The following is a 144,179-nucleotide window of genomic DNA, read 5'->3' on the forward strand; positions in this document are numbered from 1 at the left end:
TCAAGTAGAAAATTTCAAATAGATCCAAATTTATCACCCTCCAGAAAACTCAAGTCCAGATGGATCAAAGACCTCAATGTAAAACCAGATACACTTAATCAAATAGAATAGAAAGTGAAAAATAGCCTTGAGCTCATCAATACAGATGACAAACTCCTGAACAGAGCACTAATGGCTCAGGATCCCATTGGGTTCTTATAGGACTGAATCACCAACCAAACAGCAAACATGGGCTGAACCTAGGCCCCTGACTTAAGATTAGCAGTTTTTTTATTTATACAGGTCCCCCAACAACTGGAGTTGGGGCTGTCCCTGAGCCTGTTGCTTGCCTGTCTGTGGATCCAGCACCCCTAAATGGAATGCCTTGGCTGGCCTAAAGGAAGATGAGCCTAGGCCTAGCTAGGATTCAACTACTGGATGTGTAGTAGAAGGGAAAGGTAGATTAGGGGAACGATTTGCATGAGGGGGTATGAGAGAAGGGGGAAGATGATATTGGGATGTAAAGTGAATAAAGATATTAATTAACATAAAAATCAAATACAGGACAGTCATTTCACTGAAGAAGATATAAAGATGACCAGTACATAAAAATACATTCATATCAGAATCATTAGTCACTGGAATGTCCAAGTTAAAAATCACAGAGCCACTGAGAGATATCACTAAACATTTACCAACACGACTAACACTAAAAGTGTCCAAAATACTTAGACCTGTAGTAGATGCAGAGAAATTGGATTGCCTGTTTTGCCAGCAGAGATGTGGAACTGGTTATCACTCTGGAAGAATATGCATATATCTCCTTTTTAAAACTGAGCATGTACTTACCACACACAAGCTAGAAACTGCTGTGGATACTTTCCTCAGAGATGAAGCTTAGGTTCATATGAAAATCTGCACACGAACGTTTGAAGACTTATTCATGATAGACAAAAGTGTCAAGAACCCAAATGCCTTTCTCATCTTTCAATAGGTAAGCGATTAAGTGAACGGGGGTATATTTACATCACAGAATGCTACTCATCAATACAATGAAGCCAAATTTTCATATATACAACAACATGGATGGTTCTAGAGTAAACGATCCCAAGAAAGCACCAATTCTTAACAGTTGTGTACTTTGTTCCATGTATGAAGCATTATGGAAATGACAGAATGGCAGATCCTGAGTAGTGCAGCCATTTTTCAAGAACCAGGGGCCTGGGAGCAGGAAGATGGCCATGACTATGAAAGAGCATCGTGTGAAATCTCAGGTGTTCTGATGGTCAAATAAATCTATACATGATAGAGTTGTATATAACCAGACCCACGTACAGTGGGGCATGCCGGTACTCCCAGCACTTGAGACTCAGACCACAAGTTCAAGACCAGCCTGGACAACCCAGTGAGACACTGCCTCACAGATTAAAGATATACTAGTATATATTCACAACTGAAAGTACAGGTTTTGAACTCTGAGCAAGACTAATGAATTTATTAATGATCATTTGTGATATATCACAGCTACTCAAGATGAATCTAGGTGAGAAATTAAGTTAAAGGAGCTTGTGGTCTCTATGATTTCTTATATATGCACGTAAATGTGCTATTATCTCAACATAAAAATATGAAAACGAAGTCCCATATTTATTTAAGAAAAAAAATGTGTTCCAATGTGTATTGGAAGTTACTATCCAATCATGTCCCTAATGTGATTTGGCTATTTCAGCTCAGAAATCCTCAGTCATTTATTTATTTTGCAATACTCAGAGTACTTGCTGTGGGAGGTAAACAGGGGCTCAGCAGTAAGAAAACCTGGATCCTATTTTCAAGAACTTTCAGATTAATGACATGGAAATAGATGTTCAAAAGGGTTCATTACATACAGTCCTATTAGTGATGGCTGGGATCCACTTAAAAGTCTAATACAGAAACTTTAAATCATTTTGAAAACAATGTATGCCCATTAAGATAATGTTTGAGAGAGAGAGAGAGTGTGTGTGTGTGTACACGCGTGTGTGTATAAAACCTTTACAGAAGAGATTAATGCATATTATACCAAAGTAATATTAAGTCATGTATCTATTACTACTATGACAATTAATGACAGCATGTTTTATATGAATAAACTTTTATTGAATTTTAGGTAATTAGAAAGAATAAAGAAATGCAAGATAAATGCTTTCTAAACAGCATCTAATAGTCTCATCTTTTCTGTGACATGGTATTTTTCACTTTTCTTTAAAAAGTATAGACATTCATTTATTTAAATTTTTACAAAGTCAAGAACCATCAAATGGGGGTGGGGGGAGGTAACACTACAGTAAATTCATCTTATCAATACTGAAACCGTCACAGCAGTGACGTCCCAAGTGTCCCTCTTGGAAAAATATGTGCAGCCAGTGTTGGTTTCCATTCACTCACATAACTGAAGTCACTCCCTGTGAAGTCTGTGCCCACAGGACAGGGAGTGAAGGCAGGAAGTACAGAGAAAGAGGGACAAAGCAATGGAAGAAAGAAGGGGGAAAAGATGTCCTCTGGACACTGTGGGCTCAGTAGTACAAACAATTTCAAAACAAATCTTGGAAAAAAATCACCACCAGTTGCCCTAAAGCAAAGTGATTAAGGCAAGATAGTCACCAAAGACAGTGCAGCCAGCCAGACAGAGCATGTAGTGAGCAGAGAGTATAAATGAATCTGGTAAATTGCAAGGCCAGCTGAGCCAAGTAATTAGCCAAAAGGGGGGAGGCGGAGTCTTTTTACACTGGTCTGCAATGTGTTCAGGGGAAATTGCACACCCCAATTTCCAGATGCTGAGCAGGCCCCAAAAGCACGTGGGAAGCTCCCCCATTTGTCTAACCCTCATTATTCTTTTGCAAAAAACAAAAAATTGTTTGAAAGAAACAAAACCAAAACAACTCCTGTCCTTTCTGAAATAACCTACTAAACTCTACTTGTCGAACAAGAGGCAATTATCTTCCTCGGTACAAAAGGCATCAGGCACTGTCCTCATTAACGGTGGCCTGTGTGACTGCAAGGTTGCCATACACAACCTCGCTTCTTTGGGGCCTGCTGGACACGCAACAGCCCCTCCCACCTGGCTCCAACTGGTTACAGCACAGCCCACTCAATCTACTAAAGCTCTTGTGTGGTGGGCCCTCTGCTGAGTCACTGAATACAATCACTGGCCAAGGCATTACGTTCTTGCTTTCCTAGTCCTCTGACTCTCCAGTATTTAAAAAAAAATAGTTTTCTTTTTAAAAAAATACTTTTTTCAGGAAATCATGAACAGGAATTGCCATAGGCCTGTAAGAGATCCCAGAGTTTAACAGACCAAGAATCTGTCAATATAGCAAAATCCCCAATACGAAGTTCATGGTTCAGGAGGAGGTAAATAAGTGTATGTGTATGTGTTTAGGGTGTTCATGAGAAGTTTCCTTATTTTTCCCCATCTCTAGCCGGTGTTCTGAACAATTTGCCTCTATGATAAAGTCAGCCCAGATGGAATGTCACTAGTACCATCAAAGGGAGTGGAGGCAGACCATACCACGAGCTTGCTTCTGTTTTCTTTCCCCTAGGGGCACCTATTTTTAAAAAAATAATTTCCTTATGTAAATTCCACCTGGCACTTTAAGGGTCCCGAAAATTACCAAGTTAGTCAAGAATAACTCGGGTGGTGAGTGCTGCTCCGTTTCTCGCATTCTCCTTGGCTTGGCACATCTTTTGAGATGCAGTAGATTTTGTTTTAAAACTGAATCTCAGGACAACTGTGGTGGGGAAACAGTCTTCTTGAGCCTTCAGGATGGAATAACCCCAGGTCACTTCACGCACTACAGTGGCCAGAGAACAGCGTCCCAGCCTTCTTCTTTGTGCTTTTTACTAATGGAATCATAACAAAAGTTTATCTTTCCAGCACTCACCCATCCCACTCTCCCCCTTGCCTGAAGGAAGTCCATTTATTCTCTTTTGAGCACAGTGTCCTCAGTCATCCTATACCAGGGACCCCGCCCGACTCTGGGCAGGCACCATGACTGGTACGGCACCAATGCGCTCTAGGGTCATTTGGCTTACAGTGTAGGAATGTGTGTGTTGAGGCCAAGGCTTCCTGCTGACTGAACCATTGTTCCTGGGCATGACCTGGGGTGATGACCCTCTGTTGGCTGTAACTACCAGAGTCTTATGGGGACCCAAAACCAGATGGTTCCCATTTGCATAGATTGATGGGATAACGGCATCACCAGAGAAAGACTGGCGTAAGTCACTGAGGTGGTTGAATGACTCTGTGTTTCTATGGGGTTTTGGATTGTTGCTCCAGTATCGACTGTTGTAGGTATTGGAGGAGGTCAGCGTGTTATTTTCTGAGGAGGATATCTCCGTGTGGAATGCTTTGGCAGAAGAGCATTTAGGTGGAAGATCATCCTCTCTGAAATGAAACAAAGTTATCAATGAATGTTATTCACACATTTATTTAAACATCTCTTTTAACAAATAGAAGACGATTCACAAGTAAATCTACTGAATTAGTTGTCATAAAACACCAAGGAAGGCAAGCTAAGCATGTAGGGAAATTTAAAAAGTCATTCATGGTATCTATACACACACACACACACACACACACACACACAGAGAGAGAGAGAGAGAGAGAGAGAGAGAGAGAGAGAGAGAGAGAGAGAGAGAGAGGAGAGAGAGAGACATACACACACAAATATATATGTATACACACATACACATGGTGACTAGACCTTGACGGATGGACGGACGGATGGATGGATGGGTAGATAGATAGATAGATAGATAGATAGATAGATAGATAGATAGATAGATAGATAGATGATAGATAGATAGATGATAGATAGATAGATAGATAGATAGATAGATAGATAGATAGATAGATAGATAGATAAGGTAGGTAGGTAGGTAGATAGATGATAGAGATGTAGATATAGATCTTCATGGTGTCTAGACTCAAGTAGAGCTTTAAGAACAACTACTGTGGTGTGATGATAAGAGGCTGATGGGTGGAACAGAGAGAGCAGACAGCTGAGAGGAAGAGCAGAGAAGCAAGGGGGCAATCCTGAGAGGCTGGGTAAGTCATGCAGAGAAGACTCAAGTGATTAAAGCATCTCAACAGGATGTGATGTGGCCAGGTCTGAGACAGTCTAGACCCTCAAACCCCATGAGCTATTTTTCCTTAACACCTTAGTATGCTTTTATCAACTGCCTGCTATGGTTTTCATGTCTTGGAATATCCAATGAAGGATTAAGAGTTGAAAATTGCTCTTCATTGAGGGGTATTTCGAGGATGAAATGTAGTCAGCTATGGCACTGAGAGGCAGGAGCCCTGGCTGGTGTTTAGGACTAGATGAGCTTATCAGAGTAGGTAGCATTACTGAATCCTATCTGCTTGGTAAGAAAAGAGAGATCAGACTGACATATTCATACTCTTGTCTCTCACTATGCGATGCTATGTGCTGGCTTGAGGTTCTCTCAGGAAGCCATCAACAGACACTGACCCCTAGACCCAGCTCCTCCAGAAGTATCACCCAAATGTATTAATCCACAAAGTGGGATACCTAGTGCATATTATTAGTGTTGAAGATGGCGAACAGTCCCCTCCTACCAAGTCATGGTATGGTGCGTACGTAGGTAGAGAAACTGGTATGTCTGTGAGGTAATCCCCTTTGCTCCTGCATGTTCCCATCTATTCCAATGGCCAACCTAAAACACATGTTTTGTGGGCTAACTGTTGTGGTATGACAGTCACTATCTACCCTGCAGATGTGGAGGCACGGGGGGGGGGGGGCTCTTTATCTACTTAGATTCATGAAGGATCTCTGCAACTAAAAAATGAGTCTGACCATAAGGAAACAGTGATACACAGAACAAGCAAATGGCATTTGGACATCTTCAGTAACTTGACAGGAAGAGCTATAAGACTGGCAAAGAAGCCTTCACTCTAAAAGAAATAGAAGCGTGCCCTGACTCTGTGATATCAGGAATCAATAGACTAACCTGATTTCATTAGGAATTTCTTCCTCCTCATCCTCCTTATTTTTGCTTCTCCAGTAAAAGAATGCCCCTGAAATTAGTGCAAGGCAGATGACGATAAGAACAGCACCGGTGCCAACAGCTCCAGCTATTACTCCAACGCTCCGGGGCTGGGCTGGAAAACATATTTAAGGTAGATCTAAATAAAAGAAGAATGACGCATGCCATGCAACTCTACTGCACAATACGCCTGTTTAAACTGTATTAAACCAACCAATGAGCGTGTCCCGTGCACTTGAAGTTGGACCTTCATTAACCTCTGGCATCCCCAGGAGGCTTTCAGCAACTGCTGAATGAGTAAACTGTCAACCCCTCCCCAAACCCATAAGGTCTCAGAAGAGCAGCAGCTGGATCTTGGTAAGAGGCAGTACCAACTCAACTTATCTTAGAACCCCAAGAGAGCCTTGGAACTCACATTCTTTGTGGCCACACATGATTCCCTTATACACAGAGAATCAAAATAATCTAGAACCCCCACCAAAAAGGAAGCACTCTACATTGCTTGTTTATAATGCAACAGCCAAAAGACACAGGGAATTAGAGGGGGAAGCAGGAGAGTATCACGGGGGCTCCACCATGAGTGCAGATTTATGTCATGTGCAGATTTATGTCCTGTCCATAGCATCATGACACAAAGATTCATTTGGTTCCGATTATCCTGAGAAGTCACTTTGTCAAAATAATCAGCGTAAGCAAGAAGGCTTAAGTCGTAAGAATTTTATAAAATATTTTCAGCAACAATTAAAAGAATTTGTTTACTCTCCACACAATCTCAAAACAATTATGTAGTCTCCAGCTTCCTATGAGTTAACAAAAGAGCTTAGACACCTCACCTTGAGTTGAGCTTCTAATCCTATGTACTTACGTGAGATAACCTGGAGGTCCAGGAGGCAAGTGCTGGTCCCGATGGCATTAGAAGCCACACACTGGTACAGACCGGAAGAGAGAGCGCTGATATTCCGGATGGTGACTGTTCCCTGGACCTGGTCTGTCACAAAGACAACAATCAAGTGACAGCTTGATGGAATGAAGAAGGGAAACAGAGATCAGCACAAGGATACCGCATACTACATGCTGGAGAGCTGCTAATTTCCTTCCTTTTCCTTCTTTTTGGGTAGGAAGGAAAACTGTTGGCTCACAAATGCTAAAGGAAATCGTGATGGCAGATTAAAGACAGAGATATTAAGGTTTGTGCTAAATAAGGACAGTCTTGAAACTCGAGCTTCAGCCTGGCTAATCATAGCCTGATGTTAGTAGCGTTCCCTGCCTAGGGAGATTGTAGCTAGTTCTCGAGAAGCACCACGTTGTATTTCTAGAGAAATGCAGTAACATGAAGATCAGGTTAGAATCCACATGGTTCGCTTTATACACAGTAGAAAAGGAATCAGATATGTGCTCTGATTCTAAGTATTACACTATTGGAAGTGGGGAGAGCCTGAGGAGAAGCCTTAGACACATCACTATTTCACAGAATTCCCATCAGGTATACAAAGCATCCTTGAGTCATCTACTGAAGGTACCCTGTGCCTTGCAGGAATAGTCCTACATTAGTGGCCGCATTGTGTCCATTGTGTCCCTTCATCCTTTAGGAGCAGTGCAGGGACAATTTCCTGAAATGGAAGATGAAGGTCCGGGTCCCTTTTGTCTTCCTTCTTCCATAAAGGGGTGTGAAGTCTGGGAAACATAATCAGAGAAACAAATATAGCTGATTTCTCCCAATTCTGTGTGTTCTCAGTTCCAAAGCCTGTGTTTGGCCTTGTCAAAGAGTGCATCAGTGAGAGAAGCAGCTTGGGAGTCAGATGGCTTGGGCTGAAGTTTGCTCAGCTTCCTACTAGCTATGTGGACCTGAGGGTGCTATTTGCTTAAGAGTGTGTGCTTCAGTTCCTCTTCTGTAACTGTGAACCAGGAACTAGAAACATTCTTGAATCAGTGAGAACAGAATGAGGCACTGCACATTAACGTGACCACAATACTGTATGGTGATACATCTACATAGAATTTCTTGAGGAGATTGATTTATAATATATATATATATATAAGTTTTAATCCTAAGGAAACTTGGTTAAGAAATGCAGAAAAACCTCTAGTATCTTAAATTCTGAGTAGATGTCAATATTTCAGATTTTACAAGAGTAATAAGAGTGCCAAATATCATAAATATTTTCATAACTTATACATCTTAAAGAATGAATGATCACAATAACTGAATCATTTCTTAATATGTATGAGATTTTCTGTTTAAAAAGATAATGATAAAAAAAAGAAAACAAAACAAAACAAAAAAGTCATGCTCAATCCTTATACACCAAGAAAATGTTGACTAATTCCAGGTTACATCCTGTTTTACATGTACTGTTTGCTCATTGTAACTAGTAAGACCTTAATGCAGAGTATCAAACCTTAAAAAAAAGAAAGAAAAAAAAAAAAAAAGCCAAGCACTGACACAATTATATTTGTATACATTTATGCAAAAATGTTTGAAATTTTTTTCTTTTATCTTTGTTTTTTAAAATAAAGTTTAAAATAAATAAATAAATAAAAAGAACCACTGATCTAGAGTAAAAAAAAAAAAAAGATAATGATAATACATGGTTTAAATGTTGTTTAAACCAATGTGTAGTAAAATTACATTCAAATATAATCTCGCCTTGAAACAGACACCTGATAATAAACTTCAAACCAAAGGGAAGATTAACACAGAATAAATGTCAAACATAAATCTATAATAATATATAATATATTATATAATAATAATGAGGGGCTGAAGATATAGCACTCTTGCAGAGGACCTGAGCAGGTTTCCAATACCCCTGCTCACAACTGCCTTAACTCCAGTTCCAGGACACCCAGCTCCATATTGTGGCTTTGTGGAGCAGCTGCACTCAAGTGCACAGAACCACAGGCATGTGTGCAGACACATAAAATACAATCTTAATTAAAATTAACAAAATTATCAATGCTTAATACTGTAATGGCCACTCTTAAAGAGAAAATGTGAATGCTATGTGATGTTCTGTATGCCACTCAGGAGGCTTGGACTTTGTTTGGCAGACAGAAATAAATAAATTACATATCATTTTTGTTTTGCTGTTGGCTGAGTTAAGATGCTGATGATTTTATGTGCATTCATCTTGAATGCTAACCTTCCCCATTCCATCTCCACCCCATCACCTGCTTCAAGCTTTCGCCAGTCTTCAAAGCTTCCCATTTATGACCTGGCTGCTCACCCTGATTACTGACACTTCCACAGTGTACATCTTGCTTGCTTTTCTGGCTACACATCACTGAATACTTGAGTGTCAGAGAAAATATCCAGGCTCAAGTATTCCATGAAGCTTTCACACTCTGTCTGTGATGCCTTAAGTTACAACCTCTAGCATATTTTTTTTTTTTAAGAAGTTGTCATGATGAATACATGGTGCTTGTTTTTTTTGTTTTGTTTTGTTTTTTGTTTTCGAACTTAGGTATGTATGTATGTATGTATGTATGTATGTATGTATGTATGTATGTATGTATGTATGTATGTATGTATTATAAGTACACTGTAGCTTTCTTCAGACATACCAGAAGAGGGCATCAGATCTCATTACAGATGGTTGTGAGCCACCATGTGGTTGCTGGGATTTGAACTCAGGACCTCTGAAGAGCAGTCAGTGCTCTTAATCACTGAGCCATCTCTCTAGCCCAGTGGTGCTTTTTGTTTGTTTGTTTGTATGTTTGTTTGTTTGTTTTAAACCAAGTTGTCTCTACTAAGAATTATGTGCCATACAGCAAGGGGGGTAAAAACCCACCGCTTTGTTCTACAGAGCATGAAAACTTTTCTTCCATGAAAGTCAGACTAGGTGAGGTAATAGTTGTGCTTCCTTTATTGAAAACAGATTAAGTATAAAAATAATATATATAGAGAGGACAACCTTGTCTTGTTCTGGATTTTAGTAGAATTGCTTTGAGTTTCTGTCCATTTAAGTTGTTGTTGGCAAGGAGCTTTCTGTAAACTGCCTTTATTATGCTGAGGTTTGTCCCTTGTATCCTTAATGTCTCCAGGATTTTTATCATGTAAGGATGCTGGATTTTGTCAGAGGACTTCTCTGCATGTAATGAAATGATCCTGTGGTTTCTGGCTTTCAGTTTGTTTATATGATTGATCACATTTATCAATTTACATGTATTGAACAATTCCTGTGTCTCTGGGATGAAACCTACTTGATCACGGTGGATGATCTCTTTGATGTATTCTCGGATTCAGTTTACAAGTATTCTACTGAGAATTTTTACATCTATGTTCATATAGGAAATTGGTCTATGTAGTCTAACAGTTTCCTCCAAGATAAAACAGGTTCCTTCCTTTCAGGGAACCTCTTTGAGCAGGAAGACAAACAACTTGAAACAGCTTTAGGAAGACCCTGAAACGTAACAAATTCAGAGTCTCTCTTAAAGGGAAGGAGCCTGGACCAACTGCCCAGAAGAATTAAAAACAAGTTAAGCTGCCTGGAAGAGGTTTGGACCAACTGAGGTACCTCTAAGGGTCACTGCCCAGCCTATTGAGCTGCCTGGGACCTGTTTACTGTCTTTTGAATAATTTGTGTTCCTGTAAGTAACCCCTCACCCATATTCCTGTAAGTAACCCCAGGAAACCAATTGGTTCATCAAGTTGGACTTCAGTAATATCCTTTTTTCTGCTGTGGGACCCCTACTTGGGGTAGGTTAGTGTGTATTTTGTCTCTCCAGGAAAAGTTTGTTCCACAAAAGTTTGTAATTTTCTTTTTCTTGAGTCTTCATGTGGTTTTGATATCAGGACTTTGGCCTTGTAAAATGAACCTTACAATGATCTGTTTCTATCTTATGTAATAATTTGTGAAGATTTAGTATTGACTTTTTTTTGAAAGTCATATAGAATTCTGCACTAAAATCATCTGGTCCTGGGCTTTTTGGGTAGAGATATTTTTAATGACTGCTTCTATTTCATTGGGGGTTATAGGTCTGTTTAAATTGTATAATTATGGTTAAACTTTGGTTGTGGTATGTATTGAAAAAATTACCCACTTTTGTAAAAAAAAAAAAAAAAAAAAAAAAAAGGTTTTCTAAGTTGGTGGACTACAAGTTATGATTTCTGAATTTGGTGGATGTTGCCGATGACTCTCTTTTCATTTCTGATTTTGTCCACTTGGATTTCTCTCTTGTAATATAATAGCATTAGAGTACAGTGACTAAGATTGTCCCCTGTCCCAGCTCTGTGATTTCCAGTATAGCTCTGCACAAAGGTCTCAAGAAAGCTGAAGGGACCATTACACCTCTCCCCATGTTCAGTTATGAATGAATGGGGCCAACCAAGTTGTTCTTAGATAAATATAAGAAAAGATGTACAATTTAGCTTTGGAAATTGATAACCACTAGTAAGTATAATTATGCTTCATTTCCCAAAGAAAATATCAGAAAATAATTGTCCTACCCTATTTTTTTTAAAGGGGGTACTTTAAGGTTCTCTAGGTTTTAGATTTGTGAGGGATTTTCTCCCTCTAAAGTCATCAGACACAACAGATGCAAGTCCTAGCTGTACCCCATAGATTTTTCTTAACTGAATTTAAGTTATACTGAGCCACTGAGAAGGGCCACCATGTTTACCAACGCTGTCAACTACCAAGAGGCTGAATGGCATAGAGAATAGGTGTCCCTCCTGAGATCAATTAAATCGATCACCCTATGCAACATGAGATGCACCTTTCTCAGTGTTTAATGTGCTATTCATGTGATTTTTCTGGCTTATATTAGACGTATTTATCTAAAGCATCTCTGCTAGAGCTACTGCAGGACAGTTGAGTCAATGAAGACTTAGAAGAGCTCGTGAGTATTGATGCGCAGTAAAGGTTTCTATGCACAGAAAGATGTGGACTGCTCTTGCTAAAATGTGTACTAGAAATTACAATGCCCAACAAATATAATTATGTATCTATAATTTCAAAATGTCTTACACTGGATTTAAAAGTCTGGCAGGATATTCAGCTTGAAGCATGTAATCATCCTGAGTGAGGTAACCCAGACACACAAGAATACACATGGAAATGTGCTCATTGATAAGAGGACATTAGCCCAAAAGCCCAGAATACCTATGACACAACCCACAAATCATATGGAGCTTAAGAAGGGTTCTTCAATCCTACATAGAAGGAAACAAAATAATCATAGGAGGTAGAGGGAGAGAGGGACCTGTGGGGAGGGGTACAATGCAAAATCATATAATTACTTTCCTTAAAACATTATAAAAAATTTTTCCTATAAGAACTTTGGAAAGATCATGCTACAAAAGTCAAAAAGCTGGGCATGCCAGAACAACACAAAGATGTGTTTTTAAGAAAACCTTTTACGGTTTAACAGAAATTACAAAGCTGTCCCTTAAAATATAGTGAGCCAAAAATAAAGTCACAATTTCAAAGCAGCTTAGACATCTCGTAATAGGAGATTGAAAGCCACGATGTAATCCCAAAAAGAATTTTATAAAATAAACTTTTATGATATGGAAAATGGCCATGATGTATTCTTTCATTAAAAGGACCAGGTTATGAAAAGATATTGGCACAAAACCAAAAGAACAAACACATTAAAATACAAGTAACAGGTTGGTGGTAGTTAAGCACTATGCACAGTGTTAGCAGTGTCTACCTTATAATGGGTATTTTTTTCTTCTTTTTTAAAATCATTTTATTCACTAATATTTCAAATAATATCATCCCTTCACAGTTGGTTACTCATCCACAACCCACCTTCCATTTTCCCTCTCCCCCTCCTCTTTGCCTCTATGAGGGTGCTGCTCTCCCCATTTCTTTCAGCTGGGGCATCAAGCCTCCACAGGACCAAGGGCCTCCCCTCCCACTGATGTCAGATAAGGCCATGCTCTGCTACACAAGTATCTGGAGTCATGGGTCCCTCCATGTGTACTCTTTGGTAGGTGGTTTAGTCTCTAGGAGCTCTGGGTGGTTCCATTAGTTGATACTGTTCTTCCTATGGTGCTGCAATCCCCTTCAGCTCCTTCACTCCTTCCCCTAACTCTTCCATTGGGGTCCCTGGGCTCAGTCCAATGGTTGGCTGTATCTGCATTTGTATTGGTCAGGTGCTGGTAGAACCTCGCAGGGGACAGCCATCCCAGGCCCCTGTCAGCAAATATTTCTTGGCATCAGCAATAGAGTCTGGGTTTGGTGTCTGCAGATGGAATAGACCAGTCTCTGGATGGCCTTTTATTCAATCCCTGTTCCATATTTTATCCCTGTCTTTCCGTCAGACAGGTACATTTCTGGGTTAACAATTTTGAGATGGGTGGGTGGCCTCATCCCTCAAAATTGCGGCTGTCACTTGGGGGCTGTGCCTATCTACTGAAGGTGGTCTCTACAGGTTCTATATCCCTTTTGTTAAGTATTTTGGCTAAAGTTATCCCCATTTGGTCCTGGGAGCCTCTTGCTTCCCTGGCATCTGTGACCCTCCAGTAGCTATCCCCAATTCCTCATCCTCACTGCTACGTATTTTTATTTGATTTCCCGACTCTCTGTACTTCTCTCCTCTCCCTTCTAATACCTGCCCTGTTCCCCCTTTTTTCCTTCTCCATTCTCTCCCCGAACCCAAGGTCCCTCTACCTCCTGTGATTATTTTGTTTCTCCTTCTATGTAGGATTGAAGCATCTGCATGTCCAGTTGCTTTAGATGATACTGTCTGATACAGGCTGGCCTAGAGCTTCTTATTTAGCCCAGATGATCTTGACCTCCTGGCCTTCTGCCTTTACCCACTGAGGTCTGGGATTATGGGTCTGGGCCATTATACCTGGCTTCATGTAGTCCTGGGGGATGGGACCCAGGTAAGCACTCTGCATTACAAGCCAAGCCTCCCAGTGCCCTTAAAACAAAATAAAGCAAAAACAAAAACAAAAACAAAAAATTCTTAACTGAGTTATGGGGTTATATTATCAAATGATTAGAAGAGTCAGTTATTCACCAACATTTTGCTTACAAGGTAGGCATCGATCAATGTTGCTGCTGTTGTAGCCTTTCTTCAAGTACATTAGCCATCATTAGCCATCATTAGCCATCATTGAACCAAAGGCAATGTTCTCCCAGTGTCTTCTTATCCTTATAGCAGGAAGTCAGAGATTCCAGGCTATGGATTATGTGTTTATGTTAAGTCAGATTTGCTAAAGGGAGTTCTTTCAAGCCTTACATATGAGACACCACTAATTTCAAAATATTGTTCTTTTATTGGCCAGACTTGTAGGACACCTTCGCCCTATACCAAATATTATTTCCTCAGAAAATGCATCAAGGAATTCAGCGTTTAGCCTCTCCAGGTTCATGTGGTCCATTCCTGCATCTTTTAACTTGTGTTAGTCTGCCCTCCACTCAGTGATGCTCACACAAAGCTTCATCACCTTATTCACAGTCGAAGTTCGCCCTCCTCGGCTAGTCCATTTTGCCCTGCCCTGTTGTTTTTCACACACTGAAACACACTGTACACTGGCTGAAGAACTGTAGTGACTCCTCAGCTGCTGGGATTTTATAATATAACCAGCAATGCAAACTGTCTAGAAAAACGTGATTTAAGTTGTTTTGGGAATGTGTACTGAGATTTACTTTGGTAACGTAAATATCAAGAGGTGAACCTGAAGAAAAAACATGGCCCATTTAATCAGAACAAATGAGCTTATGTGAAATAATTCTGATAATTCATCCAAAGACTGAATTACAAAAGGCCATCACTTTCAACACTGGCTTGTAAGTTCACCAAGAGTCCTCAAATTGCAAATATAGAATTATCAAAGCCAGGGAGACACAGGAAGCCTTTGCTGTATGTAACTATCAGCTCACGTCCGTATCAACGTCGGATGGTCCCTACAACCTCACTCTTCATCCAGTGCTCCCCCAAAATGATATGGGTTTAAGCCACAGAACTTCCACGGCACCTCAGCGGTTCTAGAAGACACTGTCAGCCCTTTCATCTCACAGAAAGGTTAACGTGGGTCTGGAGAGGTAAACTGCCTGTAAACACAGTTGCTGGCAAAGCTGGACTTCAAATAGTTTTCAAGCATTTCAACGCGAGCTATTTTAAGCATGCCACTTGCAATAGTGAGATTAACAAGTCAGTCCACAAGAAAGAGATTTATCCCACAGTGTAGCTGAAGCATTTAGCAATGAACAGACAGCGGGGGACCATGGGACTGCAGCAGTCACTTCAAAAGTGACCTAAACACTATTAGGCTGAAAGCAAGGTTTCAAAGATAATAAATTGGGGGCCATGGCAACAGGACAGCCCATTAGTATTCTTCTGTATTCGATGGCAGTTTACTTGTGGGCATTTTAGAGGTTTGTAGCCCTGCTTCTTAACGACATCTAATGTGACCCAGCAACCCAGAGCTTCCCTTTCCCCTGTGGCAGGTACAGAACATCAGCATCAGAGCTGAAGCTCAGCTAAGGCCATCTGGGGCTAAGGCCATTTGGGGCCCTTCCATTAAGGGTTAGCTTCCAATAAAGAGTTGTCAATCTACCCCAAGAATCACTTGAGGAAAACAATCGACATCAAATAGGACACAGCACTAAAAAGATGCACATGTGTAAAACACAAGAGCTTATTTACACAGGCCTATAACTTCAGCTCACCTTACGTTGTAACATCTGAGAATTTTAAAGACACTTTCTTTACCATGACATCCATGGTATGGATGGAACTGCTTACCCAGAACACATGACTCCACATCTTTACCTATCTGCTGTGATCTTAGGTCATGGGCCCCTTTCCTGTTCCTTTTCTTCCACTAAGCAGACTTGAGGGAGAAACAGAACTAATCTTCTTAAGTCTATGCAGATCTCTCTTACATGAAAATGGGCAGAAAGTTGGGTTGCAGAGGTGTCAAGGACTAGCATTAACTCACAGTTCTCGGCATGCTATCTTAAAGTTCCACTTAGGAAATAAGATTTTCATGTCACTACATACATTTCCTTAAAGTAACATATGCAAGAGAAAGAACACGTCATATTTACCTTAAGGTTGAATTCTCTGCAATTATAAACCGTCAAGTACTAATCAAACAGGTCCCATGGCACCGTACGTACCCTGAGTAGCTGTTGGAGGCAGCTTGAGCGAATTATCTAACTTCTCCCAAAGGTAAGTGGGCCGAGGGATGCCCTCTTCCGAGCTGCACAGAAGGATGACGTCACTGCCGATGTCCTGGGATCCTTGGATTTGGCAGTGTGGAGCAGAAGGGGGGACTGTCATGGGAAGAATGGTAACACAAGTTCACTTTAACTGCAAGCCAGCGAGACAGGAATGTTCATCCCTGGGGATCAGCAGGCAAGGACTGCACATCACCTGGGAAACTGCCTCATGGCAGAAGCCAGGGCACCGCCAAGCACAACACCCAGGGAATGACAAGAGTGCCATCCACAGGGAGCAAATCTACAAACGGAGCCATGGCTTTTGGTTAAGTTTTAGGTTATCCTGGTTTGGACACCTCCTTTAGAGAATGATTCTTAAGAGCCTTCAGGTTAACACACCACCTTTAAATACAATGGCTAAAAAGACACAGTCAACACCATTTCACAGGCAGAAATCTACCCCACCAACTGTCTTCTAACAAAACCCACTTAGTGAGATGTTCTAATATCTTATAAAGAGCAGATGGGCCCACTTTACAGGGAACTCAGCATTACGGGGCAGCAGCTCTTCGGGAGGCTCAAGTTAGAGAAAGCCAACAATAAGGTAGGATATATTTCAAAATTCTAAACACTTTCTACTCACTTAAGACTGACAAGGACATAAGCAACAAGAATAGGAAAATCACCAAAGCACATGAGGAAAGAGCACATACACAGAACCGGGGCAGGGAGCTCTATGTTGCCAAGGCAGACAGGACTGGAGTTTAAGTGCACATGACGATGTTCTTAATCCTACAGCCTTCTCAATAAATGAGTTCGCTCCTTAAGAAACATACGATCCAGCAGTGCAGGCTGAGTTAGAGATATGCCAAGCAACCAGGCAGTGAGCCAGTGGGGGAGGAGAGTTAAGAAACCAAAGGGTACAGGGGTCTGGGAAGGAAGCTGGCTGGCAGAAGGCTGGCCTAGAGTACTTCAGGCCCAATGACACAAAAGAAGGGGGAGGGATGGAAACATCTGAATAAGGATCTGCTTATTGAGATGGGGTAAGCCAGCCTCCTGGACTGGTTCCATTCAACAATATCACTACACTACTGGGAAGCAAAACCTAAATTGATTATTCTGAGGTGACACTAATTATAAAATAAAAAGGGGTTGCCCACCTCCCACACGCTCGTTTAAAGCTTGGATAATGTAGAAAGATAATGTTGCTCAACTATCAGATATGAACACCCCTTATAAACTCTATAATGTACTCAGAGTATGCAGAACTCTATACAGCTTCAATACAAATAATCCTATTTTCGGAAGATAGTCTGCAACCTGGTCCTCAGCTTTCTGGACTGTTTGAGGTCTGGGAGAACAACAGGGCACCCAGGATTAAAGAATAGTCTCCCCTAAGAGGAAAACCATTAGAAACTCCCAACATCAATATCCTCAAATAATTCAGTGGGAAGACGGGAAAGAGGGCATGGTGGGAGCTAGACGGGACTATGGAGGATGCTGGGACCTGAGCAGGAAGAAGTACTTCCTCTCTAAGTACTTCCTCCTTTGACCAGATGCACTGAATCCTCCCCTTCTACCACAAGCATCTTTTTGGCAGCCACTTCTACAAGGAATCCATCTGAGAGACCCAAGACACCAAACAGGTGCCATGGACATAATTCAGTGCTGCAGAGCCCACCCGCATTCTACCACAGAAAGGGTGTGAAGCAAGATCCAAATTGTAATCTAAACTTTGCTCATTTGTTGTCTTAAAGGACGAGGCCCCAGAGAGATGTGGTCTCATTCGAAGGTGATAGTCTGTTTTACTAGAGAAACAAGGATGTCCTTCAGAGTACACAAGAGTAAAGTTAAAATTACGTCAGAGCCATAGGTGCAAGGAGACCTGTGGTGACCCCACTTCCTGTCACAGATGTGCTCAGTAGTAACGTCATCCTCACACATGCTGACAGCTCCACTTTTTGCTCACAACAAACTTACTCACAACTGAGCTGTACCCCAACAAAATGCTTTTTATTCCACTCTTAATCTACTTTCAGAAAATAGCATTAGATGGTAAATTGAAGAGTGGAGAGGTAATAATGGGAATACTGTGCAGCAAGTCTGGAGAAGCTGGAGAGCACTGGGCATGAGAAAGCAAAGAGGGAAGAACTAAGACCCGAGGAGGGAGCACAGAATGGGGTGAACATGCCTTAGAGTTGATCTATAAATAGAGCACAAAGCAGTGGGACTTGCCTGCCACTCACCTAACACGGTGAGGCCAGTAACCCCAATATTTCTGCCCCCTCTGTCCGGAAGGTTATTCACCAAGCACTGGTAGGTGCCGGTATCTGACAGCTGTGTGTTATTGATGAAGATGGAGACATTGGTGGCAGGCATGGTGCCTGTAAATCCTACCCTCCCATGGAACCGGAGGGCGCCATCAAACATTTGTCCACCCTGATAGAGAATGACCTGTAAAAGGAAACAATATATTAATAAACCATGGTAGCCCCTCCTTGGCACATAACCTAGTGGACAGAACCAAATATACCCATAAGAAAGAATGGAAAATTTAATTTCTCAACAACTTCTTGGGCATTTGTGGGCATCCTAGGACTCTAAATTCCCACAAACAAAGTTAAACATCTTTTTTCCCCTTCCTTACTTTATCAGAAAATATCTTTAATGCTACTAGACTATTAACACATAAATATTTCTGCTGGTGAAAATGTTAATGATGAAATTTCAAAAAGCATTGCTCCTCTCATACTGATTAGGCCACGGAATGACAGATCACTCACCAGCTGAATAGCACTGCCATCAAAGGGAGGGAGCTTTGCAGACCTACTATCACCACGTTTGCCAATTGCTATTTATCAGACTTAACTATTCCTGGGAGAAGACTCAGCATATAATATAGCAGAAAGCCTTCCCTGTGGGCTAAAAATGAGGGTCTTCCTGTGCCTGTGTAGGAACCTTAGTTTCTTGGTTCCTTTAAAATATATTTTTAACCCCCATCACTGAAGCTTAAAATGGTGCTATTCAACAGAAAAGCTCAAAAGTTTAGTCTACTGCAAAAGTTCCATGGTTTGGAGACATACACTGTATCCGTGTATGCAATTTTTAAATAATAGATTAAAAATTAATAAGTTTTAAAGAAGTTTGTATTGAATTTTGTACCAGAAAATTTACTTCACTAAATATGGTAAATATTAAAATAGAATCAGAAGAGCTTCAAAAAATGAATGTCATCTTTGAAAATAAAACTGTGATGCTTACTGCAATTCATTAATTTTATAGTAGGTATCTGAGGTTATTAATTTATTTTGTATGAATGATGCAGATTTCTGGGGGCAGCTCCCATTTTCATGTGTGTCCTTCTAGGTGGTGTACTCTCATTTGTATGAGAGTCTGAGTTGGCGGTAAACCTACTGTGGTGATTTGAATATGCTTGGCCCATGGGAAGTAATACTATTAGGAGGTGTGGCTTAGTTAGAGAAAGTGAATCACTGTGGGGGTGGGCTTTGAGGTCCTATGCTCAAGCCTTGCCCAGTGTAGAAGATACCCTCTTCCTGGCTGCCTAAGGTTTCTTATTATCATCACTTTCTTTAGAGAGAACATTCTAAGCCACCTAACTTAATGCCAATCTCTTACGGAAAGACTAGAACTCACTTTCTCTATCTTAGTACTTGCCTCTCAGCAGTGTTTTCTTTTTCACACTTGAAGGTCCTATGCAAAGCCCTCAGAAGAATCTCTTTAGCATCTGCTAGTGAGAGAGATGATGAAGATGTCCTTGTAAGAGGAGGATGGCCTTATCAGAATATTTAGTTAATAACACAGTGGGGGAGGGAATGATGACTCTGTCACCTTACACTAAAAATCAAACACATCCACCTGATGCTTCCCTCCCTGGCTCTTCTGCAGGGATCCATAGTTTTAGAGGCATAACAGAAGTACCTGCTCGGGCTGGTTTGCATTGGAGAGGGGAATGACCATCCAAATGACATTGAGGTTCAGGAGAGCTGCACTGGTGGAAAAGGCGCAAGGCAGCACTGCTGTCTGACCACGGGCCACCTGGACACTGCCTGGGCTCTCGGACACTTCCAGGGACACTGCAACACCTGCAGAGGAAGGAACAATTTGGTCCCATGCTTGTCCTGTCCTAGCAGCTCTGCGAGCATCACAGTATCACATTATAGCTGACCTGCATCTCTGAACACACAGCAGGACACCTAACCAGAGAGCAACTAGTCTCTGAGACAAAGGAAGAAAAATGGCTAGTCCTTTCCCATCTTGGACAGTAAATTTAAAATGTTGGGAACCATATATTCTCTTTCATTAGGCAATAACCCAGTATTTGGACAAATTCAATATTCTATGTCAGAGCTTAATCAGAAGTTGATAGATCCTGACAAAAGACATGATATAAACTGAATTCTTAGGGCATCATTATAGTAGCATACCACAAAACTTAGTGCTTATCTAAGAATCTAAGAACATTATGTGCACATCTTTATGCTCAAAACCACATATAAAATATGAACAAAAGAGTAATGAAAGCAAATGAATGGAAAGGTATATGGTGCTCATGAGCCGGTAGAGCCGATGTTAATAAAAGGTCAATCAATTCTCTCCAAGTTGATAAAATTCAGAACATGTACAATCAAAATACCACCAGCCTTTTTAGTAGATGGAGGAAAGAATCACAAGAATAATAAAAAAAAAACGAACATAGTTTTGAAATGTGATTAATGACTGGGGATATGGCTCAGCAGTTAAAAGCACTGGCCGCTCTTGCAGAAGACCCAGGATTGATTCCAAGCTCCCACATGGTGTCTCATAACCTCTGCTAACTCCAGTTCCAACAGGCTCAACACTCTCTTCCAGTCTCTGCAGGCACTGAACACACATGCTGCAAATACATGCATGCTCAAAACCACATATGAAATATCAATGAAAGATGTAGGCAGATCAAATAAGTGCGAAGATATGCAGTGCTCATACATGTAGGCAACACACTCATCGGCATAAAAACACACAAACTTTTCAAATGATGCTCACCTTATCTTAGTTCAAAGGTTCTACAGAGCTGTAACAACCAAGGCAGTTTAGAATTAGTATGAGACGTGACATAAACAAAAAGCACAGGACTGGGGACACCTGCCATTCGTGGCCAGACATGTCTCAACAAGGCACAAGCAAAAGGAACGAACAACAAGTTTTCTTCTCCCCACCAAATGGTGCCGGGATAATGTGACGACAATATATCAATCAAAGGGACCAAGACAGAATTTGAACACATATCTCTACACAGAAGTGCAGAAGAAAATTTAAAGTTACTTTGGTCTAATTAGAGAGCTCCTAGAAGTACCACTAATGCTCTGAATCATAAAGGAGAACAAAGCAGTAAAGATAGCTCATTAAATGTACAACGCTTGGGGTTGGGGAAACTCAGTGGTCAAAGCTCACATACTGCTCCTTTAAATACCGGGATTGTGTTCTCAGTACCCATATGTGTAGAAATTGGCCATGATAGCCTCTAACCTCAGTACCCAGCATCCAACACCCAACACCCCCTTCTGTTCTCTTCTGGTATCTGTCCACATGTTTATATAAATACACACACACACACATACACACACACACACACACACACACACGCACGCACGCACGCACACACGCACACATATGGTTTATAATAATTAAATCTAAAAATATTAAAAAATCTTTTTGCTACTAACAATTTAAGAAAATATAAAGTTCAAAATATAGCATGAGAGAAATATAAGTCAGATTTTATAAAGGGTTTATATGCAACATATATAAAAACCTTTAAAATTCAATTTAAAATATAGTCAAATTTTAAATGTATATAAATTATCTGTGGTAGTTTCTATAAGAATAGCCCCAGAGATTCATATATTTGAATTCTTAGCCACCAAGGAGTGGTATTATTTGGGAGGGATCATGAGGTGTGGCCTTGTTTGAATAGGTGTGGCCTTGCTAGAGGAAGTGTGTTTTCTTTGAGGTTGTAAAAGCCCATGCCAGGCCCAGGCTCCTCTGTTCCCCCCTCTTCTTTACTATCATATCTGCTGCTATTTTAGCACCAAGCATGCCACCATACTCCTGGACATGATGATAATGGACTGGCTGCCTAAAATTGTAAACATGCCCCCAATTAAATGCTTTCTTTCATTAGAGTTCAACTGTGATGGTGTCTCTCAACAGCACTAGCACTCTGACTATGATGACATTTAAACCACAACACCAGTGTACAACACCAGTGCAATGGCTACCATCAAGCCATACAAGTGCTCATTAGGACTTAGAGAAAAGGGAGGTTCGTGTATTGCTAGTAAGAATATAAAAATAAAACAGGCACCTTAGAAAATAGTCATACATTAAAGTTATAACTATATATAATAATCATACAATATAGTTATCACTATTATATGTATAATATAAATGCATGATAACTTAATGCCATATCTTAGAACCCTAACCCAAGAAAATAGAAATATATATTTTACTAATACATGTCTATAAATACTGAGAGCAATATTTTTCATATTATGCCACCCAACATGAATAAAAGAGGTATCCAAAATCTAGTGAATATATAAAGAAGGAGCAGCTCTGTGTGCAGTGGAATGTAGTTCAGAAACACAGGCACCAAATACACCCAGAAAATGAAAACTAACATACTGTTCAGCGTATCATTCCGTATGTACAGAAAACACATAAATGGCAACTCTAAAGAGACCTGAAGCAGCCTGCAGGCTGTGTGGGCCTGAAGGGGATGAGCGAGAGATAGTGTAGGCAAATTTAGGAGTCATTCTTCGATTTCATAGATTGTTGTCATGGTTGTACAACTCTGTATACATTTAGTAGAAATCAATGCATGTTGGATTTGAAGGAGTGAATTTGTAGAATGGAAACACAAAAGCAGGGACCATTCAGAACCGACTTTCCAGAAATCAAAACAAAGGTTCTTTACCCAAGAAAGCCAGCCCCACGCCCTTGCATGTTGGAACAGGGTGAAAACAAAAGCAGATTTAGCAGGTCGCAGGTCGCAGAGACCCTCAAGACGTTCTTCTGAACCATGGAGACTATATTAAATTCACAGAAGTATCCTGTTTTATTTGGCAATGGTGTCATCTTAATATCCCCCAAAGAGCAACACAATGAGACCCTGTTATTATTCCAACCGGATTTCTAAAGCATGGGTAACACCCTCCCTCCACAGCCCTGCATGTTCTTCCCAGTCTGCCTATGGTCTCGGGGTTACATTTCCATGAAATAAGCCACCCCACCGGTGACTGGATGTAAAGTAAGACACTGGGCCAGGTAGGAGCACGGGAAGTCCTTCAGTTGACCATCACATGCATCCCAGCAGTTAGACAAGAGAAAAGATGGGTTTGGGACAAGCTGAAGGTGCTAACAGAAAGGTTGTGAGAAGCATGCATGTGACAATGACCCGATTCATTAATGTCACCACAGACTGACAGGATCCAGGGCTGAGTGTGGGCAGAGTGCTGCACAGCTCTCCGGGTAGGAGGAGTTCAAGGCTGAGGCCAATGTGAACTGAGGTGACACTCTGCCTGGACAGAAAGGGAGAGGGGACAGAGGGGGCAAAGAGAAGACTGAGCCTGATAACAAAGTCCAATAACTCCAGAGTCCCCAAAGCAGGACGACTGTGGAATCGGGACACCCTGGGAGAGACCCTTGCTCACAAAAACAAAAAGCAGTAGTCACAGAAGGTCTGCCACTGCATTCCTCAGACTGTACCAGTGCAGGGGAGAAAGCACACACCCTGCTTCCTGTGCAAGGTAATGTTCATCGTCCGTCCTCAAATATGCCGACTGCAAGCTCAACTCACTTTAACACAAACGAAAAAAGTTATCACTGAAAGTTAAAAAGGGAGGAAACTGCCCAAATATGAAGTACAGAAGGCAGGGATGGGGCAGGAATGGGGGAGGGATGGGGGAGGGGAGGGCAGGAGTAGGGCAGGGGTGGGGTGGGGTGGGGTAGAGGAGCAGGAGTGGGGCAGTGATGAGGCAGGAGTAGAGAAGGTGTGGGACAGGGGACAGGAATGGGGCAGGAGAGGGCAGAGCTAGGGCAGGATGGGGGAGGGAAGAGGGCTAGCCAGAGAAAGCCTCTGCAAGCACGTACTGTTTACATTTTCACATGATCTGATTCTCCAATCTCACATTTTGGCAGAGCTAAAAAGAAACAGTCAAGACGGCGGGCTTCCAGAGTTTGCCAAGGAACAGGTGAAGCCGTACAGGTCTGACTAAAAATCTGGCTCTTGCTTCGTTCTCATCAGCAGTGGAGCACCAGTCACACAATGCCTGCAGCTTAGTGCTTCATCTGCACAAAGGCATCCTCTCGCATGGACCAGGATGGGTACCACGGAGATGCTGGCTACCGCCATGACTCTCCTTGTTGGCTAAGCAGTGTAACACACCAAACACCCAAGCGTACAGTGGATGCTATACAGATGCACTCAGTTCTATACACTCAAGAGAGAACTTCCCCCTCTGAGGCCCTTCCCATTCCCTTGATGGGAGCTGTTTATTCTAATAAAATGTATCCCCCCAGAAAGGGAAAATAGAGGCCCAGAGAAGAAATAAAAACTAGTTAAGACACACATAACCGTAAGGTTAGAAAATGCACACTCTGGATTCAAACCAGGCACTTTTCTCTATAGAAAACGCACACTAAGGTATCTCAAATGTTTATTATCTTTGCATCAAGCCACCACAAAATATAAAGGTATAATGGACTTTCACATAAAACCATAAGATGCAAACCTCCAGTTTCCTCACAGTAAACCTACACCTCAGTTCTGCCCGCTCCACCAACCCCTCTCCTGTTAGAGAAATTTATCTAGGGCCTCCCCCACCTCCCACCAGGTGAACTTTGAGTCTCATCCCTTTGGTCCCCTTAGTAACCATTGCAGACTGTACTCCCTTGGAGCTTCAAGGCCTCCAGACACTGTACCTCCTTTGCTGCACTGAAACACTTTCTGGTTATACTATTACAGTCCCTCCCTCCCTGCAAGGCCTTCCCCCACCTCACAGGATCTACACAGGACTCTTGTTGAAGAACCATCTATTCAGGCTCTCTACTGACTACTCTCTCCCTGAGGCTTTGATCTATTTCTACCCTGCCACTTCTAAAAGTAACTCCTCCAGCTTCCCAGAGACCTTAGGGCTGCACCGTCTTTGTGATGTCTCTTGTGCCCTCAAGGTCTACTACCAGAGGTGAGCAGGCTTGCTCTGAAATCCCCTCCGCTTCAGGGAGAAAACTGAGGCCCCACCCCACCCCTTTCTGGAGCCTTTCCTGGTCTTCCTGCAGTCTCCCTCCCTGCAGCAGGACTTCAAGTATTTGTGATCCCCAAAGGACTTCCTGAACGCCACACCTTCCCTGGGGAACCATCTTGAATTGGATTCTCAGTTATATCAGTGGCTTCCAAAAGTCTCTCTCAACTGCAAGTCTTACTAGGTTCATCATGTAGACACACCTGCTTGATACACCTACAGTATCTCAAGTCTGACCAAAGTCATCCCTCCTATGCCACGCTCCTTTCTTTCTAAAACATTTTAAAATTCCTTTTTAGGTTGGTACACAGAGTGTTGTGTTTTCTTATGGCATGTTCACACAGGTGGCACAATACTTGGTTCTCACTAACCCCCCACCCCCACCTTCCTTTCCTGTGTACCTTGACCTACTATAGACTTCTTCCTCTCTGTTCTAGACTGTCATGGCCTATGTATTCCCTTACTTTATTAATCTCATAATCACCTTCGTGGTGGAACTATATGATCTGCACACTCAGACACATATACAAGCATACATGCGTACTCATACCGACAGATTCAGCTGTATGTACCATTTTAACTTCAAGTAGGAGACAGTATGCAGTATTTGTTTGAGTCTACCTTATTTCATTTAACATACAGGTTTCTGATTCCATCCATTTTCCTGTCATTGTCAGGGTTTCATTCTTCTTTGTGGCTGAAGAAAATTCCCATGTATTTGTTTGGTTTAAGACGGTGGGACAAGGGACTTAGGTGCATGGTTTATATACCAAAGTAGACCTGGCCTCCAGGGTCCCCCATCGTCCCTTGGTCCCTACCTGGCATACCCTGCCCCCAAACCTGAACTTTCTAGCCCAGGGCTGGGCTCCTTTTCCACCAAAGGCTCTTCCCCATAAAATCCAGACATTTTGGTCTTCTCTCTCTCTCTCTCTTCCCCTCCCCTTCCCTTCCCCACCCCCTCCTTCCCCCTCCGTCTCTCCTCTTCTCTTCAATATGAGCTCTTTCTCTCAGCCTCCTACCTCACTCTCCCTTCCCATGGTGACTCCCTTGGCCTCAGTCCTTGGGGCCAGTAAACTCACCCAAGAGCAGCTTCCCAATAAACCTATGTTTAATCTAATCTAATCTGACTTGAACTGGATCACTTCACTGGCAGGGAAATAACTTATCAGTGCCAAAACCTGGGAGAAGTTGAGTCCCAAGCTGGTGGTGGCCCAGGACTTTTCTGGCAATGTAGGGACCTCTTCTTTCCCCCATCCTTCCCCACTGGAGACATCATTTCTTTGGACCCCTTGAGTACCCATCCCCAGTAACTGCCTAATCTTCCAGGCACGGGATCCTCTGGGCTTCCACTAGTGAGTTGTGGCTACTCCAGAGTTAGCCTCCATTCCTGAACAAGATGAGATCTTTGATTTTGGGGAATCTTTGATAGAAAAACATTTGACCAAAGGTTACCACACCCATATAAACAGTTAGATCCCAGACTATCAATAGTCTTGGGATCTCTGGCAAAGCCAGGAAGAATGAATGCTACTGTACATAAAAGAAAGATTTATGCAAATTGGACTGAACTTCCTAAGTCCAATTTTTGGGGGAATACCACTCTCACCCTTTCCCCTCCTCTTTTACAACACAGCTTCAGCAACTGCTTCAGCCAAGCCACTGATCTGACCTGCTGAGGCACTAGAACACAGGAGGCTCCAGGTGCTGCCTAGTCCCGCCCCACCCCCACTTCCCTCCAGTCCATGCAGGGTCCCGGTGGTGGCAGTGGCAGCAGCAGCAGCATCGCTGGCTGCAGCAGTGATGGGAAGAAACAACTTATCAGTTATCACATTTTCTTCCTCCATCCATCTATGGATAGACATCTAGGCTGCTTACACTACTATGAAACGTGCAGTCACAGACATGAATGTGCAAGTATCTCCCAAGTATGCAGACCTTTAAAAAACTGAGCACACACCCTAGAGTAGGATAGTTTAGCTGGGTATATAGTAGTTGCATCTGTGGCTTTGGGGAAACCTCCATGCTGATTTCATTAGCACCTGCACAAGATTACATCCTCTGCTTTGACGTACAAAGGTTCCTCTCTCCCACAGTCCTAACAGCATTTGCTCCCATTTTTTTTTTCCTCAAGGCAATTTTAATTTGCATTTCCCTGGTGACCAAGGAAGCCTTTTCCAAACATTTTTCAGCCTGTGTATTTATTATTTTTGCAACAGTTTATTCAATTCTTAGCCTACTGGTAGATTGATTAATTGGTTGATCAATTATTATTGGCGGGTTCTATGCGTATCCAGGACTTTTTGTTGAGGTTTGGTTGGCTTTTGTTTATTTGCTTCATTGGTTTGGCTGGGGTAAATGAGCTCCGTTGAGTTTATCTAACAGAGTGAACATAATGCCTACAGAAAACTAAATGTGTGTTACTGGAACTTCTGTGTCACAGAATCCACACTGTCCTAAAAACACCAAAAAACATCTGACTCAATCCAAACCCACTGCTTCTAAACAGATACAGTGAAGCCACAGAAATGCTTAAATATGGGTAAGACTCAAACACAGAGATCTGTTTGGCTGAAAAGCTATTTAATCTTCTAACTTGCTCAAACAAAAGTACAAAAAGGCAAACCTGTAGGGGATTGTTTTTGTTTTTCTGGGGTGCTTTTTCTCCCCCTTTCCAGACACTTTGCCACAGATATAGTCCACTAGAATCACTGACACCGACTAGTGGTTAAGAATTTTTGCTCCTGTGGCTGGAGAGCTGCCTCAGCAGTAACAAACAGGTACCCCTCTTGCAGAGGATCCATCCATCCGGGTTTAGATCCCAGCCCCCATTGTCAGACAGCTCACAACTACCTGGAACTCCACCTCCAGGAGACCAGACGCCCTTTTTCTGGCCTCTACTCGAATGCACATACCCACACACAGATTTTAAAATCTGAAAAGAAATCTTTAAAATAGACCACACACTGCCACCCTTGATAGTCTTCTGTTGTCCTTGCTTTCCAAAAGAGACCTGTGGGTGTGTGGGACGACATCTCTAGCAAGGACACCGACGAGAGTTCAGGTCTTCATCTCTGTGAAAACCAAGATGCAAGTAATGTTCAGTAATGCATTTTAAAACTTCTGCTGTTTCCTGCCATGGCTTCAGTGGGCCACACTGGGGCAGCTATGTGGGTCTCTGCAGCATTTGATCCCACAACTGTGGCTGACCTAGATTTCAAGTGTCACCAAACTCAGCCTGAGCACCAGATCATGAGAGGTGGAAATCATCTTAGTCTTGACCTTTGAAGAATCCTTTCCAGCCTTACTGCCGAGTATTTCAAAGCCAGCTGAACCTCAGATAAGCAGGGCAGAGAAAAGAGTAGCTAAACTTAGCATGAGATCCCACCCCCTCCTACTCCTTTGTTGTATAGCAATTCAAACAGCACAGACAGACTGAGTTTATTCACACACTCCAGCTGCTCACCTCCCATCTGATGAAGTTGGAAAGACAGCACTCTTTAGACCGCTGGTTCTCAACCTTCCTAACACTGTGACTCTTTTAATACAGTTCCTCATGTTGTGGTGAACCCCAACCATAAGATAATTTTCTTGATAATTTTGCTAGTTAAAAACTGTAATGTAAATATCTTACATGTAGGATATCTGATAGGGGACTCCAGTAAAAAAGTAATTTGACTCCCCCCAAAGGGGTATAACCCACAGGTTCAGAACCTCCTTTAGGCTGTTTCTTCTCTGGTTGCTTTTATTTATTTATTTATTTTTGGTGTCCAAAAAGCTTTTTAATTTAATATAATCCTATTACAAACTGAACTGATACTGAACAATAAAAAGTCAATTCATCTGTTCTGCCTCAATATAGAAACAGTTCAGGGGAAAAGGGATGATGTTCTTTGGCTTAGTTTAGATTACTATTGCTGTGAGGAATGAAAGACTATGACCAAAAGCGAGTTGGAGAGGAAAGGGTTTACTGGGCTCACACTTCCAGGCCATATTCCATCATTGATAAACTCAGGACAGGAACTCAAACAGGGCAGGAGCCTGGAGGCAAGAACTTATAGAGGCTATGGGGGAATACTGCTTACTAGCTTGCTCATATGACTTTGCTCAGCCTGCTTTCTTATAGACCTCAGGACAAGCCCATGGATGACCCCACCCACAATGCTCAAACCCCTTCCACATCAAGCCCTCGTTAAGAAAATGCTCTACAGGTTAAGGAGACCTTAACCTTGTCTCAATTGAGGTCTCTTCCGCTCAGATGATGCTAGCCTGAATCAAGTTGATATAAAATTCGCCAGAACAATTTGATTACTAGAATTCTCCGTGGGACAGGATTTTCAGTCACCTGAAGACACTCTCCATTGTCACAAACATCCTTACAAAGAAGATGCAGGACTACACAGAGGAACATGCTAATCTGGGGAAAAGCACACAGAGGGGCCCTATGAAGATAATTTTTTAAATTATATCTGTGGTACACTGAAGGACCCATCCCATTAGAGCCTACGTACCCTAAATCAGCAATTCTCAACTTGTGGGTTGAGATCACTTCGGGGGGGTTAACAACCCTTTCACAGGGGTTGCATCTCAGATATCCTGTATATCAGGTACTTATGATTCATTAGAATAGCAAAATTACAGTTATGAAGTACTGACGAAATGATTCACGGTTGGGGGTCACCACAGTATGAGGAACTGTCCTGAAGGCTCACAGCATTAGGATGGTTGAGAACCACTGCCCTAAATGTAACTGAGCACACGGGAGCTGGTGCAGAGTCATCTCGAGTTCTGCTAAGACACCTTACTGACTGGAAGGGAGGCTGTGGAGAGCCACAGACTCCCAGGGAATACCTGCCTGACAATCCATCTGGCAACAGCATGAATGTCTGGAGATGAGCTGAGGTATTTTGTTTTTGTTTTGTTTTTTGGTTTTGGTTTTGGTTTTTGTTTTGTTTTTTTTTTTTGTTATTGTTGTTCATTTTTATCTGGAATAATCAAAGAAGTTGTATAACCTGCTTTATCTAGTTTTTCATCTTCTTCAACTTTTCCTTTTACATTTCTTCAATAGAACTTGCTCTTGAGCAGATGCAAGGAGTGTGGAAGGTAAAAAAAATGCCACTATGTTGTCATTGTATCCCAGGACTCTCTAGCATGTTCACTGCAGCTAAAGAAAGGAAATCTTAGTATAAAGTAAAGAAGTTAGTGTTTCATGTTTTAAGTGCTTAATTTTTACCTTACCTGTAAAACATCAACTGAAAATCCAATTTTCTTTTAAAGTATATTTCCATGTTTAAAATTCTAGGCAAGGATTTAAACTTTAATGCTAAATATTAGACTAAAAATTCACTTACAACATCCTACAATTTGCAATATTTACACGTAAAATGCATAATTCAAGAGCTGAATTGGTAGCATTTTGCAGAGTTCAATCTTTTCTTAGTACTTTCATCCCCCTAACGGAAGTCACCTCATAAATTCTGAATGATCCAGCAATTAAATAAGAAAAGAATAAAGTACATAGCCATGTTCCCTCTGAGGACTAAAAATCAAAGTTAAAGTTTTCTTTCTCCTTTTGAAAGTCTAAAGACTCATTTTCCTAAGATTTAAAGCAAAATTCTTAGGACCAAAAATGTGTCAGATCAAGAGATACAAATCATGCGAAATGAATCCGGCAAAGAATCCTGAGAAGTCCTGAAGGGTCAACCACAACCAAGAGAAGAGACCAAGGGTGTGTCCCAGCCATCTGCCTTGCAGATGACATGAAGTCTTCCAGAAAACCATCCCAGCGGAGAGCGGGAGGGTGGGAGTTCAGTAGGGGTACTGGCCCAAGCAACCCCACTGAGATTTCAAAATGGAGCGTTGTCCGATGTCAGCGGAGCTCAGCTCGTACTCCTCTTTAGTAAGCGCTCCTGAAGAACACAGTCAGTGAGGCAAGAAGGACCTTGTGTTTGTGGCATTGAGGGAGACCTATGTCATCCTTTTGTCCAGATGTTTTACTAGCAGTCACAAGCAGAGAGTGCTCCTTGGCTCACATCATTTACATATGGACTCACAAGTGTTGTCTGTTACATATACAACAGGGTAGAGTTCTATTAGAGTGAAATAAATTTCTACCTACTAAACTACTAATCTAGATTTTTCTGAAGGAATCAGGAAATATTACAATTCTTTAATATTGGTATTTTTAAGAAACAAATTACTTTCTGCATTTTAATTAATTTTAAATTGATGAAACTGTATGTAGACTTATAAGATCTTTTTAAAAAATGCTATATGAACTACAATGTTTGTATTAATTGCAATTAAATTAAATTTTGCCCATAAACTTAATAGTAATTAGTTAATGGCTGGCGAATTTTATAAAGGCAGGCGGTTTCTATTTTATGTTGGTTGCCTTCATTAATGTATGGGATCACTGCCAAATCTCCAGTCTAAGCCCATTCACACAATACATACTGTTGGTATACAGAAGCAGCTATCACACAATTCCCTAACCTTATTTTCTCGCTGAAGCAACCAAACATTTAATATATAGACTATGTCAAATGGCTTTGCGTTTTAATGCCACGACAGTTATTTTAGTGACTTCCCACTGACTTGACCTCTGTAACCACAAGCTTACTCCAAGGCAAGCAGAAGAGCAAGGGACCGACCGGAACATGGGAAGCACCTCCTCTGGTGGAATTGCAAAGGGCAGATCTAGAGCTGAGGCAGAGGCATGAGAGGACTTCAACAGCTATACTGAGCAACGAGGCAGAGGCAGAGGGAGCTCTGGAGATGAACGCTCAGTCCTCTTGGTCACCTTTCGTAGAATGTGCATCCACGCTCACACCAGGGCACGTGTATCCTGGGTAGCATTTATTCAGCAATGTCTCATCATAAATTTCAGAATCCTCTTGAGATGTCACGTCACTGTCACCCTCTCCTCAGTATCGTTGAGGCATCATTGAGGCATTCTGTTCCATGTCGGCGTGACTACAGTCCGGGAAGACAGATGCAGAGCAGCGCCCAAGAGTGATTACAGAAATCCCAGCACCACAGCACCACTGGCCAGCAACAAAATTCATATAACATATTTTGTTTCACCAATATTACGTGACTCACTGGGGTTTTTTTTAATAACGTTGAATTATTTATACCTTAATAAGACAGGTCTAGATTACCAAATTAATCTTGAAGAACTAGTAGTGCTGGGTCTCTGTCTGGCGTGGCAATTCACAAGAGCGGAACCTTTCGACACAGCAAGCCCCATCACTTGCTGTCTCTCCTCAGTACAGCACTCTAGTCAGCCAGACTGCTGCCTGGCTCCTGTGGGCATTTGCATTTGGAGATCATTATTTAAGGCTAACATGAAGTGCATGGTCATAATTAATTATAAAGCACCGAGGCAGAAAAGCAGGGCCAAGCTTTGTGGTGCTCTAAGGAGCACGTTAACTGTACCGTACTCAAATTCCCTTCTTAGAAAACAGAAAGTAACTCCTTACATGTCAGTCACCAGAGTTTAGGCACGAGCTCTCACATATCCTGGGGAACTGTAATTGCATAGTAAGAAATGTAAATAGTCACCAGGCCACGCTACCTCCAGTTCCTGGTATTGCTAGCCCCATGTAGTGGCTGCCTATCTCCCAGATCATGGCTCACATTCCCTGCATCCGCCCCGCGTGGTTATAGTCGAAATTCCCAGTAGCACAATGAAACCAAAATTCTAGAGACTTGTAATTTATCAATTACATTTATATCAATAAATTCTCACACCACAAAACATCCACACAATAAACTCAGAGCCAATTGATACTGAACTGCCCACCTAGATAAGACAAACTGTCTCATAATTATCCATCCCTTTTTAAATATTCATAGCTACCTGTGGCTATTTAAAGCCACACAGGGCTGGTTCATCCTTCTCCTCCTCCATCTTGGTTTTTTCTTCTCCTTCTTCCTCTTTCCTCCTTCCTTCCTCCTTCATTCCTTCATTCTTCCTTCCTCCTTCTTCTTCTCCCTGTCTTTCTCTTACTTCTCAAAAACTCTACACCCACCTTTCTTTTCAACTGCCCAGTTACCGGCCTTGTCTTATCTTGTGCCTGTCCTCACCTGCATATAGATATCAACCACATAATTGTACCAGGCATCAGAAATTGATCGAAAGAAAGAAAGAAAGAAAGAAAGAAAGAAAGAAAGAAAGAAAGAAAGAAAGAAAGAGAAAGAAAGAAAAAGGAGTCATCTACAGGCTCAACAGCTGTTATGAGACGGGTCTTATCTAAAGATACACCAAATGTTGGCTAGAGGTAGGGGTCAGTGATAGACCTTGCCTGGCATATTCAAGATCTAACTCTAACACCAGAGAGAAAAAAGAGATATATCAAGTATAATTCTGTCTGGCAAACCTAAAATCACCTTCCCTGTTGGCAGGAACCTGGGAAAAGCAGCAGTATGTGAGAGGACAGACTGTTGTGCCATGAAGCATTCGTGGACTCCAAAGGACCTCCAAGGAGCCATCTCAGATGTAATCACATTAGAGTACATTAGTTTATCATAAACTCCAGTTGGGGCTTATTCACTCCCAGCCCACGGGACAGCCTGGTGAAACAGCACCGAACCCCATTGGGACAGGGTTTTACAGGAAAATGGGAGCAAGAGGGAGGGTCCAACCTGGCAAGTATCTAATAGAATGACTACTGTAAGTCAACAAGTGGGACCACAATCACAGATGGTCTGAAAGTGCATCTCAAACAATCAGACTAATCTTTGATTGACTGTTGCTAAGAAGTATCTAGGGAGTAAGTAAGGGGTATAGAGCAAGGATAGGCCATGGGGTCTTTCTGGTACTTGGGTCCAGCTTTGATTCGGTGTAGGGTCAAGTTCTCAGGCTTTTTTTTTTTTTTTTAATTTAATATGTAGGCTGGTCTCAAGATAGACTAAGTTTGGCCTCTCGAGCTAGGTCACTAAGACAAAAGTAAGAAGAAGGAATGCTAAATGAAAAAAGAGAAAAGCTCATCAAGAATTAATCACAGGCCTATACATGGTACACACAAGAGCTCTCTTCATTCCTAAAGAGTGCTACAAAGGGCAAGAAGCAAAACCTGGCAGAAATGAAATATAATAAGAAAATGTTGTTTGAGATTGCAAGACTTTCCTACCATTAATTCACAGAATACACAATTACCAGTAAAATACAGAAGTCCTGAAATCACACAACAGCCTGAATGTGAAAATTTATGATGCTCCATCTACCAACAAAGTCTGCACATACTTTCCCTGGGAGCTGGAACACTCACCCAGATGTGCCATATTCTGGTGTGTGTAAAATAGGCTTTTAGCACATTTAGAAAAATATTGTGTAAAGAATGTGAATTAGACTAGAACTCAAATTTTAACAGATATTTGATGATCATTCTAGACAGAACAAAGTGAAGAACAATCATCAAATATCTGTTAAAATTCCTGTATGGTTTCAAGGTCAAAGAAGACACTAAGGAAAATCTCAGAATAGTATTAACTAAATACATATCAATATACAACATCAAATACAACAAAAAAAATTACAACATAAAAATTTTGGGGCAGCAACCAAAGTATCACTCAATCTCCCAAGTTAACGTGCCTTGACATTATTAGAAAAGAAAAATAATCCATAACTATCAAGTTTCATGCTTAAGCCATTAACAAAAGAAAAGCAAATTAAGGCAAATACAACCAAAAAGAAGAAAGCATAAAGACTACAGAGTTCAGTGAAATGAAAACAGAAAATCCAGAATAAATAAATCAAATCAAGTTTTCCAAGATCAATAAAATTGATAAATCTTGATCTAGAATGATTAATAAAATTACTCGTTTCCATAACAGAGACATAATTACAGATTCCATGAATATTAAGTGACAAAAGAATATTAATATCATTGTATTAATATATTTGGTGGCTTGAAATATAAATTATCAAAGCTAACCATAAAAAGATGTAAATAACTAAGGAAACAATTTCATTCATAATTTAAACCCCTCCCATCAAGATGACACCAGTTCAAAAGGCTTCAATGGCAAACTCAGGAATCAGTGAATTAAAAACAACACCAACTGTACACAAACTTCCAGGAAAAAAAAAAATCTACCCAACACTACCCAAATTCCAAAATCCTATAAAGGAAATAACATGTGGTTACAGGGTAACATTCCTCTAGAACACAGACATAAAAATCCCCGAGAAAGGATAAGAAAAACGAAACTAGCAACACTCAGAGGCCGGCTAACCATCATGATGTAAGTGAAGCCTTTACCAAGAATGTAAACTTCACTCTGAAGCAGAAGGGTGAGGGCCGGGATCCACCCTTCAAAGGTTCCCTGTCAAGACAACTTGCTGTCTTCCACAGTCCCATCCCTTCCCAAAAGGTTACTGCAATTTTGAACCGACTCCTTCATTAAATCATTGAACAGCAGAGCCTCAAGCCCCAGTCATCTCTGGGAACACTCATAGCCACACCCCTGAGCATGTCTACCAAACACCTCACAAGACAATGAAGTTGGCGAGTAAGATTAACTGGGATGGCCAATCAGCCCATGAGCATTGTTCATGACCACCAACAAAATAAGAGCAAAGTACCGACATAAGCAACATGTCAGTATATATCCTAAAGGCATTGCACAGAGCAAAATAATCCAGAAATAAGTGATAAACTGCATGCCTCAAGTTTTTTTAAAAAACATATTATGAATAAGTCAAAAATTAGATAGAAATTAAAAGCAATTAACAGTATTTGGGAATTTTAATCCAGCAACATGGCTACTCTGTCTGGAATATAGACGTGCCTTTAGTCCCAGGACACAGAAGCAAACAGATCTCACGGCCAGCCTAGTACAGAGCAAGTTCCAGGTACAGAAAATCTTAGCTCTAGGGTGGTGGTACATGCCTTTAATCCCAGCACTCAGATGTAAGTTCTGTTCAGTCGGTTGAGTCAGAGTTAAGAGAGCTGTACAGAGAGAGACAGGGAGGGGTCAGTTTTACCTGGACAGTTTTACAGAGACAGGTTACAGGCAAAGACAGAACAAGCCAGAGAATGAAAAGGAGCCAGAAGATTAGAACAGGTTGAGAGGTTGAGGACAAGCAGAGCTGTTCTGTCAGAAGCTGAGAGAGGCCAGTGTATGAATGAGTCAACCTGGAGAGGAGTTTAGGCCAGAAGGGTTGAACTGAACTAGCCAGCCATTAATTCAGAAAGAGCTACAAAGATTATTCAAAGGTTATTCAGAAGTCAGTCTCAGAGACTGAAAACATTCTAGACCTAGATTAGGTTGGACAGAGTTTAGAAGCTTCTAGGACTAGGCCTAGGTTAGCAGAGGCAGTAAGTCTCCTAGAGGACAATTCCTCCAGGTGAATAAAAAGATACTTTAACAGTGGTACCAGGTGGTCAGCTGGGGCTGCAGTGTTGGTGACGAGTGGGGCAGAGAAATAAAAGTCCAGGGTGACCTAAGATACAGAGGCTTTGTGTAGCATGCCTGCAAGAACGAAGCTGTAAACATTTGTTGCAATATGCAGATTACACACCAACTCGAGAGGAGAGATTGCATGTAAATTATATTTCCATGACGAAACAATGGAAATTACCATGGGATCGTGGTAGGAAACACATACATTGGTGATATGACCAAAGAAACAAGTGAGAGACTCATTTTTCAGAAAAGCAGCCAAAGCAACCATAGAGAAATAAGGAAACAGTGCAGTGGCCCTTGTAGCCAGAGTCTAAATGCCAGACCCTCCTGCCACTACCAGTTCTCTCAGCTATGACAGGAGCATCCCACAAAGCCACTCTGCTCTGTGGCTGTCTCAGCTGGCTGCAGAGGCCACAGCAAATCTCTTGTGACTCAGTGACATCTCACCTCGAGGGTTCCGAATGGAAGACAGATGTCTCTATAGGAGCTGAGAAATTTGAGATGTTATCTCCAACATCTACTCCTAACATGGACTTAGAGAAATAGTATTCAAAATGTGGGCAGCCACAAATAAGACAAAAGCCAGAAACAAATGTAAACTTCAAAGACTGTCTCTCTTTCCTCTCCATCCCGCCCGTCCATGCCTGCTCTTGCCCAGATCATGTTCTTCGCTGATGGGCTCTGCAGGATAGAAAGGTGAACCTGCCCTCTTTTCCTGGGTGAGCCTTATGCCCCCTGAGGAGGTAGGAGCGGGTGCCGCTGAGCTAGAGAAAGGGGTCCAGAGGTAGGGAACTAGAAATTGTTCAAGTTCCCCGGCAAGAGGAGGCTTGTGTTCTATTTGGCCCATAAGTAATTGAGACTTGACAGGACCAGGAAAAGATGGCTATCCTTGACGATGGGTTTCATGAGATTCCCCATACATCAATCAGTGTTACAGGGCAGACTTCAAGCCAGAGAGAGAAGCATCAATAGTCATTCCATAGGAAGTTAAGAGGCCAGCTTTAGAGTCCAACGTTGTAAGATTGTAAGAGTCCTTGCAGCATACTAAAGGAGCCACAATAATGGATATTAAATTCCATGCCACACTGGCAAAAGAAACAAAACAACAACAACAAACAGCGTTTCCAATTAAAAGCTCAAGCAATGTAAAAGCGATGGCTAGACAGCCCTTGCTAGCCATCGTCAGGATAGGATATAATTTTAAAGTAAATATTAATGCACCTAGAACTAGATGAAGGGCTTTTATTCTATATCTTCAAATATCAGAAACTCTAGTTTAGGTTCAGGCCAGGGGTGGTTACAAAGACTGAGAGAACCTGAAGGTTTTGTTTCTGGTGTTCTGGGACATCCTCTCATACCCCATGACAATTCTCCAGCCGAATGTGAGCTGGTAAGAGGCCTGCCTTTCTCATGGGCAGAAAAACATCAAAATTCTTGCTGCTTTGTTTTCTAGGAACTTTGGAAAACAAAATTTTTTTTAAAAAAATAAGACTAAGAAGAAAAATACTTTTCCTTCTTGGGTTAGGTTTCCTTATTGACAGAATAATTTTCATTTTGGACTTTGCCATATCATACTTGATGGTTGCAATTTATCTGGTTACCAGATTGAAGATTTCTATTGGCAAATGCTATCTAGGGTTTCCAGGTGGCAAAGGGCCAGAGCAGTGGCGGTCACTGTTAAATACAAGTGCACTCTCTCAACCTCACCACTCACTGGAGCACCCCCACTTGGCTGTGCAAGCAAGCTCCATTTGTTTAATGAGGCATTCACATGGCCAAAGTGGCTAAACCAACAAGTGGACTTATTATGAACAAACAGAGCCATCTGAGACCATCAGAAGGAGACAGACTCTTTCTAAGCACAGCTCGACTGCGCCTCTTCCAAATGGAACACTAGTTTTCATTCTTTTTCTTGCTCTCACTTGTAAGCAGTTAAGGGATTCTCTGGAGGAATGTATAGCGTGATAGAACAGCACTTGGGATGGGGGAGAGGGACTCTGGTATCTTTCAGATACTCACAGGAATCTAGGAATGCAGATAGATAGATAGATAGATAGATAGATAGATAGATAGATAGACAGACAGACAGACAGACAGACAGACAGACAGACAGACAGACAGAGGGGAGGGTACAACAAGGATATGATTCAGTCCTGATAATAAGTCCACGTATTTCACAAAGCCTCCCAGGTCCTGCTGGACCTGGCCTTTGCCCATCACTTCAGTAGATTTACTCTTCAGCAGTACCTGCCTCTCCCACCTTGGCTCTCTGGATGGTCTATTTTCTAAGAATCACCACACAGTCTCTCCAATACTACCCATCCTTTGGATTTCAACACCCCATTGACCTCCAAAATGGGGTACACTTCTCTTCTGAATGCCCACCTTGGAGCCCTTTGTATTCTTGAGATTACCATGCCAATTCAGAGTTTCTTAGCCTAGTACTTTTCGTCACTTAGATTCTTCAATGAAACTATATGTCCAGGTCCCAGTATGCAATGACAGAGAGGACAGTTTCCCAGCATGGCTGTTAAGTAGGCCATCAGAGATGGGCTACACAGTGTTACAGACATTTTGTGTAATGTCAGTAACAAGACTAGGTGGCCATATGGCTGTTCATTGCATTTTATATGAGGACACAGCAGCCCAGAGATGGAGGTGGGCCTCTGTCCCTAAGATGGCTGCCGAATCATTCCTAACTCTAAGCTAAACAGTCCCCGGTAATGGTGAAGGACTTGGCACCCCAATGTGGCAAGTTTACTTAAACTCTGCTAGCCTTGGGCATTTAGCAATTTTTTTCTCAGCCATTTGATTTTCCTTTACTATGAATTTTTTTAGATCTGTATCCTACTTTTTAAAAATTATTCACTTTACACCCCACTTACTGCTCCATCTCCTGGTCACCCCCTCCCACAATCTTGCCCTCACTTCCTCTTCTCCTCAGAGAGAGTGCCACCCCCACCCTGGAACATCCTGTCTCTGTGGGGCTAAGCACATCTTCTCTCACTGAGGCCAAACAAGGCAGCCCAGCTAGAATATATCCCACATGCAGGCAACAGCTTTTGCTATGGCCCTGCCCCAGTTGTTCAGAACCCACATGAGGACCAAGCTGCACATCTGCTACATGTGTGCGGGGAGGCCTAGGCCCTGCCCGTGTATGTTAATTGGTTGGTGGTTCAGACTCTGAGAGCCCCAAGCATCCAGGTTAGTTGACTCTGTTGGTCTTCCTGTGGAGTCCCTATCCCCTTTCGGGGCTGCAATCCTTCCTCCTATTCTTCCATAAGAGTCCCCAAACTCCATCCACAATTTGGCTGTGGGTGTCTGCATCTGTCTGAGTTAGCTGCCTGCATTTCTTGCAGACAGAATAAATTTGGGGTCAAAGTTTTGAGGGTAAGCTGGCATCTCTGACCCTCCACCGGGATTCCTGCCTGGCTACAGGAGGTGACCTCTTCAGGTTCCATATCCCCAAGGTTGTGAGTCACAACTAACTAAGGTCATCCCCATTGATTCTTGGGTAACTCCCTCATCCCAGATCTATGTCACACCCTGGAGATGGGCATTTTATCTCTTCAACATTTTAAGAGATAAAAATGTTTACCTTACAGGATTGCTTTAGAAAGTATACCTTAAATTTTCCTGGCACAAAGACATCTTTAATAACCACTAACTGACTCTGAGCTCATAAAAGGAACTTCAGGCTCTAATCCCTGACAGTCAGAAAACAGGCTGACTCCAGTATACCCCCTAAGAGCCTCAGTGGCAGAAGATGCCTCAGAAAACTGTCCACATGATCATTTTGATGCATACAAAGCTATGCTTTACTATGGCTACTTTTATAATGAAGGGACTACAGAACTGTTCTTAATTATGTGTTAATGAAAAAAATCTCACTATAGGGTATGAGTGAATATATGCCCTCTACCTACCAGAGGTCAAAAGACTAAATACTTTCTGAGACAAAGCAGTAGAAAGATTCAAAAGTGAAAAGCAAACAAAACAAAACAAAACAACAACAACAAAAAAAAAAACAATTAGAAAGCAAAAAAAAAAAAAAAAAAAAAAAAAAGATTTAGAAATAAATCAGCAAGCATCCATGAAACCAACAGGCAAGAACAGAGCGAGGGAGAAGCAGGTGGGGGCACTGTTGTCCAGGCATCCGATGATGCGCCGATTAGTGCTGTTTCTAAGCAGATTAACCAAATCCCAACTGTTCTACATCAGGTCCCGTCTCTAAGCTTTCCCTCCCTCATATCTGTGCAAAAATAAAATAAAATAAAATAAAATAAAAATGTAAATACACAAATAAAATAGAAAGAACAAAACACCCACGTAAAATAAAAATGGCTCAGACTGACAGTTCACTCTTGTATCCTTCCACACTGTGGTAGCAACTGAAATGAGGAAAAGTGATAAGGCTTAAGAGAAGTAAAATGAAGAAGACTGCCTCCTCTGTGTGAGTTTTAAAATGAGGCACCAAGCATCCTCTCCTCAGCAGGAGACCCACAGGGCTGAGGACCAATCTGCCTGTGAGAGCAGGGAGCTGGTACAGGAAGGGTCTGCTCTTGTTGTCTCAGTCTCAGAGAACTTGTGACCTCATTATGACCTCCTTTCTTATAACCTTCACCCTAGCAACCACTGAACCAACCACAGAGGCAAGGAATGAGTGGAAAGATTTTTGAATAAAAAATAATAATAATTAATAGAAAAAGTGGGTATCAAATGTATTTGGCACAATAAATATGCCAGAGTTTTGGATTTATCTGTTTCCTGCTAACATTTGTTTTTTAAGGTTTCTTTACTTTTTTTTTTTTTTTTTTTTTTTTTTTTTTTTTTTTTTTTTTTTTTTTTTTTGCAGTTACCTTTAGAATGTAGTCAATTCCTTTCAGGTCTAGGCAGAGAGGGAACTTAGTGTCTAAGTTTGTGGCAAAAAAGAAGCTTGCAAAACTGAATTCAGTCAATGGTTTTAAAGAAATCACACATTCTCTGTGCAACCCCCTATGCTGCAGAGACAAACCACTGAACCTGACTTAATCCAGCACTGGAGAGTCAACCTTCCCCTGGGATCCATGGACTCTGGGATCCCAGACAGGACAGTCTGTGGGCTCTCATTCCAGTTACGCAGCCCTGACAATTCCATCCCAGCTGCCAGGGGTAGGGAGATTCCAGACTGTTGCAGAGAGCTGGTGTGGGGGTGTATGTCCTTTGGCAGGAAAATAAGAAAAGGAAGGGTGAAAGGGAGGGAGGGAGGGATAGAGGGAGGGAGGGAGGGAGGGAGGGAGGGAGGGAGGGAGAGAGGAAGGGAAGAAGGAAAAGAACTGGAGATAAGGCTAGACAGACAGAACCATTTATACTGCTGTTACACATAGTTTTTTTCTCTGAAATTTAGCAGCAGGATAGGTTATGATTTAAGAGTAAGAACTGTCCAATGCTAGCCACAATGAAGACATGGTGTGCTAAAATGATTCTCCTAACCATGAGGAAAATGGTAGAACATTACCAGGTACAAGGTACCACAATGACTTAGTATGTTCCTTCCCTGAAACGTAAATGTTTTCTCTCCGTCTCCTCTCTACAAACATCTGCTAGTTGGACCAGAAGTAGTGGCAGCCTCAGACATCAGTTATACCTTTCCCTCGGGATGTGCACACTATCAGATACCCTAAACTAACTCAGGGCATCCTCACGACATGATAGTGAAATCTCACCCCAGTTTCATGGCTAAGAGTTGTCTGAAGTTTAAGAAATTTAGCCAGAAAGCAGTCACTGGGTGCAAAATAGCTTACACCTAGTCAACGAAGCTTCCAACAAATGCAAATGTTTATCCTCTGAGAATGCAGAGGACAAACAGTTACTTGGGTTAGAGACCAACAGAACAGGAAGGAGCGCTGACAGGGTTTTGTTGAGAAGTAGTTCTTGGGGCTACAGTGATGGCCCAGTGGCTGACAGTGCTTGCACAATTGTGACGACAACTGTTCAGATCCCAGCATCCATAGAACAAATCAAGGATCCCCCAAATACCTGTAACACCAGTTCCAAGAGCCCCAACACCCTCTTCTGGCCTCTGTACGAGCAGGGGCTGAAATACCCAAACAAACCTGTATACTCACTCACAGGATCACATACACATACATAGAAATTAAAATAAAATTTTAACATGGCTCTCAAGAAGGTGACCATGAAAATGAGACCGACAAGGAAAACTAAAAAAGTCACAGGACAGTTCTTCTCACCCTCACTTCAAGGTCACCTCCACCTCACCTTGGAAAGCAATCTGCAGTGAGGACCACAGAGGTGATCAGTAAACAAGGAAATGACAGGCCAGTGATCTTGTGGTATTTTTAAATAGTGTGCGCTTTGAGTTATATGCATGCTGTGAATATTTTGTTATATATGTATACCATAATAGGTATAGAGTGCTAATGATAAAAACACCTGAAAGACATTAGAGCTGGGTCTGATAAGTCGCTCAGTTTAAAATTCAGTAGCTGTTTCATTAAAAATAAGCACTTCGAGTACTTTAATTAGGATTCGATAAAAATAGCCTTCTCTAGATAGTCACACATCAGTATGTAGGGGTAAGTGCCATTAAACAAACTCTATCTGGGTTGGATCTGTAATGAAGAGGTTGAATGTGCCTGTGGGGTGGTGGTGGTTTGAATAGGTATGGCCCTCACAGACTCACATCTTTGTAGGCCTGGCCCATAAGCAGTGGCACTAATAGGAGGGGTGGCCTTGTTGGAGAGAGTGTGCCACTGTAGGGTGGTCTCTGTGGACTCCTATGTTCAAAGTGGGCCAGTGTGGTACAGTCTCTTGCTGCTACCTGCAGATCAAGAATTAGCTCTCTCGGCTCCTCCAGCACCATGCCTGCCTACGCTCTGTCACGATGACAGACTAAACCTCTGAAACTGTAAGCCAGCTCCAGTTAAATATTTCCCTTTATGAGAGTTGCCAAAGTCATGGTATCTCTTCATAACAACAAAAACCCTAAAACAGGGGGTGGGGGGTAGATGGGTGGTAAACAGAATACACTACCAAGTGGGGGCATCATCCACAAGCTTTGGCAGAAATAAAAGGTGGTATTTAAATCACCAATGTAGGGATGTTTTCAGCGAGTTAGTTTTAAAATGAAGTTTAAAGAGCATCCTTTAACCATCCACCTTCTCAACTTTATGGACGGAAATGTTCATAAAGCGCAAGGAGTCTACCGACTATACAAATAGGATGTTAATCAGAGTTTTTCTTGCCAAGGTAAATCCGGTTCCGGGTACCCTGGGATTAGAGTTTCCTTCTCTGGGGAGCAGCGATTCACAAGAGGGTCAGTTATCCAAACCCTTCAGGAAACCAGTCCACGGCCAGATGGCAGTCCAGAAGTTGCCCCGCTGCCTCATTTCCATCAGCCTCGGTGTTTGAAAAGTTTCTTTGAAAGTATTTGTTTTGGATGGTTTTATGCGTTACCCTTGAGTGTCCTTACAGAACTGATTATGGATTCTTTCAATTTTCATGGAACACAAAGATTTACAGTAAACCCTATGTGTTGGTATCATTTTAGTATACACATACTGAATTTTCAACTCTGAGTATAAAAGGTTAGAACACATCCTAACACCCTTTACCGTGATCGTTTTCAAATTAGAAAACTTGAAGCCACAAGGGAAGAGGCGTTGGTCTGAAATGCCAGAGCTGTGCCCTCATTTTCCTCTGGTGGCATTTCCACGCTATCAGATTCACTGCACAAAGGACAGAAGCTCGACACATGGGAGCAAATCCCAGGAGCTTATTTGTAGGAAAGTGGAAATCTGCTTTTTCTCTCTGTCCTGCTGTAAGCCTGCCGCTACCCATCCGGTTGTTCACCAACTGGTAGATAACACGAGTCTAGAAACCGACTCAGAAGCCACCCTAATGACTTCTGGGAAGTACAGTGGTTCAAATGTCCGAGATGCAAACTAGCTGAAACTTTATGGGAGAAATTGTGACTGGGAATTTTTACAAATGTGTGTCTTCCTGTCTCATGTTCTCTCCACTTTCTAATATTCTAGGCCAGAGTCCCCATGAAATCTCAGCAAATACCCTTCATCCAGGAAACCAAATATCAGCACCGATGTTTCTGCATGAACTCAAATCAAATGCAAGAGTGTCAGATAGCACCTGCTCCGTGTAAAGTATCTAAGAGCTCCTGCCAAAGTAGCTAATGTCTGGTGATCTACTTATATTATACAAGAGCCTCATATATAGCTTTTAATTAGTGAGGTGTTGAATTAAATGAGTAAAAAACCATGACATATCCAAATGTTGTACTCCACCCACAGACAATTAGAGCTGGTAGCACTAAGTCTAAATGGTGTGGAGATCACATAGTAACTTCATAAATATTTAAGAAATAGACATTACAATATGATCATGGCAAAGTATTAATTATTCTAGGTTATATAAATGAAGCTATGTCTGCAGTACTGTTAAAGCCCATAACTGAGTAAGAGTGACATTAGAATTTGTCACTATTAGTGGAAAGTATAACGTGACTTGTGCCAGCGGCCATAAAGGACTGGATGGTTTCATTCTATCCCCACCAGCACAAATAGTCCTAAAAACGAGTGAAATGCACAAAGCGACTAAAGGCAAAAAGGGGTGCTGAGTTCCACAAAGTGAACAGAAGACCTGGCCCAGCCTTCTGCCCTGCAGCATGCTCCGTTTCTGAAGTAGGAGGCAGAGATCGGAGCAAGGCACAGCACAACAGGGTGTCTGAGCGAAGAGCAGGATTCATTTATGGGCTGAGATGCATAAACTTTGTGGAGTGTGTTATGCAAGAGTAGGAAGTATAAAAATGAGCTTCAGAAATCTACGTGAAGCTCCCCTGGGGTCTGATTGGAGACTCGAGGGCAAGACTCCATGCGGCTCTGTGTTGAGGAACTAGTAGGAAGCTGTGAGCCGAGTAGGTCTGCGGGTTGGTAGCGCTGGGAGAAGCAGAGACAGCACAGTGGAGGCCGCCCTGAGAATTCTAAGAGTTTAATTAAGCCCCGAACAGTATGAGTAATCGTGTGTGCAGTCCTAGAGTAAAGACAGCCCTGAGCCTCACCATAACATAACCTGAACCCATCAGGTTTCACATCCTAATGCCCTAAAATGGCCATGTTTGTAATCAATCAAGTTTATAGTCCAGCTAATTATCTTTAAGCTTGCATAAATGTAGCACTCTGACATTTAAATCTGGACTCCCAGAAACAGTATCAAGGGTGTCAGCATTTAACAAAAACCATCAGACAGAAAAGGACAACCAAATACGACCTAAATTGAGGGTGGTCGCAAATCAATAAACGCCAGTGCACAGAGGCAAATGTGTTAGAGCTAGCAGACAGGAACTCCTCAGCAGAGATTTTAAATATTCACAAAGATTTAATCCAGACAGTTTTTCCCCCATACTAAAAAAAATAAACTAAAAAAACTCTAGAAGTAAGAAGTATGAATCCAGTAATTAAACTTTCCTGCATGGGCTTGTGGGAAGGTTTTACACTTGGGGGAGAAAAAGTCAATAATCTTGAAGACAGAAGCCACCCAGACTGGTGCACAGAGGAGGGGGCAGGAGGAGGAGGGAGGGAAGAGGAGGGAGGGGAAAGAAGAGCTGGAGAAAGGGGAGAGAAGAGGAAGAGGAGATGGGGAGGAGGAGGAGATGGTAGAAGAGTAAATCCAGCAGAAGCAGCAACCAGAGAACGGAAAGCCGTGCCTGGGCCCCGCCAACCTGTGGGACAGCATCAAGCTGTACAAATCATGGGCCTGAGTGACAAGCTGAAAAATAAAAAGAGGCACAACAGAAAACAGGTGGAGAAACAATGACCGCTTGTCTGCTGAGGATAGACACTGTGACCACCGCAACGGGTTAGAAAGGAACACGTTTAGCTGTGGGCCAGCTTACACTTCAGAGGTTTAGTCCACTGTCACCATGGCAGGAAGGACGGTGACACACAGGCAGACATGGTGCTGCAGAAGGAACTGGAACTGGGCATTGTGTACCTGGATCCGAGGGTGGCAGAAAGAGATAGAAACACTGGGCCTGACTAGGGCACCTGAAACCTCAAAGCCTGCTCCACTGACACACTTCTACGTGGCCACACCTACTCAAACATGGCCACACCTCCTAATGGTGCTGCTTCCCATAAGCTTATGGGAGTCATTTTCATTCCAGTCATCACACCGATATATTCAAATACTTATTTAAATATATTATACAAATATATTTAAAATAATTCACAGAGCAAAAGAGCTCCACAGGACCTGGGTGGCATAAACAAAAAAGCAGTATCCAAACATAAATTCCAATTTGCTAATTCTCAAAATATGAGGCAGAGAGTCTTCAAAAGGTGAAACCAAGGAAACATAAAATTAGAGTTTAGGAAGGCCTAAAGCAGAAGGGGGTGATCACAAAAGACTCAAAGGAGACCTTGGGGTGGCGGGTTTCTTCCACAATTTGCCTGTGGTGGTTATACAACTATGCATGTGGTCAAAGCTAAAACCACACGCCCAAGTGAGTGAATTTTACCATGTGATATATAAATTATGCAATGCTATAAAATGTATGATGTTATAAAATCAAGAGAGGTTGGCTTGAGTAAAAATACATAACTCACTGTCTCTCTCCCTCTCTCTCTCCTTCCCTCTCTCTCCTTCCCTCTCTCCCTCCCTCTCTCTCCTCTCTCTCCTCTCTCTCTCCTCTCTCTCTCTCTCTCTCTCTCTCTCTCTCTCTCTCTCTCTCTCTCTCTCTCTCTCTCTCTCTCTCTCTCTCTCTCTCTCTCTCCATATATGTATATTTATATTTTTTCCTCCAAAACCCACAATCCAGATTCAAAAGGTCTGGAGTTAAGCCTTATATAACACATACTGCTGAAAAAGCTGTTGGTTGTTTATTGACAGTGATTCGGCAAAAGTAGCAAGTTCTTCCATCATGCACTGGGTGATGATCCCTGGCCTTTTTTGGGTATTAGGATATCCTGGACAAGTAGGTCAAAGGAAGCCAGCACTGTCAGGGTGGGGCCACACCTGTGCTTCAAGAGGAAGTCAGGTATAGTGAAGACCATGCCACAGAGACTGTATATGGTTGACAAGTAAGGATGATGAAGTCCCCCTTGGACAGGTAGATACCTGTATATTGTGTTTCTTTACAGATAAAAGACTGCAGCCAGCAGCCTGCTAAAACTGGCATGGAATAAATCAAAGCAGCTCAATCTGTGTGGATGCCAACCAGTTGTGGACCAAATGGAGCCAGGAACTTTGTTAGTACTGAAAATACTATAGTATAATAGTTAGATCAACACACTATGATCATGATAATCAAGCTAGGTCATCCTCAGCCACATTATGAACTACAAGCTTAAAGCCAGCCTTTGTTAAGTAGAGATATCATCTCCTCTCTAAATAGGTCTTAGGTGGGGTGTCAATTCCTGATGGCTCTATACAGGGTGGCATTAGCTTGTATAATCAAGAGGGCCTGTGGGTCAATTGTAGATGCCAAGTGTTTAATCTGATGTTAATTTAGTGCTCACTGGGTCAGAGCTCCTGTGCTGACTGGACTGTGGGGTATCCCAGAGTGCTGGGTACTACAACTACTTAGGAGATTCAAGCAAATGAATAATTCCAGTGGTTTGGTGAGACACATTTATTTGAGCTCTCTTTTATAATAGATTTAGTTTACTCCTTATTAAAATTTAGTTGGGTTTCTATGCATTAGGCTACCTTTTAAATTTTTATGTGAATCTGTAGCTAGGGCTTAAGCATCAATTAAGCTATGATGATATACTCCAACACAAAGTGAAGTTAATTCAGGGTCTCTCTTATAGGTGCACAAAAGTTAATGAGAGCCTTTTATCATTTTGTTATACAAACTCTCTCAGTAAATTTGCATTTCCAATTGAGCATTTTGTGTATTTCCCAAATCACCAAAGTACATGAGATTTAGCTAAAGCAATATTTAAAGGGAATTTTATAGCTCTGAGTACTTCTATTAGAAAATTATACAATAAAGCAAATATCATTTTAATGATAATTATAATCAGGAGACACAATTAATGGATCAATGTTTCTTAAAGTGATTCATTAGCAAGAAAGACTACCAGCATAAATAAATCTATTACAACCTAACTACAATTTCATTCTTAGTGTAAAGCTTTTAAATTACAACATAGATGTCTCAAAAATACTTTATTATGAGTGTACTGAAAGTTTAGATTATATTGTCGGCATCTGTTCAACTTCTTGACCAGGCAAGACTTCTCCAAGTACTGAATATGCTGAAGTTCACTTCATTTCTATTGCTGTGTACTGTTTTACTAAGGAACATAGGAACATACCCAACATATTCAGCCACTTTATTGTTGATAGGTACTTGGGTTATAAACAACAACTACTTTGAAAAAAAAATTTAATAATCTTTGTGTTTGTGCATGTTTGTGATGGATTTCCTGTCGGTGGTGTGAGCTGTTGCACTACCCAATGACTTTTTAGGCTTCTTAGCAAACTCTGAGCTAAACTTTTCCTCTAAATTATGTAAATGGTTCGAGGAAAAGATCCAAATCCTATTAGCCAGCAAGTCTTGAAAGGGAGGGGTGTGTCTCTGCTTGTGAGTCCATGTATCTGTGTGTGTGTGTGTGTGTGTGTGTGTGTATACACAAAAACAAAGGTGCTGGTGGCAAAATGTATCAAATGTTATTATACTGGCAACTTTTATGTCAGCATAGGACACAAGCTAGAGTCAACAGAAAGATGGGATCCTGGATTGAGAAAATGCCTCCATAAGACCCCTCGCCTGAGCAGCTCTGAGAGCTAGCTCTGATGGCAGGAACAGGGGAGAGAGATGTCCTGTCCCCCTCCAGCCACAGTATTTGGGGGGGCTGGCCCCACAGTTTGCCAGCTGCAGCACTTGGGAGAACAGCCTCATATGTCACCTGGGCAGCACTGTAGAGCTGACCTGGTGGAATAAGTTCAGCAAAGTGGGCCCCAAGGGCTGGAGAGCAAGAGAGATGGCCCTGCCCCTCACCAAGGCAATGCTGGAAAACTGGACTTGGTGGTCTGGGTATAGGAGAGCTGGCAGGCTGATCAATTAATCCATCTACCACCCAGGCCTAGATCCATGGCTTTGAGTTGACCCACCCTAATATCTAAGCAATCTATGAGTCACTGGAGCACATGAAGGGTCTGGTCCTACAAAACCAGAGCTGCAGGATCTCCATGACACAGGACCATGCCAGGGTCCCTGAGAGGAGTCCCAGTGAGAATCCAGCATTGATAGTGAAGCAGCAGCCAGAGATCTTGAACCAAGCAAACGACTCACTGCAACAAACATTTGCAAGTAAAACTATTTGGGCAAAAGGGTGTAGTGTGTAGCAAACAGTGACACACCACAGCTTCCACAGTGAGATTCTGTTGTTGCTGTTGTTGTTCTTTTGGGAAATTTTCTGGTTTTGTTTTGTTCTGAAGCATGTGGGCAGGGGGTTGCAAGGGCAGAAGGTGGATGAAGAGGAACAGGAAAATGGGTGGGATTGGGTGAATGATATGAAATTCACAAAGAATCGTTAAAAAGCTTTTGTTTTTAATCTACCTGTAGGGCGTTTCCTTAATTAGTGGATGATGGGGGAAGAGTCCTGCCTGCTGTGGGTAATGCCACTCCTAGGCTGGTGGTCCTTGGTTCTGTGAGAAAGCAGGCTGAGCAAGCCATGGGAAGCAAGCCAGTAAGTAACATCCCTCCATGGTCTCTGCAGCAGCTCCTGCCTCCAAGTTCCTGCCATGTTTCTATCCCTGTCTTGATTTCCTCTGGTGATGAACTGTGATGGGGATATATATAGGCTGAATTAACCCTTTCCTCCCTAAGTTGCTTTAGTCTTAGTGTTACATCACAGCAATAATAACCCTGACTGAGACGAGTTACCAAATATCTTTTTTTTTCTTTTCATACACTTTTTAGGTTCTTTGAGAATTTCATACTGTGTATTTGATCATATTCACCCCCACACCCCTCCATAACTTCTCTCAGATTTACCCACCTCCCTGTATCCCAAATCCAAGTCTTCTATCTGCTTTTTAAAATAACCTATTGTGTCTGTCTTAGTCAGGGTATCTATTCCTGCACAAAATATCATGACCAAGAAATAAGTTGGGGAGGAAAGGGTTTATTCAGCTCACACTTCCATATTGCTGTTCATCACCAAAGGAAGTCAGGACTGGAACTCAAGCAGGTCAGGAAGCAGGAGATGATGCAGAGGCCATGGAGGGATGTCACTTACTGGCTTGCTTCCCATGGCTTGCTCAGCCTGCTTTCTTATAGAACCCAGGTCTACCAGCCCAGGGATGGCACCACCCACAATGGGCTGCTGCCCCCACCCCCATCACTAGTTGAGAAAATGCCTTACAGCTGTTATCTCATGGAGGCATTTTCTCAACTGAGGCTCCTTTCTCTGTGATAACTCCAGCTTGTGTCAAGATAACACAAAACCAGCCAATACAGTGTCCAATTTGTACTGCCCATATATTTCTGTATATGGGACATTCACTGGAGTGTCCTCAACCGACCAGAGGCCGTACCTTTAGTCATGTTTCCTCTCCTACAATTTGTAGCTCCTCAATTAGAGATGAAAACTCAGGGCTGCATTGCTGCTTCATGATAGAACACTGCCTGCCTTGATCTTGTACAGGTTTTGTGCAGCTGTCATAGCTGCTATGAATTGTTAAGTACAGTCCTGTTGTGTCCAAATGACACTGCTTAGCTCCAGTCCTCTCCAGCCTCTGGTGCTCAGAACCCTCTGTCCCCTTCTCCATCACACTCCAGCCTTTCGGGAACCGGGTGAAACAGCCCCAGTTGTGGCTGCATACTCCACTGACGCTGTTCTATGCACTTTGGAGATGATCCCTTTCTTGCAACAGAGTTTTGGACAAGGCAGATGTCTTCTATACTAGAAATACAATATTATAGTCTTTGCCCTCACAAGCTAGCATTATGAATTCAATGACCAAGGATAGTATGTTAAATGAAATAACCAAATTACAGCAAGAAGGGGAGTTAATTGTTGTAGAGAATTACCAAACAGCTGAGTCAAAAAAGAGGAATGAGGATGTGTTGGCTAAAGGAAACACTAGCACAGTTAAAAGGAATGATATAGTATGTAACGACAGTTAAAGATGCTATGTTGAATTCTTGAAATAACTGCAGAGGGGCTACCAAGTGAGATTCTTTGTTGTTATTGTTGCTGCTGTTTTCGTTTTTTAAAAAGGGATAACTATGTAATTCATTTGTTATTTAGTATATTTTAACATTCCATGATGTCACAATGCACATAGAAGCATGTGTATGTGTTAGAGAAAGATGAGTGTGTGTGTGTGTATGAGAAAGAGAGAAAATGTGTGTGGGGTGTGTGTGTGTGTGTGTGTGTGTGTGTGAGAGAGAGAGAGAGAGAGAGAGAGAGAGAGAGAGAGAGAGATATCTTTGGGAAGTCTGGAGATCACTGAAAAGACGAGCCTCTAGGCACCACATTTTTGAAACACCAGAAATGAGGCTTTCACAAGCTAATACCTTTCCAGATATCTGGGTATCAGAACAGATACAGTATCAGCCAACAGAAGAGGACAGAGACCTCAGCTCTGAGATGCCACTTGGGGATCTGGAGAGTGGAGAAGTGCAGCGGCAGAGTACAAAGCCACAGGTCCTGTTCTTTAACTTCTACTTAGGTGATCCACCATGGTTCAAAGGAAGTGGTAAGAACTTTAAAAAGCTAAGTTAAACTCAAAAGTGCTGTGAACTTTAGAGAATATTTTTAAAAAATAAAGCAAAGATGCCCTAAGAAACCTTATAAAATTACTTGCAGAAAAGGAGCTAACCTTTGGTCCCCACTCAAGTTAGGTAGATCAGGTGACAAAGATTACACAAGGCACCAGAGCCAATGGAAAATGTCAACCAGAACTATCTGCTAAATTAACACAATGAAAAGAATAAAGAGTTTTCAGCATCTTTTTGCAAGAATACAAAAAAAAAAAAAAAAAAAACAATTCTCTAGAGCTACTTTGCCCACATGGGGAAAAATATTGCACTCCGAGTTGGCCAGAAGCTTAAAATGTCAAAATGGCAGACAGGTAAACCAATGAAAAGAAATCCAACAAACAGACAAGCACAAAACTATATATGAACACCATTCAGGAGCAAAGGAAAGCCTCCTGAAACTGCCAACTCTATAAAAATCTATGAGGCTTTTCCAATGTAGCATGTGTAGCTGGCAAGTTGACATTGAACCCTGAGTCTGAGACTTTTTAATCTTTCTTCTTGAAGGCTCTAAGCAGTTTTTCATATGTTACCTTCAATATTCTTATGAGTTAAATGGACACTAGTATTAGTTTTTTCCTATTGTACACTCAGAAAATAAGACACAGGGATCAAATCCCTTACATAAAATAAAGAAATCTGTCAAAGCCAAGACTATATAATCCAAGCCACATGCTATTCATCCTTTTTCCACTGTAAAACACAACCCCAAGAGGAAGGCTTAAGCAGAGAGCAAAGTAGGTCAAAAAACAAAATCAAAAAAACCTATGTCTACCTTACCTCTGGGAGAAGGGCCGCCTTCAGCCTCACGTGGAAGTGATATCTAAAGGGAATTCACCAATGAAACGGTGAATTATAGGAATTGTGAAATTAGATTCAGCTAATGCAAAAACTAGCTCAACAAAGAAAGGAAATACAAAGATTAGCTCTATATTTATTGAATCAGGAATAGAAAACAGATTTGTTGGGGTAGAGTAGGTCATTCCCCACGACATGTATAACACTAATGTGGCAGCTGGTTCTTCCAAAAGCCATGTCTGACACACCATCCCGGGGCTGGAGGAGGAATGACATCAGAGATGTAATCTTATCCAGCCATTAACCTAAGGAGCCTGACCTACCAGAGCATCTCATCCCCGGCTCATGCTTCCTCTCGCTCAGTCGATCTCAAGCTGTGGGTTAAGACCCCTTGCGGGGAGGGGGGTACACACCACACATCCTGCCTATCAGATATTTACATTAGAATTCATAACAGTAGCAAAGTTACAGTTATGAAGCAGCAACAAAATAATTTTATGATGGGGGTGTCACCACAACACGAGGAACTGTATTGATTGACTGCTTTAGGAAGGTTGAGAACCACTGCTCTACCTAATTTTTTTTTTTTTTTACACCGAAGAATTTATTCCCCTCCGGGTCCAACCTCCGGCTGTTCTGCATCCCATACCTTCTCCCCATACTTCACCCCCTTCCTCTGTCTCCACAAGGATGTCCCCACCCAACCCCACCAGACCTCTACACTCCCTGGGGCTTCCAGTCTCTTGAGGGTTAGGTGCATCTTCTCTGACTGAACCCAGACCCGAGAGTCCTCTGCTATATATGTGTTGGGGGCCTCATACCAGGTGTATATGTGAATGCTGCCTGGTTGGTGATCCAGTGTCAGAGAGATCTTGGGGGTCCAGGTTAATTGAGACTGCTGGTCCTCTTACAGGGTCAGCTTCCTCCAGCTTTTCCCTAATTCAACCAACTTGCTATGTAATGTCTTAAATGTGTGACTTGTAAACATGAAACGTCATTCTAGGGATTGTAAGCACTGACTGCTCCCATGAGGCGCAGCATTATTAAGACTTTACAAGAGCAGTCTAAGGAAACGCATTTGATATATTCCACAATGGATACAAATTTTGGTTTCTCAATGTATTATTTTTCCTAGTTGATAAGAAAAACATACACATAAGCAAATTCATCTACACATATCCCAGCCCATTTTCCCTTTGTGCATAAGAAGGCACAAAGTATCTTCTGATGTCCTTAGGGGAGAGCCACTCTGCCTATGCTGAATTTTCTCTCAAACTGCGGAGTCACCTAATCAAAGACCTATAAGTCATCAGACAACAAATTTAAAGACTTATAAACTACTGCAAGTGGACCGTAAGCCACTCCCATTGGTGTGCAACACTTGGCTACTGGCCCTGGCTTAACTATTTCTCACCAAGATGCACAATCTCCCCCCCCCACAAACACACACACACACACACCACAAAACAGCACACAGACAAGAATAGATATATATGCCAATTAGATTTGCTCAAGCTGATGGAATTTTCTGAGAAAATGGCAATACCCTACTATTCATACAGCCCAGATAGTATCTACTCAACACATAATCTGAACCTATGGCTAGTATGACTAAGAAAACGGAAATTTTATTTAACTTACATGTCAACATAGGCTAATGGCTCCCATACTCGTTACACAGCCAGATGGATCATCTCTCTCTAGTCGGTTGTTTACCATGCCTTAGTTATTAACCCACCTGCCTTCTCACAGACATTAGGGTTCTTTGAAGCAATTATGAGCCAAGATCCTACAAACATGTGGGCATGGTTGCAGCCCCTCTGACTAACCACCAAAAGGTAAGATTGCTGATTCCACAGTAAGATACAGGTCAGCTTGTAAGAACCTGCCAGCCATCTTCCAGAACGGCTGGACCATTCTGCACTCCTATTCGGGGCTGCCATTGCTCCACACTCATGCCAGCATCTGGTGCTCCGTCTGGATTACCAGTGCCATGACATAGGTATGCACTGCAATTCCACGGGCACCTTTGTTCACATTCCTCACATAACACAGGCATGTTCTCATACATGTATATTTTACTTCCGTGGAGTTTTGGTTTGGATTGGTTTGGTTTTCAAGACCACATTTCTCTGTGAAACCCTGGCTGTCCTTGAACTCTCTATAGAACAGACTGGACTCAAACTCACAGAGATCCACCTGCCTCTGCCTCCCGAGGGCTGGGACTAAAGGTGTGCACCATCCCTGCCAGGCTTCCTGTGTGTTCTTTCCTAAAGTATCTGTCTAATGTATTTGGTCCACTTTTCCACCAATCTCCTGTTGAGATGGAGGGGTTCTTTGCATATTTTGGATCTCGGTTGTTTACTAGCAGTGCTTTTAAGAAACATTCCCTCCAACTCGTCTTTCTCCTCACACTCTTGACAGTTTCAGGGAAGAATTTTGTTTCTCAGGGTCAAGGGTTACAATCCCAAGCCCCCCAACCCAGCAAATGTTCTGCTGTCAAGGCTGGGCCCTGCCCCCGAAACATTTTACCTTTAATGATGTCAGCCTTAGAAGCTCTGTCACTCGCAGACTGTGTGACAGTCAGGTCAGCTAATGCCCCTGTGTTGTTCTCTAGTGGTTCTATAGCTTTGTATTTTAGATTTGTATCCCTGACCCATTCTGAGTTAATTTCATCAAGTGGCATTAGGCCTGTGTCTACTGAGCTTTGTGTCTGGGGACGTCCAGCTCCCAGTATCACCTACGGAGCAGCTGCCTTTGCTTCTGTCAAGGAGCAGCCATCTGTATTCCGATGGGTTTATCTCTAGGTTCTCAGCTCTACCCCACTAATGAGTCTTCTCTTTCAAAGGCACTGTCTTGACGTCTGTGGCTTCCTAGTAAATCTCAGTGTCGGGCATTCTGAGTCCTTTGTCCCCCTCCCCACCCCCCGTGTAAATATCAGAATCATTTTTCAACAACCATGACATAACCTGATAGCAATCAGATTGGGATTGCATTAAATGTCTAGGTCAAATTGGAAAAACAAACTAACAAACACTAATACTGTTCTATACCAAATACCCAAATAGCTACCCAGGGGTGAGGACTGGTCCCCCAATTACTTTGGTTTTCTTTCTTTCATTATGATACTGTAGTTTTCTTCTTTAACTCTGCTTAGGTTTTACTTTGGGGATGACTAATACCACTCTGTTGTATTCTTCATGTAACACTGCACCATTTCTTGCTGATATGTAAGGAAACAACTGGCTTTTATGTATCCTGGAGCTTCCTTATACTTGTATGGATTCTTTTAGATTTTTTTTTTCTGTCAAAAATTAGATGTTCTAAAGCTGCAGTGAGTAAGGGTCTTTGTTCCTCCCCTTACCACTCCTTTCAACACTACAGAAGTGGGAAATAAAAACAAACAGGGAAATAAGATTAGGACATCAGAATCATACTGACGGAAAAGCCAGAAATAAACCTTCCCAGATGACGTAATTACCACTGTCAAATGCTTTCCAGCACCTTTGCTTGTGTTTGGCTGCTTTGGTTCTGCAACAGTCTCATTCCATAGCCCAAACTGATGTGCACTCATAATGCAGTTCAAGCTGACTTCCAACAGGCAATTCTCCTGCCTCAGCTTTCAAAATACGAGGATGACAGACGAGTCTAATCACGGTCAGGTTTCTTTTAGCATCTATGAATACAATCATTCACTTTTTCTTATTTGGTCTGCTCATGTGACAGACAATATGAACTGACTTGTACACAGCAGTGACCTCACTTGGTCACAGCATAGAATTCTTTGCATAAACTACTGGACTTTTTTCACACACTACATTTTTACATGTATGCTCATGATAGCTATTAGTCACCAGCTTTGTTTTCCTCTCTGTCTTGTCTGGTTTTAGTAGTAGGGTAACAATGGCTTCACAAAGTTCTGACACCTTTCTGCTTTGATCTTCTGAAAGAGACTGAAATAATTGCTATAAATGCTTTGTGAGTGTTTTGTGAAATGTACTAGTGAATCCATTTGGGCCCTGGCACCTTGTTTTGAAAGGTTGTCTTGTAAGTTGAGCATTTGCAGCACACAGAGATATAGAGATAAATACATACATAGGAGGTGAAGGGATGAGGCACTGGTTTAGTTGATCACGGACAAGGATCACAATTGTCCAGTGTGGGCCACAGACTTCAGAAAGCTGAAGTTCCTGTCCAAAGGCCCAGGAAAGTGGGAATGACTATGGAAAGCCAAGATTAAGGGCAGAAGGCAAGCTGTTTGAGCTCTAGCTATGAGGAAAGGCAATGAGAAGTCAAATCCTTCTTCCCCCTTCACTTAGGACCTCAACTGTTGGAGAATGCTGGTTTGTACTGGAGAGGGCCATCTACTACAAGTATGAATTCAAATGCAATCTTACCTAGAAATATTCCAATAGATAATACATAGGGAAAAAAACCAAAAAGGAAGCTGGAGAGACAGATCAGTGATAAAGGGTCTTGGTGCTCCTACAGAGGCCTCACATACTGGTTGGGAACTGTGATGGTTTGTATATGCTCAACCCAGGGAGTGGCACTATTAAGTAGCCTTGTTGGAGCAGGTGTGTCACTGTGGGCGTGGGCTGTAAGACTCTCATCCTAGCTGCCTGGAAGCCAGTCTCCTCATGGCAGCCTTCAGATGAAGACGTAGAACTCTCAGCTCCTCCTGCTCCATGCCTGCCTGGATGCTGCCATATTCCTGCCTTGATGATAATAGACTGAATCTCTGAACCTGTAAGCCAGCCCCAATTAAATGATGTCCTTATAAGAGTTGCTTTGGTCATGGTGTCTGTTCACAGCGGCAAAACCCCAACTAAGACAGTAACCATCTGTAAGTCCAATTTCAGGGAACCCAAAGGGAAGCCCTCGTTTTTGACCTCCATGGCCATCAGGCATCCATACATGTAGCTGAAATGCTAACACACACAAAATGAATAAATATAAATAAGAATAAGTGTACTTGAAGCTTATTCAATGTCACATATAGGATCAACCATCATAGCTACTGATATTGATTCAATTTGACTGAAATAGCTTATTCATAATTGTCTATTTTCTTTTTATGTGTAAGTTTGGCAGACTGAGTTCTTTTTTAAAGAAATTCATGTTTCATATTAAATTGTTAATTTTTTTTAGTATCGTCATTCCTGGTGATGTCGTCTCAGAGCCAAATTTCAAGCATCAGAAGTCTGGTTCCAGAGTCTACTCTTGTCCTCAGGTTCAGTGCTCTCTACCTGCCCTGCTCGATCTCCCTGGTCATCTACTTTACAAGCAATGCATGTTAATCATGGTTTTCCTGATGCAGTCATTGGACCCGTGTTCTAAGAAGGGAAACTTTCCACTGGGAAACAGCATCTACCTCTCAGCATAAGCCTCTGCTTTGTCAAGAGGCTAAATTAAGGGATATCCCAACATGAACAGTAGAATAAACAGAATTTCCTCCCTCCCTTCCCTCCTTCTTTCCTCCCTCCCTCCCTTCCTTCCCTCCATGAATGGGTGTTGGTCCCTAAACTTCCATTTTTCCTACTTTATCTGTGTCCCTCCTCCTGTCACATATTTTCAATCTGATTGGACACACATTAATTACCATTCTGGTCCCTAATAAAAGCCTTGAAAGGGGCAACTTAAAGGAAAAAGAATTTGTTTGAAAGGGACGAGAGGGTGCAGTCCACCGAGGCAGAGGAGCCACGGCAGCAGGAGCAGGTTCTGGCCGTGATAACAGCTCCACTAGCTGGGGAACCAGTACTCAAACACCCAGGCCTACTAAGGGCCATTTCATATTCAAACTATTGCAAGAAGCATCCGCAAACTACTTGGTTACAAAACCAGAGGAGCCTTCCTGTGCTCGGGAGTGCCAAAACAGGAATCTCAGAAGATAGACCATTCACAATAATTATTCTGCAATCACCCACAGACCATCTCTTCTCTGATGTCTCAGAATCATCAGTACTGCTTCAGTTTTCTCCATGACATTTCATAGGAGACGGGGAACATTCACAACCGCACCGAGGGAAAGGTTAAAGTTCGCCATGAACCTCGCCACTAATGAGCATCATTACCGCTCATTTGTGAAGAACGGAAATAAAGTGAGAGCTAGCAAATGTAATAATGAAACCACAGCATGGTCTCCGCCATCGCTGTTCCACGCCTGATGCTCCAAGGCATGTAGGCTTAGGAGCGGAGGGGAAGGGGAACTGCATGCATTTTTATAAAGGTACTTGCCAGCTGAATTTTCTCTTTCCTTGGACGACTTAAATGCAGACTGTGGCCTGAAATTTCCTCATGGACTTCACTCATCTCCAACTTCCTCCAGTCAGTGAAATACACAAGACCGGAAAAATGAAGCACATGTGTTCACTGCGGTAACTTCAAACAGCTAAACCTCCGATAGTTAAGGACAACTGTTTCAGATGCTGGAACGAATTCAAAACTGAAGCACGCTGAATTTCACTGCAGTGAGGGAAAGGCTGAGGTAACAGCAAGGTCGGCCTGTAACATGAAGGATTAATCTGTGTACTTCCTAATAGATGTTCTCTGATGTCTAATTATCACCGAAGGCACTATTACAATAATAAAATGCAGCAGGAGTGCAGATGAACAGAAGACAGTTATTGAGGGCACTTCTTGTCCACAGCACTGGGTTAAGCATCACAGGGAACACAAAGGCAGCAAAGGAGAGTGTCTACTTTCAAATCAAAGGCGATACAAATTGAATTTATTTACTTGTGTACGTGTGTGTGCACGTGCACACAGGTATGTGTGCCAGTATGGGTACACGTTCCGCCATGCACAAGTGGCAATCAGAGGATAAGTTAAAGGAGCTGGTCTTCCTCTTTCATCCATATCCAACTCACTTCATCAGCTGTAGAGGCAACTGCCTTCATCCGATGAGCCATCCTGCCATAATTTTGGGTTTAATGTCAGACACCGAATTAGAGGTTCTACAGACCAACACATTAAAAGGTGCCAAGGAGTAACCAAAAATTCATGTAAATGAGGTCTGGAAGTCATAAGCACATAGGCCACTGAGGTCATGGAGCTGTTTTAAAAATGCTTGCAAGCCAGGACCATGGGAGCCTGGAGGAAAGGTGCCACACTAGCCACACTAGCCACACTAGCCACACTAGCCACACTAGCCACACTAGCCACACTAGCCACACTAGCCGGAGAAAAGATGAGCTGGACAGAGAGAAAGGGGAGAGCTGACCGAACAGATAAAGCAAGGAAGAAATCTAGAGAAGAAAGAAATACAGAAAAGGGGGAATCACAAACAAAGTCACAAAAATGACTGGAGTGTTTAAACAAATTTTCATGAACCCTGAAAGTGAGCCCCTAAAGGGTTTCTCAGGCAGTCCTTTGACACTCAGCGCTGCAGCAGTGGTGGTCCAGCACCTCTGCCAGGTGACCCCTCGTGAAAATCTGTGGGCTTGATGCCCGTGAGAATGTGGTCCCTGAGACACATACATCAGCCTCAAGAGGGACACCTGTTTCTAAGGACTCTACCACACACTGACGCTAGAATCTGATGTAAAATTCCAGTATCACTCCCAGCCTCTGCTTCCTTACACACTGAAACCTAGGAATCAAAGGACATCTGTCTTTCTGTTCTTCCATGAACTATTACTCTGAAAATAATATTACTCTGAAATTTCCTCAGTCTCGCCAGAATGTAGAGATCACCCCATCTGCTCCGAAGGTCAGGCAGAGATGGCTGGAATTCCCACTGGTTCACTTTGATCATGCAGTGCCTTCTTTCTGCTGAGGGATGATGAAAAGACTCATCCTAAAGATACTGTGTTTATGTCTTCCTTTTGTCTGGAGTAAACTTTATGTATGCAGTTGCTTATATATAATCAAGTGTTATATATAGTCAAGTGTTAATGCTTTATGCGGAGAGAAAGAATCAATGTTTTCTCCTGGAGGAGGCTACAGTTTTAATTAATATCCCCTAACTGATATTGATTTTAATTGACTGATGGCAGTCACATGATGGGGTCTGCCAAGCTCCATGGGTAATCACCCTATGAATTCAACCATGTGGCGAAAGAAGCCTTTCAGCTGTATTGGCCTCTGTGGAGGTAAGGCTTTTTAACTCTTGAAATACTGAAGCCAAAAGATCCTTGGGACCTCAGCCATTTCAACCTTCTGTGAGATTTTCTGAAGACATGGTAATAGCTCCACCTTCCACTATCTGCAGAACCTGCTCACGGAACAATGCCTCCCTCATGTCCTCCATGACTAATCTGCAGCTTGGGAACGAGGGTAGCATATCACCACACTGCAGGATTGCAAGCAGGCTTACAGAGTCTTTGACAGAAGGACAGACTTAACTCAATTGAATAGGTCCTATCTGCATGTGTGGACCCAAACATAATGTATTATAGTTAGCACACAGTTATAATGCTTGCAAGGCTAAGTGGGAGCTGAAGAACAGTAGAGCTAAGGAGAGGGGGAAGGGATCAGGGAGGGAAGGGGGAAGGAAAGCCTTGTCACCAGTATGTCACAAGTTGAGAAAAGAACGAGAGTCCTGACTTAAATATACACTTGACAACACACACATGCACACACAGAGACACACTCATGAGTACAAACACTTCTTGAAGAAGGGCAGGCAGAGCAAAGGAAAGGCATACACTAGAGAAAAGGCAAGGCAATCTACATTTGGATGGTTGGGCAGACCCTAAACATATGGGTGCCACGTATGTTTATCTGCATAGAGCACTTCTTGAACCTGTGTCTCCTGAAGAACATCTTGTCCAGCTTTTGTGAATTTGGACAGTATCACTCTAACGTTTTGAATTCGTGTAGCTTACCAAATCTATCAATACAGTACCAATAGATAGTTTACAGGATTCACAGTAGCCTACCGAGTCTATCAATACAGTACCAGTAGAAAGCTCATAGGATTCACAGTGGTAGCAAAATTCCCCTTGTTTTCTTTTAACTAATAAACCAAATTTGTCATAGTTGATCACTTTTTACAAGATTCTGGTATACAGTACACAGGAAATGCCCTTCCAGAGTGGACAACAGTAAGAAGAGTGAGCCACAACCGTATCTTACACACAGTCCCTTAAATCTTTTTTCTGCTCATATGTCAACTTGAAAATCTAATCAGACAGAACAAACATCTTCCCCAAAAACTGGGCACACAAGTAGATCCTGAAATACAGTTTTAGGAACGACAGCTATCCCTCTTCACCACAGACTAGGAATCTACAAGTTAGATAATTAAAGGCCATAGTCAAGCCCCAACATGAGTTGCTACACTAACGGGCACTACAGAGATTTGGTTGGACCCCATCTGTTAGCTAAGTTAAAGAGCAGGAAGAAATGTAGAGGAAGAAGAACTTTGTGACCATACAACAAAGAGCTCTCATTTTTCCTGTCTCTACTTCACTATTCTTCGGGCAAATAAATAATTCAAGATCAGTGACCAATATAATCTTACAAAGGGCGAATTTTTCAAAACACTGCCGTATAGAAGTGATTATAATTTTTTGAAGAAAAATGGTTCCACCTTTTCAGAGCTCATGGATAACTGTGCAGCATAAATAACTGTCTTCAATGTATAACAAATACATATATAACCCACCCACTTTCCAGACGTTGTCTCTTAAAGGGCAGATAGGCTCAGACTGCCATGTGCACGCTCTTCGAGGACTAAACATTCAGGGCGATCTTAATTGTCTTCCTTGGCCTTTTCTATTTTCTAAAATTCCTACAGTAAATGCTTGAAGTTAAAAATGCATCGGCTGGAGCTGAGGAGATGACTCCGTGGTTAGAGAAGACTGGAGTTTATGTCCTCAGAAACTTGGGTGTGGTGGCCTTCCTCTAATTCCAGCTTCAAGGGGCATCAGGTAGAGATGGGGGGGAGGGGGCTCAGTGAAAGCTAGACAGCATGCCTACACATATGAGTACCCAATACACACATGCAAGAACATGCAAGCACACAAACACACCCGCACCATAAGGGCGGGGATGGATCTATGAAGGCGTAACATGTGTCATTTTAGAAATACAGAAGAAGAGGTCTAGGGAGTGGAGATACTTGTGGAGTATAAAATAACAGCCAGAAAGACTAAAGAAAGCTCAGGAGGAACCCACAGAAAGAACAAAACAGAACAGTGAGAACCACTGCATAGACAGTGCTGCCTATCACAGGAACACAGCAGCAACAACATAATCGGCCCTAACTACAGGCATGGGAATGTGGCCTCCCTTCCTCCACAGATACGGAGAGAGTAAAAGAAGACCCACATGAGTTGTGTGCCCACTCGGTAAGTCTATCCTCACCACACACCCACCAGCCCCTTGCAGACTGCCTGAAGCCATCTGTGGCTGTTAGCTTTGCTCAGATCCCATTTTTCTTTTCCTAATTGTGGAGGCTTTTGCCCTGCGTCCTGATTCTGAGACTGACCCCCTACTGCATTCAATGAGCCGAGGCAGCAGTCACCTGGCTCTGTACGGTCCAGCTATAGGCTGGCACCGTTTGCTGCTTGCCACAGGATCCTGTAACTGCCACGCTGGTCTCTGGACCAAAGTATGAGGCCCAAATGTCATTAATAACATTTATCAGAGTATCAAGTAACTGTAAAGGATTCAAGTCTCAGCTGCTAAACTGTAAAACGTTTGAAGACGGGGCTGGAGGAGATATTTTACTCTACCTAGTCTTGCATATCACATGTACTCAATTTACTGAATTAAATCAAGGGTTACGTGTGCCTATTCTGAGCACTCACATGTACTAATGACCTATATAAATATCACTAACACTGTTTCACATATGAGGAAACAGCATAGAACAGCCTTTTTTTTTTTTTAAACCTAAAGTCACTTGGCCATCTGTGGCAGAGGAGAGGTGTTAGAAGGCCCGACTCTCCTTACAGCACACCTTTCTTGCAAGCCTGGAGTACCTGGATAATTATAACTATACACAGGCTAAAAAAATGATGATGTAAAGTTTTCAAAAAAGCATCTACCCTTTGGGTTTCTGTTACCAGGAGTTTGACAAGGAGTTTCCTAGGCAGCAGCACTTAGACAGCAACTTGCACCTCCATATCAGGTCTCGCACTGTGCAGACCCAGGGATTTCTACGTTCACGTTGCACAGAGGCTGCATTACGCACACACACTGTCTGGTGACTGGGGACATCAGTAAGTGGCCTGAACTGCCATTTTCGAGACCAGAGTTGGATGGCTGGATGAGAAGTCAACAGACAGACAAGTCTGTTCTTTTGGGCTGGAGAGATGGCTCAGTGGTTAAGAACATGCATTGCTCTTGCAGAGGACCAGAGTTCAGTTCCTAGTACCCAGCTCACAACTGCCTGTGACTCCAGTTCAGGGGGGAATCTGATACCATTTCCTGGCCTCTGTGGGCACCCAGATATCTGGGCACACATACTCCACACTCAGAAACATACCATACACACAAACATGCATACACATATACACTCACAAACATACACACACAAATATACCACACACAAAAAACCATACACACATAAACACATACCACACATACACACACATCACACACACACAAACATACTTGCACATATACACAGAGACCAAAAATATATGTACACACACATCACTCACCACACACATACATGCACAGAAACATACACACACCACACACACACAAACATACACACATGTACACACACATCCCCTTTTAAAAGTAAAGAATAATCAGTCAGATCATATGCTAAGAGGTCAGCACAGACCTTTAATCTCAGCCCTGGAAAGAGAAAGGCAGGCCGATCTCTAAGAGTTCAAGGCCAGAGAGCTTTACATGCAAAGCTCCAAGACCATCCAGAGCCACAAAGTAAGAGACTCTGTCTGTCGTAACTACTAGTTGAGTGCAGACCAGTACAGACCAGCTTCCCAGTCCCTCGTGCCCACTTTGTCTGTTCACACACAGAATATTTGTGCAGCTAATCAAGCCAGTCACGTTCCCTGCCCTTCAGGTAACCTGTGCTCCCAGGATGTCTCTGGAACACACTGAGCCCTGCGTGCGCAGGAGCGGGTAACAACCGTGCCACATTTAGAAGACACAACTACGCCCACTGGGTGCTGTAATCCTGCTCAGAGACAGGCTAATAAAGGCAAGGGTGAGCTTCAGGGTGAGCTACTTTCCACACTTAACCTTGGATGTTGGGGAGGGGATACCCAAGCTTTGCTCCCTTAGATTCACAGTGAGAGCCATCCTAAAAGGTTCCCAAAGGAACAGAAATGCTACAGAAGCTAATACCAAAAATATTCAACAAAAAGACAAATGGATATGCATAAATACCCAAATATTTCCCTCATTACCTGAAAGAGAAAAATAGAATTCATAAAAGCCCTGGTTACCAGCCACATCTGTGTTAAGCCTTTTCTCTAGCCTTTCTCCATCTTCTCTGTGACCATCAAAATACTGTAAGACTCGCCCACAACCTCTCGCAGGTGATTGATTTTGCAAAACAAGCCAGTTCACTTCATGGGCTTATTTGCCAATCAGGAATTCCAAAATCACATTTCGCAAATTAAAAGTAAGCACAGCGAAGCCGTCTCCAAGCTCTGCCAGGGGCCACCTCTGACAGCCCAGTCTCTGCACCAGCGTCCAGTGGCAAGTAACTGCCCACTTAACAACTCTGTAGTCTTCATTTGATTCTCAGGCCTCAGTAAATGATGACTTTCAAGACCCCTTCTCCCAGGACGCCCTCCCAGCCAGCCACTGTCTCAAAGCCTGTTGGAGACAGTCCAAACAGACAGGTGAAGGACAAACCAGAGGAATCAAAGTCTTTTTTCTCTTTGTAAGAATGTTTCTGTTTTCTTTCTTTTGTGCACGGGCACTCAGTGCCGAAGATTGGGCAGAGAAGCCCACTGAATATTCTTTCGGTCTCAGCAAGGACACACTACAATACCCTTACTGTTACACGGAGCTAATTCCAGGCTGTTTTCAGGGCCATGGGGGAGTGCAGAATCAAATTTTGTTTGAGAGAAGCTTCTTAACCAGGAAGTGCAAAGGTGCCACAAATAAGGTTCCCTGGGACACTGAATGGTTCAAGACACAAATTATTTGCAAAGGGCCACTTAAGATTTTAATATATATGATGTATTATATACCTTTATATACAAATATATAGGTACATTTCCTAGGGTATGACCTACTTCTTCAAAATGGGTTTTGTGTTGTTCTCAGGGGAAAACCACTGAACTAGTGGGAGAGATGGTAAAGAAAGAATAAGATTCCTGTGTGCTTGAAACCTCTCAAGTTTCTAGTCCTTCCTTCCTTCCCCTCTCTGCTGCCTGCTTTAGGCCCCCAGGGAATTAGACCAGCCAGAGAAACAACACAGGAACAAAAGACCCAGCCTTTCCAAAGTCTATAAGGAAGGAAACAACCCTACCACCGAGTCAACATTTAGAGCACACAACCAGGCAGGAAATTAGTTCTCCCTTAAGCACATAAATGAAGCACAGAATTCAAATCTGTAACCAAAGAAACTCGTCTGAAGGTAAGTCAAGAAGCTGCCCTAATATTAGAAGATCTTCACAGTCAAAAGAAAAAATCATATGACACACAGAAATAATTCCTTCATCCCTTCAATCACAAAGACAGCACTGACTACAGATGTCAAACCTGTGATGCTCAGACTCCAAAAGTCTGTCTTCACCAGCATAGATCATAGCATTAAACAGAGTATTTAACCAGCTACCTATTTTTAAGTGACACTTGAAAAATTAACACCATCAGGTTTCCTAAAAATAGGGCAAATCAGCTTTGTTTTATTTGTTTAGAGACATGCACAGAGCATCCACCCACTGCCTGCTTCCTTCACTGCAGGAGTCATGGAGATGTAGTTACATAAAGGATGGGAAAAAGAAAAAAAAAAAAATCCATCCAATTGCTGCTAACGAATGCCCACGGTGGTCAAGTTGGAAACAGAAAGACTTGACTTAACCTCCCAGAGATTTGAGTTTGTGACTGGTTGGTAGGCCTGCTGCATTTGGGCCCATGGAAGAAATGTGTGCAAAACTGCTTGCCTTATCACGGGAAGGGAGAGAGGGAAGAAGAGAAGGGAGGAAGAGAGGGAGGGAGGAAGGGAGGGAAGGAGGGAGGGAGGGGAAGCTTCCTACTCTTTCCTTTCACAATAAATGACAAGAAGACCTCATACTAAAATCTCTCTCCCTTAATGGTCCCCCTCCGTCCCAAAAGTGCCACACTGGAGACCAAGTCTTGGGCACACAGGCCTTTGGGGACATTTGAGATCTGAGCTATAGCAGCACCCATCTGGTGACAAGAGACTAATGAAGACAGGACGCAGCCATGAAGTAGCTCCTAGTAGGGGGAGCGTGAGTACAGCCAGGTGGAACCAGACATGGACAGAGGACCACAGCGCAGAGGAATGCCTCTGCAGGCCTGCAGTGAGGCGCAGGCTTGCTATGAGAGACACCTGTTTCTGTGAAATTAAACTCAGCATCTGTTTGGAAGCTCCCATGGCAAAGACAACAAACTAAGGAGGGTAATGTCGGTGCTTTTTTTCTTGATCAAGGTTTGCTTTCAAACTCTGCCTCTGGGGAAAGAGGGGGAGTGTCTGTAACCTTGGCCTTTATCCTGGGGGTGGGGGGGGAATAATTCTTCTTCCAAGTCCACATAGATGCTGCTGTCACCCTGCACCCTCACAGGGAGCTTTCTGTGAGTCTTGGGGATACAAATGTGCATGCCCTTCTAACCATGCAGACATCTTCTCGAGTCTCTCCCGGTTACCCATCTGAGGACTCTGTACGCTGGGCCTGGTCTCCAGCTATATACATCTGCAGGTACTGCTCTCCACCCATGGTGGCTGCAGCACTGTCATTATGTAAGCAATCCAACTTCTGCTTTTCTGTGGCAAAGAAAAACTGGTCTAGACCCTGGGGATCCGTTCCTTTCACAACTGGAATGACACATAAAATTTTAGAGTCATGAAATCAACTCTTATGATATGACTCACACTGTATTAACCTTTTCCTGGAAGCAAAAATAAGCAAGCTAAGATCCCAAACATGAATAAATATAGCTCATGGCCAGGGCACTGGTGAGATCATCCAGATGTTCCCACATTAAGCCAAGCAGCTGGAAACAGGAGCAGAAGCAGAGGACATCTGGGAGTGAAGACTGAACAGATACAAGTTTACAGTCTCGGAAGGAAAACCTGGTGAAGGGAAAGGACATTGAACAGGTCCATGGTTTCTTACCCTTAAAATTAGCAAGACTTTCAGAGAATGGTTATGTTAAGGATAATGTATTTCCAAAATCATTTAGATCTATCCAAGGTGTTCACTCAAAAATCATCCAACCTCACAATATACACAGAGAGACTCCCAAGGAGCCTCCCAAGACCAGGGAACAGAAAAAGCAGAACTCTGGGTTCTCTTCAAATTTTGTATCTGTTAGGATACAAAGCTTAAGTTTATCCATTGAAAATATCCAAGTACATTTACTCTCCCTGAAGCCTTTTGGACGCCCTGCCATCCCTTTTCAGCTTCTCCACTGTTCAAACACTTATTAGGGCACCGTACATTCGTAAGTTCACTCTCCTCCAGCCTTGCTGAAACTGTGTGTTTATGAGAGAAAGAACAGAGTCACTGTGTTGTATATTAGAAAACACTGACCAACTGCTAGTTGTTGAGCGGTACACTTAGTCATGACTGACGTCATAGCGACAGCTGTCGTCATAGCGACACCACCCTTATGCTTGAGAAACAACCACAAATGAGAATACAAATGAGTACAAATGGAACCCAGAGCCTCACTGGCATAAAAATATGAGGTGCTCAGTGGCCCTTGTGGGATGAATAAACACTTTTAATAAAGAATTGGCACCTGTTGGGGTGGGTTCACACAACGCAGTTCACACCATCAATGATCTACAGTCCAAAACCTTGACCCATAAATTTGAGGGTGCACAGTATTAAGAAATATGTCTGCAGGCTGGAGTGATGGCTTAGCAATTTAAGGACACTTGTTGCTCTTTCAGAGAACCGGGGTTTGGTTCCCAGCACACATTTGGCATCTAACAACCATCTGTAACTCCAGTTCCAAAGGATCTGATGCCCTCTTCTGACCTGCCCGTGGGAATTGAGCACACAGGATGTGCAGACATACACACAGGTTTGCCCATACACATAAAATAAGTAGATCTTTATAAAACACAAACAAAACAAAAGGATCCACATCCAAAGCCGGCAAGATGGCTCTTGCTCTACATACTGGCTGGTTTTATGTCTGTCTGACACAAGAGTCATCTGAAAGAAGGAACCTCAGTAGAAAACATGGTCCCACTGGAATGGCCTATGGACACTTGGTGCATTTCCTTGACTGATAATTGATGTGGGAGGATCCAGCTCACGGTGGGTGGTACCACCAATGGGCTAGTTAGTGGTCCTAAGTATTGTAAAAAAAAGGAGGTTGAGCAACCTGAGAGGAGCAGCCAGTGAGCGGTGATGCTCTGTGACTGCCCTCTGCTTCAGTGCCCGCCTTGGTTTCCCTGGATGATGGAGATGAAGTAAAACCTTTCTTCCCCACGTTGGTTTTGGTCATGGTGTCTTGTCATAGCAATAGAAATCCTAACTGAGGCTCTGTACAAGCCTGAAGACTTCTGTTTGGTGCCCAGAAATCATGTAACGGTAGAAGAGAAAGCTCCATAAAGTTGTCCCCTGACCATACACAAACTCACACGCACACATACACACACCACAGGCTAAGCTAATTTCTTTTAAAAGTAATATGCCTAAAGAGCCATCTGCGGATAAAAACTCTGTAATTTGTAAATAAAAGGAAGAAGGAGAGAAGGAAGAAAGGGGGAAGAGACATCAGACAGCAGCTCCACCTGGTCCTTTCCACTGGCCATATGGATTTCAGTTCCCTCTATTTTTAATGCATGTTTTTATTCCTGTTGTGGTTGCTTATTCCCTGCCTCTCATCCCATGTTCTCTCTGCTCCTCTTACACTGAGCCATCCCCCACCACCACTTGCCCCTCCCATCAGGGAACAGAGCTTGTCATATACAGAGAGAGAGGGCCAGGCCTCTCCTGCCCACCAACATATGCCAACCCCAGCAGTGGCCTGGCACACATAAATGAGTCCTGATCTGAATAGAGCAGGGCATGGCCAGCCCAGAATTAACCGTTCTGTGTATGAGGCCTGGGCACCCACCCAGCAGAGAAAGGCATTCAACACATTCAGGATAATTTCCCGAAAAGCGAGAAGAGAAAAGAGAAAAAGAAGAAAACTGGCTTTCTCTGTCAAGAGCCTGAGTCAGGAATTTGGTGCCTTGGAATTGGTGAACACCATGGCTTTGACAGAGGATGAAACAGAGGTGGTGAAATAAAGACCCCACTCATTTCTTTAACTGACTTGTCTCGGTTCCCAAAAACCTGGTGCCACAGCAACTTGACATTCAAAGCGAAGCAGGCCAGCCTGGCCTCCAGGGCTCCTGTCTCTACAGACCTGTGCTTTGGTCCCCAGCACTGAGTCCACTGCCAGCAACTCTGCTGCGCCCTGAAAGACTGGCAAATAAAGCCACACGGGATGGTAAGAAATGGGCAGAGTTGCAACAGTGATGCTAAGCTGGAAAATACGGGGCACTGAGAATCAAGGGCAACGTGGGGGAGGCGGGATCAATGCCCTGTGTAGAGAACCAAGACTAGACAGGGTCCGTTTGAAAGACAGGGGTCACTAGATTAGCTGGGTCGAGGTCTCATTCTCTGTAGGAGATAAAGGGAGTTGGTCTCCTTCCAGGGCATCTTAATGTCCAGTAGAAGCCTGGCCTGGGGACAAAAGGATCCTTTAACGAGAACACATGAATGGCAGACTCACAGAATTCCTCACAAGTGCGTCTGATGGCCAAGGGAGACTGACGTGGAGACAGACAGCACAGCTCAGTACTCACAATGAGGAGGACCACTTACATGCTGGTAACCATGATGAAGAAAAGCGAGTACTGAGGAAGTAAGAACTGTCAATCCTCACAGTAAGCCCCTCCCAGGATGTGGACAGGTCACTGTATCTCCAAAGACCTTGGACTGGTTTTGTGATCTAGCCTGAGGATGCCCCACAGTGCTTGCACACGTGGGTGTTGTCAGAAAGTTCTGCACACCTCTAATTTTGCCATTTCCTTTGGTTTCTCCTTTTGCTGTTTTTTTTTTTTTCCTAATCTGGGAGGGGCCTAATCTGAAACCAGGTTTGCACCATGAACGGTACACAACCTTGGCCATCTTCTTTCTCTTTCCCTCACCAGCTGTTTTTCTCTATGTCCTTTAGAGTCAATCTCACTGAAGTGCATTTTCTGAAACATAGGGTTGCCATCATGATAAAAAAAAAATATTTGCAATACATAACAGACACAATTACCCTTCCCTTCTGGGCTCACACACTTTCCTCCGTTTCTATCAGTTTACCTCAGAGATTAGGCCATTAATCTCCCGTGTCTCAAAGCAAGCCTTGAAATAGCTCAACCCCCTTTCCAAGACCAACGTATGGCACAAGCCTCATCCTAATTACTCTAATTACGTGAAGAACATAATGAGACCCAGCGGCAGATGGCTACAGATTAAGTTCCACAGAAAAGAAATTCTCCCCCATTGCCTCAGACTGAAGAAACTCGGCCTTGGAAGATCAAAATTAAATCATTTGTTCACGACACCAAATATAACTCTAAGCATTACTCTACCTTTCAACTTCCTTCTGTGGTATCTCTCCTTAAAAGTGAATCCACTCATCTATGTAGGTTACGTTACAAATGAAAACAGTTGTGTTTAACAATAGGAAACCAAAGCTAAATGTTCACAGGAAGTTTTCAGTTTATACTACAATGCATAGATTTCTACAAACCTGTCCTGGCATCTCAGAAATGTGTCCTACCTATGATAGATGGAATTCTGGAAGAAACTTGAGTATAACAAAAACGAAAACACTGCTAATCCCTCTTTATACATACACAAAACTAGAGTGTCAAACTTCCACCCACCATCCTAATAACCATCACTCCAGTCCCCCAAAAGAATTCAGTTTTTTTTTTTTTCTTAGAAAAGAGCTTGTCAGGGGCTGGAGAGATGGCTCAGCAAGTAACAGAAAGTACTTGTTGCTCTTCTGGGAGGACTGGGTTCGGTTCCCAGAACCCATGATGGCTCCCAACTATCCCTAACCCCAGTTCTGGCCTCCACTGGTACTTCATGTGCATAGTACACAGACAAACACGTTGGCAAAACACCCATGAAATACATAAAAATAAAATGAGAGCATAAAAGAAAAAGAAAAAATAAGTCTTTTTAAAAATTATTTTGTGGAGTTGGAGGTTAAGTGCACTGACTACTCTTCCAGAGGTCCCGAGTTTAATTCCCAGCAACCACAAGGTGGCTCACAACCATCTGTAATGGGATCTGATGCCTTCTTGTGGTATACAGGTAGACATGTAGATAGAGAACTTATATACATTAAATAAATAATTATATGAATAAATATATAAATAAATCCTTAAAAAAACAGTTTGTTAGTTGTGCATGATAATGCACACCAGAAAATCTAGCACTCGGGAGGCTGAAGCGGAAGGGTCAAGAGTTCAAGGCCAGCTAGTATTGGCTTTGTAGAGAAACCCAGACTCAAAAAGTGAAATCCAGACCCTAAAAATGAAGTTTCGTTCCTTTTTCTTTTTGTGGTTAATAGCAACTGGCTTAAATCTTGAAATTATCTTTTTTCTGGTTTTAATATTATTGTGTCTATTCTTTCTGATAAAATAACAAAGGCATGACCCCAGATTACATCATCACAGGATCCCCTTCACCTGTTTCCTAATACCACAAAAGAGGCAAGCACCAGGCTGCCCAGACCTGCAGCTTGAATGGATGCCATATGTCACTGCAGAAGGTGCAGGTGACATGGAACAGCCTGACTCCTGCATCAAGGAGACTAGAGATAGAAAGTAACTTTCCATACAAGTATGAGGTCGGTGAGACTTGTAGGTGATTATAGGTAACCCTTCTTCCCCAGAGCTGGGTTCTTGCATCATTTCTAATGTAATCTCCAACCTCTGTATGAGAGATATGAAAATCCCGGAAGCTCTGTTCTACCTCCTGAGCCCTGTCCAAGGCAACACTCCAAGTTCAGTATCAGAAATTACCTGTCATCGGCTCAAACAATGAGGAGTTCTCTAAGAGGCAGGCTTCCTGTGTCCTTTCTCTGGAGGAAGAAACAAACACTGAATTTTATCTGCTTCTCTGATGCACAACTGTAGTATTCATCATTCCAGGAAAACTTGGGGAATGGTTCCATAGTGGCATTTTCTTTAAAACGCAAAAAAATATGGTCACCTGTGATCACTCTGTGGGTTCAGCTATGTTCTTTTTTGACAAATTTGCCTGAATTTATACATGAAGCTGGCCTGGTGTAGATCTCTAAGTCAGTTGCCTTAATACTTGGCTTGCATTTTTCTTAAGACTTTATTTTTTTAATTTTAAAAATTATTTATTTTATATGTAGTGGTGTTTTGCCTGCATGTATGTCTGTATGTAGGTGTCGAGTCCCCTGGAACCAGAGTTACAAACAGTTGTGAGTTGCCATGTGGATGCTGGGAATTGAACTCGGGTCCTCTGGAAGAGCAGCCAGTGATCGTAACCACTGAGTCATCTTTTCAGCCCAGTATCTCCTTATTCAGGGCCATAGTGTGTCAATCTGAGAAGTGTGTGAATAATTAAAATTTAAAAGAGAAAAATAACACTAAGGACATGTTCAGAAGTCAGATTTTTTTTCTGTCACATGCTTAGCAAATACCTGAGAACCTGTACCCCAAGAATAGAAAGCACTTATTGACTCCCATGTGTCGAGGGGGGGCAGGGACTCTGGGGCAGTAAGAGCATTTTGTCACTCCCCAGGGATGGTCGTCAAGGATCATCTGACTGTGTTCACGGAGGAGCCAGGACCTGCGCTACCTCCTCCTCTGCTGTACTGAAGTCTCAGAATCACACGTCATCTCAGCACCTATCAGAAATATGCCAAAATTCTCACACCAAAAGCAAGTCCAGCTCGCTGTCTCCTCCTGGCTGCCCCATCATTAATCTACATGTCTACCTTCTATATACCTTCCTCCCACACTGCCTGATACAACCACTCCTGACCCATGCCTCAGCACCTACACATGTCCTTAGGAATCCAGTCAATTATCCTGTGAATCTACATCTCAGGATGTGTTCTCCATGACAAACACATCAGGGCTCTGTCCATAAATAACACCCCTCCTCTCCTTACCTCCGCTTATAGTCCTGGACAGAACAGCTGCATGGCCCTGGTATTAACCACAAGGAAACCAGGAAAACATGGCTGTGGTGTGGCCATGAGAGGAAAACAAGACTACAAGAACATATGGTATTCTCTCTGACCCACCCAGGTGCCTTATGCCTTGTGTGCACAGCAAGCTTTAGAAGCACTAACATCTTAACTGCAACCACTCTGTGCAGTAAGTGTTACTGCTGTCTTCATTTTACAAATAAGGAAATTAAGGCCCAAGGAGTTAAGCAACTCTCCTAAGTAATTAAGTGGCCTAGCTGAGAGTCAATTCAAGCAGCATGCTTCAGAACAGACGGTGACATGCTGCTTCCCAGGGACGGAAGGTATAAGGGCTCACACTGTTAAGGAAGCTGGCATTTCAAATACGGAAAGGGTTGTCATATCAAAGAAAGATTTAGGTAAATCTGGAGTCTTGGGACCACAAAATAAGAAATGAGACAGAAAAATCTAAGTGAAGGGAAGTATTTTTGGTGATCTCAGCTCTGCTAGAATATTACTACTCTAGATATATAAATCAGAAAGCAGACTCGGGGAAGAAATAACTCCACACAGCTGGGATTGAAACCCAAGCCTATCTAGCCTCACACAACTATCAACTATAGCTTACTGTTGCTTCAGACACAAGCCCAAGTCCCTAAGTCACCTACTTGAGGATAACTTCATTATACTCATTCATTTGTTTTGTGACTAGGCTTAATTTGGGTTGCAAAGCTTCCATATTTAGCTGAGATCCAGAAACTATCTGTTTTTTTAACAATCAAAGCTGCAGGAAATTAAGATGGTAACCGTGAGAGAGGATAGTTGATTGCAAGGCAAGAGAAATAAACAGGCGTCCCTGACGTAACTGGGTTGGGAGGAGGGTAGTCATTAGACCTAAAGTACTTTGTTAACTTAGCACACACACGAAATAAAAAAGAGGACTCGGCACGTAAGGACATTGCCACCACACCTGACAACCTAACTCTGACCCCCTGTGTCAACATGGTTGAAGGAAAGAACCAGTTCTCATATATTTTCCTCTAACTCTCTCTCTCTCTCTCTCTCTCTCTCTCTCTCTCTCTCTCTCTCTCTCTCTCTCTCTCTCTCTCTCTCTCACACACACACACACACACACACACACACACTTTTTTAAAAAAAAAAACAACTAAAAAAGAAAGGAGGACAAGGGGAAGAAAAAAGCAAATGAAGAGGGAGAGGAAGACGGCGAGAATGAAGGAATGAAGGTAAAGCCATGGCTTCAATGGAGCCAGGTCAGGTGGGCTGGCTTCTCAGTCTATAAGCAAACCAGGAATGCTCAGAAGGGCACTGCTGCTGTCAACCTTGATGCGACAGGTGTTGAGGTTTGGTCCGTTGCTGCGTACTGTAAGGCTAAGTTCTGTACCCAGACCTTTAGTTGCCTACGAGCAAATTCTCATGCTTACCAGCTTCTGTTGTGCAAACCTTGCTTCTTAACTTAAAACTATTAGTTAAGTAAAAATGGCTACAGCCAGTTCCTGGAGGGATTAGAGGTAGGTGGTTTTGAGGTACCTGGTTGGGGATTGCAGAAAGAGAGGGAGAGGAAAGGACATGGAGAGAAGGGGAATCCACCACGAGAGGAGATGAACCATGAACACAGGGCCAGAGAAAGAGCAAGAATTTGGGGTACACCTCTGGGGAGGCAGCCAGGCCAGCAGGTAGAAAAGCAGCTTAGGGGCGAGCCCCCAGTAACTGTCAAAGCCAAATAAAAATAACCATAGTCTGAGTCTTGTTCATTCACAAGCTAGACAGGGATAAGTATAAATTGGTTCAACTACAGGTTAGAACCTATTTTTTAATTCACATGTAGACTATAAAGCATTAGAATGTGAGCGTCAAGAGTGCGATTTGCCAAGGTCCTCTGAAATGAGGAGGGATAGAAATGATGCAGGAAGTGAAGATGTGGAAGATAATCTCACATCTCTAGGCCACATGGATGCTGGGTGACTGAAGGCTGTCAGTCAGAGCCTCCGGGACAGTATTAGTGAGAAGCCAAGGGCACACGATCTGGGCGCTTACAGTTACCCCCACCTGGAGAAGGCCTCCTCCCTTGGCTAATAATGTTCCCTAAGCTTTTGCCTCGGAAGTAAAGGTAGGACTAACAATAATAATTGCTCGGAAGCACTCTCACAGTCATTGGAAGATGCTGAGCCACATTGAAACGCAGCTTGAGTTATGTAAAGTATCCCATTAAAATGGAACACCCTTCAAAACTCCACCTTACTTTGATTCAAAACTGTACTTCAGGCAGAAAAACACAATGGCAGTTTAGAGAGAAACGGGAGATGGTGATGCCCCATCTCTACAAAAGAAAGAACTTAGCTGGGAGGGAAGAAGCTCTACTGGACAATTTCCAACAAAGCTTCATTTGTGATATATTATACATTTATCACTTTGTCACAGTGTAGGGACAAAAGTTTCTTTCACTTGTTTCTAACATTATTATCAATTAAGATAAAAAGGCTGAATTTCTGGCCCTGACCTCCTTTGAGCCTCCAGCCAATGTATCAAACTCTCCTGCTGGTGTTCATCCCATCTTGGTTTTCTTCTTGCCCCTTGTTCTTGCACTGATAAAATACCCAGGCAAAAGAAACTCCAGGAATGAAGAGTTCATTCTAGCCCAAAGTTCAAGGTACAGTATCTCAATCCTAGCGAAGTCAAGAAAACAGGAGCCTGAAAAAGCAAGCAAGGCCTTCTGAGGCTCAGTTACTTTTCTCTGTTCAGCTCTGGATCCTGCACAGAGAATGGTGCCACCCACAGTGGGGCAGTCTTCCCAGCTCAATGAATGGAATGAATATTATCCCGCAAAGGCATAGCCAGAGGCTCATCTCTTCAGGTGGTTCTAGATATTGTCACGTGAGCTTCATCCTCACAGTCCCCCTTGAATCCCATCTAAGTGAGTTCATCACCTTCCCCAAATCCCAGGCCCCTTTACCATTCCTATTAGCAACGTCCAAAGGGAGAACCTAAGAGACTCATCCTTGGGGCTCTGATCCCTTACAAGGAGGACACTGTCATGAAGATTACCTAAATGACACTCAGTGTCCTCTTCATCCTCCAGCCTTTTAGAGTCTCCTGCCAGGCCCTCATCACTACCCCCACCTCTGCACAAGCCTAAGGTGCCTGTCTCCCAGAGTGCCTCCCTCCAAGACACCCAGTGCCCCACACCACAATTCTTATAGACCCTGTCACAACTCCACACTGGACCTTCCAGTGCATAGCCCCTATTCTCTAGAGGACAAAAACCAAGCTTCTTAGCATAACAAAGAGGCCTTCTTACCCTAGTGCCTGGCTGTCATTAACAGCTTCATCCTCCACCTCACTCCTTACTTAAAAGCCAGTGAACCCACAGCAGCTTTGTGGACAGTGTCTTCCCTCACACATGCTCCCCTGTGTTAGGATGTGCTTCCCCCTTCTAGGGCTGTTCGCTGACCCTCACCTACACTCATCCAGCTCTTCTGCCTCCTCACAACAGCAAGTATTCTCTGGGTGGTCATCGAAAGGCAAAGCAGCCATGCCTCCTCAGGGCCCAGTCATCCCATACAGACAACCCCTGGCTCATCTGCCTTACTCCTAAAATCGCTAGCTGGGCAGTGATGACATTACCTTCTCAGTCCACAGTGCCTGTTGTGCAGTGTACGCCACTGGACTGAGCTGAGCTGAGTTCAGTAACTGCCTCGGATTCCACTTAATGTGACTTGGAACATTGACTCTTGTTTTTCTATAAAGGCACAGCTGAGAGGTTTATAGAAAACAGTAGTTTTTATGATCAACAGGAAAATGCAAGGGGGCCTTTACCTGGCTTTCTCCAAACCAGCAGAGCATTGTGACACATGTACACTTGCACTGTTCCACTAAGGTAAGCCATGGCTGCATCCTAGAGAAGGGAAACAGCGGCACAGCAAGTGGGCAGTGAACTCTTGGGTGGCAGAGCTGGAAAAATGAATAGATCGGTGTGGAAACCTAAGTCTGACATAAGTTCATGCAACTCCCACCTTCAAAAGAGGAATATTCGGGATGCTCCGGAAGAAGGTAACATGAAGAATAAGAAAAAGAGAATTGTTTTGAGTTCTTCCCTACCCTTAGTTTGTCTCTTCTCCACATTCATCAGAGAAAGAGCTAACTCTGGGTAATGGGGCCACCTGAGACCACAGCTGCTGCTTGCACACAGTCTAGAGGTGAGTTAAGGTGAGTAGGGAGAGAAGTTAAGGATTAATTGGTCTCAATCCTTCAGATAACCACCCACTAAACTCTTCCTTCCGAAGCTTCTCACCACAAGCCGGTAAGCGTGAGGAGGCTCATTTGGAATCCCTCCTCACCATCCTTCCAAGCAACTGAGCTTCGGACATTTGGGTAAAAAGATCTTACACAGAGGGACAGAGCAAGAGAGACAAGGGAGATAGAAGATGGAATGTGGGCCTAAAAGAGCAAGCTTAGTGGGAGAACTAGTTAATGAGCTCATTCCAGAGGGAGGGGACACCTTCCTTTGTGACTAACGGGAAGGACTGCTGATCTCACATACTACTCAATCCATCTTCTTTCCACTCCTCTCCCTCCTCTCTCTCCCTCCTCCCTCCCTCCCTCCCTCCCTCCCTCGCTCTCGCCCTGCTCCTCCGTCTCTCTTGGCTTGGATCACCATGGAGCAAATACGAGTATTGAGGACCAGGAGTCTAAAGACACAAGTTTGGAAAAGAAGCTGTAACCTAGAGGATCTGCCTGGTACCCCAGAGCCATCAAGAACATGCCTGGCTTCCTTAGTGGGGGTAACTCAAACCCCATAAAGACTGCTTAGGTTATTGGCAATGCTCATCACTCAAGGAACTAAAGGGGTTAGAACTCAGGGACAGCAGGCAGAAAGGCCAACAACAGGGGCCTTGAGGAAGACAAAGGAGGAAAAAGGGTGCAGCAGCGCCTCAGCAGGCATGTGACTCTTGGCAGCCAGCCGTGCAGGGTGGACAGTCTGTGGGCAGAATTCACATCTGTTTCTCTGCTGCCAAAGGCCAAGAAGGCACAGACAGAGGAATACCAACTATTCCCATCAGGCCAATAATTAATGAGACCTTTCTAACAATGGATGGAACGGCACAATGCCCTTCTGTGTTGCATGGGCATATGACTATTTACATCACTCTAACAGGGCTTGAGAACTTTTACAAGCTTAACCAGCTCCGTAACGCATTAACCAGGAATCATGTGCACAACGCGTGGCTGTTTCCCACCTGATAGAGGCAGACTGCTAAAGCCAAACTTTGAAGCAGGCGCCTAGGACAGTTCAGTGGAACAAATCGGCCAACATTAACGGAGCAGGAATTGAGACACAGTGTGGAAAACAGAAGAGATGTACTGGCTGGGAGACGGGACAAAAACCGAAGATAAGGTCCATACTATACACCAAAGGACAGCACACAATATAAACCAGAGTATAAGATCAGTTACAAGACTAAAGGCAGGCAAGACAAGTGACCCCATGGACCCGTGGAACAACAGAGACATTTAAAACAACAACAGAATCGATTTAGTCTGGATTTCAGATAAGGGTGTGAGAGAGCTTGTCAATCAATAGCAACCCCTGGGCTAAACTGAGTTTCCCAGCGCTACCCACCACAGCAAAACAGTTCCCAAGTCACAAATGGTAAGCTCCCAAACCTAGGGAATTCAGCTTTCTAAAGATGCAGATCCTAGGGCCTGGCGATCTAGGCTGGCGGTTAGGAGCACTTCCTGCTCTTCACAGGACCCAGGTTCAGCATACCAGCATGCCCGTCACCCAGCCCACAACTGCTCTAAGTCCAGTCCCAGGGGAGCTGTGTGTGCATACAGACGAGCACATGAATAGAAATTAATAATAATAATAATAATAATAATAATAATAATAATAATAATAATAAATAACGCAGATCCTAACAACGTTTGAGCCAGTGGAGGTTCAGCTGTCCCCAGGGTGAAAAGCAGAACAATGCATACCTACTGCTTATGGTTTGTTGCTGAAACCTGAAAACTATAAAGCATTTCATGTATGGCTGTCAGGAGACTTTTTTTTCTTAAGCAACATACCTGTTCCAAGGCTGCATCAAAGGGGCTCTGGTTCTATCCGCCTCTCCTATGGCCAACAAACTTCCGGTCACTGTACTAAGACTCTAGCAACATCGCCGGCCTATACTCCACCTGCTAGAGGGCACTGAAACTGAAGCATTTTCAACCAAAATTGCCTGGGCTGCAGACTGACTCGGGAAGCCCTCTCCTTAGCAACAGGAAGTTTAAAGCGACGGTCATAGAAATGGAAGTTTGATCTAAGACGCCCTCCAAACAATATGTCAGCCAAGTGGGACTCGGCTCAGGGGCACTTACCCGAAGACCCATCTTTTTGTGGAGAATAAACAAAAGGTGGGAAGGTAAATAACACAGATCAAGACACAGCCCCTGGCCGATGAACAAGAGTAAATTAGAGGGAAACTGCTGGCTCAGCATTGGCCAGCAGCGCTGGGCCAGGCCTGGCCTGTGAATTGTTACTAGCCTACAAGCAAATGGCTCAGTAGAAAGACTGACAATAAGCATGCAAAAACTTTTATGGCAATCTATTGTATGAGCAAGCCTGTTTCCACTGGATCTGTTTAACATTTTTTACTTTGCTATTATCTAATTTTTATTGCATTTTACAAAACCATCAGCCCATGAACATCAAGGCAAAAAAAAAAAAAAAAAAACTGATGTAATCGACGCGGTTGCTGAGCCTTCTTGACAACACCAGCAGGCAAGGAAAGAAATTGCCTGAGGGACTAAGAGAGGCTCTGAGGAAGATATGAACTTCTTGGGGCAGGGATGGGGGCTGGGGGTGGGGGACGGGGTGGCTTTCCAGGATAGCTCCAATGACAAAAGGTGAAAAATATCACAACTGGGGTCAGACCAGAGGACGGTAAATTTACAGATCGTCTTGGAGGGGCAGAGGAATAAGAGGATGTCAAGCATGTTCCTAACACAGCGGAAGGAAGACGAGGTTACAGGTGAAATGCAAATGCTGGATGAAAAGGTCAAAGTTCAGTAAAGACAACAATTTCTGAGAGAACTGCCGAAGGGTATGTGCTAAGTTGCAATTTCTGAAACCATATTGGCTTTAATTACCTTACAGTGGTAAACATAAACAGAACAGAAGAGGTCGAAGCGAACGTGTTTCTTTTCACATCCTAGTTAGGAGACACGACCTGTACCGCACCAAGAGCCTTACCAATGCTCCCTTGCTGCGGCACTGACCAGACTTGAGTGATGGCTGGAGTCCGTAACAAATCAAGATTCATTTCCAACCCAGAAGAACTTTTTAAAGATGTATTTATTTTATGGATGTGAGTACACTGTCGCTGTCTTCAGACACACCAGAAGAGGGCATCAAATCTCATTACAGATGGTTGTGAGCCACCATGTGATCGCTGGGAATTGAACTCAGGACCTCTGGACGAGCAGTCAGTGCTCTTAACCACTGAGCCATCTCTCCAGCCCATCACCGTTCTTTCTGATGACTGACATTTTTACAGTATGAACACTTGATGGTCATCTACTATAATCTCATCTTCATGAAAATGAAGCAAACTTGTGTTCATAGTTGGCCTATAGAAATATTCAAACCATTTTATTCCTACCCCATGCTTTCTTTTTATCACCTACCCTCCCTGCACCCCCCTTGCCCTGAAGTAAGGTCTCACACTGTAGCCCAACCAGCTGGGAACTCTACAGCTCAGAATAGCTGTAGTTGTAATTCTCCTGCCTCAGCCTCCTGAGCACTGGGATTGTAGGCATATGGCTCATCCGTCACTCTAATTATTTCATAAAGTGGAACCTTCCTACTCACTTCTAGATTTTTACATGTACTAATGTGTATGTGTATAAATCTATAAAATGTCAGCACAGGAACAGACTTATATACTAAACACTAACTCTAAGGTACAAAACTGTTTCATCAGCCTAAATTAACTTTTATGTCACACTGCAGTAAAATACATAGGCTATACAATGTCTACTCCCTGACTCTGGAAATCATTAATCTGTTCTTGCCACTAATTCTGACATTTAAACAATGCTCAGGAAATAAAACCATACTGTAGATGATCTTTTAAGGCTAGTGTTTTTTCATTTACTATAATCATTTACTACCAAGGATCATCATATTAACAGTACGTTCCTTTCTACTACATAGTATTCCACAGTAAGATTGGTTTGTCGAGCCATTTACTCACTGTAGAATATTCAGGCTGTTTCTAATTTGCAGCTATTATAGGTAAAGCTGCAAAAAATAATGTTGCAAAAGTTTTTGTGCCAAGACAGTATGACTGGGTGGGTCATGTTAAGTGTATGTTTAGCTTTTAAAAGATTTCCAAATTCTTCTACCCAGTAGCTGTATGTTTACATCCCTGTCACTGGTATCTGAGAAATTCAGTTTGCATCCTCAACAGTACTTGGTATTTTCACTATTTTTCTATAGCAGTCCTGATAAGTATGCACCACTCCATGAAAATCGATACATATTCACATAATTACTTGCCTCTACAGTGACAATATTTATGCCTCCTTTCATTTTCTGATGGAATTGTTAATTTTTGAGCTTTAAGCATATCTTTCTCACTGATCAGATACTGAATGGTTTCCTCTTAATTTTTTTTTTGCAAAATAGAAAATTTTAATTTTGATGAAGTCCAAAATATCTACTTTGTTTTCTTGTGAAATTGTGCTTTTGAGTTGAGTATTAAGTACTTAACTCCTGAAATTTTTTTCTTTAATTGTTTTCTAAGTTTTCCATATTAGATTTAAATCCATGATACATTTGGAGGCACTTTTATAATGTATCTTGTTGGGTTGTGGAGGTTCAATTTGTTGAAATAACTGTCTTTTTTTCTTTGGATCACATTTGTACTTTTTCAAAATTAGTTAAGCATATTATTGTGGGTTTATTTCTGAACTTTCTTTCCGGTTGCATTGATTCTTCTGCAAATACCATAGTATCTTGATTAGTGTATCTTTATAATAAGTCTTGAAGCTATGATACAGGCCCTCCAACTTTTATCTTTTTTAAAGTTGATTTTTGTTTAATAAATCGTACACCAGGTATTTTCATCTGCCCATATTTGTGTTGTTGTTCTCCTGCTTTATTCTAGGGAAGTCAGCTCCTACATAAGCCCTTCCTTTTCTTGTTGCAACTCCTGCAAACGCTGCTGGTTTTGCTCCAGTCCCTCCAACCATTGCAGTAGAGGCCCACTGACTGCTGACATCTGACTGCACAGATTCATGGGAAATACAAGATCCATTATGGTTCTTGGTCACTGAGTCCAGATGTGTAAGGCTGTGAATCCTTCTGTATGCATCCCGTTCTTCCTGACACACGATCTTTGGCATCTCTACTGCAGATTCAAGGCATACTTTCCCAATAGTGATATGAGGTGCACTATGGATTGGGATTTCAATTCTCTCATACTCTGAGCTCTGAGGGCTTGTATGGATTGGAATTAAGTGTAGCGTACCAGACAAGTCTTTGTGGTTTTGTTCTCTATGGGGCAGGAAAAAAATAAGTCCTACAAAGTTTGGATCCATCATTTGGTATACGGCTTATGCACAAGCATCAACATGAGAAAGCCAACATCAACATAAGGGTGGGAATGAAACCAGCCAACAACTTCATAGGATGAGCTGTTAGGTCAGCCAACCTTTCTGCCTCTGTAGAGGGTACAGTCAACTGCTCTGGAGAAACATCTACATGTCCTTTGTCTTGTCAGAACGCTGCAAGGTGATGGCAGAATAGATATGGACCATTTTGACAATCTTTTCTTGAAAGATTCCAGTGTAAATTTGGAGTCACGCCTTATGTCATCATTCAACTCCCCTGCACCGCCATCTTCCCTCCACTGTCAACCAGAAGAATTCTATGTCCCTGATCATCTCTACGGGGGAGGGTACCTCTGAAGGAATGAGTGTTTCCCCCTGGAAACATCCCCACAGCCAACATAATTCCCACAGCCAAAACCAACAAGTCTGCAACATCTCCTGTACTGGCTTGTTTTCACACAAGCTGGAGTTATCACAGAGAAAGGAACCTCCTTCAAGAAAGTGCCTCCAGGAGACCCAGCTGTAAGGCATTTTCTCAACTAGTGATATGGGGGTGGGTCCCAGGACATTGTGGGTGGTACCATCCCTGGGCCTGTAGTCTTGGGTTCTATAAGCAAGCAAGCTGAGCAAGCCATGGGAAGCAAGCCAGTAAGTGACATCCCTCCATGGCCTCTGCATCAGCGCCTGCTTCCTGACCTGCCCTGAGTTCCAGTCCTGACTTCCTCTGGTGAAGAACACCAATGTGGAAGTGTGAGCTGAATAAACCCTTTCGTCCCCAGCTTGCTTCTTACTCATGATGTTTTGTGCAGGAATAGCAACCCTGGCTAAGACACCTTCCCTATCCCAAGAGTTCTGGAGAGCTGTGTCTTCTGGGAACGGAGGGCACTGACCTAGACCATGTGCTTGGGAAGGGGTAGGGATGAGGAATGTAGGGCGAGCAGATTCCCAGTTTTCATGGAATAATTGTTTCAATGATACGGATGGTGAGAAGGAAAAGAATCCATTGCTCTATCAATACTGTACCACCCCTGACACAGTGTGCCCTCACCCGCAGCAAACACTCGGAAAATGTGGCTAGACACTGGCATGTGGCTCGGCACAGTAGCTACCGCGTGGCAGACATATGCCTGCCATATTTCGGGACGCATGCCTTTTACAAAGGCCTACTTTGGTAACTTCTACAGCTTTCTAGTCAAGAACTAGAATAAGCCCCTTTTGTATCTCTGGTTATATCTATGAAAGTAAACCAGCAGTTAACCTGCAAGTTAACTAAATGTGCAGAATTAAATATTGAAAATAATTTGCTTAAAAGCTTATAAGCTCGTAATCTAAGGTCATCAGAGGCCACTTCATTTTGTTTTATAAAAATGTAACAGTGCCTACATCTTTCTACAATGGCGCTGTGATGTAAATGTTCACATATAAAAGAGCAGAACAAAATTATCTCCCAACGGCATGAATTGCCCTCTTTTTTTTTAATTTAGAAAATGAACAAATTCTCAATCAGTGCCCAGTATCCGCAAAACACTAGTGGGAATCAAGAGAAAACAAAAGATCTAATTATCCATAAGGTCTAGAAAAAATGCAGAACTCAATCACTTAATGCCAGGAGTGTGTGGAAGAGGGCGGGGGAGGGGAGCGCTGCATTCTAAGTCTCCCAGATCCTCTGCAAGGCCCATACAATGCACCAGTGCAGAAAGTGATGAATAAGCTTCATTGATAACAGTGGCCTCGTCACGGCTGGCTGAACATTCAGTCCACAAACAGAAGGCTTCTGTCTTTGCTCGAATCAGCCATAGGAAAGTTTTGGTAAAAAGACTGTTATATTCAAATGGAAATCAGTACTTTCCAGCAAGAATGGACAATTAGCACCTCCTTACACTGGCACTAAGAGGGACAGCAGAAATGTGCTCCAAACATCTAATATTCCAAAATGTGGAATAAAGATTACTGATTGCCTTTTGAAACTTTGACCCTGCTTAGGCTGGATGTTAGACATCCCTCAACTTCTGAGCAACGCACCCTAAGGTTTCACCCACGTCTTCTGTAGATCTCGAAAACATACAAGATTAAACCAGTCTAAGGCTCCAGGCACTAATTTGCATGGTGTTCTTTGAACGTTAGCAAAAACGTACAAAGTCTACAAAAAGTCTTAATTCAGCAGATAGAGGCTGTCTTTATTAACAGACTCTTGCAAACACCTCACCAAGCCTGGCAGGAAGGGATGACCACCCTTGCCTCACTTCCAAGCACACATCTAACAATGACCCGTCTGACCAGTGCACCACCCTGGCACCACACACATGAGTTACAGTGATGTCATGGCTCGTCGGAAATGAAAAGAGAAGGTTCAAGGAGAGAAGACCCACATGAAAAGGTTTTTGCTGGAGTTGAGCAATGGTTTCTCAGATGTGATGCCAAGGACAAGAGGAACAAAAAAATAATAATAAATTTCACCTATCTTTGATAAAGAAAAGGAAAACAGTAGGTTTCAAATACCTACCACCAAAGAAGAAAAAAGATAACCAAGAGATGATCCTTGATGCCCATATTTGGTAGGAGCCTTGTAGTAAGTCTATTATTTATTTCCGTTCAGCTTGTGTGGTCCTAGTCCAAGGATGGATAGGTCTGCTGCTTTGGGTATGGATGGAAATGGTAGGGAACACAGGAAATACTGCCTATCTCAAAAACAATAATTAAAAGAGAGAGGGGAAGAAATCAAGTCCCACAATTCCCTTCAGGGGTACAACTCTAAGGGACCCAGGGCCTATCACTAAACGCCATTCTTCCAAGATTCCATCATCTCCCAATACCATTTTTAACACATGTACATTTAAGGGAGACTTATTCAAAACCACAACAATGGCTTTAAGGAATTAACCTCAGATTGTAGATACAGTGCAAATTTTAAACCTCATCCTGAAGTGAAGAACGGGTAATTGAAGGGTATTCAAAGGGTGAATAAACAGATCTTATCCTCCCCCCCCATGTTTATTTATTTATTTATTCATTCATTCATTCATTCATTCACTTAACCTCCCGCTCTTCCTCCTCCCAGCTCCACCCCAGTCACATATCAGAAAAGAAGGCTCCCCTACCTCTTCCCCTTCTCCTTTGGTAAGTGGGGAGGCCCCGCCCTGCATACCAACCCACCTAGGTACATCAAGTTTCTTTTTTAGAAAAATTATAGCAGTTGTTTACAAGGTAAAAATTCACTAAGGTCAAAAATTCTCCAGCTGTTACTTCAACTATACAAGTATTTTTATAATCCTACCAAGGGAAGAAAAAGCTCTTCTGGCTGAAGGGTATATGGAAGTGTTAGATTCCCCTTCTAGGCAAAGCCACTGTCTCAGCAACCACTGCAGAAAATGCCAGGGAAATCTGGAGTAAACAGTTATTTTTTAAAAATAATGGACTAGAGGTTAAGAAGCAGATACAACGGGCCAGCAGGAAAATGGCCAGTACCCTGAAGCAAGCATAAAGGATAAAGAAAGGGGAGAAAAGAATCCAGAAAGTTCTAAAGACGTACCAAATTCACATGATTTTTTATCAATTACCACATGTGGGAAATAAAACAAACAAACAAACAAAAACACGGTGATTTCTAGGTTAGATGCAAGAGGATGGTTGTTGATATAAATGAAATGTGGTAGGGATTTCCTAGAGTATCTTAAAACTGAGAAATCCACAAAACTAAACATCCACCTCTCCTTCAAACATTCTTTCATTGTGCACCGAAACATCACCTCAGTTCACTGCACTGGACTCCTGATAGTACTTGAGCAAGATGCCCATGAATCATCTTTAATCCCTGCATCTCCTACACTGTCTGTCAACAAGTACCCCACCATGTTATGATGTCAAAACATTTATCCAACACTTCTATTGTTGCTGTTACCAGGATAGTTCTTGACACTATCATTTCTGCGTCTATCCTTCTACCATTAGTCTTGACTCATTCTAACGTACTCTGCATGGAGAATAATCTTTTAAAACTGTAAAGCCTTGCAATGGACTCCCTGATTTAAAGTCTAAACACCAAGAAGATATCCTGTACTGTACACTTTGAGTACCAAGTGCCAGTTACTCTGTAGACAACAGATGTTTTTAAAAGAATGGGTAAGAATCAAGGAATCAAGTATAAACATGAGGACAAACTTTGTTTTTGGACCTGGAGTGGGTTGCCTATAAACATCAAAGTAGGTTTCCTAATGGCAACTAGCAGTATTGACCTGGACCACACTTGAGAGCTGGCTTTACAGTGTCATGTTATACAAGGACAACTGGATTAAGTTTATTTCTGGTAATCATAAACAAAGGTAATGTGATAGAAGCTGTAGGTTGAGGTCAAGGCAACATATGATTGGACAGTAGAGAGTGGGGCAGGGCAAAGTTTTGGTAAGGCAGAAGAGAAGGAGAAAACAAGAGATTGAAGAAGGAGCAACATGGAAGCAGATGTGGATGCTTCTCTCTATATGGATAAAAGTTGTTGTGAATATTTTATAAAGGGTGGAATTATACAGGATCATTTGACTTGTCTAGGTAGGCAAATTATATCTACCCTTGTTGCCAAGGTTCAAAGACTGTCTTAGCAGGGGCTGCAGGATGTATGAGCCAGAGGATGAGGAGGATGCTGTAAAATGGTGTCCTTTGGACAAGGCATAGCTATTGCACATGAGCTCACAGCAAGGGATGGAGGGAGATCCTGAAATCACACTTCTGAGTGGATGTTGGCAACTGATGGCTCCTGGGAGAAGGAGAATCATTTTTCTTTGATAGATAGATACTGGTAGACTGCCCATCCCTAGTGGATTCACCAATGTACAGGTCGAAGCATGAACTAGATTCAGTGGGTTATGTGAGGAGAGAGAAGTTGGAAAGGGGGTACACTGGAAAGGGATGGGGGAAGACAAGGGCAGGAGTAGGTGTCAGGTATAACCAAGATACACTTACATATATAAAAATTTCAAAGCATAAAAAAGGGGAAGAAATACGAATATAAGCATTACATTTTGAAACTTTAGCTAGAGATTTTTAACCCATCTCAATGGACCACATTATCTGGCCAAATTCCTTATACTTTGAAACAGAATGTCTCTAATACTTCAAAATCCAAAGGAGGAGAAGAATACAGAACAGTAAACCGATCTTTTATTGACAATGAATAATACATTTACTCTATTATGCTATTCACAAATAGCAATCTGAAGTGTCTTTGATTGTATTTAAGAAGAAAGTGTCAATTTCTTTACATCTTAATTTACTTATGTGTGTGCACATATATATTCATGTGTATGTGCATGTGCACACGGACATGTGTGAGACCAGAAGGATCAGCCTAGCTGGAGCTGAAGTTACAGGTGGTTAGTTGTGGGAGCTGAACTTCAGTCCTCTATCAGAACATACAAGCACCCTCAACCACTGAGCTATCTCTCCAGACTCCCAACTCCAAACTTTAAAATAAGCACAAAATACAAGACTCTCGGGCTGGGCTTGTATGTAGCTCAAGGATAAAGAGTTTGCCTAGAGAGTTGTATACAAGATCCTGGGTTCTATCTATAGCACTCAGGTTTTATAAAAAGAAGAGAAAGGAGGCTTTAAACCATCACTTAGGCCTCTTGTTTGCTTATGAGTTCACCTTAAATGCCACCTCAATAAGGAAGGCTCACATGTATGGTCAAGCACTATTCTGGCTGTTTGTATGAAGGTGTTTTGGAATGAGATTAATATTTAATTAGCTGTGTGAGGGAAGGGAACGCCTTTCACATGGGGGCAGGCCTCCTACAATCAGGTGGCAGAGCAAATCCTGCCAGACCTCAAGTTGATATCAGCTCTTTCTGGTTCCACAGTGGCTTCTTCCTGGACCTAACCTTGAATGTCAGCTCTGCGGGTTTTGCCACCACTCAATCACAGGGGCCAATCCAAACAGTGGACTTCTCTGAATAGGTGAGTGCATGTGTGCATATACTTGCTCCTCTAGTGAATCCCAATAGGCCATCTGAAGATACAAACTATAAGCTATTTAATCCACTTGCTCCAGTGTGCAGCCTTCAAGACCTTAAGTTCCAGAGGCCAACCAACAATCTCAAAGTATCCAAAATGCTATCAAGCTTTTCTCTTCTCCCACAACATCAAAGTTTTTTGCAAAACCCATATCACTAAAAATGAAAAGGCAAGTATTAACAGAATTCAAGATTCCTTTACTTTTTCTCCTAGCCTTCTCAGTAGGGGGCTACTGTTTTTCTCCTCATCGGGTTACCATGCTATTTTTGATTACCAATTGTCTTGGTTAGGGTTTACTGCTGTGAACAGACACCATGACCAAGGCAACTCTTATAAGGATAACATTTAATTGGGGCTGACTTACAGGTTCAGAGGTTCAGTCCATTATCATCAAGGAGGGAACATGGCAGCATCCAGGCAGGCATGATGCAGGAGTAGTTCTACATCTTCACCTGAAGGCTGCTAGCTTCTAGGCAGCTAGGACTAGGGTATTAAAGCTCACACCCACAGTAACACACTTATTCCAACAAGGCCACACCTACTCTAACAGGGCCACACCTTCTAATAGGGCCACTCCCTGGGCCAAGCATATACAAACCACAATACCAAACAGAGAAAGTTACAGCCCCACAAGGGACTGAATTTCTACCTTCAATTATGTGATATCCAAATTATAAACAAGCCATGTCACAGAACAGAACACTTCGATGTGTATTGGTGTGCATTTGGTCAAATTCAGCCAAACGAGAAGAGCAGTAACAGTGAGAGCAAATGAAGGAAGAGAAAGCAAGGGATGATATTCAAACCCCATGGAGAGAGGCTCATAGAGAGGAGTCATGTCTTCTGAGCCACCAACCTCCTTGGGCATGACACGGTCTTTAGGCTGTCTGACTCAGTGAAATAGCTACTCACTGCACAGGTAATAATAACCAGCATGTCATGGGTCCAGGCAACAGAAACCAGACTCCATTAAACACACTCAACTTGATACAATGATGACACGAGTCAAATTTCATTTCAATTTTTAAAAGGCTAATAAAAATTGAAAAGAAAGAGACAATTGACAGATGCTATAATAGACAGCCTCTATCTCTAGCTTTCTCTGCTCACCCTGTCTCCATCCTCTCCTCCTCCACCTGCACCTGCCAACACTTGGAGGCATGGAAGCCACATTAACCATGCAGCTAGGAGCTGGAGCTGAGAAACCTCTGATGGCTGGAAAGAATGTGATTCCTGTCCAGACCTGAAGCTCTGAGAATCAGAGGCACAAAGGCCAGAAGATTCCCCTGCCCCGCCCCCAAGGTCCTTCAGTCTGTCACTTCCAGAATCCAACCTTTTACTTGATCTGTTTTCTTCTGACCCTCAACATTGTGGTTTTTACCCACATGGGACAGGCCCTTTCACAGATGACCAGTTTAAATAATAATCTCATTGAGAAACACCTCAAAGGCACAACCAAAACGATATTTAACTAGCTTCTTAGGCATCCCGGAGCCCAGAAACTAGACACATTAAATTAGCTGTCACAGATGCCAATCTCATGATGAGTCAGATACTGGAATTATCAGACATGGATTTTAAATTATCTGTTGCAATTATGTTCAACAAAGAAAATGGGCATTTATAATAAATGAAAAGACAGGAAGTCTTAGTTTAAAAAAAAACAGAAGCTATAATAAGAAAGAAAATGAGAGGCTAGAAAATATAAGTGTCTGCAATTTAAAATTCATTGGATAAGCTTAAATGCAGAATAGAAAATAAAGGAAGGAAAATCAATTTCAAGATAGAATAATAGAAATGGGGAATGAACATCTCAAAGTTAAGAACAATTACTCAATAGTAAGAAAACAAAGGCACTTAAAAATAAAAAATAAATAAATAATAAAAAGCCAAGCAAGATATTTTAGATGAGCAGTTCACCAAAGAAAATGGAGCAATTACTTTGAAAAACAGTTTGAGTGTTTCCAAGAAATGTAAAAAGCCAACCATTTCACTAAAAAACATTTAGTTGCCTGCCTCCAAAATCAAATAAGGAAATGTGTCCATAACTGTCTTTTAATGGTAAGCCCCAAGCCAGAAGCAACTCAAATGCTCTCCAGCAGAAGAATGGGAAAACAAGACATAGCCACAACAAGTTTTTCTCCCCTCCAAAAAAACAAAGTATTGATGTATTCAGATGAGTTTCAAAATCAGTATGAGAAATGCTCAGCAGTTAAGAGCTAATGTTGCCCTTACAGAGGACCTGGGTTTGGTCCCCAACACTACACAGTGATTCTCAACCATCCACAGTTCCAGGGAATTCAATGCCTTCTTCTGACCTTGTGGGTACCAGGCATACATGTGGTACATACACACAAATGGAGGTGAAACATTCCTACACATAAAATAAATCTTTAAAAAAGAAAAAAAAAAGTTAATAGCAACTAATTTTTAAATCATTAGGACAACTGAAAGATACCAGCTTAAAAATATATGTATTATAGGATTCTATCAAACCAAACACACACTTTCAACAGACAACACCTTCTTAAGCCTGCCAGAGGTGGTCTTTCTGCATGAATAAAAATGCCCTCTGTCTTTACTGGAGTAGTGACTTGTTAGACATATCCAGCTATCACAAAACTGCTCTCTTTACACAGTTGAAAATACTTTGGCTCAAACTGAACCTCAATGAAGTTAACTGGGAAAAAAGAAAACCCTTGTCTGTGACCACCGCTGGGCCCTTTCTCTGAGGCAGGTTTAGTGACTTTACAAGCAAACCCACCTGGGTTCTCATCTGAGTTCCCACAGCCCTGACAACCAAGGAGCAGCTTAGTCACACCACTGAGTCCCTCTCTTTACTTCTAAAATTAGGATAATTGCCTGTCTTACGTTGTAGTTGACAAGAAAAAGTTCTGCCTGACAGAGCCTACCGGTGTTCTGTAGATAACAGCACAGAGCATCAGTGTGCTTGGTAATTCAGGAATGTGCGTTTGTCAAACTTCTAAATCAAGTACATGGTACTTAGGAAATCTGAGTTGGAACTGGAACTGAGTTGGAGTCTGAAACCCCAAGGGAAGAACAAAATGATCAACTAATCAAACCCACCACAGCACCCAGGGACTGAAACACCAACCAATGAATTTGCATGGAGAGACCCATGGCTCCAGGTGCATATGTAGCAGAGGATAGCATTCTCTGGCATCAGTGAGGAGAGGCCTTTGGTCCAGGAAGGCTTGTTTTCCCAGTGTGGGGCAAGGCCAAGGCACTAAGTGGGGAGAGGGTGGTTGGGAGAGGGAGCACCTTCATGAAGGCAACAGGAGGGGAGGGGGGAGGAGATTGGGGGCAAGGAAATAACACCTGAAATGTAAATACAGAGAATATCCAATAAAAAAGAAAAGAAATCTGAGTTGGCAGGGGGAAGCATCCTCTGGTATCTGCCAGGGAATCAGGGACACCAGTGGAGAACGGGAAAGGCACAAAAACACACAGCACATTTTACCTGGCTAGGAACTTAGGCCCAGCTCATAAATTAGCTTGGCTAAACTCCTCACTAAGGCAGCAAACGTAGAGCCGTTTATACTCAGCATGTTGTGTGAAACTGTCATGGTGGGGACAATAGCTATTATTTATGGATCAGAACTTAAAATAGAACGTGCTTTATTTCTACACTAAAAGAGTAACTGAGATGGATGTATTACATTGCTTCACGCGTGACTATCAGGGAGGGGAGAGGGAGGAAAGGGAGAAGAGGGAACTTGAGAAAAATGTCTCCCCTCCTCCCAGGCCAGTGGAACAGGGGTCCATTCCCATCACAAGATTCTTAACTATGAGCTTTACAGATATCATTCAATGTATTTTTAATTGGTTACTTTATTTACATTTCAAATGTAGTCCTTCTTCCTGGTTTCCCTTCTGCCAAGCTCCACCCTTTTCCCCCTCCCCTTTGCCTTTATGAGGGTGCTCTTCCACCCACCTCCCCCTCCGTCCTCACCCCTCTAGCATCTTTCTACACTGAGGCATCAAACCTCCACACGTCCAAGGACCTTCCTTCCCACTGATGCCAGATAAGGTCATCCTCTGCTACATATGTAGTTGGAGCCATGGGTCCCTCCATGTATAGTCTTTAGTTGGTGGCTTAGTCCCTGGGAACTCAGGGAGATATGGCTAGTTGGTATTGTCGTTCTTCCTATGGGGCTGCAAACCTCTAATTCACATCCTCTTGCCCCATGGAAAGATAAATATCAGTTTCTGCTCAGGTGGGTGCTATCCAATGAGAGCACAGTGAATACCTGTTACTTCACCAGCCTAGGTGTCTGAGGTCTGGTCGCTCGCTCATTAACTAGACAATGTCCACTAAAGGCCGGATTTGACTCCCCAGGAACAAACACACCTCAGTTTTTACATTCCTCCCCTACTCACTGAAACTCCGCCCAATTCTACATCTCTTTCTTCTCTGGCTCCCCCATTACAATCTTTTTACGTAAATGGCATTTCATTTATTCAGTGAAAAAGAGGGAAGTTAAGCCACTTTCATTCATTTTCTCCCAAGATCTAGGGACTCTCCTTATTTAAAAACTAAACAAAACAACAAAAGAAAAGAAATCCCACACTGAGAAACACATTTATTCAAAGCCCACACCGTGCCCAGCCCACAGAACTGAACCAGTGTTATCACCGGAATGAAACCCAATGTCACACTAGCCAGTCTCTTACAAATACCTACACCTGCAGCTTTCAATGATGAAAAGCAATCTCGTTAAGGGGGACCAAGGACCACAGTATAAACCAGAATGCCAGAGTCTAGGACTCCAGCGGGACTGGTGAGCAGGTGAGCATTCAGAAGGGGTGAGTTTCCTTCAGAAGAGAGTAGAGGGACGTGGGGAAACCCAGGCACTGTCAAAAGGCACCAGGGTCACACAAACACACACACACACACACACACACACACACACACACACACACACACACACACAGGAACAAGGCTTCCTTACCTCCAGTAACTCTCTCTGATGGTGAGCAGAGACACCTACTTAGAGGCAAATGAGGGCAAATCTCAACTGTGGGTTTCTGCATTCTGACATTAAGGGGGAAATTTAAGGTGTTAAGACATTCCTATAGGAAAGCATATTCCTGTTGAGTGCCGGGGCTTCATGAGGGTGCTGGCCATGCTGCTGCTGTTCTGATTGTTGTTGGCCTGTTTCCATTGTTTTGTGTGAGCATCCTGGCGGTCTGTGAGCAACTGCTGCCTCCATGGTTCTAGGCCCTCTTTCTCTCTGTGTGCCTAATGGTTTCCGGCTCTTCAACACATCCAAGTTTGGTCTTTAATTCCTTCATCTGGGTTTCAACCAGGAGAGCTAGCGGGATCTCCTGTCTTCCGCAGCCAGGTGCTTGCTTGCCTTCGGTAGCAGCTGAGGCTCAAGCAGCTGCTGTGGCTGCGGAAATGTTTTCCTTCAGAAATTTCCTGTCCCCCTTTCTTCTTCCTGGTACCACACTCTTCACATGCATCGGTGATCTCCGCGCCCACTGCATTCTCCTTTTCTGGTTTAACATCCTCAAGAACTTCACTATCTTGCTCCTTCTCACTGATTAAAAAAGGTGAATAAAAATATGGAATTTCCTCTGGTTAAAAACTGTGAAATGTTTCCTGGATGTGCATGCTACCTTTGCACAGGGGCCATGTGCATCTTCCCTCCATTCCCAGTTTAGTAGATGGCTGTGGAAGCACACGCTCTCCTGACAACTCTTCACAGGGCACTGGGCTTTGAAATAGGAATCATTCCAAGCATGTGAGAGATTCCTTGAGAAGCCTCTCAGACTGGATTTCTTACATTGTTTAGGAATCCCACTCGGTCCTGAAGTACCCCAGCAGAATGCTCACTGTCCTCCAGCAAGCTGCCAATCAATCCACCACACCGCTGCTACAGTCAAATGGCTAAAGCAATTTTGAGCACATGACTGTGTGTTAAGACTCTAGAAGTCTTCTGCCTGTGCACCGGGTGAGATTGAAGCATCTACTCCTTTGCTGACCCATGGCCTCAACTCCCCTGGTTCCCACCTCCCTTCACGCAGAAAAGGCTCACACACCCCCAGGTTAGTCTCTGCTTCCGTGACTGTGCTAAGATTGGCTAGCACAGCCATGTTTTCTCCCTTCCTCCCCATCACCCTCTTGCTTCCTGAATGGCCTTTCTTTCCATTCTCCCTCCAGGATAAACCTTCTAGTTTGTTTTTGTTGGAACTTTAGAACAAGAGTGGTCCTATAAACATGCATTTCATATAAAACCTGATTCCTAGTTAGACATGGTGGCACATGTCTGTAATCCCAACAATCAGGGCTGAAGCAGGAAGATCAAAAGCTAAATTTTAGTCTGGGCTAGACAGTATCAAGTCAGCCTTGGCCACGTGGCAAGACCCTGTCTCGGATGGCTGGCTGGCTGGCTGGACAGCTGGCTGACTGGATGGCTGGCTGGCTGGATGGATGGATGGATGGATGGATGGGTGGGTGGGTGGGTGGGTGGATGGATGGATGGATGGATGGATGGATGGATGGATGGATGGATGGATGGATGGATGGATGGCTGACTAGATGGATGGATGGATGGATGGATGGCTGACTAGATGGATGGATAGATGGATGGATGGATGGATGGATGGATGGATGGATGGATGGATGGATAGATGGATGGATAAAATGGTTCTCCATATAATTTACATCCTGGTGGAAGGTGATAGGGACTTCTAAATCTCATTTGTTTGTTCATGCCTTCCATGTCTCTGGGCCACTGTTTGGCCCCTTCAACAATTAAAGGAAAAAGAAAAAACCGAGTTTAGTATATTCTAATGAAAACAAAGTAGTGATTAAACATTTTGCTTCTAAAACATTTTCTTGGTGAGTTTTCCTAAGGACAAACATAAGCTATGTAGTGTACTTCTGACATTTAAACATCAATTCCACATTGGGCACTGTGCTATACAGCTAGGGATATGGTAATATTCAGAATCTCTTGCGAATGGACTTTTTAAAAAGAGAGACTGAAAGTTCATCGTGAAAGGTTCGTTGCAGACTACCTTGATCCAATCCACCCATACAAAAGAAACCGTCCTGTCTAAACCTACCCAGGTAGTTTGTGGCAAAAGTAAGACAAAAGAAGGTTCTTATCTAATGCCTCCCTCCCCTGACCTAGTCCTTTGGGGGTTTGTCAAAGGCTAGATCACAGATTATTTTAATTTAAGAGGCTATATACAGGCCAATTGGGGTACCCATCACCCCAGCACTTGGGAGGGAGAAGACCAAGAGCTTAAGGCTATCATTGACTACCGTGAAATTTAGCAACCAGTCTATCTGGTCTACAACCTTGTCTCAAAATTAATTAAATAACGAATAAATTTTTAAAAAACTCTATATATCCACATCTGGACATCGTAAACTAACAATGAACATGAGAACAGAGACTTGACAGCACAGCTTCGGAGAGAAAAGCAATGAGAAGATGAAACAAACTTAAAGGAGACAGAACAAACAGAGCTGGAGCCATGGACACAGCGCATGGGAGTCAGCAGATGACATCCATTTGTGCTCGTTAGCACAGCCTGGCATGTGCTACGCCACCCCCTCGGGTAATTTACATTTTTTTAAAAGCATGTATTTCTAAATTTAGGAAGTCGAGATAATCGGGGTGGAAAAGCCCATCTGCTTGGCGTTCTCTCCAGCTGCTGCAGATCCTGAAGTGAAGCTGCCGTCTCTCCTCTGTGTCATCTTAGCCAGTCTGGACCACGAGGACATGACAGAAGCCCCCAAAGCAGCTGAGGGCAGGGTCTCCAATGTGGCACCCCAACTGTGCTTAAATAAACATGCCACAAATGAGGAAGGAGGGTTGTGCATGGCCACACATTTCTTTTCTGTAAAGTCATTGTGGCCTTACAACTATAGACATGGGAAGACCCAGGTAAATAGAACGCTTGACTCTTTGAGAGAGGAAAATAATAAAGGGACCAGAAACATTGCTCAGCTCCTTCCCAACCCCCAACCCCTTGGAGAAAGAATTTACCCAAATTCTGGTCCAAACCTTTCCTCTTACATGCTGTGTTGTTTTGGAAAAGGCCACTTTTACTTCCCCAGGTTTTTTATTACATGACATGAAAGAACAAAAGGCAGAGGGAAGAGGTAAGGATTGGGCAGAAAAAATAAATACAAATGCTGAACAATGTGCTTTGTTCATTTACAACCCTGGTACTCCAGATACCTGGGCCAGCTCCCACAAAGCAGCTACCACACCTAGACAGACTCTTCCCTGTCCGCTGGGAAACTATCAACCTTAAAATCAGAGGCAAATCTATAAATATCTATTCATAAACCTTTCTAAAAGCCTCTCAAAAAAAAAAAAAAAAAATACCAGTCACGTATCGTATGAGTTCAGGTGTATTTAGTAAATACTGGAAATTGAAAATGTTTCTAAAGGGACTACAACCTTAGCAAGATTCTACTTTATCAAAAGCCCCCAGGGCTGTGTGTAAAAGCGCTGTCCGAGAAGTATGCATTTTCTGGGCCCGCAGACCTTTCCTGCAGTCTCCCTGTGCCACACACTGTGGAGCAAGTGACACCGAGCGACAGCAAGACCTTCGCCAGCAGGTTCCTGTTAGTGCTCTGAGCAATTAGGGAGGCACTTAACTAGAAACAACAACAACCACTTGGATAAAGTCCAGCTTATTCAGCATCACCAGCGAGGGTGTCTGACACGGACCCTGGGACCAGCATGACCATTGTCACTCTACCAAGGAATCCACAATGTACCTGGAAGACAAGAGCGAGCACAGAGGAAAAGGCAGCTTAAAAACATGGTTACTTCATGGCATTTACATACATAACGTCGTCTGCCATACTATCTTTAATAGATTAAGATTGTGAATGCATGTTTTAGTGTTATCTTGCTCTTTTAGTGCCTTAGATGTTCTTTTTCTTTCCTCTTTTTGTGTTGTCTATTTGCCTCCAGTATGTGTCCCCAATACCTAAAACAAAATCACACATAAAACAGGCACTAAGGAAAAATTTAGTGAGTAAGGAAGGAGTATTACGAAACAAGAGCAGGGGCTGGAGAGATGGCTCAGCGGTACAGAGTACATGCTGCTGCTATAGAGGACCTGTGTTCAGGTCCCAGCACACATTTAGGGTGACACACAACTGCTAACTTCAGCTCCTGAGATCTAACAACCTCTTCTGCCTTCCACAAGCACTTGTCTCCACATGCACATACACCCACACTGACACACAGCAATAGGCACCCACACAGACACACAGCAATAGGCACCCACACAGACACACAGCAATAGGTACCCACACTGACACACAGCAATATGCACCCACACAGACACACAGCAATAGGTACCCACACAGACACACAGCAATATGCACCCACACAGACACACAGCAATAGGCACCCACACTGACACACAGCAATAGGTACCCATACTGACACTCAGCAATACATAGGATTAACCTTTTAAAATGCTTCTTTAAAAAGAAAAGGGCTCTTTTTCAATGCTGATTCTATGGAGACAGTGAGAAACTCACTGTATACCAGGACTCACAGGTCCATTTCTCGATCTAACCCAGTCACTTGGAAGACAAAGTTTATCTGTCCCACTTTCCATAACAGAAACACAAGAGTAAATAATTGCCCTGACCACAGAAGACAAGAAAACATGCAACCATCTGGTCTACCTTATAGAGCTAATGTACAGGATTAAAACTTTTCCAAAAGAGGGGAGAGGGGCAAAACCAATCAAGAGGCCAAACAAGGCAAGCAGCTGAACTGGGAAGCTGGCAGCAGAGGCAAAAACAACCCAGGGAAAGAAAAGGTACACACAGAGGTGAGACTGGGTAGAACAGGTTCAGACAAGAGCTGCCAAACCCAAAGAAAGAAGGGAAGCATAGAACCTTGGAGAGAGAACAGTAGGGCCCTGGAGTTTGGAAGTTCAGCTTCCAAGCCTGTGAGTGCCAGGGGTTTGAGAGGTCCTCAAAGTAAGAACTGGCCTGAAAGATGTCCACACCAAGCAAACCATGGCACGGAAACTACTGGCAAAGATGATGGGCACAATTTATCAGCTAGTCTGTCATTCTGGATTCTTTATAAAATTGTCCTTACAAGTCTAAAGGGGAAAGACAATTCTCAAACAGAAAAAAAGGGACACCGTAAAGGAGAATCATTGAATAAGCAGAAAAATGTTGAGAATGCTGGTAGCAAACAGTTCAATGTGTACAGACTACATGCATAACTAAGCTTCAACTGAGTTACCATAGCTACTAAAAGATAATTAATGTTGAGGAAACAAGGGAAAAGAGATAGCATTAGGGGTAGTTTTGAAAGAGCTGAATAATAAACGCGCCATCCGAATGTTAACTCAACTTTCTTTCCAATAGGAACAAGCAATGCTGCTTCCCACATGGCCATGTCTGATACAAGCTCCACTCTCTTCTGCCTACTCTGGTGTACTCAGGTTCCTCTGAACTGACTTAGGTCTCACTCAGACCCTCAAAGACACTACTAGCTCCCACACGCTCAGGATCTGAGCACATCTAAACTAGCCATACAATTATCTAAGTTATTTATACAATTATACACTATACAACTATTACTTACTCTTTCTGAAATGAGCACTTATTAAAGGTTGGCTAAGAAAGGAGGGGGTGCACCAACAGTTAAGCATTCAAGTAACAGTACACTGGCCAGGACTAAGGTACTGACACAGTATACAGACAGAAAGTCTGGGGAGATTGCTTTAGGAATGATGTCATATCCCACTGGGGCACTGAAACATCAGCATTGCCTTAAAGTCCAAGGAATAAAGAAGAGAAGGAAGAGGAAGAGAGGAAGGGGAGGAGGAGAAAGAAGGGGAAGAGAAAGAAGAGGAAGAAGAAAAAGAAGGAGAAGAAGGATATGCTGAAAACTAATTAAATAATGTATATGAAAGGTCTAGAATCTATTACATACTCACAAACCACTACCCTCCTCTGTAAAGTTATAAACTCAGTGCAGACAGATAGGATCTATGTTTCTTTCCTGCTACTGACCCAAAAACATATATAGTAATTTTTAACAATGCCTCTTTGATTTTGACAACAAGGATCTTCTAGAATTCCTATTTGATAACAATTTCTGAAAAGGAACTCTCTTGTTGCTGAAGCTGATTTTCGCAATCAGCAAATCCAAACCACTTCAGAAGAATCTGCAATATGGAGACAAGGGTGAGGGAGAATGTAGTCTCTTGAGGGAAAAGTGCAGAACTGTAGAGAGAATATCTTACGCATTGTATGGATGCATCACCTGTGAATTTAAAGGCTATGGCCTATGGCTTAGGCAGGAAATAGAGGTAGGACATCTGGGAGTAGAAGAATTCGAGGAAAGAGAAGGCAAGAGGGTCACCAAAGAAAGTTTACAAGATGGACACACAGTACCTGAGCACAGGTAACCAGCCTTGTGGCATAATGTAGGTTAAAATAATTGGGTCATTTTCATTATTATCTAGTCAGAATAGAGCCTAGCAACATGCCCAAAGTATTTGTAAATGTATTTTGAGTCTGAGTCGTATTTCTGGGAGCACAGGGCTGGGAAGAAGAACCAGATGTAACTGCAACACAGGACTCACTCTTTCTGGATACTTCAGTGTTTCAAGTTTCCCTGTGCTTAAAGTTTAATGTTTTCTGTTTTTTAAGATTCTTAAACCCTTTTTTGGGTCAGTCACAATTCTTATAAATATTTCCCCACACTCTTCAACAGCCAAGCCCTAGAATCGAGACAAAACTGCCACCAAGGACAGAGCTAAAAAAGCAAAAATCGAATCCACTTACTGACACCTGAGCCTGGCTCTTCCCGTGTTATCTTGTAGACTGTCTCGGGCACTGAACTCCAGCTACTGAAATTCACCCTGCTCCGAAAGTACGCCAGCCACTTCTCCACTGGGAGATAGGTGGTGAGATGTCTCTCAGGCTTATCTTCACCACTAATGAGTAAACACATATAAAAGTGTGTACTGAAGTGTGTAGTGGTGCAGGGCACAGAGGAGGTGTCCAGTATTTGACATCCAGACTAGAAACGTCTAGTGTGTGTGACCCAGAGGGTGTGGCAGTGACAGCAGAACTGGGACCTCTCTGGCCTGGCACTCGGTTGGTGATAACATGCCTGGCCACCCTTAGGCACACGTGTCCAGGGCCCGCTCAGCTTCCATGTTCCAAGCTGTTTTCCTGAATTCAGTTCATGGTGGGCAAGTTGGAATCAGAGAAAGCCTGCCAAATCCAAGTATTAAAAGATAACACTCAGCGTGATCAAGGAAATAAAGAGGCTTTTCTTGAAAGAAGAAAAGTGTCTACTGAGATCTGGTAAAGCAGTGTGGTACAGGCCACTGTGCAACTGCTACACAAGTGTTGCCATCTTGGAATATCAGCTTATGTTCAAAACTAGGACAGAGCTCAAGATTTGGTGCATCTGGCTAGATGAAGATGGGACTGGCTGTGTATCTACATATACTGTATCAGGAGAGTAATATACCAATGTTGCATTCCTTTGTTAATAAACACACATAATAGAAAGCAAAGACCATTTTACTTTCCAACAAGCCTGATCTTCCTGCTATTTCTCATGCTGGTCCCTGTATTAGTCAGGGATCTCTAGAGTAATATTGAACATATAGAATAAATACAGATAAGATAGATATGATGTAGAGGTATATATATATGATATATATACAGATATAAATAAATAGATATACATAATTGTGTGTGTGTGTGATTTATTAGAATGACTTACAGACTGTGTTCCAGCTAGTACAATAATGTCTGTCTATGAATTAAAGGTCCACAAATCAAGTAGTTGTTTAGTCCATGAGGCTGAGTTGGTCCTCAGTATCTACCAGAATCACAGAGAAGTAGGCTCTAATGCCAGTGAAGCAATGGACTTGCTAGCAAGGCAAAAAGCAAAAGCTTCCTTCTCCCCTGATCCTGTACAGGTGTGTATAGGGGTGTCAGTTCATTCCAGATGTAGTCAAGTTGACAGCCAAGAGTAGCTATCCCACACCACAGCCTATAACAGTCTACTCCCATCCGGGGTGAGCAGCGGGAATGTGTAGGTTAGCTAAGGTCCATCCAATCTGATCTCAGGCTGACCCAACACCTACAGCCTCTGTGGGAAAATGTGTCCACCTTGGACAGATCAGATAAATACTCACTCTTCAGGATTTCTTCCTCCTGCCCTGCTTTACTTAAGAAAAAACATTTTAATGAGTGAAGGAAGGAAATACTAAGGCTGCTCTAGGCCAGGAAAGGAAAGGGTCAGGTCTCCTATCCATGTGAAGTTCTCTGGTTTACCATTAGTCTCTGGTGAGTACAATTTGTCCTACCCAGGAATCTTTGTGCCACTGTGCTGTGGCTGTTACCTAATTGAAAGTTTGAATGGCATATGCAGGTTCTAAGCCTGTTCTATCATCCTAGGCCTTCATCTATGATGGCTACAGACTGAATGTTCACAGCCTCTCAAAAGGCTAATTCCCACGATGGTCATATATGGAAGTATGCTCTTCAGACATGATTAGATCATTACTGGGACCCACCGTGACAAGACAAGTCTCTCCCATCACCTAGAACACAGAAAGACAGTTGTCTTTGAAATCAGAAGCAGGAAGCATGGGCTCTTCCAACACGAGGATCTCAGACTACCCGGCCTCTCTGTGAGAAACAGATTGCTGCTGTCTAGAAGCCCACCATGTCTGGGGTGACACACTGTTCTCAAATCTGAGGATATATAAACCTTCCTCTTTGAAGTCCACACCCTGTCAGCCCCTCACTAAATGTTTTGCATGCTTAGGTGGGTCCTCGTGCCCTGCCTGTCTCTGGTGGCTAACTTCTTACCATCACGCATGCTGAAAGTGGACAGATTAGCATGGAGACCTCAAGAACCAACCAACTCCCTACCGTGTGGATGGAATGTGGTCAGAATAAGGGTGGGGACTGAACTCAGTCCGTTCAAACCATGCATGCTGCTGAGTTCCATTAGAATGAGCTGGATCACTTCCCCTGGAAGACTAAACCCAGGGACTCTAGGACATCATAAGCTCTGTGGACAAGGGAGGCTGTTGTTAATTCCAGAATCTACTGATGACATGAGAAACGAAGGCAGTGACTCACTATGATAAAGACCACACAGGTAGCTCACAAGGCTGATATCCGGCTTTATCTTCTACCTGACATTTTAGCTACGATGGATCTGCACTTCTGTTTCCTTGTCTGATCCTAACAGCAAGCATTCTACAAGTATGTCTTTTCTGAGTCACATAAGTCTGCACATTAGAACTTCAGCTACAGTTCTAACTATAGTGACACATATGTTTAGGACCTAAAACCCACATTAGCTCGTGCCGTATAAACCAGAGCAGCATATGCACAGTGCGTTCTCAACTATGTTGGAAAACTGAAGAACAAACAAACTTCAGAAGCTGGTGAGAGAGACAATCCTCTTAGAAAAAGAAAACTGTAAAAGCACTCTAACACTAACTTGGCCGTAAATTTTCTATGAACTCCCTGAAAGCTATCTTTGACTCACATGTTAAAATTCCCTATATAAAACAAACACCAGAGGCGTTAAAATGCGAAGGGCTGGATGTGTAAGATGCTATTTACAACTAAACTGATCATCTGAAAAGAAAATCTATGCAGTGAGAAAATAAGATCATAGACTAGGAGACCTCAGCTCTAAACAAGGAAGAGATTCATGGAGAAGGCTGCTACAATAAGAATGCCAATAGAACAGGCTAGCCCACCAGACTCCAGGGGATAGCTCTAAACCCACGATCACACAGACAGCCCTGGTTAGAGCCAAGTGAGTCACAAAATAAAACAGAGACACGTGAACATAGATTCCCTAGGAAAGGGTATGGGCTGGCAAGAGTGGAGAGAGGGGGTGATCAGAATATATTTTATACATTGTACATATATATGCATATATATAACATATAATGTATATATTATATAACACATGTATAAAACTGTCAAGAAATAAATTTTAAAATGTGGTGATAGAAACAGAAAGATGAACAACAAAAAGAAAAAGAAAGAATAAATGATTTCTACTTAGAGCCAAGTCTGTCTGCTGTTCTATTTGAGCCTCTATCTGTCCTTTGATGGGTTTTGAGACCATTATTATTAATAAGAACTTATTCATCTGTCACTATGGGGTACCCAATACACATGCACACATACCCACACACACATAAATTTTCAAATTAAATACTTTAAAGAAAATTGAGATGGGGAGGTAAGACCACTTCTCATCAGAAAACTAAACAAAAACTATACACATGCACCCAGACACAATGAATAGATTATAACCCTTCAGAGCAGGTGTGGTTGTAATGCCCTAGGCCAACAGTATCATTCACAAGCTGGACAGAGTCTGGAGCTCTCCTGCAGTAGAAGCAAACATTGGTGCAACCACTTAGGAAGACCAGCAGTGTCTACAAAAATGGAACATGGCCTATTTCTACCAAGTATAGCCTGCTAAGCCACTTATGCCGGGGTGTGCGTTGCCGGGCAGATAAAGCCCGGGGAGTGGAAGGTGTGTGGAAAGGTAAGGGGATTGGACTTGGGGAAAGTTAAGTGGGGCCAGCATCCAGGACCATGGCAACCCCAAACAAGTCACCAGAGGCTTTTGGTCACTTGCTGAAAACTCAAACTTCAGCCAGAGAAAGCCACAGGGCTGGGCTGTGGAAAGATCTAGTGCCCAGATCACAGGCTGTGTGTTGTAGACTAATATCCAGTACAAAACTAATGAGAGACTGTGGCCGCCTTGCTGCCAAATGGCAAGTTAATTTTATCACTAGGAAAGGAATAAAGCAACTGCACCTTGGTGTTCCTGATTTCAGCATTGTGGCAGAAAAAGAAACAAACCTTAGCTTTTCCTTTGGTCTAGATTCTGAAAGGGGATGACAACTCGGTTCTTAGTGGTTATGAGCCACTAAAACGTGGCTTTGGTTTGGCATTGTGCTGTACCAGAAACGATGTTCACTGGGTCAGTCACTTTTGTCACTGTTCCACCCATCTTAGGATAACACTTCCTGGAAATAAAGGTTTGAGTGCATGGTCCCAAAGGTCTCAATCTGGTCATAGCTGGTTCCACTGCACAGTGCCTAGGCTGAGGCTGAACACTGTGGCAGCAAACATGTGAGACCACCACTCGCCTTGTGGTGGCCAGGAAGCAAAGCAAACTTGTGCTCCCAGGCTTCCTCCCTCCTCCACAGTGACCTGCGATCTACTGGATGGCGCTGTCCCAGTCTCCTTGGTTTCTCCTCCCTTCATTGGCTCCCAGGGAATGGCCTCAGACATATCCTGAAGGAAGCTCTGCTGATCTCCTGGGTATTTCTCAATCCAATGAAGTTGACAAAGATTAGCCATCAAGCCTTGGGAACACGATTCACTCTAGAAACTGCTTGAGATGCAAGCTCGAAGCCTTGAGTTCAGAGCCTCAGGAACCAAGGCCAGGCCTGAGGCTGGAGAGATGGCTCAGCAGTTAAGAGCACTAGCTGTTCTTCCAGAGGTCCAAGCTTTTATTTCCAGCACCCAGATGGCAGCTCAGAACTGTCTGTAGCTCCAGTTCCAGGAAGTGTGGTGCCTTCTTCTGGCCTTCATGGGCATGAGGCAAATGTGTGGCACACAAATATACATGCAAACAAAACACCCCTACATGTAAAATAAACTGTAAATTAATGGGGGGGGGGGTGGCCTCAGGCCTAAAGATGCACACCAGTGGTCCTTGAAGGGATGCCTATGGCTTGCCAGCCAGTCAGCTGAGCTGAACCAGCAAGCTCCAGAATCAGTGAGCGTCTCTCTCAAAACATAAGATGCAGAACAGTTGAGAAAAAACATCCAACACTGACTTCTGACTGCACACAGACACAGACAGGGACACAGACAGAGGGAAAGAGGGGGTAGGAAGAGATTGCCATTGGCTGACTGATGATTAACCACCAAGGCCAAGTTCCTGTAAAGCCAGCACTTGAGAGCATGCTGGTCAGTAGCTCAAGGCCGGCCTTGTCTACACTGAGAGTCTGAGGTCACCCTGACTGCATGATAGTCAGCTTCAACTCAAAACTTAAACCAGCTACTGCAAGCTGTCCTGTGACCTCCACCACACTGTGACACACACGAACACACACACATATACGTACTCAATACTTTAATGTTTTTGTAAAATCTTGCTGTAAAAAAAAGAAGTCAATGGGAATAAGCTATAGATGAAAGAAACACGGAATAGTCTTAAATGTGAATTCTTAATGAAAATGCCCACAGCAGACTGGGGTAGAGAGGTTTAGGGCAGGAAGGAGAGCTGAATTGGGGGAAGATGGGGGGGGGCTTGAAGAGCAGTGAAACTAGACTTTAGAAGACTGTAATTTAGAACATACTACACTTTGTACTAAAGTACTAATCTACAAAACTAATAGAAAATTAGAGTGTCAGGATAAGAAATAAATTAACCATTCAATAAGTAAAGGAAGTAACTTTTCTGAAGACGATGGTGAAAAATGGCTGACATGCTGTAGAAACAGGTGCAGTCTCCCAACCTAAAGACCAGGGGACTAGTCAGAAGAACACACTCTAGTTGGTAACGTGTTCATTTTCACAGGGGTGCGGATTAAAAATTTTAATGCTGCCACAAAATCCATCTGGAAGTTGAAAACTAAGCGCATGGATGGAGTAAGAGGAAGATTATTTCTTTTCGGACTGGTGATGTCCAGGTAAGCATCATACAGGGAGAGGTCCGTGTGAGGATGGGTTTAAGTTGGAAACTTCATCAGAACCATAGTTAACTTGTAGAAATGCAGCTGTTCACATGCAAAAACCATCCACAGATCAGTTTACATACAGAGCTACTGCACCTGCATGCATCCCGTTGTCCTGTCTACTGTGAGACCTAAAAGCAAAGGGATCTCACTGGCAAGTCTGTCTTTCAGGTGACAGACCCCTTTCAGACAGTTAGGTTTCTGGAGGAATCCAGGCATGATCCAAGGCACTCTGAATAAAAGGAACACTCCTACTGTACAGAAATTTCTAAAAGTTGTAGAATCTTCCAATGTGGAACCTGGGACTAAATCCAAATATATTCATTATGCAATAGGTGCCCATAATAGAATTGGTAGACAAACCTTAAAATATTTATATTAACTAAATTCTCAATACTCAGAAGAAAGGTAAATTGTACAGGACATAAATAAACAATCAAACCGCATTGGATGAAAACTATACCATCCTGGATGAATGGCTGCAAGGAGCACCGGTTAGGTCAGTTCTATGCTTCAAAGAAAAACTTGAAAGGAGCCATAAAATATGGGTGGATAGATGCCAATCTGTGCAGTGAGATGGCTTAATGGGTAATGGTGCCTGGGCTATCCAGAGAGCCTCTGAGCCAAAGCACAAATCCAAAAAGAAATGTACTACAGTGGTTCTCGGATACAAAGAGAAGATGTGCATCACTGGAGAAAGAGAAACAGTACAAGAGATGTCTATGGGCATCCTCTGAGCAGAAAGCCATACCGATGGAAAGCCAGGTCCGCACCAGGAATGAAGCCTTCAAATTACCAGACTGCAAAATGCTGCCAAACAGAAGCAGTGAGCCCCACATCTCTGCCCCCACCAGCTCCATGCCTTCAATGACAACTACAGTGCTTTAGCAGGTGTCCCCCAGTTTATTAGACTTTTTATAGGGTTCTTATATTTTGTCAGTTTTTGTGAATCTATTAAGATTGTGGTTTTTAAACTTTTCATCTAATAAATGGTGAATTACAAACAGATGTGTACTCTAGAGACAAAGCTAAAAGAGAGACAACCCGAGTGTTAATAGGAAAGTATGAAGAGCCATTAGGGACATCAAATGATACTCAAGCATTGGAACACACTGTGTGCATGCATGTGTGTGTGTGTGTGTGTGTGTGTGTGTGTGTGTGTGTGTGTGTTTGTGTGTGTGTTTGAGTGTTTGTATGTGTTTGTGTGTGTTTGTGTGTGTGTGTGCGTGTGTATACTGTGTACATGTAGCAGCCAGCAGACAGTCTTGGGTGCCATTTCTTCTGTATCATCTTTACTTTTCTTTCTCTTAGAGACAGGGTCTCTCACTGGCCTGGAATTTACCAAGTAAGCTAGACTGACCAGCCAGCAAGCCCAGAGATCTGTCTGCTTCTGGTTCCCAGAACAAAGATTACAAACATGTATCCTTGATCAAGGCCTGTTTTGCCAACAAACATGTCTTTTATCACATAGGTTCTGGGGCTTGGATCAGGTTCTTGTGGAGAGTAAGCACTCTGCCAACTGAGCTCTATCTCCCTAGACCCCCAAAACTTATCCTGTGGGTCTCTGTGAGCCAGTGTGGCCAGCAGAGTATCAATCTGTGAGAGGCAAGAAGGTAGCAGGGTTCAACAACTCAGCAGCCAGTGTTGCTCCATCTTCCAGATCTGGCCCCAACTGTTTATTTTAGGTATATTTAAGCACCGTACATTTTGGCAAAATTTTTCCTAGTTATAATTAACTCAGTCCCGTGTGCACAATAAAGCTTAAGACATGACTACCTCCGAACTGTACAGACACCTTCCATAAAGGTGGGTTCTACAGCCTGACAGATTGACAAGCTCAGAATAGTGTGTGTGTGGGGGGGTTATCCAGTGTGTTCACAGCCACACAAATAGCACAAAGGTCACAGGGCTCTTAACCACATCTGCTGCCAGCCCTCTGGATGAGTAACAGGTCGATGCATTCCTTCTTTGAAGGAACAAGCCTGTGTGTTTAACATTCCAGGTCCCCTGGTGTTTATCTGTGAGCAAGGGGACCTCCCACGTTATCCTTTCAGGCCTCTTGGGTTCACCACTATTGATAGGAGGGGAAGTTAAAGAAAGCAACATCTGCCAGGACACCAACCTGGCAGGGATTAAGGATAGATCAAAGTAACAGGCAGTTTTCAGCCAGGCAACTGCAATGAGAAACATAACATGGCACAGACAGAACTTGAGGAAGGGGTGACTGACAAACAGCAGGAAGATCACAGGGAACAAAGACGTTTGAGATCCACTGGTTTTTAGCTACCTGTCATGAGAAGGAATAAATGATCTTGGCTCTGTGCAGGCCATGTAATCTCACTGGGGCCAGTCCATGGAGCCTATAATGCAGCCAGAGTCCACAGTCCTTACAGTCTAGATCAGACAGGGCCAAGCACAGAGTCAGTCCACCTTGTCTTTAAATACGTGCATGCACAACATGTATGTCATCTGTTGTATGTAAAGTGTGACTTTCTTAATGTGTTGGAAGTAGGATAAGTAAAGGGTTAGCAAGGCTCAGACATGTGGAGTCTGAATTAGTTCATGTGCCACGGTTGGGAAGGAAAAGAAGGGGCTGGGAAAAGCCACCATTTCCCTCCATTCTAAATCAGAGAATATCAGTCTGCCAGCTTCCACTTGCAAAGAGGATCTGGGCGGAGAAGTCGGGAGGAAGTGCTGAGGAGTGCAAATTATTTTTGTGTTCACGCTCTTCATCACCATCAGTTTATAGAATATTTGTTAGACACTGAGGAGTAAGCAGATTTGATTTATTTTAATGCAGGCAGATGGCTTGGTCATGGAAATAGGGAAGAGATTTACCAAGCTGCCCCATCAGATCAAGGACATTATGGAATTAAAGGGCTCAAAGAGACCCTACTGGTCTACCACTCACATTCTATTTTCTCCTAAATGGCAAAGACAATTTGACCTTCTGACTCAAAGCAACCACGGGGGATGTGGGATAAAGACGCAAGTAATTTATTCAAAGGAGTATACATCTTAGGCATGCACCTAGCAATAGATGTTGACCAACAGGTAACTCAGCAGGCCACGCTGGGGGAGGGGGGACTAAAAGAACAACGATTCAAAGTCACAATTCCAGGAAGTATTTACAGGGAAATGACTCATGTGTAAGTTTCTACAGTGATCTTGGGCTGTAAAACTCAAGAACCATTTTTTTATTGGTCTGGCTTACATTCAGGAATAACTTACCCACCTGCAAGAAAGATTCTGCTAACATAAAGCATTAGGTAACGGGTTTATGAACTGATTGATTCTGCCCATCTTAGAGACCATCTGGCTTTGTATGCAAACACCGTCTTTCATGAATATGAGAGAGAACAGCCTGGAAACACTACCAATGGCAAAAGCCTCCAGTCACGTGACTGGTGCCAGGCTGTGGACCAACCAGACCCCTCACAGCTTTCTGTTTAAGATTCAGTCATCATGTAGATGACCAAAGCTTGAAGTTTTCAGAAAGGCCATGGCCTTCTGTTTCTAATTAGTTGTCCATCACGTGGTCTACTGCCATCAACACAAACACCATCAGAGTGGAGCCAAAGGAACCACTGCAGCAACTGCGATGAAAACATGCTCACCCATTTATAGCCCGCTTTGAGTGAGATAGCGCGGATCTAAGGGAGAGACAGGAGGCACCAGCACTTCCTGCGAGATGAGCAGACATGGAGCCCAACGTCAAAACTTCCAGTGCTACATCCTAACTACTTGTAATCTTTGCAACAGATGCAGAAACTCTGACTTCCTAGACCTCACCGGGACATCTCCCAATACACGGAGGACAGGGAGTAAGAGTCAAATAACTGCACTCAAGGGAGGTTTATGTTAAAGCCAGTCATATAACCACTGTGGCTTATCTTGCTACCAATGACCTCACCACGGGAGACGAAAAGAAGCGATTCCATAATTTAACTCCTTCATCCTGCAGGTGAACGTGAACGCAAGCCTGGAGGGCGGCAAGCCCAGGCCACTGCTGTATGCACGAGGCACAGACAGCTCATCTTCCCGATCTAAACAAGGCTGACTAGTGCTTACAACTGCCCGTGTGTTTGCTATATGTCGGATACTGTGCTTGACCCCTTTTATGCCACTGTTAATTTAGTTGTCCTTGGCATAAGGAAAGAAAAAGGTCCCTCCACAGTGCTATTCCCCTACTAAATGTTAGATGTGTATACCCAAGTATTTCTACTTTGGGTAAGCTGGACTACAGACAAGCCTACACAGATGTCCAGGCTGTTAGCTACAGATATGGGCACTCCAACACTGCTGAGAGCCAAAACTTGGAGACAACATAAAGGTCCAGCCATGAGGAAAGAAGCCATGATGTAATAATGCCACCAAAGAGAACGAGGTGACTGTGCGGGGCTGAGGGGGTGGGGGTTCCAACACTGACTCGCTGAGCTCTCAAAGTCAATTACAGAACATTATGTCATGGGCTAATTTTAAGAAGAAACTGGTCTGTATGTGGATTTGATTTATGCCTACAAGAAAGCCTAGACCTGTGCACAGAAAACCAGAGTATCCAGTGGGTGGAAGTCAGAACTGAGTCATTTTATATACATATATATGTGTGTGTGTGTGCATATATATATATATGTGTGTGTGTGTGTATATATATATATATATATATATATATATATATATATATATATATATATGAGGTTTTATATACTGAGAGTGTTGCCCTTGAGATTAAACATTATACAGCATGCATTAATTGCATGCTGTGTCCAAAAATAAAAAATTTAAAGAGTCTCACACCCTACTGTCATAACACTAGCATCTCAAGCACAGCCTCAAACCCTTTCAAAAAGTCTGTGGGATGAAGACAGACATTCTTAGTGACAGTGAAGTGCTATTTCCTTCCTGCCCTGTGCTGATGTATGCACTGGTAGCACAGAGTCTGTGGTGGGTGACATTTCTAGGCCCTTATCACTTGGGCCGAGGCCTTGGAAGTAAGCTGTACTGGCAGGCCCTGGTGTCCTCTCTGCTGTGTGCTCAGAGCATGAGAAAAGAAACTATCCAGTTTTATCAGCAGCCCTGATGAAAATGTAACAATGACTGGACCGGTTCCTGACCTTTTACAGTATTCTGTGACAGCAGCGTCTGTAATCGAAAACATTAAGCATGTATAAGGAAAGCAAGCAGCCGTCCAAGGAAACACACACCACAACCACCTGGCTCAGAGCGTGGAGAACACACGGAGTCATTAGTCCAGTGTGCTGACTTGAAGAACAGGTATTTTCTCAGAACTGAATAAAGTGAGACAGGCCTTCCAAGTTGTCTGCTGCTGATAACACAAGACTGGAGCAAGGATGAAAATGTCATAACATTCATATCTGACATCCTCACTCAACAGCTTCACACCTACCCTGGAGAGTGTTCTGATACAATCAGTAACAATAATTGATAACTGGTTTTATATATATATATATATATATATATATATATATATATATATATATATATATATATTCTATAATGTAACATATATCAGCAGTTAAGCCAATACATCAATATTTTCTAGTAGTCTGGGTGTAATATTACAAAAGAAATGCATGTGTGAATGATCTACTCAAAGCACAAGACAAACCAATAGGTTTTTTTTTTATATACTAAGTGTGAAATATTTAATCACATGCTGTCCAATTTCACGATGCGACCAACCTTTTACATATGTCACATGTTGCAAGAATGTTGAAACTATTCAAAATTATATCACATTATGAAATAAATAGTATTAAGAGTATCCAAAAATATATGAAAATGCTATTAAGATGCTACTGGGGCTAGGCCAAAGAAGCTCAGCACACTGGCAAAACTAAGAGACTGGATTTTAATGCACAGGATGCAGAAGCAGGTGTGTGATAATGAGCCAGACCTTTAAAAGATTTCCAAAAATGTCAAACAGAAACACTTATGTTATTTGGTTTGGGTGGTAATAATTACTTGTCAGAAAAATATGTTGATTCTTTTAATAGCTTGGTAAGTCTCTAAATCATTTCCTTTTAATCCCTAGCACAGTAATATAGACACGTTCACATAAACAAAGCACCCTGTGACCCTTGACAATCTTTAAGGCCTGAAGTGTCTTTGCAATTGGGTAGCACGTTTCTCACATGCTCTAGACTCTGCCTTGAGTCTTGGCCAGCAACAGCTGGTACAGCAACTTTGAGTTTACCAATGGGTGACACTGTAAGTCAGCTCTACACCGAAAATTCTTTAAACAACAGCAACAACAAAAATACCTTCACACACTAGCCCTGTGTGAAGATGCTGGCATCACAGGAATGATCTTTAGTGTACTGCAGCTTCTGTTTCTGCTGTGTATGTTCTGACGGATGATATGAAGCCTGGGGGCTAATGCAGCTGCCTACCTAACAGTGATGCTCCTGGTCCATAGAAAGAAGCAGCACAGTGACGGACGTTTGATACTGGCTGATAGGTAAGTCATCTCAAGCATATGGCTGGGGACTGTGTAATGGGCAGTAGATGGCTTCTGGCATCTTTGAGAGAGCATAAACAACCCACAGAAGATATCAGAGTATGAGTCTCAGCTGAAAGAGAAGATGTCAGAGGCACAGCTGGTGGAGAAGATGTCAGAGTCACAGCTGATGGAGATGTTAGAATCACAGCTGGTGGAGAAGATGTTAGAGTCACAGCTGGTGGAGAAGATGTCAGAGTCACAGCTGGTGGAAAAGATGTCAGAGTCACAGCTGGTGGAGAAGATGTCAGAGTCACAGCTGGTGGAGATGTCAGAGTCACAGCTGGTGGAGAAGATGTCAGAGTCACAGCTGGTGGAGAAGATGTCAGAGTCACAGCTGGTGGAGAAGATGTCAGAGTCACAGCTGGTAGAGAAGATGTCAGAGTCACAGCTGATGAAGCTGTCAGAGTCACAGCTGGTGGAGAAGATGTCAGAGTCACAGCTGGTGGAGAAGATGTCAGAGTCACAGCTGGTGGAGAAGATGTCAGAGTCACAGCTGGTGGAGATGTTAGAATCACAGCTGGTGGAGAAGATGTCAGAGTCACAGCTGATGGAGATGTTAGAGTCTCAGCTGATGGAGATGTTAGAGTCACAGCTGATGGAGATGTTAGAATCACAGCTGGTGGAGAAGATGTTAGAGTCGCAGCTGGTGGAGAAGATGTTAGAGTCTCAGCTGATGGAGAAGATGCTAGACTCTCAGCTAAAGGAGAAAATTTTATTAGAGTATAAATTGTGAATGAAGAAAAAGAAACAGGAGGGAACAATTAAATACTGCCTGTTTCCAGGGGTGAAACACATAAGCCCCATCCTCTGATTTATGATTAATACATGTTTCTAAAATGCATCTCCTGAGTGTCAGGTACAGTAACATGATGGCAGGGGCAGGGGCGGGGTGGGGCGGGGGCGGGGAGGAGCTCAAGCTGTGAAGGTTGTAAGGACTCCAATCTTGGAAAACAAGTTCTAACATGCAAACCCAAGGGTTTGACAATGTACCAGGCATGGAAGTAGGAAGCTTCAGGCTACAACAAAACCCTGAAAGCTGAGATTATTTTACTATAAAGAAGATAATCTTCAGAATTACACAAGGGGAAACGTATTTCAAAAAAAAATCAACAAAATTACAGAATAAGCTAAGAATCTGTTTTTAAAACCTACAAGTACAATACGCTTCTTCCTATAGTAAGTTGTCTGGAGCCCCACAACTCAGCACCTACAGAATCCCAGATGACAGCCACGTGAGCTGGAAAAGACTTATCTGCACAAGAGAAAACGTTATTCCTCCCTCTGACTTCACATCTCGCCAACAAATACGATCGGCTGTTACAATCAGTCTCACATGGGAATCGTGCGCAGGGGATGTCAATTACCCAGACTTACACAGAAAGAAAAAAAAAGTCATGGTTTTAAGATGCTTGGCCATTGCACAAATTAATTAGCTTCCCACTCTTGTGACACAATTCAATTCAAACCAATGGGTTTCTGAAGCCCACCCAGGAGACGACAGCCTGTCCTAAGCAGATCACAGCTCAGTAGAGGACTTGCCATCCTCCAGATGGTGGGGAGGGGTGCTGTTCTTGGAGTTCAGGCTGAGACCTGTTGGTGCCAGTCAGTTCTTAGCCCAGGGGGAAAAAAATCACAGGCACTGTGCTTTCTCCAGCAAGACCCAAAGCTAAGAATCCAACAATCCTACTTCAGAACGCCAAACATGCGTAAAAGCTCAAGGAGTTAAAACAGTTACCATCGGCCCAGATAACAACAGACCTAGAGCCCTTGCTTTAAATAAACTGGTCCTAGAGGAATTTGTCGAAGAAAGTGAAAGAGTACTTTATTATATATAGCCCGGTTCAACCACAAAACTCTTTATGTAGTACAAGTCCAACTTGTAATCTTCCTGTCTCAGCTCCCAGATGCACCAAATTACACAGTGCAACCCCACAGCAGGCGCAGAGATAGTCTGAATGGGAAGGCAACAATTCCCCAACTCTGCATCGACTCAGGAAATGTAGGCAGCCCCTCCCTCACCTCCTGGTGCTGCAACTAGACTGTGACTAGACGTTTGTGGCCCAAGCTCATCACCTTATTTGCCACTGAGTCACATGGCTTAAGTATGAAGATCCAAATGAGGATTTCTGTTATAGATGTTTCCACTACCGAAGTGTGAAAACACATTTGAGAATGTACCACTTACTGTTACCGGGGATAAAAGCCCGAACAAGAGTCCCCAGCCTTGCACATTAAGTCTCACGATGGTTTGCAAAACATTAAAAACCCAGGATGAATTGATGTTTAAACTGCTTCCCAAGTACCGTATGCTGAATAAGCTTAACCTCTCTGAACTCTCCACATGGTACCTGTCATCTTTCGAAAACGGTCAAGCTACAGATTTTGACTGAAAAAGTGAAGTGTTCCAAAAACAGTTACATATCAAATGTTGAGGCTGAGAAATTGAAATTTACAATTGGCTTCTCAAAGCGGCAATGATAAAAGATTTTGTGTCATTTTCTTTTTGATATGGCCTTTTTTTTTTTACATCCTCAAATTCTGTAAAATTATCTGCTCTTGAAAGAAATCACAAGTAAAAGAAATATTTCAGATACATTTCTGCTTATCTGTTTATTTGTTGGGGGAGTCTCATCATCATCCCTGGCTGCCCTGGAAACTCAGGTTAGCCTACAACTCACTGAGATTAACCTGCCTCTGCCTCCTGGGTGTTGGGATTAAAGGCCCATGCCTTAGTACCTGGCTCTTTAAAGGACTCTAAGCCATGGATAGAATAGCACAGACTTAACCCTTCTATGAAGATTCCCTGTGAACTTCACAGAAACTTAACAAAAATAACAGCAATATCATGTGTCCGCTTTCTTCCCTTTATGGAAGAGACTTTTATACTCCTGGTCTTTATCCCTCCCTCCATCACTGCTGTGGGTCACTCAGAGTCCAGCTTTTCCCACTTTGGAACAGAACTAACTTCATGGGAGTTCTAGAGACACACCACATTCAGTCAAACCAAGACTGCCACTGTCTGGCTCCGAATTCAACCAGGGCATAACTTTCTCCTGGGCCCTGGAAAAGAGAACCACCCCACACACTCTAAGCACATCCTCCTTCCCTGGGCCTGTAAGGAAAAGCCCTGTGGCCATTCCCAAGACAAAGCCCTAAGCCAGCACTCAGCTTGCCCTCTCTCCCCTCCTCCCCCCTCCTCCCCTCTCTTCCCTCCTCCTTCCACCCTTTCTCTGCTCCTCCAGTTAGAAGTCTGCCCTCTCCTTAGACCATGCCCATGAACTTTCCTTTCATGCACACGTATAGTTCCTTGAGCTACCAAGGCCCAGCCGCTCTCAGTTTAGATCATCTAAATTCTTTTCGAAGTCCATATGAAAGTTAACTTTGCTGTGAAATAAATATTCCTTAATGCCGCTGGTGAATGTGACTCAACATTTATTTGTTGTACTTGTGCACGCTGAGAGCGTGTTTTAAGAAAATCTATAAGGGCTACAGACAAACTTCATATCCTCCCACTGCTCCCTGTCCCACCCACCCACCTGATGCCCAAAAGCACCCAGTGGCAGCAAAGCAAATATCTGTTGAGCAGAGGATACTCGAGAGCTAAAAGTGCCTCTAGAGAGCAGACTATCCCAAAGATTGGAATTACCTTGGAAGTCCTCAGAGTCATTCTAGTGTTGTGTAGAAATAGTTCTACCCAAAGCAAAGGTATAAATCAGTTAACTGCCTATGGATGATTCTAGAAACAAAATCACCTGTTAAAAGTATTGCCTGATAAATTCAATACACAAACTCTGTCAGCCAACGAAGCTTAACGGTAGATTTCTCTACGGAAAACATTTGAGCCATCTTACAGCAGCGTTTACAAGGTTCAGCTGGGTTCGAGGATTATTAGAAACGTCTATGAATTCCCTTATCTCACCTCTGACAGGAGGGCAGGGACACATAGGCCGGCTGAAAGCAGTAAATGACAAATTCAGTTTGGAAGCTCAGGTGCATAAACGCACACATTGATATGTGACTGATTATTAGCATATCGTCGATAAAAATATGAACTTCTAAAAGTCAGAACAAACATCACCATCCCTGGCATCTTCAAGGAGGGTAACGCTGTGTTTCCTCTATACTAGGTGAACGGTCTAAAACTGGGTTACTTCAAGACTAAAACACTGTTTATTCAAGTAAGGCCACAAGAATGACTGGACAAAAGATGTCTAGAGAGAAATACAGTTAACCACAGCAATGTCCGTCACTGAACTAGCTTTATAAACAAACGCCTTCTGAACAAATCTCAGTAAACCTCAGCAACCAATTACTGAGGCAGAAAACTTGATTCCATAGAACAATGCACACACAAAGGCAGGATTGTATAAAAGGAAAATCATGCGATGGCTATGGGGGGGGGGGGAATAATGCAAGAAAAACTGAAGAAGTTAAATTCGAATAAACGACTGCTTTCAAATGCTTACCCGTATTGCTACATTCTATGTATTTTCATGAGGCAACTTAGACCCTCTGGTTACGAAACTTAAGAGCGTAAATAAACTTTGCTTTCGGGTGTAATCGTGCTTTTTTTTTTTTTTTTAAATAAAGCGAAATTTTACCCCTGCATATGCTTTAAAGGTTATAATGAAGTTATAATTTAAAATCTGCGAAAGTATGTTTAATCTATTTAATTCTTTTAAAAATCGCAATCTCCCTCAAGGCTGTGATAAAGCTACAAAGTTTTCTCGGAGCCGGCTAGTAACGGCAGGCGATTCTAAACACTATTTCTCCGCGGAGTGGCAGCGGGAGTTCGTTCCGGGAAGTGGCGTCCAGGAGCGGCGCCAGGGTTACAGCGCTCGCTCGGGGACACCTGGGCGACCCGGGCCTCCGTCACCGCCCCAGGGCAGAGGGTTGCCAGCTCCTGGCGGGAGCCAGCGGACTCGGTCCCGGCGCGGCAGGACAAGCTGGGTTACTCACCGAGCAGCGACAGGAGCAGCCAGGACGCGGGAGCAGAGCGCCGCCGAGTCATGCCGGGGCCGCCGCGGGAGCCGCCGTCCGCCGGGCTCCTGGGCGGCGGGGTGCACCGGGGACCGAGCGGGACACCGGAGCGCCCAGGCGACTCCGCTCCGCCGAGGCTCGGGGCAGGCTCGGGCGTCCCGGGCTCGCCGGCCGCCGCGGCCACCACCAGCCGCCGCAGCCACTCCCCCCCAGCTCCCGCCAGCGCTTCCCCATCCCGGGGCTCGGCGCCGCCTGCCCACTCACCGAGCGGTCTCCAGGGCAACCGCAGCTCCAGCGCGACGCCTGGCGGCCACCCACAAAACCACAGAACTCACGGCTGGCGCGACCAGGCCACCTGCTCTGGTTCCCATGAACCTCTGCAAGGACAGGTTGGACCTGAAACCCAAAGAGGCTTCCCTCGACTGAGGTTTTCAAACAGTCCCTACTCTGCCCTTTTTATCCTCTCCTGAAATCCATTTAATCTGTCTGAAAGAACCTCAGGAGACTCTTAGGAGATAAATAGACTCATTGGAGTTAGCCTCTCCAAAGGATTGAACAGGTTGTATCTCCATGGATAGATGGACAAATGGATGGATGGACGGACGGACGGACGGACGGACGGACAGACGGACGGACGGATGGATGGATGGATGGATTCTCCCACACCCACACTGAACCTCCGTGATTTAAGGACCTACCTGCCCAAGAACTTCCCAGCCTGGTGATCAGATTCTGAAGAGCCTAGGTTAGAATTCTGTAGCCCTTTAGAATTCTGATCCCCAACACCTCACAGAACCAGTTTTTGCCCGGACAACTCAGAAACAATAGTGTGCTCAGAAGCAGGGCAAACATAGAAAACATTTTTTTAAAAAAAGAAATATATTTAAATCAGCACAGTGATTTAAAGCTGTGTAGGAAAAACAAAAATATCGAGAAAGTAGAATTATAAAACTATTTTAATATTGAAATGTTATATTTTGAAGAGAAAAAAAGGAAACGTTTTTAAATGCCCACCACTGGGGCCTTGAGAGAGGGCTCAGAGGTTAAGAGCACTCGCTCTTGCAGAAGACCTGAGTTTTGTTCCCAGAACCCACATGATGGCTCACAGCCATCTGTGATCCAGTGCCCTCTTCTGACTTCTGAAGGAACCAAGCTTACCTGTGATACACACACACAAACACACAGACACACACACACATACATATCAGTCCAGCATGGTCTAGACTGGGACAGAATGACAGGGTTCCTGCCCATGGAACAGGGCCAGTGGGCATAGGCCTCCATGAGTTTTGGTGGCTACTGTGAGTGTAAGACTTGTTTGTCTAATGATACACATATTTTACACTCCCCTTTAAGGAACGTCCTGCCTGTTAACGTTAATGATTCCATGATAAGCAGAGAGAGTGTGAGTCCAGGAGGCGCAGGTATGGCTGATATCACAGCAAAAATGGTAAATGCTGGGTCCTTCGGGACAGCCCTTAAAGCTGTGGAAAAGAACTCTAAAAACATGGGTTAGAAAATATATAATTTATTAACTGTGCAAAAATAGAAGGATGCAACATGAATTGTATAGGGGGCTTCACGGATCTAAAGGAACAGAGGCAGCCACAACATGGGCCACTTTCAATGCCGGCAAATTCCCGAGTTCAAAGGAGCAAATTTAGGTCCAGGCCTGTTAGAAATGGTAACTTCAGGACGGGGTCCCACCCAGCTAGTGCTTAACAGAGGCAGGCAGATCTCTGAATTCTTTCTCGCACTCATAAAAGAAAATGTGAGCTCGCCTTGTCCGAAGAATCGGGGGGGGGGGGGGGGGGGAGCTGCGAGAACAGGGTGCTGAGTCATAGGGAAATCAGAAGGAAGCCTGGAGTCAGTGACTGGACTCAGATGTAAAATGAAAGACTGGGCTTATAATCTTCGGGAGACAAGTTATCCAGAAAAAAGGTTTTAGCATACTAAGAGAGAGCTGCTTGCAGAACTGTCTCAAGCAGAACATAGAGAGAAAGAGAGCTGTCTAGAGAGATCCTGAGAGAAAGAATGCAGACCAGAGAGAAAGCAGCAGAAAGCGTCTCCAGCAGAACAGAGGCCGCCAGCTTGAACCCACCTCTTGACTTCTTTTGTTTTGACACACCCAGACACCCCTTCCTTCGACACGCCCAGACACCCCTTCCTCAGAACCTAGGCTGGTCCTTGGCATACAAGCATGAGGCAAAACACTCATTGGCATTAAAAAATTTTTTTTCTTTCAAATAATGCCAATCATTTTAACAGGAGTCCTATGAAAAGAAAATCTGTTCTCACGAGTTGGGAAAGTCTAGGATATGATTACATGTCTTATTTCTCTTTCATATTAATAACAATTTCAATTTTCAACGTTGGCGTTATCTCTAACTTATTCTCAATCTTTTACCCTCCAGGGAAAACTAGATCTTATTTTCACTGTCTAGTCTTCTCTCTCTCTCTCTCTCTCTCTCTCTCTCTCTCTCTCTCTCTCTCTCTCTCTCTCTCTCACACACACACACACACACACACACACACACACACATTTGAACTTGATCCTGTCCTCAACTCGGCACAGAAACAATTATCGGTAGAAAAAGAAGCCAGGAAGTGAAGTGATCCGTACAACTCGGGAGCATTCATTCAATTTATTATTCAAATGACAAATAGTGTTTGTTTTCTCTGGTTAAATAGATAATCTAGTTGCCTGTGCTTAAAAGTCCTGATAAAGCAAGTCTCTGGCTACACTTAGCCCACAAATGCAGCAAATATTAACTAAGTAGAAATGCTGTGTCAAAGCACTGGCTGAAGGTTAAAGAAAAACCATGTGGAGTAATCCCTGACCCCAGACAAACACCACTTGTACCTGGACTATATCTGCGCTGTCACAAGTCATCAAAGAATAGCCTCTTTATCACCCCAGCCAGTTACTGTCCACTGGGCAGGAGTCTGTGAGTCACTCAGACACAATGCTAGCAGTTTGGTGGAAGAGCCCTTGTAAAAGAAAAGGCTGTGTGGCTTCAGAAGGAGGAGGGGGGACAGTCAGTGTCTGGGAGACACAGAAGCATGGGGTCAGCTGGTGACAGAGGTGAACAGGAGAAGAATCAGGAGGTCAGAAGCTGGACCCAAAGGCGCTCAGCTGTTCACTCCGTCAAGAACAGGCAAGGTGTGATCTTGAATTCACAGAAACACCAGCCCCATCATGGACTCCGGATACATTATTACTGAGGATAAATTTTACCACGCTTTTTATCCTAATCTGCCTATAACCACCATAGGATCTCTTTAAATCCCTTAAGTATTCCAGCGAGGGAGCCTCAGACATTTGTACAGTACTTTATGTTTTAAAGCGACTCAGCATATGCTATCTGGTGTGACCATCAAGGCAACGCCAGGGGGTACGGAAGGTACTTATCACCACCCCTTGTTCATGCAGGAGGAGATAAAACACATTCTTATGCTCTTCGGTCCAGACAGGGAACACACAAGAGAGCAAAGTACGGATCCCACCAAAGTCCAATTCTGTGTCCCAATGAATTTTATTGGGTTACTTACAGGAATATGGGTGAGGGCTCGTGGACAGAAATGACTCAAAAACAACTGTATCCCCATAGTCCACCCCATCAACTACAGCTCACAAAGCTGGGAACAAAGCACATTGCTCAGCTCAGAGGGTTGGAGAATGTCCTTTCCAGGCGGGCCTATGTTTGCCTGCCTCTCTTCCAGGCAGCTCCTTGGCAGCTGGGCTCTGTTTACTCTGGAGGGAGGAGCCTAGTGCATCTGGTCAGTTTCACGGAGTTCTTGGGGCTGTGTTTTGGTTGTTTGCTCCCTACTTAGGGAGGACCCCTGGCAGAGAATGTTTTGAACCTTGAGGAGACTTGTTACAGAACACCCACACTTTAGTAGCGAGCTTGCCCTGAGGATGGAGCTGTGCTAGTAAGGTTATAGCTGGCCTGAGAGGGAGGGAGAGAGAGAGAGGGAGGGAGGGAGGGAGGGAGGGGGGGAGGGGGGAGGGAGGGGGAGAGAGGGGGGAGAGAGAGAAAGAGAGAGAGAGAGAGAGAGAGAGAGAGAGAGAGAGAGAGAGAGAGAGAGAGAGAGAGAGAGAGAGATAAGGTGGGCTTCCCAACCAAAGACTCTCCTGTGATTCTAACACCCTTCGTGACTCAAAACATAGAGGGCATGAAAATGGATTCAACCTCTGCTTATCCGAGTTTAAATTTAACACAAGACAAATTTTTCAATCCATCAACATGCCGGCCCACCTCTTTCCAGGATCAGTTCGTTTGTATTCAAGAATGGAAAATTAATTTTATTTATTGGCATAAGAGAAATGTAATTAAAAATGACAAAAAATAAAGAATTATAACGCTTTCCAAAGCTATATATAAACTGTTTTGAATAAGATATTTTAAAGCATCAATAGCCACGGATCCATTGATGTGCATAAATTAAATATTAATTACATTTCAATTTGGAGGGTTTGTATTTATCGAGTGTTCTGTACAGATGTTATTTTAAGGCTAGTAAAGAGCTGTCTGGACCATTTATTCTGTAATTATTTCGAACAGCTGCTTAGAGCCAGATGTTCTCTACAGCCAGGGTTGGTCCTTTTAAAGATAAAATATGAAAAAACCACCTCGCCTTATAAAGTCAGGAAAACTCTCCAAAATAATAAAGAAATGGTAGAAAAGAAAAGGATGGAATTACCTATACATAACAGCAAGAAAGCCAGCAACTGTCCCTCTCTTATATGCTGACATATACATAACATTTAGCATTTCCAGTGGTGTCCTTAGAATTGAGAGTATTTGTAGCCCACCTATACATGGCTGTAACAATAGCTTAAGTTTCTGACATCTGCTTCTTTATACAAGCACAGGCACAGGCACACACACGCGCGCACACACACACATCCTGCAACTCTTGCTGACAGGATTTACACAACAGTGAGTAGAAATCTCTATCTCCTGCTGAATGTCTGGTTCCCATCATTATTGAGATGCTGACAAAGGAAATATCTACAGCATCGATATCCATTGGAAGTCCTGGCCCTGTGTTTTACAATCTTCCCATCATGATATTTAATTTAAAATTTCCCACATAAATATTTAAAATTGCTTTTTGTACTCAATTCATTATAACAGGATGCTACTGAATTCTTCCCAACATCAATTTTTAAATGGCCTCAGTGACTTTTGAAGACTTGACAAGAAAAACACCTTCAATAGCATCTTACACTTCACATAAAAGTTTGCCTTGGTCTCTCTGCCCTGGGGGATTTTTTTATTAATATTCTGCAAAGTCTCCACCAATTTTCACTAAGCTGATCGGCTTCAGACTCATCACTTTTATATGTTGGGCTATTTTGGAAATCAAATCTCTTTTTAAATTTTGGTGAATTTTCCACAATTGTAAGCATAATTCAGACTATTGTATCTAGCAACAAAGACTAGAAATCTCGACTTACAAGAAAACATGAAGCTATGAAAGCTCTAAATGAACTGATGAGCCCTCAACAAAAAAGCAGAGAAGACAAAGGCTAGGCGGATATGAGAACTGTCTATAGTCTATGCTTAACACATGTAGAATAAGTGACCTTCCCATTCCCATCATGCCACTCCCCTTCCCAAGACTTCCACATCAGTGAGAAGGGGTAATTCTTATTACTAGACAGTATCTGTGCTCATTTCCTGTTGCTGCTGTAACTGCCCCTTTAAGCCTGTGGCATAAACCAATACAGATGTATTGTTTTATAGGGTTTAGAGTAAAAAAAAATTAAGATAGGTACTGGAGAGATAAAAATCGAGTCATTGACAGGGCTGCACCCCTTTCTGGAGGCTGTAGGGCAGAACCCCTGGCCGTCCATTTCCTGGCTGTTAGATCCCACTGTTTCCTTAGCTCAAGGCTGTCTTTCTCCATCTTTAAAGCCAGCAGCACTGGCCCTTGCCTTGTGGCACGGCCAGTAAAGTCCTTAGACTTCCTTACTCCTTAAGTAAAGACCCTTGTGATTACAGTTGGCCTTCTTAGAGAATTCAGAATAAGCTGTAGGGGGTGAGTTCAATGCTCTGACTGGAAATCAACACTGAAGGTCCTGTTTCCCAATTGGTTCTTAATTAATCAATAAAGATGCTAACAGCCAATGGCTGGGTGGGAGAAGTGAGACTTCCAATTTTCCACAGGCATACTTAACGATGAAGGAGAAGGGAAGAGGATTCACCATGCTTCGGAGGAAGAAAGAGCCACCAGCCATGTGAGATCTAGAGTGGAGTGACCATTGGCCCCTTCCCCAAATGGGCCTGGGGTAGCAGATGGGAGGTTAGAAATGCAACTAAGCTGAGGGTAGACTTAGGGTGCTCAGCTAGGACTAAAGGTAACTGAGCAGCCAGGGTTAAGGGCAGATTTAGGGTGCTGAGCTGGGAGTAAAAAGAAGGGTAAGGTAGCCAGGAAAGTCTTAAAAGAACCCAGTTAAACCCCATAAAGCTCTGAACACCCCAGAAACAACTCACAGGCCATATGAAGCTCAAGAAAAACCAAGGCCAAATAGTGAAAGCCTCCGTCCTTCTTAGGAAAAAAAAATTTAATGTATAGCACCCTCTCAGAGTGTGGTACACCTGGACCTTAAATCATAATAATCCAAGAGCTAAGAATATAGCCTTGTGGCAATTTTTGGTATTCAAAGATCATTATACTTAATCTATACTCACCAAGAAATGTTTCTATGTTACCTTCTGTCCTACATGTACTTTATGCTTATGGTAACTAATGGGATTTCAATGCATGCTATCAAACCTCTAAAATAATTAAGTACTGACAAAAAATATGCACATAGTGTTATGCCAAAATGCCTTTAAAAATTTGTATATGTACCCCTTTTTTTAAAATAAAGTTGTAAGAGAGAGAAAAAAAAACAACCAGACAAACACAACTAAAAAGGATGAATTAACCAAACTCTATTCATCAAATTTAATCAATACTTAAAAATCAGACATGTCAAGTAGTATTTAAAAAGTATTATTACACATGCCACATGCATTTATAAAGTTAAATAATAAACATTTTTGACGATAAATTTGAAAAATTGGAGGAAATAAACAAAATCCTAGAAAATATAACTTAACAATACTTACATTAAAAATAAATAGAAAATCTGGTTATTCCCCTACAGCTAAATTAATTGAAGTAAAAGCTTATTATTTTTCTAGAAATAAAAGTATAAATCTAGACTATTAAGAAATTTTACCAAATCTTTTGGAAACAAAAATATATTTTAAAAATTATAAAGAAATAGAGAAAAGGGGGAAAATCACTTTTCACTTTCTGATGTTAATATTAGATTGAATATCAAAAGTTAAGAAAGTTAATAGTATTAAGAGAAATAGCAGAGAAATACAAATTAGTATTAGCCAACTACATCTAGCTATGCTGCTATGGAAAGATAATCCATCACACAGTTGGACTTCTCTTAGCAATAGAGCACTGGTTTAATATTGAAGTGAATTAATATAATTCATCACATTGAGAATAGAAGAGAAAAACCTACATGACCATTTGGTTAATGGTCCACTGAGAACCCTGGCTGTTATGCAGTGGGCGATCAAGTTCATTGGCACCACCTTGCTTAAAGAAAGAAGATAGCACACTTGACTTCCTAGACTCTGGGCCAGTGGCCAGGTCTGAATGGACATCCTTTCTCAGCGTGCACTTAGGAGAACGGTGTCCCTTAAAGCTGCAAGGTGGAAATAGTCATGGCCTCATAATCAGCCACAGGAAGAAGGTCTGTAAACGCCCGTTGCTCTCCCATCCCTTGCCAAATCATTCACCGGGAGCGTTGACTGCCTTTTCTGGTATTTTTCCTCTCCTGTTTTATAGGATGCACTGACAGGCATGGGTTACAGTCCACAAACTAAAGAATGTGAAAACAGAATACTCGCTATCTGACTAAAATCTAGAAAGGATAACTGACAAAGCCTTCTGAGTTGTCTCCTGTGACGAAACAAGCAAAAGAAAGTGCACATAAACAAGCCAAATGAGGGAAGAGTCTGGCTCACCATTTCGGAAGCTTCCGGTCAGGACCGAGAGACCCTGCCTACCCAGTAGCAGCCAGGAAGCAGAGAGATGAAGATGGGGTGAAGACTCCAAGCCCCCAGGACCCTGCCCCCTTCTATCAAGCCCCACCTTCTGGAGTTCCGTAGGCTTCCAGAAGTCTATTGTGAGTCTATCAATGGGTTCGTGCGCTCATTGGTCAGAACCCACATGATCCCGATCACATTCTAAAAGTCCTATTCCTGAATGCTAGAACTGGGAGGATTATCTTCGGTGCACGAACATCAGGGACCATTTCACATCCAATCCACAATGTCTAATGTGGGGACACGGAGTGATTTTTCAGCTTTAAGTGGGATATAAATTCTATGTGTCATTAAGTATAAATGCAATGAAAAGATATTAGTGGATGTTAAGTATTCAATTTGGATACACTTTTTTTTTTTAACTTCTAGTTTAATTTTTGTCATGAAGACTTTCTCCCAAGGTACAGAACGTTTTACTTGCAGTGAAAAGCAGAGCCAAAAACCTGTAAATGTATGGGAACCCAAGTGTGGCCGTGGAACCTGATGCTAGTCCATTGGACAGGCAAGCTCCTGGAAATGTAAGCCTTGCACGGGAGACTTGAGTGGAGGGGATGGTGAGATGGCGCTGAGATTTTGAGCATGCTCTGCTCTCGTGGAAGGCCTGGCTGGGCTCCCCAGCCCCATAACAACTTACAACCTTCTGCAGCTCCAATTCTGAAGGTTATGAAACCATATTCTGGCACCAGGCATGCACCTGGTATGCATTCATTTGGACATGCAGACAAAACAAAATATCAGAATTAGGGAAAGCGTGGGAAATGGTAATTGTGAAATGTAAAACTAAGGGAAAAAAAGCATCCTCCATCCGCTGACCAGAAGAGACGTGGTCTCCATTTCCTGAGGCCCGTAGTTTGGGTGGTTCTGAGAGATGCCCATAAATCCCTGCTGGAAGAATTCCTATGGCATCATTTTGACTACCTGACTTCTTGTGATGGTTCAGCTTCACTGTCAATTTGATGGATTTACAGTCAATATGGAAATACACCCCTGGGTCTGTCCATAAGAACATTTCCAGAAAACTTTAAGTAAGGGAGACCAACTTTGAAAAAATCATCACCATCATTCCAAGAGCCCCAGGGCAGAACAAAGTGGCCTGGGCTGCTGCCTGAGACCAGAGTGGTGTTTGTACCCACGCTGCCACTGAAGGCCATGTCTGGGACCCTTGTGCTACAGCAGCCTCAGTGTGTGTTAACATCTGGCCCCATGTGAACCACTGGAAACCATTCAGATGGAGGTTCACACTCTGTGCATAGTCTGAGGCCATGTTGATTCAGTCTGTGGGCCACACTGCTGCTGGGAGATATATTGATCTGAGTGTCCTGTGCTGCCCCCTGAGGCCATGGTAGAGTCCAGGCCAGTCCCTGCTGTGGCTGAGAGCCATGTCTGGGTCTGCGGTCTTGCCAGGGCAGCGGTCTGTTTAAATGTCCAAAGGCTATGTATATGTCCATAGTCTATGCTGTGGTCTGAAGCCAGGTTGGTTTCTGTGGACTATGCCACAGGGGCCACACTGATCTTAGTGGCCTGCCCTGACACTTGAAGCCAAGATGGTATCCGAGGTCTGGGCTGCCTCCGAGGGTCTTTTCTGTGTCTGTGGTACTATTGTAGCTGGGGGCCATGTTCATAGTCTGTGCTGTCACGAGAAATGATGAGGAAGCCCATGCTCTGAGCTCCAACGGACTGCAAAGAGCAGGACGGCTACTTTGGCAGTGATGGGAATGACTGCAGACACACAGTTGAGAACACGGAAGGCTACTATGACATACATACACCCCCACTAATAGCCTAAAAAGGAAGCTATCAAGGAGATGCGGTTAGGACGCTGAAGTGCAGCTCTCCACGGTTGACGGCCCCTGGCAGAGGTGTAGGTGAAGGAGGACTCAATTTTCTTTGGTGGGTGGGCCACTGGGAGTTTGATCACCCTCCCGTAAGTGTATGGACACCACAAATTTGACTTTTTGGTTTTGTTCTGTTTTGTTTTGGTAGGGGGAGGGGGGGTCACAAGGGCTGGGGGTGCAGACTCGGAAGGACTGGGAGGTCTGTGTGATCAGGGTTGTATGAGAAATTTGCAAAGGATCGATAAAATCATCATTGGGGGGTATTTGCAGAAGGGTTCAATGAGCGAGGAAGACCCGCTTTGAGGGCACCCATCATCACATCATCAGCGTGGCTCTGGAAAAGGAGAAGGTTAGCGGAGAAGCAGCCATCCCTGCTTTGTGACTACCACGCTCGAGCTGGAACTGCTCTCCTTGTATCCCGCTGCCATGCCTTACCTGCCAGGCTGGACTGTGTCTTTTCAACTGTGAGCCAAGACAAACCAATCCTCCTTCACGTTGCTCTTGAGAGCTATTTTCTGCAGCAACTAGAGTAGTGCCCGATACCCCTCCTTTGGCTGTTCCTTGCCTTATGATTTTCACGTTACCTGTCTAGGAGCTAGTACTATTACTATTACTATTACTATTTATCATAAATTTCTACTCTGGCAATCAAAGGCTTTAAGCTCTTTAGGATGAAAATATTTTGGCTCTTTTTTTTTTTCTACTTTAGAGATACCAATTAACTTACAATTCTCAAAAATTGAAACATAAAGAGAGTTATACTTGGTTAAATTCAGTAGAAGAAGTCTTTGTAAAGGAATGATATCTGAGCAAGAACTCAACACACAGGAGAAAGAAAAAGAAGATTTTAACAGGCAGGATTGCAGTCTGATAGCGTCTATAGCCAAGAGGCCCAGAGCCAGAACACAGTGCACAATTCATATTTAAATTCAGTTTATACTTATGCATTATTTGCTATGTTCTTTGCAATGAAAGTATGTGACTTGCTTTAACCTGTATCACCTCATTCAAATCCTCAGGGCAATGCTATGTGATGGGTTACGCCACCCTTGTGAGATTTAATTGTCACTATCAACTTGAAACACAACCCTAGGCATGTCTATAGGGTTGTTGCCATCTTTGCTGAAGAGGAAAGACCTGCCTATATATAAATGGCAGCACCCATGAGCTGGGGTCCCAGCATGGATAAAAAGTGGAAGAAGCCAAAAGAGCATCAGCATTTACCTCTCTCTTGCTTTCTGAGTGCACATAGTGTGACTAGCTATTCCCCATCCATGCAGCCTTGCTTTCCCTGCCATGATGAACTACATACCCTTAAGTCATGTGCCATAACATTCTTGTATGGGGTATTTGGTTATCGCAATGAGAAAGGTAACTAATGCAACCTGTTGCTCTGGATAACAGATTTAGGACTGAGGAGGTAACTGAGTGGATAAGAGTCCTGAATGATTTTCCAGAGGACTCAGGTTCAATTCCCAGTACTCCACATTATAACTCCAAACAATACCTTCTTCTGTCCAATATCTCTGAATTATTGTGATGGCTTGTGACTGATAATTTCTACCTTTAATACTAAAAGGTTTGTTCAAATTTTAGCCAATCTTCTCTATATAACTTAATGGCCCTCTTCCTTGACACAGTAAAATAAACCACTAACCTCTTAAAAATTAGCCTGAATTTTATATTTAGTGAGAATGAAGACTAAAATAATGCTTGGTTTTATATGATCTTAATAGTAAAATTAAAAATAGCCTATAACAATTGGAACCTAAATTAAAAACAGTGAGCCACTCTCTGTTTCTATGGTAACACAACGAGAAAAAGACTAGATAAACTAAGAGATATTATAATTATAATGCATAGGTCTAAGACCTTAATATAATTTTTAGAAAAAATCATATGGGTGTAATAATTATTATCATTGAAGTCCACAAACTAGCATTATGTGCTCCTAAAGAATGTGCTAGGGTACAAGAACTCTCCTGTGCACACTGCTGATCTTGGGACTGTCTTCTGTAAGCATAGCCCAGCTTCCCACAGCTGTCACCTGGAAACATCTTGTTTGCCATGACCCAGTGAAGAAGCTCTTTCTGCTCAGCAGTATCTCTTTTGTTCAGGCATTGAAGGCATCTATTTGCCTATTGTGGTAGCTCAAATGAGAACAGCCCCATAGGCTCACATGTTTAAATGCCTAGTCCTTGGTTAGTGGAACTCTTTGGAGAGGATTAGAGGGTGTGGTCTAATTGATAGAGATGTGTCACTAGGGGTACAATTTGAAGTTTCAAAAGATTCCTGCTATCCCCATTGTGCCCTTCTCTGCCAACTACTTGTGTTTCACCATGTGATTTCTCAGCTATTCCTTCCACCATGCCTTTGCTCCAGCATCATAGACACTAACCATTTGAAACTGTAAGCCCAATTAGACGTTTTCTTGGGTAAGTCATCTTGGTCACTGGTATTTTGGCACAACAATAGAAAAGTGACGAAGACAGCTATTGAAGATTGTAGTAGAGGGAACAATACATATTAAACATGGAAGCATGTGAGTAGAAGTCTGAAATTCCATGACGGGTAAACTAATTAATAAGCTACAAAAACTACAGCCATTCATCAAATTTCTCTCAGGAAATGGTACTATGGGGTCATATGGTGGTGTTCCTGAAAACCTTAAATTCTTGACCTCAGCTCATCCTCCACCTTGGCTTCTTGGCATCTGGGGCTGTGTGTGCACAGCATTTTCCCCGAGCCTCAGAAGCACCTTCATTGCCCTTGGGACAGTGACAGGAAATTCGTGGCACTCACATGTATAACTCACAGAGATGTCCATATGTATGAAACTACTAAATAGAACAAATGTCAATACATAATCCTTCCCTCTCACATTGCCCCAAACAGCAGTTCTTGGTCATGCTCTGCCAGGTTTCTCAGGAGGTTCTGACATAATCAATAATCAACCAACAAAAATGTATCCTTAATTAGTTTTTCCTCTATTAACCTTTCCATCGACTACTCCTATTCTCCTAGAAGTTATTCTCAAAGTAATTATACATAAGCCTTGGCTCAGGTTATATCTTCAGAGGAATCTGGGCAAAGAAACCTATATTTGCCTAGATTTTATGCATTTGTGTATATGGTTCTCAAAGTTATTCAGCTAAAAGCTCTTACCATTTTTTTTGTAGTATTGGATATTTTAAATCACATATCAGAATTCTAAGAATGGTTTTCTTTTTTTCCTAGAGTTCTTGTAATATCTCCATAATGTATCTTTCTTAATATTAGAATCAAATAAAGTATGTACAAGACAGAGCTTTGGTGTCTGAACTTCTAAGTTATAACTAGTTTTCTCAGTGTCAACTTGGTTATACAGTGTAATACCTTTTGGGAAGTCAATTTACCTCTTTATGCCTCGACTACCACATTTACAAAAATGGAATACAGTTTCTACCTCACAGGATGTTATTAGAATTCAGTGCACTAATGTGCAGGAAAATGTCCATTATGGTGCCAGGCAGCTAATCATCCTAGAAGGCAAGTACTGTTAGCTGATGTTATTATCATTATCAGCCACCATGAGGATAAAGTATCTATTTTGTAGACTTGCTATTTCCACCTCGAACTTTTCCCTCACTAAACCTTTTTTTGAAGATGTAAGTAGCTGTTCTCAATTTATTTAGTACTGAGGATCAAACATCTTCATGGAACACACTGAGAAAAATCCCCACATATATCTTCAATAGACTTCAAGACGCTAACATTCTTAAAAATACCTCTTCCTCACAGCTAGTCCCTACCTGTGTGACTCATCCCTGGATTTTCATAGATCTTGGGCAGTTCATTAACTGAACAAATACAGAAAATATCTTTGGTGATGTAAGTGGAATCAAAAATATAACCATGAAAAATATACAGAATTTACACTGTGCTCTACCAGAGAACTACAGCTGATAAACACCTTCAGCAAAGTGGCCAAATATAGAATTAACTCAAAAATTAGTAGCTCTCCTTTATATAAGTGATAAACTGGCTGAGAAAGAAACTAGGAAAACAACAACACCATTTACAATAGACATAAATAGTATAAAATATCTTGGTATTACTCTAACCAAGCAAACGAAAGATCTGTATGACAAGAACTTCAAGTCTTTGAAGAAATTGGTGAAGTTATCAGAAGATGGAAAGATCTCTCATTCTCATAGATTGGTAGGATTAACATAGTAAAAATGGCTATCTTATGAAAAACAATTGACAGATTCAATGAAATTCCCATCAAAATGTCAACAAGAATTTTTAAAGTCCTTGAAAGAAAGAGCAATTCTTAACTTCATATAGAAAAATTTAAAACCCAACATAGATCAAAAAAACAATCCAGTAAAATAAAAGAATTTGTGGAGGTATCACCATCCCTGATTTCAAGCTATACTACAGAGCAATGGTGATAAAAAGAAACCTGCATGGTTTTGGCATAAAAACCAACAGGTTGATCAGTGAAATATACCCACACACCTATGGACACTTGATATTTGACAAAGAAACCAACACCATACGACGGAAAAATAAAAGCATATTCAACAAATGGTGCTGGTCAAACTGGATGCCTGCATGTAGAAGAAAGAGAATAGACCCATATCTATCACCCTGCAAAAAACTCAAGACCCTGTGAATCAAAGACCTCAATATAAAACCAGATACACTAAATCTAATAGAAGAGAAAGTGAGGAACTGCCTTAATCACATTGGCAAAAAGGACAACTTCCTAAACACAACACCAATATCTCAGGCACTAAGATCAACAATTAATAAATGAGACCTTATGAAACTGAAAAGCTTTTGCAAGGCTAAGTACACCATCAATAGGATAGAAGGTCAACCCACAGATGGAAAAAAAGATCTTCACCAACCCTATATCCAAGAGAAGACTAATATAAAATATATAAAAAGAACTCTAGTAATAAAATATCAACAAACTAAATAACTCGATTAAAAAAATGGAGTACAAAGTTTAACAGAGAATTCTCAGCAGAGGAATTCCTAATGGCTGAAAAGCACCTAAAGAAATGTTCAACTTTCTTAGTCACCAGGAAAATTCAGATTAAAACAACTCCAAGATTCCATCTTACACTCATCAAAATGGCTAAGATTTAAAAAAAAAAAAAACAAAAAAAACAAAAAACAAGAACAAAAAAAAAACTCAAGTGACAGCACTTGCTGGTGAATATGTGGAGCCAGGAGAACACTCCTCCATTGCTGGTGGGAGTAAAAACTTGTACAATCACTTTGAAAATCAATTTGGTGGTTTCTCAGAATATTGGCAATAGTTCTACTCCAAAACCCAGCTATACCACCCCTGGGTATATACTCATAAGCTGCCCTACTATACCACAGGGACACTTGCTCAAATATGTCAATAACATCTTTTTTTATTCATAATAGCGAGAAACTGGAAACAACCAAGATGATCCTCAACTTAAAAAATGGATAAAGAAAATATGATTCATCTACACATTGGAATACTAAAAACATCATAAAATTTGCAGGCAAATGAATAGAACTAGAGAATATTATCCTGAGTGAGGTAACCCAGACCCAGAAAGACATGTATGGCATGTACTAACCTATAAGTGGACATTATCCATAAAGTGCAGAATAACCATGCTACAATCCACAGACCCAAAGAAACTGGGTAATAAGGAGGGCCCAAGAAAGAATTTGTGAATCTTATTCAGAAGGGGAAACAAATGGCATCAAAGGTAGATGAAGAAAGGGAACTGGGTGGAAAAAGGGGTGAGAAGGGAAAGGGGCTGAGGATTAGATGTGAGGGGAGAGGACAAAGAGGGAAAATGGAATAGCTGGAGAATAGAGATGGGGAGGATCTGGGGAGTCTATGGGAGTGTCTTAATTAGAGTTTTACTGCTGTGAACAGGCACCCTGACCAATGCATCTCTTACAAGGGTAATATTTACTTGGGCTGGCTTACAGTTTCAGAGATTCAGTCCATTATCATCAAGGCAGGAGCATGGCAGCATCCAGGCAGGCATGGTGCAAGAAGAGCTCAGACTTTTGCATCTTCATCTGAAGGCTTCTAGAAGAATACTGCCTTCCAGGCAGCTAGGATATGGGTCTGAAAGCCCATGCCAACAGTAACACACCTACTCCAACAAGGCCATACCTCCAAATAGTGCCATTCCCTGAATCAAGTATATTCAAACCAGGGTGACCCAAACAGATTCCTCCAGCAAGGGATAAGGAAAGTGAAGTGGCCACTTCCCATAGCCAGGCAGGACTTCAGGGGGAGGGAGGGAGACATCAAACCACCCATAAAATCTTTAACCCAAAATGTGCTCTGTACAGGTCTAAAGATGAAGCAGAGATTGAGGAGAATGACCAAACAATGGCTGGTCCAACTTAAGACCCATCTCATAGGAGAGATCCAAGCCCCGACACTAATAATGATACTCTGCTATGTTTGCAGACATACCTGTTTCCAGAGAGGCTTCATTTGGCAGCAGATGAAAACAGATGCAGAGACCCAAAGCTAAACATCAGTCAAAGCTCAGGGAGTGTTTTCAAAGGGTGGGGAATAGAAGTGACCTAACTGGAGGGGTAAAGCATACCACAAAAGTATCTACAGAGACAACTAACTTCACAGAGAACTGAAGCACCAACCAAAGAGCATGCAGTGACTGGACCTAGACTCCCTACATATTTGTAGCAGATATACAGATTGGGTTTTATGTGGGTCTCATCACAAGACAGACAAGCTCCAGCAAGAGATGACAAGATCACCTAGTACCACATACAACAAGATGACAAGAGGTAGGTGCAAGATTAGGAAATGGAAATCAAGACAACATGGCAACATCAGAACCTAATTCACCCACCACAACAAATAGTGGAGATCCCAACTCACCAGAAAAACAAGACTTAGATTTAAAATCGTACTTCATGATGATAATGGAGATCTTTGAGGAGCATATAAATAACACACTTAAAGTAGTACAGGAAATCCAGAGAACACACGCAAACAAGTTGAAGCATTTAAAGAGGAAACACAAAAATCAATTAAAGAGCTAAAAAAAAAAAAGCACGAACAACCAGGTGAAGGAACTGAAAACAGGAATATGAATAATGAAGAAAACACAAAGAGAGACAACCCTGAAGTTGAAAAACTTAAGAAAGACATCGGGAGTCATAAATCACCAACAGAATAAAAGAGATGGAGGAGAGAATTTCAGGAGCAGAAGATAACATAGAAATCATAACACAACAGTCAGAGAAAATACAAAAATCAAAAATACTCTAACCCAAAACATCCAGGAAAACCAGGACACTATGAAAAGACCAAACCTAAAGATAATAGGTGTAGAAGAGAGTAAAGATTACCAACTGAAAGGCCCAGTAAATATCTTCAACAAAATTATAGAAGAAAACTTACCTAACCTAAAAATTGGAGATTACCATGAAAATACAAGTGCCTAAAGAACCCCAAATAGATTGGACCAGAAAAGAAAATCTTCCAGAAACATAATAGTCAAAACAACAAATGCGGGGCACAGAACAGGGCTCGGCCCATCTCCCACCTAGACCAGCAGTTCCCAAAGGTACAGGCCTGGTGAGAAGGGGATCTGAGCAGCCAGGGAGCAGAGATATCTCTGCCGAGTGCACACGAGTCAAACGATAGCAGGGTCAAAGAAGAAATAAAGAAAGAAATTAAGGATTTTCTAGAATTCAATGAAAACGAAAACAGAACATACCCAAACCTATGGGATGCAATGAAAGCAGTACTGAGAGGAAAAATCATAGTCCTGAGCGCTTCCAAAAAGAAACTGGAGAAAGCATACATCAGCAACTTGACAGCACAGCTAAAAGCTCTAGAACAAAAGGAAGCATATACACCCAAGAGGAGTAGATGGCAAGAAATAATCAAAATTAGGGCAGAAATATGTCAAATAGAAACAAAAAGAACCATTGAAATAATCAACAAAACCAAGAGCTGATTCTTTGAGAAAATCAACAAGATTGATAAACCTCTAGCCAGACTAACTACAGGGCAAAGAGAGAGTATACAAATTAACAAAATCAGAAAGGAATGTGGAGACATAACAACTGAAACTGAGGAAATTCAAGAAATCATCATATCCTACCACAAAAGCCTATACTCCACAAAGTTGGAAAATCTGGAGAAAATGGATGAATTCCTAGACAAATACAAGATCCTAAAGTTAAACCAGGACCAGGTAAACCATCTAAATAATCCCATAACACCTAAAGAAATAGAAGCAGTCATCAAAAGCCTCCCAACCAAAAAAAAAAAAAAAAAACCCAGGTCAAGACATGTTCAGTGCAGAATTTTAAGACCCTACAAGGAAAGAGAAGTTCAGACCAATCTCACTTGTGAACATTGATGCAAAAATACTCAACAAAATCCTTGCAAACCGAATCCAGGAACACATCAAAACAATCATTCACCATGACGAAGTAGACAAAATCCCTGGGATGCAGGGATGCTTTAATATAAGGAAAGCCATCAATGTAATCTACCATATAAACAAACTCAAAGAACAAAATCACATGGTCATCTCACTAGATGCTGAGAAAGCATTTGACAAAATTCAACACCCCTTCATGTTAAAAGTCCTGGAAAGAAAAGGAATCCAAAGTCCATAGCTAAACATAATAAAAGCAATATACAGCAAACCAACAGCCAACATCAAACTTAACGGTGGGAAACTTGAAGCAATCCCACTAAAATCAGGGACTCGACAAGGCTGCCCACTTTCCCCCTACCTATTCAACAAAGTACTGGAAGTCCTGGCTGGAGCAATTAGACAGCAAAAGGAGATCAAGGGGATACAAATCGGAAAGGAAGAAGTAAAAACATCACTCTTTGCAGATGACATGATAGTGTGCTTAAGTGACCCCAAAAATTCCACCAGAGAACTCCTACAGCTGAAAAACAAGTTCAGCAAAGTGGCTGGATACAAAACTAACTCAAACAAATCAGTAGCCTTCCTATATTTAAAGGACAAACATATGGAGAAAGAAATAAGGGAAAAGATACCCTTCGCAATAGTCACAAAAACTATGAAATACCATGGTGTAACTCTAAGCAAGTGAAGGACCTGTATGACAAGAACTTCAAACCTCTAAAGAAGGAAATCGAGAAGATCTCAGAAAATGAAAAGATCTCCCATGTTCATGGATTGGAAGGATCAACATTTTAAAAATGGCCATCCTACCAAAAGCAATCTACAGATTCAATGCAATCCCCATCAAAATTCCAACCCAGTTCTTCATTGAGTTGGAAAGAGCCATGTGCAATTTCATCTGGAATAACAAAAGATGTAGAATGGCAAAATCCATCCTCAACAACAAGAGAACATCTGCGGGAATCACTATCCCTGACCTCAAGCTATATTACAAGGCAATTGTGCTGAAAACTGCATGGTACTGGTACAGAAATAGGCATGTGGATCAATGGAATAGAATAGAAGATCCAGAAATGAGCCCTCATGTATATGGTCACCTGATTTTTGACAAAGGAGCTATATACATTCAATGGAAAAAGGACAGCCTATTCAACAAATGGTGCTGGTCCAACTGGCACTCAGTATGCAAAAGAATGAAAATAGACCCTTTCTTATTTCCTTGTACAAAGCTCAAGTGTAAGTGGATCAAAGATCTCCACATTAAACCAGATACACTGAAACTATTAGAAGAGAAAATAGGGAAAACCTTAGAACACATAGGCACAGGAGAAATTTTTCTGAACAAAACACCAATGGCTCAAGCTCTAAGGTCAAAGATTAACAAATGGGACTTAATGAGATTGCAAAGTTTCTGTAAGGCTAAGGACATTGTCATGAAAACAAAACGGCAGCCAACAGAATGGGAAAAGATCTTTACCAACTCCACATCAGATAGAGGCCTAATATCTAATGTATACAAAGAACTCCAAAAGTTAGACACCAGAGAATCAAACAACCCTATTAAAAAATGTGGTACAGAGCTAAACAAACATTCTCAATTGAGGAATATCGAATGGCTGAGAAACATCTAAGGAAGTGCTCGACATCCTTAGCCATCAGGGAAATGCAAATCAAAACAACCCTGAGATTACACCCTCACAGCAGTCAGACTGGCCAAGATCCAAAACTCAGATGACAGCAGATGCTTATGAGGTTGTGGAGGAAGAGGAACACTTCTCCACTGTTGGTGGGGTTGTAAACTGATACAACCACTCTAAAAATCAGTCTGGCGATTCCTCAGAAAATTGGACATAGTACTACCTGAAGATCCAGCTATTCCACTTCTGGGCATATACCCCAGAGACACTCCAATAAACAACAAAGATACATGCACCACAATGTTCATAACAGCCCTATTAATAATAGCCAGAAGCTGGAAAGAACCCAGATGTCCTTCAGTAGATGAATGGATACAAAAATTGTGGTACATTTACACAATGGAATACTACTCAGCCATCAGAAACAATGACTTAACCAAATTCTTAAGAAAATGGTTGCATCCAGAGAATATCATCCTGAGTGAGATAACCCAGTCACAAAAGAACAGACATAATATGCAGTCACTGATAGTGGGATGCTAACCCCAGAGGCTCGGACTGCTTCAGAAACAACTCACAGACTGTGTGAAGTTCAAGAAAAAAAAGAAAACAAAAAAAAAAAAAAAAAAAAACATTATGCTCATTCTTACACACCAAGAAAACGTTGACTAATTCCAGGTTACATCCTGTTTTACATGTACTTTTTGCTCATTGTAAATAGTAAGACCTTAATGCAGAGTATCAAACCTTAAAAAAAAGAAAAAAAAAAGCCAAGCACTGACACAATTGTATTTGTATACATTTATGCAAAAATGTTAAGAATTTTTTTCTTTTATCTTTGTTTTTTAAAATAAAGTTTAAAAAATAATAATAACTTGAAAATAAAAAAAAAACAACAACAAATGCTCAAAACAAAGAAAGAATACTAAAAGCTGTAAGAGAAAAAGAATAGGTAACATATAAAGGCAGACCGATCAGAATTACACCAGACTTTTAAACAGAGACTATGAAAGGTAGAAGATCCTGGACTGATATCATACAGACACTAAAGGAACACAAGTTCCAGCCTAGGTTACTATATCCTGGAAATATATCTCAATCACCATAGATAGAGAAACCAAGATATTCCAAGACAAAAACAAATTTACAATATCTGTTCATAAATCGAGTCCTACAAAGAACAATAAATGGAAAACTCCACCACAAAAAAAGAAACTTCACCCTGGGAAAATGAAGAAACTAATCCTCTTGCAACAAACACCAAAAAAAAAAAAAAAAAAAAAAAAAAAAAGGCACAAGCATAACTCTACCTCTAACAACAAAAATAGCAGGAAACAACAATCACTATTCCTTAATATCCCTTAACATAGTAGACTCGATTGTCTATAAAAAAGACATAGACTATGAGACTGGATACATAAACAAGATCCAGCATTTTGCTGCCTACAGGAAACTCATCTCAGCAACAAAGACAGGCACTACCTTAGAATAAAAGATTGGGGAAAAATTTTCCAAGCAAATGGTCCCAAGAAACAAGCTGGAGTAGCCATCTAATATAGAATAAATTAGATTTTCAACCAAAAGTCATTAAAAAAAAAAAAAGCAAGGAAGGACACTTTTTACTCATCAAAAAACAATCTATCACGATGAACTCTAAATCCTGAACATCTATACTCCAAATACAAGAACACCCATATATATTAAAAAAATAAAACTCTACTAAAGCTCAGAGCATATATTGTACAACACACAATAATAGTGGGAGATTTCAACACCCCACTCTCATCAATGGACAGATCATGGTTGCAGAAACTGAACAGAGACACAGAGAAACTAACAGAAGTTATGAACCAAATAGATTTAACAGACATCTATAGAATATTTCATCATAAAACAAAAGAATATCCCTTCTCAGCACCTCATGGCACCTTCTCGAAAAGTGACCATATAGCTGGTCACAATAGAGGTCTCAACAGATACAAGAAAATTGAAATACTCCCATACGTTCTATCAGATCACCATGGACAAAGGTTGGTCTTCAATAATAACCAAAAAAAAAAAAAAAAAAAAAAAAAAGAAAGAAAGAAAGAAAGAAAGGAAGGAAGGAAGGAAGAAAGGAAGAAAGGAAGAAAGGAAGGAAGAAAACCCACATACACATGGAAGCTAAACAATGCTCTACTCAATAACAGCTTGGTCAAGTAAGAAATAAAAAAATCAAAGACTTTTTAGAATTTAACGAAAATGAAGGCACAACATACCCAAACTTACGGGATACAATGAAAGTAGTATTAAGAGGAAAACTCATAGCACTGTGTGCCTCCAAATTAAACTGGAGACAGCATAAACTAACAACTTGACAGCACAACTGAAAGCTCTAGAGCAAAAAGAAGCAGATACACCCAAGAGTGGTAGACGGCAGGAAATAATCAAGCTCAGAGCTGAAATCAATCACATAGAAACAAAAAGAACTATACAAAAATCAACAAAACCAAGAGCTGGTTCTATGAAAAAATCAAGATTGATAAACCCTTAGCCAGACTAACCAGAGGGAACAGAGAGAGTATCCAAATCGCCAAAAATCAGAAATGAAAGGGGAGACATTACAACAGAACTAAGGAAATTCAGGAAATCATCAGATCCTACTACAAAAGCCTTACTCAACCAAACTAGAAAATATAGAGGAAATGGACAATTTTCTAGAAAGATACCAGGTACCAAAGTTAAATCAGGATCAAATAAGCTATCTAAACAGCCCCATAACCGCTAAAGAAATAGAAGCAGTCATCAAAAACTTCTCAACAACATTAACAAAAAGCCCAGAACCTGATGGGTTTAGCACAGAATTCTATCACACCTTCATAGAAGACCTAATACCAATACTCTCCAACTATTCCACAAAATAGAAACAGATGGAATACTACCCAATTTAATTTTCAAAGCCACAATTATGCTTATTCCTAAACCACACAAAGATCCTACAAAGAAAGAGAACTTTAGAACAATTTCCCTCATGAACATTGATGCAGAAATACTCAATAAAATTCTTGCAAACTGAATTCAAGAACACATCAAAATTATCATTCATAATGATCAAGTAGGCTTCATCCCAGGGGTGCAAGGATGGCTCAATATACAGAAAATCATCAATGTCATCCACTATATTAACAAAGTCAAAGGAAAAAAATTATATGATTATCTCTCTAGATGCTGAGAAAGCATTTGACAAAATTTAACACTCCTTCATGTTAAAAGTCTTAGAAAGGTCAGGTATTCAAGGCTCATACTTAAACACAAACTAAATGGTGAGAAACTTGAGTATTTTTGCATAAATTTTCATTAGAGAAATTGGGTTGAAGTTCTCTTTCTTTGTAGGGTCTTTGTGTGGTTTAGGATTGAGCATAATTGTGGCTTCATAGGATGAGTTGGGTAGAGTTCCCTCTGTTTCTATTTTATAGAATCGTTTGGAGAGTGTTGGTATTAGTTCTTCTATGAAGATCTGATAGAATTATGCACTCAACCCATCAGGTCCCGGGCTCTTTTTGTTTGGGAGGCTTTTAATGACTGCTTCTATTTCTTTAGAGGGTATGGGACTGTTTAGATGGCTTATCTGATCCTGATTAACTTTGGTGCCTGGTATCTTTCTAGAAAATTGTCCATTTCCTCTAGATTTTCCAGTTTTGTTGAGTAAGGATTTTGTAGTAGGATCTGATGATTTCTTGAATGTCCTCAGCTTATATTGTTATGTCTCCCCTAACATTTCTGATCTTGTTAAACTGGATACTCTCTCTTTGCCCTCTAGTTAGTCTGGCTATGGCTTTACCAATCTTGCTGATTTTCTCAAAAACAGCTCCTGACTTCGTTGATTTCTTTGTATGGTTTTTGTTTGTTTGTTTGTTTGTTTGTTTGTTTGTACTTGGTTGATTTCAGCTCTGAGTTTGATTATTTTCTGCCATCTACTCCTTTGGTTGTATCCGTTTAGTTTTGCTCTAGAGCTTTCAGGTTATGCTGTCAATCTGTTAGTTTATGCTCTCTTCAGTTTCTTTTGGGAGGCACTCAGAGCTATGAGTTTTCCTCTTAATACTGCTTTCATTATGTCCCTTAAGGTATGTTGTGCCTTTATTTTTGTTAAATTCTAAAAACTCCTTAATTTCTTTATTTCTTCCTTTACCAAGTTATCATTGAGTAGAGCATTGTTTAGCTTACATGTGTATGTGGACTTACATGTGTATGTTGTTTTTGTTGTTTCTGAAGACCAGCCATAGACAATGGTGATCTGATAGGGTGCATGAGATTATTTTGATCTTCTTGTATCTGTTGAGGCCTGTTTTGTGACCGATTAAATGGTCAGTTTTGGAAAAAATACTATGAGGTGCTCTGAAGAGGGTATATCCTTTTGTTTTAGGATGACATGTTCTATAGATGTCTGTTAAATCCATTTGGTTCACAACTTGTTAGTTTCAATGTTTC

The 144,179-nt window shown here is 42.4% G+C and overlaps 1 protein-coding gene and 1 pseudogene across 2 annotated transcripts; both read right to left on the reverse strand.

Moving 5' to 3' along the window:
- Positions 1 to 3,969: 3,969 nt before the first annotated feature.
- On the reverse strand, positions 3,970 to 119,782 carry IGSF11 (immunoglobulin superfamily member 11; the record flags this gene model as incomplete). The annotated part of the gene is made up of 7 exons (XM_080918678.1): positions 119,668 to 119,782; positions 20,094 to 20,257; positions 18,401 to 18,608; positions 16,113 to 16,268; positions 6,893 to 7,015; positions 5,992 to 6,142; positions 3,970 to 4,402 (listed from the first exon to the last, which is right to left on the reverse strand). Exons 1-7 carry the CDS (start codon positions 119,717 to 119,719, stop codon positions 3,970 to 3,972), a joined length of 1,287 nt encoding a protein of 428 aa, XP_080774804.1. The 5' UTR covers positions 119,720 to 119,782.
- Positions 83,930 to 84,590, reverse strand: LOC308422564 (lys-63-specific deubiquitinase BRCC36-like; annotated as a pseudogene). The gene has a single exon. The product of its transcript is annotated as a lys-63-specific deubiquitinase BRCC36-like (transcript).
- Positions 119,783 to 144,179: the final 24,397 nt, after the last annotated feature.

This window comes from Micromys minutus (assembly GCF_963924665.1).
Source record: "Micromys minutus genome assembly, chromosome: 7".
Classification (NCBI taxonomy): Eukaryota; Metazoa; Chordata; class Mammalia; order Rodentia; family Muridae; genus Micromys; species Micromys minutus.